The 144,179-nt window shown below is 43.8% G+C and overlaps 1 protein-coding gene and 1 pseudogene across 1 annotated transcript; one reads left to right on the forward strand and one right to left on the reverse strand.

Moving 5' to 3' along the window:
• Positions 1-46,193: 46,193 nt before the first annotated feature.
• LOC137378068 (protein-glutamine gamma-glutamyltransferase 2-like) lies at positions 46,194-105,943 on the reverse strand. The gene is made up of 13 exons (XM_068048134.1): positions 105,794-105,943; positions 97,730-97,924; positions 87,220-87,459; positions 82,949-83,067; positions 82,017-82,145; positions 69,013-69,190; positions 64,115-64,250; positions 62,650-62,753; positions 60,834-61,076; positions 57,666-57,935; positions 56,593-56,753; positions 51,672-51,808; positions 46,194-47,426 (listed from the first exon to the last, which is right to left on the reverse strand). The coding sequence occupies exons 1-13, from the start codon at positions 105,810-105,812 to the stop codon at positions 47,276-47,278; spliced, it is 2,082 nt and encodes a 693-aa protein (XP_067904235.1). The 5' UTR covers positions 105,813-105,943; the 3' UTR covers positions 46,194-47,275.
• Positions 105,944-124,672: 18,729 nt separating this feature from the next.
• On the forward strand, positions 124,673-124,781 carry LOC137378564 (U2 spliceosomal RNA; annotated as a pseudogene).
• The last annotated feature ends 19,398 nt before the right edge of the window (positions 124,782-144,179 follow it).

The following is a 144,179-nucleotide window of genomic DNA, read 5'->3' on the forward strand; positions in this document are numbered from 1 at the left end:
GGATGTTGAAGAATCAACTAGAGAACAGGCTATTTTAGATCTAGCATTATGTAATGAGGAAGAGCTAATTAATAATCTTCTTGTAAAAGAACCTTTAGGGATGAGTTAGCACCGCAGCCTCACAGCTCCAGGGACCCGGGTTCGATTCCGGGTACTGCCTGTGTGGAGTTTGCAAGTTCTCCCTGTGTCTGCGTGGGTTTTCTCCGGGTGCTCCGGTTTCCTCCCACAAGCCAAAAGACTTGCAGGTTGATAGGTAAATTGGCCATTCTAAATTGTCACTAGTGTAGGTAGGTGGTAGGGAAATATAGGGACAGGTGGGGATGTTTGGTAGGAATATGGGATTAGCGTAGGATTAGTATAAATGGGTGGTTGATGTTCGGCACAGACTCGGTGGGCCGAAGGGCCTGTTTCAGTGCTGTATCTCTAATCTAATCTAACATGATAGAATTTAACATTATGTTTAAAAGTGAAGTAGTTTAACCTGAAGCCAGGGTATTAAAGTTGAACAAAGGAAATTATGGAGATATGAGTGGCAAATTGCTTGAGGTGGATTGGGAAAATACAGTAAAAGGTATGACAGTACACAGGCAATGGATATTCTTTAAAGAAATATTACATAGTTTACAGCAATGATACATTCCTTCAAGGCACAAAAACCCCATAAGTAAAAACAATCAATCGTGGCTAACAAAGGAAGTTAAGGATTGTATAAGATTAAAAGAAAAGGCCTATAAGGTTGCCAGAAATAGTAGTAAACCTGAGGATTGGGAGGATTTTAGAATACAGCAAAGGAGGATGAAGAAACTGTTAAAGAAATGGGGAATAGAATATGAATGTAAACTAGCAAAAAATCTAAAAACAGACTGCAAAAACTTCTGCAGGTATGTAAAAAGGAAATGTTTGGCTAAGACAAATGCGGGTCCCTTACAGGCTGAGTCAGGAGAATTTATAAGGGGGAATAGAGAAATGGCAGAGAAGCTAAATGGTTGCTTTATGTCTGTCTTCACTGAGGAAAATACAAGAAATCTCCCAGAATAAGAGATCCAAGGGAATGAGGAATTGAAGCAAATTAGTGTCAGTAAGAAGGTTGTATTGGAGCAATTAATGGGGCTGAAGGTTGATAAGTCCCCAGGACCTGATATTCTTCATCCCAGAGTGTTGAAAGAGGAAGCTATGGAGATAATGGATGCATTGATGATCCTCTTCCAAAATTCTTTGGATTCTGGAGTGGTTCCTGCAGATTGGAAGGTTGCAAATGTCACCTCACTTTTGAGAAGGGAGGGAGAGAGAAACCAGAGAATTACAAACCTGTTAGTTTTACATCAGTCATTGGGAAAATGCTAGAATCTATTCTAAAGGATGTGATAAATGGACACTTGGATGATAATGATCTGATTGGACATACTCAACATGAATTTATGAATAGGAAATATATTAGGCAGTGGGATTCCCACAAAGTGGCTGGACTTTGTGGAGGAGCAGGGCTCCCTGTGCTAGGCCAAAAGGGCCTTTTAGTGCACCCCAAAGCAATCCTCTGTTGCTTTGCTGCCTAAGTGTCCCGCACCGGCATCCCAGTCCCTTTAAAGACAGTCTCCAAGAGTTGCCGGCCAATCACAGGGCCAGTAGCTCAGCAGTATCGGCCGGTGCCACCACTAGTGGTGGCCACTGCTGGTACTTCAGAGGCACTGGACCCAGGCCAGCGCTGGAACCCGGACCTCAGGTAATTGAGGAGGGGTTGCTGGGACATGGCGCAAAGCTCAAGGAGGGGTGGGGCGGGGGGGGGGTGGGGTGCAGTGAGAGGGTGGGCGTGAAATTCAGTGGGAGGTGGGTCCATGGAAATGAAGATTTTGCCGGCGGGGGTCCTCCATGGGCTGCAGATTGCCCACAAAGGATAGACCACCCCCTCCAAGCCCACAGAGAGGGCGCCTTGTTAGAGCTTAGTGGCAGGAAGAGGCCCTTAAATCACTGTTAACAGGCCACTTAAGAGCCTCAATTGGCCTCTGGGTGAGAAGGGCCTCGTTGGTCTATCCCACACCTGGCAAAATCGCTTGGCGACACAACAGTTGGTTACCATTGACCAGAAACTGAACTGGATTAGCCATATGAATACTATAACTACAAGAGCAGGACAGAGGCTGGGAATTCTACAGCGAGTAACTCACCTCCTGACTCCCCAATACCTGTCCACCATCCACAAGGCACAAATCAGGAATGTGATGGAATGCTCTCCACTTGCCTGGATGGGTGCAGATCCAAAAACACTCAAAAAGTTCGACACCATCCAGGACAATGCAACTTGCTTAATTGGTGTTCCATCCACCACCTTCAACATTCATTCCCTCCACCATCAACGCACAGTGGCAGCAGTGTGTCCCATCTACAAGATGGACTGCAGCAAAGCACCAAGGCCCCTTCCACAGCACCTTCCAAACCTGCGACTTTTACCACCTAGAAGGACAAGGGCAGCAAATGCATGGGAACACCACCACCTGCAAGTTCCCCTCCAAGTCACACACCATCCTGATTTGGAACTATATCGCCATTCCTTCACTGTCACTGGGCCAAAATCCTGGAACTTCCTAACAGCACTGTGGGTATACCTACACACATGGACTGCAGCTGTTCAAGAAGGCAGCTCACCACCACATTCTTAAGGGCAATTAGGGATGGGCAATAAATGCTGGCCTAGCCAGCGATGCCCACATCCCATGAAAGAATAACAAATTTAATTTAAAAGCAAAATACTGCGGATGCTGGAAATCTGAAACATCTCGCTCAGTCCGCAAGCAGGACCCTGAGCTTCCGGTTGCTTGCCATTTCAACACTCCCCCCTGCTCTCATGCTCACATCTCTGTCCTGGGATTGCTGCAGTGTTCCAGTGAACATCAACGCAAGCTCGAGGAACAGCATCTCATCTACCGATTAGGCACACTACAGCCTGCCGGACTGAACATTGAGTTCAATAATTTCAGAGCATGACAGCCCCCCACTTTACTTTCATTTTTAGTCATTTTTAGTTATTTTTTCTTCCTTTTTTTTTTTTGCATTCCTTTTTACATTTTTTACAATCTTTTTTTGCATTTATTTCATTTCATCTTAGTTTGTTCAGTTTGCTTACCCACTGTTTTTTTCAGGTTGTTTTTCTTCAGGTTTGCACTTGCTGATGTTCAATATTCAGTATATTCACACCTAATCTGTACTAATGCTTTGTCTTTCAACACACCATTAACATATTGTTTGCCTTTGCTCCGTGACCTTTTGGTCAGCTATGTGGCCTGGTCCAATCTGCACCTTCTCCTTTGTTATCTCTTGCCCAACCCCCACCTCACTTTTTTATAATCTGTGACTTTTCTAATATTTGTCAGTTCCGAAGAAGGGTCACTGGCCCGAAACGTTAACTCTGCTTCTCTTTCCACAGATGCTGCCAGACCTGCTGAGTGAATCCAGCATTTCTTGTTTTTGTAACAAATTTACTTTGCTCTCTTTCCTTAATTTTTTAAAAAACAAATCTTCCTTCCTTCTCTATCCACACCCCCACCACCCACCTCCCCAAAATAGAATGCTTCATCTTGACTCACATGCTGCCAGGTTTCTAACGATGAAGTGATCGCTTCTCTCCGATGTTCTTTCTGCAACTGCGGTGCCTATCAGAAGTGTGTTAGTATTTATGCAGTCAGCTTGTTCATAATAAGCTGTAGCATGTCTGCAAACTTTCTTTTCTTGTTAAACACGATGGCCAAACTTCAAAGTTGCTCAACCTGTTACACATATTTTCAAAACTATTAGCTGCCTCCAGTGAGATCATAATGAATCAAGTTAACCCTTGAGCTATGTACAGAAACATCTTTTTTTTTTGCTTCCTGTGCCATTGATTCTCCTCCTGCAGACTAAGCACTTTTTTAGCTGAGAAGGTAGAATAAACTACTCTCTGTTCACCGTCAGTAGTGTACTTGGCCAGCTCTTACTTGCAGAGTCCCTACAGCAAAGCAGCGGAAGCCAGGAGCTGAGCCACATATAGAACAAAATCTTTATCCCTTTACAGTCTGTTAGCACTTGTCAGTGCCACACTGCCACATGGGTAGCTTCATTTTTTTTGTCCTTGCAAGTACTAGAGCATGGAAATGGGAATTATGACAGGACAGTGGCGCAGTGGTTAGCACCGCAGCCTCACAGCTCCAGGGACCCAGGTTCGATTCTGGGTACTGCCTGTGTGGAGTTTGCAAGTTCTCCCTGTGCCTGCGTGGGTTTTCCCCGGGTGCTCCGGTTTCCTCCCACAGCCAAACGACTTGCAGGTGATAGTTAAATTGGCTGTTGTAAATTGCCCCTAGTGTAGGTAGGTGATAGGAATATGGGATTACTGTAGGGTTAGTATAAATGGGTGGTTGTTGGTCGGCTCAGATTCAGTGGGCCGAAGGGCCTGTTTCAGTGCTGTATCTCTAAATAAAAAATACTAAATAAAATACAGCAAATGCCACACCCCTATTCAAGAAAGGATTATGAGAAAAGGGGACTATATAAAAGGATATAGGGAAAGGAAAGTATTAAAGTAAACCATTCTTTTTCCCTTCAAAAGCCATGAGTTGAAGCCCCATCCTCAAATATCAAGCCAAACTCCATGACAATTTGGTCTTGGTCAAGGTTTCATATTCTGTAGTGGACCTTACAGTGAAAAAGTGTTGCAATGTATGGTTAAGGGGAGGATTTAGCAGGGAGTTCTAATTCATTCCACTTTCATATTTCATATTTCCTACTGAGTAATATAAGGTAGTAATGTGGACAGTGATGTATAAATCCTTGCTGCAGTGAACAATGGAAGGCAGCCAATAGTATAAATTAGAAGCTAGAATGATATATTTGCCTAGGAAACAAAAGTAAACTCTCAAATGGGGTTTTAAAGGAAAAATGAGTTAACACTCTATCCTCTCACTTCCTTTGTTCCTGGTTTATTTTACATTAATGGGATTACATCTTTGTAAGGCATGAAATGAGTCAATTAGTTTCAAGATAGCTCTTGGTGGATGGTTGGTGAGTCAACAGAGTAAATTATTTCATAATTTGCAAATAAATGTCATTGATTTGGCAATTACATTCCAAAAAGGTCAAAATTTAAGGATTGCTGGAGTCAGGGGAAAATCATGAAAGAAAAGCTTGCATTGAAATAAAACCTATCATGACCTTAGGACATTCCAAAGTGCTTTACAGCCAATGAAGTACGATTCTAGTGTAGCCACTGTTGCAATGTAGAGATGTTTTAAAGTTAGAGATAATGTGAAAGAGTGAAAAAGCTTTATTTGCATTTGCCTCTAATTTAAGTCATACCTGATCTGAGAGCATTTTATATTTATGCTAATGTAACAAAAGTAAGAGTACCAACCCAGCACTAAACTCCTTCTCTACGAGAACATGAATTCTCCTCTTCTACCCCATGAAAATAAAATAAAATTGACCTTTGGGAGGTATGCAGGGGCACAACACTTTCAAGTCATTACAAACTAAAAAGTAATGTAGCTCTTGCCTTACTAAGCACTGAAGTGGCTGCAAGGAAGGGAAGCTAAGCTTGAGCCACATCTAGAAAGCACACAAAATGAACAAGAGTGGCCTGTTGAATTTAGATGGGGTTAAGCTCTGTTGACTCAATGCGCTGACAAATGTGCTCAAAGGATTACACCAATTCAGTGGTGAAATGGTTTGATTATTGTTATTTAAGTAACAAATGCCACTGTAAGAAATGTACCTAGCTGTAACCTATAGATGCAGATGGCATCTAATATTCAGTCAATGTTCATTTGTTGATTAAAACCTACATTGTCAACTTATTATGAATGTCAGGGCCATTTTCTTTATGAAGAATGGCTTTTAAAAATTGGATCTTTTTCACTAAAACAAGTCATGGTAAAGGGCAGAATCAAGGAGAGGTTTTGAGATGGAAAATACAAAATTCGTAATTCGATAGCAAAGGGCCACAGACCGAGGATTATCAGTAGAAAAGCAAGGGGGAAAAGTTTTAAAAAAACATGGAGGGTTATTAGGATGTTTTACCACAAGCAGATGTTGAGGTAGAAATGATAAAATAATTTAAAAGGGAATTGGACAACTATTTGAAAACAAAGAGTATAAAAAAATACAGGGAAACGTCAGGGAAATGAGATTAAAGTATGTGGGGGCAGATTTTAACCAAACCCACCCAATAGGAATGGTGTAGATGAGCCATTAGGACAATGAAAATCAAATTAGCGCTCTGCCCCCATTGAAAAATCCATCAATTGTCATTTGTAACTCAGGAGCTGACTTTGGTAACAAATATTCCTGCCATAAACAGACGGAAGCTCAATAATAAATGCAAATCGGGGTTCTATAATGTAATTAGGACTTCAACAGGATTTTAATTGGACGGGGCAGAAGTTCTGCCCAGTGCCCACCCGCTGAGTAAAATCTCATGGGATTCGCTTCACAAATTGACTGACTTGACTGGAAGCATTTGCTTTGGATGATGGAACAACTGGAGGAAGAGCAGCAGCATTAATAGCAGTAGCAGCAGTATAAACAATCAGAACGAGTAGCATATGGGCCCATTAAAGATAGCAAGAGAGAGGGGTTGTCAAAGGCCTCCCTCAGCCATTGGCCAAGACTTTGTTTCCTGTATATCTCTGAGAAGTACTGCAGCAGGTGGCTGATCTTCAACAGGCAGGCTATTGCTGGTCTACGTGGCCTGTTGCTACAGGGTCTGCTGCCTGCTGGACCATAAGTCCCTCTGTCTCAAAGCCACCCAATACATTCCCTTCCCCATGGACACCAGTAGCTGGACTGAGAAAGCTCAAGAATTTTCAGCAGTGACTGGTTTCCCTCATCTCCAGGGCATATTAGATCACACTCCTGTAATTAATAAGGCACCAGAGGACAACCAAGGAGCTTTTGTGAGTGGAGAGGCTTTAACTCCATTAATGTATAAATGGTGCGTGATCATCACAAAAGAATAATGTAAGTCTGTACCAGTTTTGCTGCCAGCTGCAATGACATCATAGCTGGGATAGGACCTCATTCTTTGGAGAGCTGTTTTCTGGGCTGTGCTCGCCACCTGCTGCTACTCGCTAGTTCTGCGTGCAGACCCCCTAACTAGCTCTTTAACCTAGCTAGGTGCCAATCTCTGTGGTGGTATTGGGAGTGATGCAATACATGAGAGTGCCTCCTTTGAAGGATTGTCCTCTTTGGAGGTTTCCGAGGCTATTGTGAAGCATCTAGAGGAAAGAGGAAAAAGGGCAATAAATAGGATAGCTCTGAGAGGCTGGACAGTTGCAGCTGACGTGCATCACACTGCAGATTGATATAGTTCAGAGGGCTGGATGTATGTTGTTCTCTGGTTCATGAGGTGGTGCAATAATACTCAGAAACCCTGTTCAGGTAAGCCGTTGGCCTCAAAATCCCTGATGTGCACAACTCTTTCAAAATCACTTACTCCAAGAGTTTGCTGCTCCATCTCCGATATAACCAAGAGGTTATTTTGTCCCTCTCTAATCTAACTCTTCTCCCTGGTGTTGTGTGCTGTTTTCTCCTGCAGAGACAGTGGGACAGAGTTAGTGAGTGTCTTCTCCAAAAGAAGGTGTTCATGTTTGGGGACTCTGATTGTGCTGAATATGCTGAATAGCGATTACATTCTTGCAGCTTACAACCGCTGCCATCTCTCTTCATGCTTGGTGCACATCACAAAATGATACAGAACTGAATGATACAGCACAAGAAGATGCCACTCAACCCATCATGCCTGTGTATGTTTGTAAGCTCACCTTCCAATATTAGGATATGGGTCTTCCATCCTCGCCCACACATCTTCCAACATTATCTCCATGGTGTCTTCTGTAAATCTGCGGCATATCTGCAGCTCATTCCTCCCAATGCTCCTTTCAGACATTTTCAGGCAGAAAGCAATGCACTCTCCTTTTATGATGGTGTATTTCTGCTTTAAGGAGGCCTAAGGAGAACCCGCCAGCAATTTCACTAAACAAGTGGGCAGGTTTCCTGTTTAGCCACAAATTGGGTGTCAGATTTAAATGAGGGTTGGAAGTTAACATATCTCCAAACTGAAATTTCCTGTAGTGAATGCATTTCACAGTCGCTCCCCTACCCCAACCCACCTCACCACCCACCCACACAAAACTCACTCAAGGTCAAAATCAACCCCCTTAGCTCCTCTGGGGAAACTAACATTTTTGCAGCCATGATGGGCTGAATGGGCGCTTTCTATGCTGCTATTTTTATGACTCAGTGAAAGAAATCTCTGTGGTTATAACTTACACAACCACATAATCCATTACACAGCATAATTATATTTCACATCCAAATCAAATTTGTGTAGTGCCACATAAACCTTGCACTAAAATGTTGCGTTAGTCCCTAGTTATTTCACATGAATTCCACAAAGATGTTTCAATATAAAATAAAAAAAACAAGTGCTGGAAATACTCAGCAGGTCAGGCAGCATCTATGGAGAGAGAGATTTCTGGTCAAAGACCTTTCATTAGAACTGATGATGTTTTAATAGTTTCTGTACCGGCCACACCCACATCAATAATTTGATTTGAGTAAGAAAAACTGATCGGTTACACCCTTAAGTGGTTATTTGTCAGGATATGATAGAAGACGATAATTTCCAATTCTCGAAACAATAGAAACAGCTCACATTTCAAAAGTGCTGATTGATTCCAAAAGATATGTGTCAATGCACAGTACAGGGCAGTGGATAGCAAGCTGAGACAAGGGAGGGGAGGGAGGGTGGGGAGAGGTAATTGGGAATTTTCCATGTAATCAGCAGGTTCTATTTTGGGAAGAGTGCTTACTAATGGTACTTTTTTATTACCACAAGCAAAGCAAATGCAATTGATTTTTATGTTTGTTATTTCAGTTAGATTTGTGAAAAATGTATTTTTTTGTTAAGCAGTTATGTGGGGAAATTGTGAAATTGTTCTTAGAGCAAAGAAGGGTGAGATGTAATAGAGGTGTCTAAAATTATGAAAGGTTTTGTTAGAGTAGATAAGGAGGAGTTATTTCTACTGGTAGGAGAGTCGATAACCAGATGATACCGATTTAAGATAATTGCCAAAAGAACTGGAGGAGAGATGAGGAGAAATCATTTTACGCAATGAGTTATTATGATCTGAAATGCACTGCCTGAAAAGGTAGTGAAAGCAGATTCAATAGTAACTTTCAAAAGGGAACTGGATATATACTTGAAAAGGAAAAGTTTGCGGGGCTATGGGGAAAGAGGGGGACTAATTGGTTCGCTCTTTCAAAGATCCGGCACAGGTAGGATGGAACAAATGGTCTCCCTCTGTGCTGTTTGATTCTAAGATTCCAATGATTCTTCTAATAAATTGCATTCAAAAAGGTTGAACATGAAAGATAGCTGCAGCAGCTGATTTTGAAAAAAATCATAAAAGTATAGTTGTAATAAGAGGGTAGGAATAGTTGTCGAGGAGAGGAGTGCAAAATTTGTGGCACGACTGCTGACATCTAATATTTCTGTCACAGGCCATTATCCATTTTAGTTTAATGTATTTGTGACAGAAATTACAACAAACGATGCAGGGGAAATATGAGGAAGCACTTTTTTACGCAGCGGGTGGCAATGACCTGGAACTCTCTGCCCAGAAGAGTAGCAGAAGAGGAGATAATCAATGACTTCAAGAGGAAGTTGGTGGCCATCTGAGTAAAATAAACTTGCAGGGCTATGAGGATCGAGCCAGGGAGTGGGACTGACTCCCCGGGGAGCCAGCGTGGACTCGATGGGCCGAATGGCCTCCTTCAGTGCCGTAAATGACTCTATGACTCAGGGACTGCGATGTCTGGCTGTGCAACTCTGACACATCCATAGTCAGGATCATAATTGCATGCCTGTGCATGAGTCCAGTACACGTCTTAGGCACCCCATTTGGCTGACATGAATCTAAAATACAGGATTCCTCTCCCACTTGATATTTGGCTGCTGCCAAACTAGTTCCTCAAGCAACAATTTTTCAAATGCTTTCCTAGCCACCTTCCACTATCGGCCAGTTAATATTCATTCATTCAGAATGCAATGGCCCTTATTCTCACTTACATGCCACACCCCATTATCCACCTATGCCACAAATTAATATCCACAAAATGTGGTTGCTTAGTATTGTTTTTTTCCAGCAGTACAGGTGCTGTTTTGGTTCCAAAATGGCATACGTGGCACACACAGACTTTTGGGTGTGGGCTGCGCTGGATGCCATCTTGGGCATTAACACACTCCAGGGAGCATGCACCTTAAGTACACAGAGTAGGCAGACTGTGACCCCAATTAGTGTGTAATGCTGATTTGACACCAACACTGCCATTTTGGAGCTCAATGCTCCAGCTAAAGCTCTCCCTTAACCTCACAGATCTGAACATACATTCAGCAGCAGGGAAGAGCACCCCCCACCACCATCACCCCCACCAGTGCTATTTAAAGAAATCATCAACTATCCTCAGGTAAGTTGCTGATTGCTTTCTATTGGCTCTTGTTGCGATTGTAGAAGTGTTTGGTGATTTACAGAGTGGTTTAAAATTTCTGAAGTCTACAGAGGGAATGGTGTGATATGTGCTGAAAAGCAGTGTTTTTCACTTCAAGGATTCTGTAGAAACCACAAAATGTCAGCGACCTGAAATGTTAACTCTTTCTCTCCCAACAGATGCTGCTAGACATGCTGAGTATTTCCAGCATTTTCTGCTTTTATCCCCTGCTCTTTCTGAACTTTCTGAATCAGAAACAAAGCCAAACTATTGTGTAGAATTTGGGAGATTAAATAATTGTAGTAGAACTCATAAGAGTGGTGAATGCACGTGACTGGGGTAGGAGAGAACTGTATTAGCCAAATGGCCTATTTTTGTTTCTTGCTTTCTTAAGTTCTTGATATCAAAGACTAATGCCAGTGCATCAGATTGTTTTACATTTTAATGCAATAGTTTACATGGTTAGGACACTGAAATATTTGGCCTAAGTGTGGCGTAGATGAGAGCCCATTTGCACTTTATAAAATTGGCCCATTTCACTAATATACAGATATAGCATAAAAGAAAAGAAAGGAAAGATTTGCATGTTAAATCTATACCTATACATGTGGCAGTACAAAATAGATTTAAGGTTGCAATCGCTAGTTGTAAACAAAATAAAGCATGCTTGAACAAAGCTGACTATGAGTTCTGATGGACGGTCCCACCCACAGGGTGTGCACTATCACATTTCCAAATCCTCTAGAGATAAATAGGCTTTGTAGTTTGTGCCCTTTATTCATTAAGACTTGTTTGTACCTGTGTATGCACTAATATGTAAGATAAAGAGACAAGAGAGAGACACATACTCCAGTCACCTTAAACAGTACAGCTTGGCAGTCTGCTAATTTGGCTATAGAATTCTGTGGGTAGAGACCCACGACCCTGGAAGTGGACCTTTAAAACAATTTCCCTCCCAGTGAGGAAGGAGCCGCTAAAAATAAATTCTATACAACTCAGAATGTGTTCAGTATGGGTGGAATTTTGTTAAAAACATTTTAGTGCTAATATTAGCCATTGCGGATTGTAAATTGCATAGATTAAAAAATAAGCAATCATTGGCCTGAAGGTTGAACACAATTTGAGCAGGTTACACTGGTGAATTGATCAGAGTATTCCTCAGGAAAGTATATTAGTTTCATAAGGAGTGCAGTGTCATTAGAATGATACTAGAGTTTAAAGGATTAAATTAAGAGGTCAGGTTGCATAAATGTGTCGTGCATTCCCTCAAGCTTAAAAGGTTGCGGGATGATCCAATTGAGGTGATTAAAATGATAGAAGGATTCAATAGGTTTGATACAGTGAATCTATTTCCTCTGGTTTGGGAATTCCAAAGAAGGAGGCATAGGGCTGAATTTTATGAGTGCGCTGCAGATCGCGGCAGCTCACTCGAAGAATGGCGTGCATCCCATGCGGATGCGCCGTCCCTGAGCCCCAGCAATATAACACGCAGGGACTCATTTAAATAGACGGGGCGGAGCAGCTGCCCCGATGGCATTGAGGGGGCGGCCTCTGCGTTCCCAGCAATGGCATGTGGCACCATCGCGCAGGTGCTGACGCCATTTTTAAAGGGCTTTAAGCCCGCACAAATAAGTTCAATTGTTAGCCATTAATTGGGTTTTTAACAGGCTCAATTGCCTGCCCGTCGCCAATAAGCATGGCCTCCACCCGGCAGCCTGACCACTTCTAGGAAACTTCAACAGCGACGGGAACATGTCGGGCTTCCACCCTGATCCGTTTTCCCACCATTTTGGCAGCCTACCAAGGCCCAGTCTGTCGCCCTGGTGTGAGAAAATTCCATCCCATCACCCGGGTACTTTAGTGCTGGTGGCTTTGTTTTATAGTTTCACTATTTTTTCAGGACATTTCATTTTTTACTTTTTGTTTTATCGTAGAATGGAGAAACAAAAAGTTGGAACATTATATGAAAAATTACTGGAAAATAACCTTCAATTGAAGCATCAACTTGCTTTATATCGCTAACAGAAACATTGTAAAAGATGAATAAATATGAAAAGTAATTTGAACTATACAAGCTTTCACTATAGCTCTGGAAGTGACACATCAATTAACTAAGCTACTGAGTTCTTTACATCCATTGACAGGGTTAACCACACCATCCTGCTCCAACACTTCTCCTTCATTGAGGCACTCCATTCTCTCTAGTCTAACCCCGACATAGTTGAAGGATCACTGACCTGAAATGTTAACTCTGCTTCTCTCTCCATAGATGCTGCCAGACCTGCTGAGTATTTCCAGCATTTCTTGTTTTTGTTTCAGATTTCCAGTATCCACAGTATTTTACTTTTACCTCTCCTTCATTGTCCAACTCGGTGGATTTCTCTTGCTTATTTCCACTCTTACCTATCCAATCATAGCGAGGGCATCTCCAACAATGGCTTCTCTTCAATTCCTGCACCTTTACCTCCAGAGTTCTCCAAGGATCTATTTTTGACCCCCACTTCTTCCTCATCTATAGGCTGCTTCTTGGCAACATCATCCTTTGACATGGGCCGGAATTTTACAGCCCTCCAATGAGCGGGCTGGTGGTGACGTGGGGTAAAATTGAGTGTGAGGCAGGGGTGCGGAGGGCCATTCCCGACACCTTCCCACTCCTGCTGCAGTTTTATGTGGGGTGGCATTGGCGAGAAATGGCCCACCCGCACCAGGCCAATCTAGGCCCTTGAGTGGTCAAGTAACTGCCACTTAAGGGCCTTCTCCCGCTGCCATGGGTATTTTATACCCAAGCCTCAACAACATGACCAGATAAAACCTGGCAGCCTTCTTGTGGGCTGGGGTGGGGGGGTCACTCCTGATTGGGCACCCTGTGCCCCTGAAGCCCCAACTGCCCCCACTGCACAGCACTCCTTGCACCCACTAACCGATTCCCCTTGCCTCGCCGGGGCCTGGCCAATTGTCGTCGTTGAGGCCCCAAGAATTTACCTTCATTCCGGGGCCATCCTTCACCTTGGTGGTGATGGCTGGTATAGCCCCAGCAGTGGCCATCGCTCCTGGTGGCACTGCTGGGACTAAGAGCTGCCGACCCGCTGATTGGCCAACAGCTCCATTAGGCTGAAGGAGGTGGAAGTGCCACCCAAGGCCAATTAAGGGCCTGGGAAGTGAAAAATTCCGGCATGGCTCCCCAGGCGCGGTAGAGACGGGTTCGCCCCAACTTTTCAGCTGCTGGGCGGAGCTTCCCACCCACCGTAAAATTCCGGCCCTGGAGTCAGTTTCCAAATGAATGCTGACAACACACTTTTCTATATCTTCAACACCTCTCTCAATCCCTCCACTGCCTTTACATTGTCTGACTCCTTTTCCAATATTCAGTCTTGGATGAGCCTCAATTGCCTGCAGGTAAACATTGGTAAGGTCACAGCCATCATTTTTAGCCCCACCACAGACCCTTTCCACCAATTGCATCCCCTCCCTAACTAATATCACAGCTTGAAACAGACTGTTTGCAACCTTAGTTTCCTTAATGAACACGAGCTATGTTTCTTACCCATATCTTTTCTATCACAAATCCCACTGACTTCCACTTCAGTGGCATTTCCCATTTCTACCTTACCTCAGCCCATTAGCTGCTGAAACTCTCATCCTTACCTTTGCCAACTCTTGGCTCAATTATTCCAAAGCTCTCCTGACTGCCTCCCATCCACCACCCTCCATAATTTCAAATCCTAATCTGTGCTGCCTATACCTATCTCATACCAATACTGCTTACCCATCACCACTGTCCTTGCTGATGCGTATTTGGTTCTGGTTCCAATGCTTATAATTTATAATGTATCCTCGTGTTTCAATCCCTTTATGGTCTCACAACTCAGCTTTTTGTAACCTCTTCCAGGCCTACAATCCAGCCATCCCTGAACTCTCGATTCCTCTGACTTCAGTATCTTGGCCCCATGATCTGAAATTCTTTCTTTAAATATCTCCACCTCTGCATTTCCTTCTCTGTCTTTAAAATTCTCCTTAAAACCCACTACTTTGATCAAGCATTTGGTTGCTTCTGTTAATATCCCCTTTTTGGCTCAATGTCCATTTTTCCTCTTACACCTCAATGAAAGAACCTGAATGTATTTTCTATGTTAAAGGTGACATTGAAAGGTGCAAATTCCACTGCATGCTGATTCGAATAATTCTTAGGAATTGGAAATTTACCATTTATCATGTACCTTTTAACAATGGCATGCAACATATAAATTAATAAATTTAATTCTGATTTCAAATGTTTATTTTAATCTATATACCTTATTTGTTCAAAGATATTTAGATCTCTGAATGCAGAATGCTTACCAGTTCCATTCTTTCAAAAGTGGGCCTTGATTTAATTTGAGAGGACTTAAATGTCCAGTAAAAGTCTTTCTTAATATAAATTATGTATTGGAGCATTGAGTTCTTTTTTTGAACCATGGAGTGAAAGCCCACCCTGACAATGTCCAGTTTCTCATGCTCAGGACTGCTTCCCTTATCTCTTTCAATTTGGTATTTACAACTTCCTGAAACAGACATCTCGGGCGGGATTTCACGTCATCACTGAGGGTGGGATTGGGGGTGGGTGGTAACATAGACCTGTCCCTTGGGCAGCCGTGCCAGTTTCCTGACACGAAACCCGCAAGCTCAGATTTTGCATGGCGCCCATGGGAGCCAGAAAATGCAAACTCCCACCGCCACCAACCCCCCCCACCACCCCCACCCGCCCACTCTATGTAATTGACCCAATTAAGCATATCAACAAGCTTGTTGGAAGCTCATTTAAAAACTAGACATGGATTTTGGCTCTAAGAGGTGGGTTCAACACGCCATCAGACCACAGCAGGGAGGAGGAGGTGGTGACATAGCAGGTAGTGAAAGGAATGGTGCGACAGAGGCAAAAGGCAGAATTGAACGAGAAAGGCTGAGAGGTTTCCCTCATTCGCAGGCAAGCAGTTGTGCTCAGTGATAAGCAATATCCTGCACATCTTTGCACTCCTGACAAGGTCTCTTTTTGTGGGGATGGATTGGGGGGGGCAGGGTTGCTGGTGAGGGGGTGGTTCAGGCAGATTCCACAGTCCAATATTAACAAAGGAAGGGCAAAAGAGAAAATGGGACCGAGCTCCGCTGAGCGTGGTCCGACCAGCAATGAGGAGCAGTATCTGCCGGAGCAGAGGCAGACGTTTGGGAAGCAGGGATGCGGGGTGAGGAAGGAGGGGCATGAAGGCTCTAGAGACTGCACCTAATACAATCTTCACCGGCACACTCCACCGCTCTGCCAAACCTCACTTCCCATTCTCTTGTGTTTCGCTGACATGAAATGGAAACACACAAGTCAGTCTCAGTTATACAACTTTGCCAGTGCTTTATTGCTTAACAGTCACTATTATTTGCAACTTAAACACCCGATGACCCACATTATGACACGACCAACCCAATGGTCTCTGCTGACAGTCACTCCTACGAGGTCCTCCCACTGTGACTGAGGATGAGGTGGAGGCAGGCTGCTCACTCGTGTCTGTATGGCACAGAGATGCCCGTGACAGAATCATATTTCTTACAGTTTCCATCTTGAGGATAAAATGCAGCATAGTATTGATTCCTCACAATTAATCAATTTTTTCCTAATAAGGTAATTTCATTCATCATTCAGCCTCTAAAGGTACGTCTTTTGGTAACGCATTTAAACGAAGCAACATGGGAAGAACAAACACAATTGATATCACTTGCACAAGCAAAGCAATCAGGGACAACATCCTCACCCAAGGGTGCTGCCCTACACTGTATGTGGTCTCCCACCAGTGACTTTCTCCCAATCTTTTAATCATTCTCTCCCTCTGTTTATTGTTCTGCTTCATCTTAATTAAATGTTTCTGGGATGTCATCATTCTTGCTATTATAGATTTCAGATTTAGAGACAGAGGGGGTACGGGATGTCCAAACTGAACTATTGCTTTTAATGTTTCCCCTTAGAACCCAAGGTTCATTCTTAGTTTGATGATGTTTTGCACCAGTACAAAAACCAAAACACTACTTCCTATCCAGGTAATCCGGGTGGGTTTGAAGCAGAATGTGGGCATTGAGATCGGACACCATGTTGCCCCATTCTGCATTTTCTGAGCAGTGGTGGTGACACTGTATATTCCCATGTATAGGTCTGTGTCTGTCATGCTCTTCTCCCAACTTCTGTACACTTATATCACAGTTTGGCGATTCCTAATCTAAAATGAACCCGCAAGCTGCCTTCCCTGGGTTCCTGACATCACATCGAAATATATAAATTCCTCTTCTTTTTGAGCAACACTCGAGGCTAGGGTTATCCCAGATGTAATCTCAACAGAACAAGATGGTTGGGTGGGATGCATAGGACACATGAACATCTTTTCCAGTGTCCCTATGGATTCTACCCGGAAGACTTTCCACTCTGTACCCTCCCACAAATGAGGCAAGCACAGGATCACAGGTACTACAGCCTTGTTTCCATAGTCCCTATCTCCCTTCACTAAGCAGGCTATTACATGTTGCTGTCCTCTCTGTATGTTACTTCCGTCTCTAAACCATCTCCCTATCATACAGCTGTTTATAAAGACTAGGATATGATTTTTCTCTATGTCATCAAGTCCTGTCCTCACCTGATCCAACATGTAACTCCCATAAATAGCGCAGGTGACAAATTTAGCTATGTTTTTCTCTGCCTCCCACTTATCCTTAATTATTTAATTTACAGTCTTTTGGATCTGCTGAAAGAAGGTTACTCATCACAGACAGTTAAGAAATTTTGGTTAAACTCCCAAAACACATCCCTGTCTTCCTTGTTTATATCTAATAGAATTCCCTTCAGCTGTCTCTTCATTGCCTCGTTATGTTCCCACATGTTTTCAATATCTAATCTGTTCCAAGCTGCAGTACCTGCGGTTGCACCGATACCTATCCATTCCCATAGTCCTCTCCTTTTCCGAGAATGGGTTCCATTCCCATTGGCAAATCTGGTTCCCTGAACAGTGACTGGCCTCTGGTTCAAGTCCCAGGATCTGCATTTATTTTGAGCATGATTTTTAGCCAAGATGTCCCTCATTATTTTCTCTACTAGCCGATCGTAAAAGACCTGGGACTGAATTTTATCAGCCCCTCAACGCCATGGGTCGCGACAGGGGAGCCCGTAAAATTCAGCGGGGAGAGGCCCACCTCTACCCCCGATGTTGAGAAGGGCTCGCCACATATTATGGGCAGCGAGGGGACCTCGGTGCAGCCCCCCTTGCCACCTGGTGGTGGGACCTTCATCTAAATATTCAAATTAACATAAATTTTATTTAAATGAACCTACCTACAGGCAGCGGCCGTCCCACGCCGATTTTACGGCCGCCAATCGCACCTCTCGCATCTTCAGAACTCTGTATGGAGTTCCAAAGTGAGAACCTGGTGTGGAGGGGGGAGCAATAAAATTTTCAGGGTGGGAGGGGTGGGGGAGTGGGGAAACCAATTTTTATTGGCTGTGGGGATGGTGGGAAGGTGTTGAAGGTCAATGGGAACAAATTTCGGGGGGGAAAGTTTGGGAGATCGAAACAAGTTTATAATGGGGGGGAGGGGAGGGCAATTTATATATAAATTACCCATTGGGTAGTGGGAGACGGAATTTAGAGTGGAAATAAAATGTTATTGTTATTTCCCTGAGACTGGAACCTTTAAATATTGAAATATTACTGAAGGGCTTGAAGCCCTTTAAAAATGGCGCCAGCAGCTGCGCAGTGGTGCCGGTCGCCATTGCCGGGGGCGTGGTGGCCGCCCCCTCTATGTCATTGGGGATGGCCACTCTGCCCCCTCTATTTAAATCAGTCCCCACATACAATATCACGGGGGCTATGCAGTGGCACTTCCATGTAGGAAGGCCACTGAGTTCAAAGGGCATTGCTGTGGAGCACGCGTGCTAATAAAATCTAGCCCCTGGTATTCGTGTGGACACAGGCTTGGTGGAAGGGAATGTTTCCAAACCGCAATAGAACAGGCACATTTTTATACCTCACATCGTTATATAGCTGTTTATATGCTCGAGCAACCACTAGCCCATTTGCTGGACTTTTATTCAACTGGGGACACCACGAATTAGGGTCGGTCTCGCTTTCCTTTCCTGTCCCTGTGCTGTTTCTTTTGAGGAATTGGGTTTGCCATTCTCCACAATCTTACTCTTGATGATACTAGACATTGCCGCTGGGTCAAATCCTACTCTTGGTGATGCACAGCATCTCACTGTCCCTTGGTGTCTCTGGCTTATCTTGGCCCAATTTAATGATTGTAAGTCCATGCTAGTAGAGGGAATCCCTCTCCTTTGGTCTTGCTCCTCCAGCACATGCTTCCCTCCCTACTGCAAACATGGTACTATTTTCCCTGTCACCCTGTATGCTGCAAATTCGCATTTGATCCTCAATCCCTCACCCGATTTTATAATTACGAGTATGGTCTGCTTGTCAACGCTCATGGCCCTGTTACATTGGCCACAAAAATTTGTCATATTACAGAAAGCTTCGAACTTGGATAGGTATGTTGCTTTGTCTTTGCTTGTTTCCTTTCGGACGATTATTCTTATCATAGGTCCACCGGTTCCCTGCACCATTCTTACCAGAGTACGAAGCAAATGATGTTTTGGAGCTCCATCTAAAATGATACAAGTACAGGATTTACTCTTTCACAGTTTTTAACTGTTTGATATACCATTTCCTTTCTTTATTACCATCTTTCCCTTTTTTCCTAGGGGTCTGAATCAAATATACAGCCAGACTGAGTTTGTCAATAATGGGAAATGGCCAATTCTACTTGGGTTCGAATGCACTTTCCCTCCTCCCATAACTTAAAACCATGACAGTATTACTTACTTGGTACTCAAATGGTCATGTCTTCTTGTCAAAGTACCTTTTGATCTGTTTTTTAGATTTTCCCAGGTTTCTAGCAACACGTCGGTTAACTTTTCCTGTGTGTTCTATCATCTGTTCTAACCATTTTGAGCTACAGAGTTCTATGGTCATGGGGACCATACCAGTGAGGGTGAGATATCCTGGAATTCTCATTAACCTTCCAGTCATTGCCTGATCGGGTGAGATCCATTTGTAATGTGAGGGGTGGACTGTATGGTCATGAGACACATTGGCAGCATGTTAGCCCATTGAGTGGGGTGAGTGGAACATCATTTTTAAAGCATTGTTTTCAGCTTCCTATTTCCCCTTTCCACTATCCTTGAGGATTGTGGATGGTATGAGATATGTAATTTATGGCTGATGCCCAACCGTTCTTGCAATTGGGAAAAAATTTTCCTGTAGAGTGGGACTCTTGGTCACTAACCATCTGTAATGGTAGTCCCCATCTACAGATCACCTCACTCAATAAAATTCTGGCAGGAGTGAGTGCAGTGTTTGATCCACAGGGAAAGGCCTCAATCCCCTTGGTAAATTGATCTATGACAACCAAGGCATATGTGTAGTTGCTCTGGGTTGGGGGCAAGTGGTCATGCAGTCAATTTGAAGTTGCGTCCAAGGGCCTTCTGGGAGGGGAGAACTGTGCAAGATGGAACGTTTAGTATTGGTAGGCAGGTTTTTCTGCACACATGACAGACAACGGGACACATAGAGATTGACATAATTCTCTATTGTGGGCCACCAAACCATGGCTGGGGTCTTGTCTCAGGTGGACTCTGCTGAGTAGTGAGCCCTGGTCGGGTGGGAATGGAAGAGGAAAAGCAACTCCTCTCCAATCACCAGTGGAACACACACCACAGGAAGATTATCTGGGCTGGGCTGAGACATGAACAATGGGATGGTGTCAGCTGAATTGTGAGACATGACTCTATGGATTGCCCAGGCCGAGGGGGCAGGCAGTGGTTTGGCCTATTGGTGCCAGGCATTGTCTGTGTTGTAGGGGTCATACTGTTGCTGGAGCGAACCAAGTTCTATAGGCTTGGAGCGCCTTGTAACTTTTTTTTTATTTCCAAAATATACTTTATTCATAAAAATCTGTAAAAATTACATTGCCAAACAGTTTCCAAACAGCACCAAAAAATACAAACATTGCAAGGGAGATCAGTTTCCTTCAATACTGTCATGAGTTTCTTCCCAACCCTTCCGTTTCACAATTGTCATGTCAATTACAGTTTTACATTTACAGCAATTCAGAATATTAACGATACAGTTCGAGGGGTTTCCCATGGATCCAGCCCCTCAGTGCAGCTTGGTGGGGGAACCTTACACTGTGGTCTTTCCCCATTGAGCCTTTGCTGTGGCTGCCCCAAGCTTTAGTGCGTCCCTCAGCACGTAGTCCTGGACCTTGGAATGTGCCAGTCTGCAACATTCGGTGGTGGACAACTCTTTGCGCTGGAAGACCAGCAAGTTTCAGGCAGACCAAAGGGCGTCTTTCACCGAATTGATAGTCCTCCAGCAGCAGTTGATGTTTGTCTCGGTGTGCGTCCCTGGGAACAGCCCGTAGAGCACAGACGCCTTGTAACTTTTTTTTTTCCCAAGATATACTTTATTCATAAAAATCTGTAAAAATTACATTGCCAAACAGTTTCCAAACAGCACCAAAAAATACAAACATTGCAAGGGAGATCAGTTTCCTTCAATACTGTCATGAGTTTCCTCCCAACCCTTCCTTTTCACAATTGTCATGTCAATTACAGTTTTACATTTACAGCAATTGAGAATATTAACGATACAGTTCGAGGGGCTTTCCATGGATCCAGCCCCTCAGTCCAGCTTGGTGGGGGAACCTTACACTGTGGTCTTTCCCCATTGAGCCTTTGCTGCGGCTGCCCCAAGCTTTAGTGCGTCCCTCAGCACGTAGTCCTGGACCTTGGAATGTGCCAGTCTGCAACATTCGGTGGTGGACAACTCTTTGCGCTGGAAGACCAGCAAGTTTCGGGCAGACCAAAGGGCGTCTTTCACCGAATTGATAGTCCTCCAGCAGCAGTTGATGTTTGTCTCGGTGTGCGTCCCTGGGAACAGCCCGTAGAGCACAGACTCCTGTGTTACAGAGCTGCTTGGGATGAACCTTGACAAAAACCACTGCATCTCTTTCCACACCTGCTTTGCAAAGGCACATTCCAGGAGGAGGTGGGCGACCGTCTCTTCCCCACCACAGCCAACGCGGGGGCATTGTGCGGAGGGGGCGAGACTTCGGGTGTGCATGAAGGATCTGACGGGGAGGGCCCTTCTCACCACCAGCCAAGCTACGTCTTGGTGCTTGTTTGAAAGTTCTGGTGATGAGGCATTCCGCCAAATGACTTTGACGGTCTGCTCGGGGAACCATCCGACATGATCCACCGTTTCCTTTTCCCGTAGGGCCTTGAGGACATTCCGTGCAAACCACTGCCTGATGGACCGGTGGTCAAAAGTGTTTTCCCGCAGAAACTGCTCCACGAAGGATAGGTGGTACGGCACGGCCCAACTGCATGGAGCGTTCCGCGGCAATGTGACCAGGCCCATCCTTCGCAACACCGGGGACAGATAGAACCTCAGCACGTAGTGACACTTGGAGTTTGCGTACTGGGGATCTACACACAGCTTGATGCAGCCGCACACGAAGGTGGTCATCAGGATGAGGGCCGCGTTGGGTACATTTTTCCCGCCCTTGTCACTGAAACAGGACAACATTGGTTGGTGTCATCAGATTCCCATTCACCAGAGAGTGCAGCTTCTTTGGCTGCCTTGGCAGCTTCCACATTACCTTCACTGTGAGGGCTAGCAATGGTTTTGCTGGGCTGCCCATAACATCTGTAACCAGGGGCGATGAGCCAAATGTTTATCATCCAAGGTTCAGTAGGCATTCTTGTGGTACAGGGGAAGGGCTAGTACAGCATTGATGGCATAGGCAGTATCAGACCAAACATTCACGGGCCTATCAGATGTTTCCCTAACAGCCGTTAATAAAACAGGAATTTCAGCGAGCTGGGAGGAGTGTCGGGAACAGCGTCGTTTGATTACTTTGTCTGATAGAATCACTGCATAGCCCATGTGCGATGATCCTTGCATGTGATATGAAGAACCATCAACAAAGGCATCAAGGGCCTTCTTAAGGGGTCCCTTCAAAACAGGCTGTGAATCAAAATCAATAAGGGTCAGCAGATATTTGTGGGCGTCTCCTTCATATATCAGGAGCCGTGGGAGCAGTGTCGCTGACTTAGGGGTAATGTCAATGTCCCGCTGCAGTAATTGTAAAGTCCATTTACTGAGTCTATGTGAGGAGACCAGCGAGTCTCCAGGCTTCATTAACAAATTCAGTGGCATGTGCAGTGAATGTAAGATTATTTGTTGGAGACCTGTAATGTATGTGAAGTGTTGAACTGCTCAAAACGTAGCTCGAAGGTGGCGCTCACATACCGAGTACGTAAATTCCGCTCCTTGCAGAATCCTCGAGGTGTCAGCTATCGGTTGTAGTCTCCCTTCATGTTCCTGACACAACACAGTTGCCAGGCTCTGGTCTGTAGCTCCAGCTTCCAGGTGAAACGGTTGAGTGGGATCAGGTATTAGCAAGCAAAGTCGCTTGCATAGTTGCCTGTTTGAGACTCGTTATGGCCGTAGTGCGATCCTTTGTCCAGCTGGACAGAACTCCGTCGTCAGGACCTTTTAAAAGTTCATATAAGCGCTTCGCTAGCTTGGCAAAACCGGGAATAAAATTTCGCTGATAGCCAACAAGGCCTTGGAACAATCGGAGAGTGTTCTTAGAGCGAGGGAGTGGAAGTCTTTGGATGATTCCAACTTTGTGAGTGTCTAGACTTGTGTCGTAGTGGGAGATCAATATTCCTTAAAAAGGAGACTTCCTCTTGGAGTAATTGGGCTGTCTTAGGATTTACTTTAAATCCCGACCGTGTCAGGATTGTTAACAGTTTGTCTAACAGTAACAGGTGCTCGTCCACAGTTGCTGTTGCTAGGAGCAGATCATCCACATACTGCAAAAGGCATTCAGGCTTAGAAAAACCTTTCCAAGCTGCTGCCATTTGCTTGTGGAAGATTGTCGGAGCATTGTAAAACACTTGGGTTAAGCAAGTCCAAGTATAGCTTTGGTCTTCAAATGTGAAAGCGAAGTTATACTGATCTTCCCTTCTAACGGGGATACTCCAGAACCCATTTGAAATATCCAAGGTGGATAAATATTTTGATCCTAACGGCACTTATGACAAGGGGGTAGAGGTTTCTCATACAACTGGGGAGCATGCTGGGGTCACAGAATTGAGCTTACGGTAGCCTATGGTTAGCCTTCAGCTGCCATCTGTTTTTTTAAACTGGCCAAATTGGTGAATTGGTCATGAAAGTGCCAGGCCTGACAATGCCTTGTTTAACAAGGGACTGCATTTATTCCCTGAGGTAAGGATAATTATCTTTGGGGATGGGTACTGTTAAACGAAGGAGTGAGGCGGACTCCTTTGACTCTTCATGGACTCTTTTCCTTACATCCTACCACAGTCATGTTCGTTAGTAGCAAAAGCATCCAAGTGCTGCTGAACAAGCCAACATACCTGAGGGTCCCCATGATCGGGAGGATTGTAGGGGCATGGCCTTTTAATAGCAAAGACAGTTCGAGCATCAGAAATTTCAATAAAACTTTGCGTGCCCGACCCCAACCAAATGTATATTCAGTTGTAGTCAGTGACAGCGACACATTGATTCAAAACAACAGTTCCCAAATTACCTCATCCACCAGGCATAGATATTCACGACGGTGAAGATAATACGCAGGTGAGACCTCCCAATCGAAGTACGGAGGCCTTTCCTATGTAAACAGTAGTAGTTTTTCCATCAAATCCCGAAAATGATATGCAACCCTTGCCTGCTGCCACAAAGCGTTCAGGGTGTGGGATATGGATGATGATAACAGCGGAACCGGTATCAATTAGCATCGTCTGTTGCCGGTCCCCCGGTAGAGAAACTGAGATGACTGGTCATCCATTACCGTCACATCGGTACCTCACTTCTGACCAAGAGGGGGCCTGGCCCATTCATCCGGACCCCAATGGCTCTTCAACAGGAGGATGATGGGGAGGAGGAGCACTAGGGGAAATAAATGGGAAGGTGGGTTGGGGGCCACCGGGAATTATTTGGGTCTTCATTAATGCCTCTAATTATGCAAACTCCTGCTCAAGTCCTGAGGGCTTGGGTTCAGGCGATGGGGTATAATTTGGGGGCAGATTGCGCTTCGGTGGTTCCTGAGTCCTACGGTCTCTTGGATCGGGTTTATGGCTCCAACAGTCACGGGCAAAGTGACTGAGTCTTCCACAGTTATACGCCCTGGGACATATTGGTGGGACAGGGGCTCTGGTTGGGAATGTAGTTAGGGCCCTCAACCGCCGCAACTGCCCAAAACCCCTTTGGATTGAGTTTTTAGAGTCTCTTTCATGAGGTCTCATGCTCAGGTAGTGCAGTCTAATATGCTACGGAATAGATGTCCTGAACCCATAGTTACACCCACTCTCTGTTTAATGAGGGGCGCCAGATTATTAAAGAAAATGAGCTTAAACCATTCACCCTCCATGCCATCGGCGGGATCATCAGCAGACTCATTCTGAAAGTGGCTGCACACATCATTATAGCCACTTGGCAAAAGCTTGTGGTGACTCCTCAGTGTTTTGTCTGGTTCGATGCAATGCTTCGGCCATGTTAATAGTTCTTATATCGAGGGCATTAAAGATATGGGTCATGCTGGCATGGAGGCAGGTCAAAGCATCATAGACGGCATGCTCTAGGTTGGACTTCAATTTTGTGTCACAAGCAGCAAGTAGAATGCACTTCCAATCTCCCGTTTCTAATTCGGAGTGATCCTGTAGGAAATTTGCCCAGTGCCTGTTAACTTCAAAGGGATTGTCCCCATCTTGGATGGTCCCTAACTCATGAAGGCAGCATGGGTCAATGGAGCAGAGCCTTGCTCTTTAAGGATTACATCACCATCCCTGCCAAAAGTGGTTGTGGTTGTACAACCGTCACTAGATGGCCAGGACAAACCTGGGATCCAACGGACGTTTCGTGTAACACGGATCTGTATTTATTTTCTCCTTGGATTAAAACAGTGTGCCTTTAAAAACTACAAAGTACAGTGTGCCGGCTGCACTTGCTCCTTGGCCACAGCAGGAGGGACAGATCACATGGTGCACTGTAACAATTTAACTGTGTAAAAACCAGAAAAAAACAGTTTTGAGAGACACCAGCCAAGCGTGCTACTGAAGAAAAGAGCTGTCTATTTCTCAGCAAAAAGTCTACAAGGAGCCACCGGCCAAATTAATTGCCTAAGGAGAAAAAAAGCCTTTTTTTAAAGAGATCATTTATATTGCTGGAGGTAGTAAAATTCCTTTTTCTTTACTTCCAATCTAAGAGTCTTTGCTTCAAAATTGACTCTCCCTTGACTGTATTTTCTGGAATTTGCAGTAAAGTTTCGACTGAGAGACTGTCAGATTTAAAATCCAAGTGGATCCATTGCTATACTCCTTGTTTAAAGAACTGTTTGATGCCTACTGCAGTCGAATGCTTATCTATGAAGAGACTGTTTCATCAAATCCGCGTGGAGACGTCAAGTGGCATCTAATTTTTACACGAGGATACCTCACCCATCCGGAACATAACCCACAAAGGCGCATAACCCAGTTATTTATTTATTCTTAAGAAACAGCTAATTTTTAAAACACAATTTTTTATAAGAAACTGGTTAACTGTGATTTTTGAGTGTATGTGTGTGAATGGGGGAGGTAGGTTAAAATAAGAAGTTATAAGGCCTTTAGACATATATTTATCTTAATAATGTTTAAGATTTAATGTTTAATAAATAGTTAATTTGTTGTTGTCTAAAGATACCTGGTTTGGTCTGTTTTAATCTGGGGGTTGTTAGAGGGTTTATTTACTTATTTAGAGATACAGCACTGAAACAGGCCCTTCGGCCCACCAAGTCTGTGCTGACCATCAACCACCCATTTGTACTTATCCTACATTAATCCCATTACCCTCTCACATCCCTACCACCACCTACCTATACTAGGGGCAATTTATAATGGCCAATTTACCTAACAACCTACAAGTCTTTGGCTGTGGGAGGAAACCGGAGCACCCGGCGAAAACCTACGCGGTCACAGGGAGAACTTGCAAACTCCGCATAGGCAGTACCCAGAATCAAACCCAGGACGCTGGAGCTGTGAGGCTGCGGTGCTAACCACTGCGCCACTGTGCCGCCCTGTAACAAATTTGTCTGTTAATTTGTCTGTTTTCTGGTTGGGTGGGAAAACTTTAATAATATGCTGCGACCGGTGGAATGATGGGACTAAATTGACAGTGCATTGTTCCTGCCTCGGTTGTAACATATTAAAATTGGGCACCTCATCCAGGATCAGATTAATTGGGACCTTGCGTTTGGAATCATATTAATTGCTCATTTCTGGGATAACATATAAATTGGGGTCGTGCGTCTGGCATCATATTAATTGGGGTGCTCGATTGTTGGGATCCAAATCTAACGCCAATTATGAAAAATTGGAACCAGGTTTCTTTTGTAATAATGTACATTCTATACCATCAAAATGGCATTAGCAATTGCAGCAGTTTTTCTGGGAAAGGAGAATGTGTTCCACAGTGACTTAATAACTTTCACTAAGAATAAACTAAAAGAATTGGCTGCACAATTGGGGTTAGAATTGAAATCCGTCACTAAAAAAGCAGAGAAAATTGACATAATAGCCCAAGATTTAAAATTAGAAGAAGAAGTAGACGAGGAACAAGAAGGTAGTAAGTCAGAGAGTGATGCAGTGATATTGGCTCAGATTCAGTTAGAAACAAAAAAAAACTTGAGACTGAAAAAGAATTAAGAAAACTTGAACTTGAAAAAAGGGAAAGAGAGAGCATTTCAGAGTGAAAGAAAAGAGAGGAAATTTAGGTTAAGAGAGATTGAATTAAGGCAAAGGGTTGGTCTTGACTCCACGGAAAGTTCTGGTCAGGAAGAATCTGAATTCAGCCCAGGACCCAGCAAAAAGCAATTTAAATTTATATAAACTCTTCCAAAGTTTGAGGAAAGAGACATAGAGGCATTTTTCATATCTTTTCAAACAGATACATTTCAAACAGATGAAATGGCCAAATAAAGCTGGACACTGCTTATACAAAGCAGGTTGATAGGCAGAGCGCATGAAGATTATGCCATACTTCCTGAACAGGCTTCTGCAGACTATGTGTGGCTCAAAGACTGGTGTGGTAGAAGTGGCTTCTGGTTCATGGGGCACTGGCACCAATACTGGGGAAAGTGGTGGCTGTACCATTGGGCCAGTCTACACCTGAACCATGCTGGGTCTGCTGTTTTAGTGAGCCGCATAACTAGGGAAGTAGAGAGGGTTTTAAACTGAATAGTGGAGGCAAGGGATCAAATTTGGAAAGATATGGTAAATCAAGGAGTAGATACAAGGCAAGAGAGCAAGATATTAATATGAGAAATGGAAAACAGACGGTGACAGGAAGGGACAGAGCGTACAAATCTAAGAGTAAATCAACAGACAAGGCTAGAGGTTACAAAATTAATAAAAGGACAGAACTAAAGGCTCTGTATCTGAATACACATAGCAGTCAAAACAAAACAGATGAAATGAGAGCACAAATAGAAATCAATAAGTATGATCTGATAGCCATTACAGAGACATGGCTGCAAGACAGCATAGATTGGGACCTGAATATTGAAGGGTACAGGGCATTTAGGAAGAACAGGAAGCTTGGAAAAGGTGGAGGGGTAGCTCTGTTAATTAATGATGGTATTAGTGCAATAGAGAGGGATGACTTAAGTTCAGGAGGCCAGGACGTAGAAGAACTTTGGGTAGAGATGAGAAATCATAAAGGCAAGAAGTCACTTGTTGGAGTGCTGTACAGGTCATGTCACATTAACCACACTGGAAGACGAGGTATCAAGAAAGAAATAATGGCAGCTTGTCAGAAAGACACAGCGATAATTATGGGGGTTTTAACCTACATATAGACTGGAAAAATCAGATGGGCAGAGGAAGCCTAGATGAGGAATCCAAAGACTGTTTTCAGGATAATTTCTTGGAACAATATGTTCTGGAGCCAACCAGAGAGCAGGCTATACTAGACCTGGTATTGTGCAACGAGATAGGATTAATTAATGAGCTCATAGTTAAGGCGCCCCTAGGTAGCAGCGATCATAATATGGTTGAATCTTACATTCAGTTTGAGGGAAAGAGTGGGTCCAAGACTAGTATTTTAAACTTAAATAAGGGCAATTATGAGGACATGAAAGCAAAGCTAGTTAAAGTGAACTGGCAAATCAGGTTAAAAGGTATGTTAATAGAGAGGCAGTGGCAGACATTTAAGGGGATATTTTAGAATACACAAAATAGATACATTTCAACAAGAAAGAAAATTCCAAGGGTGGGACCCACCATCCATGGTTAACTAAAACAGTTAAAGATAGTATCAAACTTAAAGAAAAAGCCTATAATTGCGCAAAAATGGGAGGCAGGTCAGAATATTGGACAGAATATAAAAAACAGCAAGGAATGACTAAAAGATTGAAAAGGAAGGTAAAATTAGAGCATGAGAGAAAGCTAGCTAGAAATATAAAGACAGATAGTAAGAGCTTCTATAGATATTTTAAAAAGAAAAGAGTTAACAAAGTGAGTATTGGTCCTAAAAAAGTGAGTCTGGGAAATGAATAATGAATAATAAGGAGATGGCAGATGAATTGAACAGATATTTTGCATCGGGCTTCACTATTGAGAATACAAGTAACATTCCAGTATTAGCTGTAAGTCAGGAAATGGAAAGGAGGGAAGAACTCAAGAAAATTACAATCACCAGGGAAGTGGTACTGAATAAATTGTTGGAGCTGTGGGCTGACAAGTACCCGGGTCCTGATGGACTTCAATACCTAGGGTATTGAAAGAAGTGGCTAGTGAGATAGTTGCGTTAGTTTTAATTTTCCAAAATTCCCTAGATTCGGGGAAGTTTCCGTTAGATTGGAAAATAGCGACTCTAACTCCTTTATTCAAAAAGGGAGGGAGACAGAAAACAGGAAACTACACGCCAGTTAGCTTAACATCTTTTTTCGGGAAAATGTTAGAAGCTATTATTAAAGAAGTTATAGCAGGGCATTTAGTAAAATTCAAGGTAATCAAGCAGTCAACTTGGTTTTGTGAAAGGGAAATCCTATTTAACCAATTTATTGGAGTTCTTTGAGGGAGTTACATATGCTGTGGATAAAGGGGAGACAGTGGATGTGTTGTACATAGATTTCCAGAAGGCATTTGATAAGGTGCCACATCAAAGGTTATTGCAGAAAATAAAAGCTCAGATTTTTACAATTTATATAATAGACTTGGATGCAGGGACTGAAGATATGGTTGCTAAATTTGCTGATGACACAAAGATAGATAGGAAAGTAACTTGTGAAGAGGACATAAGGAGGCTACTAAGGGATATAAATAGGTTAAGGGAGTGGGCAAAGAACTGGCAAATGGAGTATAATGTATGTATAAGATTCTGAGAAGGCTTGACAGAGTACATGTTGAGAAGATGTTTTCACTAGTGGGGGAATCTTGAACTAGGGGACATAGTTACAGAATAAGGGGACACTCATTTAAAACTGAGATGCGAAGGAATTTATTCCCTCAGAGGGTAGTGAATGTCTGGAATTCTCTACCCCAGAGAGTTGTGGAGGCTAGATCACTGAAAGTATTTAATGAGGAGGTTGATAGATTTTTGAAATATTGGGGAGTTGAGGGCTATGAGGAGCTAAGAAAAGAGGAATTGAGGTCTGGGTCAGATCAGCCATGATCTTATTGAATGGCAGGACAGGCATGAGGGGCCGAATAGCCTACTCTTTCTCCTATTTCTTATGTTGGAAAGTGTGAAATTGTCCACTTTGACAGGAAGAATAAAAAAGAAGCATATTATCTAAATGGTGAGTGATTGCAGGGCTCTGAGATGCAGAGGGATCTGGGTGTCCTAGTGCGTGAATCGCAAGAGCTTAGTATGCAAGTACAGCACATAATTAGGAAAGCTAATAGAATGTTATCGTTTCTCATGAGGGGAATTGAATACAAAAGTAGGGAGGTTATACTTCAGCTATATAGGGTATTGGTGAGACCACATCTGGAGTACTGTGTACAGTAGTCTCCTTATTTAAGGAAGGATGTAAATGTGTTGGAGGCAGTACAGAGAAGGTTTACTAGACTAATACCTGGAACAGGCAGGCTGTCTTATGAGGAAAAATTGGAGAGGCTAGGCTTGTATCCGCTGGAATTTAGAAGAGTAAGAGGTGACTTGATTGAAACATATAAGATCCTGAGGGGTCTTGACAGGGTGCATGTGGAAAGGATGTTTCCCCTTGTGGAAGAATCTAGAACCAGGGGTAACTATGTAAAAATAAGGGGTCGCCCATTTAAGACAGAGGTGAGGAGCCATTTTTTCTCTTAGAGGGTTGTGAAGCTTTGGAATTCTCTTTCTCAAAAGGCAGTGGAAGTCTTTGAATATTTTTAAGCAGAGGTAGATAGATTCTTGATAAGCAAGGGGGTGGAAGGTTATCAGGGGTAGGTGGAAATGTGGAGTAATCAGTTCAGCCATGAACTTATTGAATGGTGGAGCAGGCTCAAAGGGCCGAGTGGCCTACCCCTGTTCCTAATTCGTATGTTCGTATTATGAGATGGCAGAAAAAGGCTATTTTCGCTGCGTATGAGTTAGTCCCTGAAGCTTACCCTCAGAAGTTTCAGAACTTGGAGTAATTGGCTGAGCAGACGTATGCAGAATTTAAGAGAGTGAAGCAAATTAATGTCGACTGTTGGATATGGGCATTAAAGCTGGAAACCTTTGAGAATTGATTCCCTTGGAAGAGTTTAAAAATTCTATTCCTTCAGTGGTGACAACCCATGTGGATAACCTGAAAGTTTTGAAAGCTAGGCATGCAGTGGAAATTGCTGTTGATTTTAAGCTTGTGAATAAGCCAAAACCTTTTGTCCGTCACCCCCATAAACCCAAGAAGGATAGAAAGTGGGAGAGTGAAAGGGAGGCAAGTAGCCGGGGACAAGAAGGAACAGCTGGAACTGCCCCAGGATCACCTGCTCAGGCCAGCAAGGAAGATGCTGAGGGTAGAAGTGAAGTTACAAGCCAAAGTGTTATCATTGCCACAAAATGGGTCATCTTCGTTCAGAATGCTGGAAATTGCAAGGTAAACCCATAGGACTTGTTGGGATACACAAAGCGAATGCAGAGGAAAAGACTCTGAGAGAGAGCATAGCAGACCAAGCTGTAGCTTTAACGGCAGCTATAGAACCAGATACATATACGAAAGTGAGTGTAGAGGTTAAGAATAAGATGCTCGAAAGTTATAATGAATTTTTGTCAAAGGGGACAGCAACTCCATATCCTTTAATTGAGGCAGGAAAACCTATCATTATACTCAGGGATACAAGAGCAACCCAAACAATCTTGCTGGGGAAAGATATAATGTTTCCATCGGAGAGCGCCTTAAACATTAAAGTTTTAGTTAATGGAATTGGCGGGGAGTATATACCCGTATCTTTATACAAAGTGCACTTAGAGAGGGACTTAATGTCTGGGATGGTAACTGTAGGAGTTGTCCACAATTTGCCAGTAGAGACAATTGATCTACTCCTCGGAAATGATTAGGCCGGATCAAAAGTATCAGTTTCTACTACAATTATGAAGGAACCAAGTGAAGCTAGGGAAGCAGAACAATTATAAGAACAAGTTCCAGGAATATTTCCTGCGTGTGTAGTCATTTGGGCAATTGCGAAACAGGATCCATTGTCGGGGATAAAAGTGGCACCACAAACAGATAGCCGAGTATCTGATACCTGATTTGGGGATTTAGATAATCCAAATGAGATGTTTAACCGATCTTCTATCATTGCAGCACAGCAAGCTGAACCAGAGTTATACAGAATAGCACAGGGATGGCTCTGACAGAAACTGAGGTGAAAGGAGTTCCTGAAAGCTATTATATGGTAAGCAGGGTTTTGAGGAGAAAATGGAGACCGCCTCATAGACCTATGGACGAAGACTGGACAGTTGTAACACAGATAGTGGTACCACCTAAATATCGCCAGGAATGATTAAGGTTAGCACATAACATTCCTTTAGTAGGACATAGGGGAATTTGGAAGACCAAATCATGTATAAGCCAACATTATTACCAGCCAGGCCTTACAAAGGACATAAAGCAGTTTTGGAATCATAGAAAGAGGCCTCTTTGCCCAGTGTGTTTGTGCCAGCCGAAAATTGATCCACCTATTCTAATACCACCTTCTAGAATTTTGTCTGGCTCAGGAATACTTAAAGCATCACAGGCCAATATGAAAAAATGGGCAGACAATAATGCAAAAACCCATCATTTTCAACCAGGGGATGAAATATTGGTGTTGTTACCATTACAGGGGGAACCATTAAAAGCACAGTTCAGCGGTCCATATAGAGTGATCAAAAGAGTAGGTAAGGTAGATTACTTGATTGACATTCCTGATCACTGGAAGAAAAAACGGTTGTGTCACATCAATGTTAAAGCAATATTATCGCAGGGAGGAGGATAAGCCAGTACAGATATGTCAGGTAATTGGGACTGTTGAGAAGGAAAAGGATAGTGAGGATGAGGCAGAAGGAAGCCTAGACAATTCTCAGATTCAACCTCCAACTATCAGATTAGCGAATACAGAATGGTGAGGAAAATTGGATAACATGCTTTTGCACTTACAGACAAAACAACGTGAAGACCTAATCAGGCTTTTCACAACATTTCAAAGAGTCTGTAGGGATAAGTCAGATGTACAACCTTAGCCACACATGATGTACATATAGGGGGTAACCGTTCCTTTAAAACAACATCCTTACCACTTAAGTCTGAACAAACTGGCCCAAGTAAAAGCAGAAATTCAATACATGCTGGAAAGCAATTTGATTGAACCTAGTCAAAGCAGCTGGAGTTCACCAATAGTTTTGGTAGCTAAACCTGATGGGTCAACCCAATTTTTTATAGACTACAGAAAAGTCAATGCGGTAACGAAGACAGACTCTTACCCAATTCCGTGGTTAGAAGACTATCGACAGAGTGGGCAGTGCTAGTTTTCTTATCACGATCAACTTTGTTAAAGGGATACTGGAAAGTTCCTTTGGCTCCTTGAGCCAAAGCAATATCAGCTTCTGTAACACCTGACGGTCTTTATCAGTGTCGGGTGATGCCATTCGGGCTAAAAAATTCTCCAGCCACTTTTCAAAGATTAATGAATAAGATGGTAGCCAGTGTTCCTGACTGTGTAATGTATCTCGATGATGTATTAATATACAGTAACACTTGGCAAGAACACTTAAACCAGCTAAAAATCCTGTTTAAAATCTACAAGCAATGGACTTAGTGATAAATCTGGCAAAAAGCAAATTTGGAAAAGCAAGGGTACTTTACCTTGGACATATGGTGGGGATCGGACAAGATTGCCAAAAACGACAGAGGTACAAGCCTTACTAGAGTTCTCTATCCCTAAATCTAAACAGGAAATAATGAAGTTTTAGGGATATGCAATTTTTTCAAGAAATTTGTACATAATTTTAGTACCGTGGCTGCTCTATGAATCGATTTGCTACAAAAAAAAGTGATATGGTCAGATGAACACCAGGCAGCTTTTGAAAAGCTAAAGGCAATCTTAACTAAGGAACCAGTGTTGGCTGCTCCAAATTTTGCTAAACCCTTTAAAATAGCAATTGATGCTAGCGACCTGGGGATTGATGCAGTCCTATTGCAGGATGACAAATCGGGCATAGAGAAGCCAGTAGGGTACTTTTCAAGAAAACTAAATTACCATCAAAAAAAGTATTCCACTGTGGAAAAAGAAACATTAGGGCTTTTGCTGGCTCTCAAACATTTCGAAGTATATGTCCTCCAACACTATAAATAAGTACAAAGATACACTGACCATAACCCATTAATGTTTGTGGAAAAATTTAAAAACCAGAATGCGAGAATATTTACAAAGAGTTTTTTGTCACAGGTTTATCATTTGAAAATTTTACATGTTTCAGGGAAAAGCAGTGTCATCGCTGACGCTTTGTTATGAATTTAATCATGTTAAGTTATATGGATGGTGTTACAACTGACCGCTCCAGTCAAAGCCCCAATCAAAATATACGATTCTGATTGTGGTGGGAGAAATGCAGTGTTAATTCAATCTCATCCGTCCACAGATAGGCTAACATACCATTTTAAACTTTCCAAATTAAAGAAAGACACAGCCAAATTGTACCATCTATTGACCTCCGAATGAGGCTAACCAAACCAGGTGTCTTTAAATCAACAAATTAACTATGTAATTAGAAAAAACTAAATTCTTAAACACTACGAAGGTATAAACAACATTTAAAATCAAAAAAAATAGAGTTAACAGTCCAATGTTGCTTGAAGTCCTATAGTGTCCGATAGGGCAAAAAGGTTCCTTAACAGTAGAACAGTCCATAGTCTAATTCCAGGAGTGAGTAATGCTTTCCTTCTCCAACAATGAATTTCAACAATTAATGACTTGCAAACACTTTTTAAATGAATCATCTGGCTTTAGAATTTTTGAGGACTAAAAGATTTTCACAGTGTAACTTCCCTTTCTTCAGTTTAAAATGGTCTGAGAGTGCTCCTTTCAGGTGCTCACACACAACTGTCTGTCTGTGTCCTCTGTTAAAACAGACTGTTTGCACTATAAGCCAGTTCAAAATTGAATTGTAACAAATGTATCTCTCAATGCTCAATCTGAGTGGCTGTATCCAAGGCAATGAGAATGCACCCTTTGAATCTCAGTCTCCGAATGGCTGCATCCAAGGCAATGAGAATGCACCTTCTCGGTAACTCCTGAAGCCTGCTTGTTCTTAAAGCAGTATTGATCCTTTGCTGTCTTAAAGACATATCACATATTTCCGGAGAGAAAAAAAAGATGGGATCATGACATTGGCAATGGGACAAAGAAAATGCTGTAAATTATCAGTAGAGTGAATGGATGCGTGAATGTGAGAAAATATTACAATTTTTTTTCCTAGTTTCTATTGTTTTTTTGCATTGTAATGAAATGCATTTTTAGAATGGCGTTTCATTTTGCCAAGGGAGGAGATGTCACGGATCTGTATTAATTTTCTCGGATTAAAAGAGTGTGCCTTTAAGGCTCTGTTTAAAAACAGTGTGCCTTTAAAAACTACAAGGCAAAATGTGCCAGCTGCACTTGCTCCTCGGCCACAGCAGGAGAGGCAGGTCACATGATATACTGCAACAAATTAACTGTGTGTAAAAAACAGCAAAAACCGGTTTTGAGATATACCAGCGAATCATGCGACTGAAGAAAAAAGCTGTCTATTTCTCAGCAGATATTCTACAAGGAGCTACAGGCCAAATTAATTGCCTAAGGAGAAAAAAAGCCTTTTTTTAAGAGACCATTTGTATTGTTGGAGGTAGCAAAATTCCTTTTTCTTTACTTCCAATCTAAGAGTCTTTGCTTCAAGATTGACTCTCTCTTGATTGTATTTTCTGGAATTTACAGTAAAGTTTCGACTGAGAGACTGCCAGTTTTAAAATACGAGTGGATCCATTGCTATACCATTGCTATATCAACTAAGAGATTGTTTTGTCAAATTGCATGGAGACTTTGAGTGGCATCTAATTATTTTTACACTAGGATACTTCACTCATCAGGAACATTACACACCCTGGTTTTTATTTGTCATTAAGAAACAGCTCATTTTTAAAACATCATTTTTTAAAAGAGATTAACTGAGATTTTTGAGTGTATGTATGTGAATGGGGGAGTTAGGTTAAAATAAGAGGTTATAAGGCCTCTAGACATTAATCACGTTTAAGATTTAGTTTTAATAAATAGTTAATTTGTTGTTTTCTAAAGATACCTGGTTTGGTCTGTTTTATTCAGTGGGTGATGAGAGGGTTTAATTTGGCTGTTTTCCAGTTGGGTGGGAAAACGTTAATAATGTGCTGCGACCTGTGGAGTGATGGGACTGAATTGATAGTGTGTTGTTCCTGCCTCAGTCGCAACACATGCCAGTTGTCTCGTTCGCGCGATACCCATATGACCATGGTGAAGTTTTCACAAGATGTCCTGTCGATGGGCCTTAGGCACAATCACTTGCTTTCCTTTAAAGATTATGCCTCTTGAGATACAAGTTCATCTCTATAAAGCCAAAAACATCCGAGAGTTCCTGGCACCTCTTTTAACGTATCAAGCCATCACTGTGCCTTCGATTGTTGGTCATTGGCTATTTCTGATTGCATTTGGTCACATTTGTGCTGACCAAAATGCAATAAATCAATTTTGAGCACATATTCCACCTCAATGTCCATGCTGTCTACTCGTAGATCCAGTGGAATTTCTTTATTCTTGTTCGGACTTGGTAATCTGTTCAGCGCAACTGAGGTGACCATTTTGGTACCCGGTTTGTAGTAGATGTTGAAGTCGTACCCTTGTACTTTGGCTAAAAGTTGCTGCAGTCGAGATGGTGCGCTTGTCAATGGTATGCACAAGATCATCTCCAGTGGTTTGTGATCAGTTTCCACAGTGAACTGGTTGCCACACAGGTAGGTGTGGAACCTTGTGATTCCAAACCAGTGTTTCATGCTCCATGTTTGAGTAATTGGATTGTGCTGAAGATAAACGTTTGGATCTGATTGCAATTGGCTTGCGATCCTGCAGGATGCATGCTCCTAGCCCTTTCTGCGAGGCATCGACTTCCAGGATTAGCTTCTTCCTTGGATCATAGTACTGCAGGGTACAGGTTTCTGCTGACAATGCTTGTTTGAGAGACTCAAACATATCCTGATGGTCCTCCTGCCATACAAATGGTACACTTTTCTTTAAGAGCTCTCTCAATGATGATGCTTTGTCAGAAAAAATTGGAATGTATGGTGCCAAGAAGTTGAAAAATCCAAGGCATCTCTGTAGCTCTTATTTGTCTTGTGGAATAGGCATATACCTTACATCTTCGACTTTGCCTGAGTCAGGATGGATTCCACAACCCGAATAGATGGAGCCAAAGAAATTGATCTGACTTACATTCACCTGGCACTTGTTGCTGTTACAATCAGCCCTTCATGATGAGCTACTGCCATCAGTGAATGAAGATTTCAATCATGCTCTTCCTTGGTTTTGCCCATTACCGCAATATGGCAATGCATATACATCCAGGCACATTTTCTATAATTCTGTCCATATGCTGCTGAAACAGATCTTGACTGACAGATAAGCTGAAGGGTAGTCCCTGAAAGCAATATCTTCCAAATGGTGTGATGAAGGTGATGACTTCCTGAGATTCCTTAGCTCGGTGTACCGACCAATATCCATGTTTAGTATCCAACTTGGAGATGAATTTGGCTCCTGTGAACTTGGGATTCAATTCAATAGTGTTGAAATCTTGTGGGGGCATCTCTTTAGGGAGAGGTTTAGACACCGCATACCTGGACATACCCTGATTGCTCCATCCTTCTTCAGTGCACACACAATTGAGCTGCACCAGTCTGTGTGATGATGCACATGACGGGTAATGACATTGCATTCCATGTCATCCAACTCATGTTTAAGCTTTTCTTGTACATGCATGCTGCACTTTCTTGGAGCGTCGATTGATAGAATTGCATCCTCTCTGAGGTGTACTATAGCATCACCTTTGGAATCTCCTGTGGCGTCGCAGCTGTCAGGTACATTTGTTGTAAGTCCTGGACTGACTCAATGCGGGTATCCTTGGTCTCTTCTGCTGTAGTGGGTACCTTGGTGATCTCATGGATCGTCATAATGTTGAGGTCCTTACACACTGGTAGCCCTGCCACTGCTGGTTGGCTCATGTCTACCAGGTAAAATATTTGTGGTTTCCATGCCGACTTGCCATAGCTGCATTGCATTGTTAATGCATCACTGCAAGGGATGGGTGACCGGCTGCATGCAGTTAACTTGGCAGTTGTCGTCGGTTCTATTTCCAACAACCTTGGTACATATCCTTCAGGATTTGGACTGGTAGGATATTTACGCTAGCTCCCGTGTCAACCTTAGCCTGAGTGTGTGTTTGCTAACTTTCTTTGGACACATAATATTAATAGTAGCAAAAGCTTCCACTTGTTTGACTTCATCAATGCAATGTGTCAGGTTCAGAATGTGAAATGCCTACTCATCTTCTGGCTGAGAATTGCTCCACTCTGAGACGTGCCTCAGGTCTATTTCGCTGTGGAGTTGGTGTACCGTCTTGCATTCACGCAGGTCTTTGGTGCTCTCCTTGCTGTTGTTGTCATGTTGCTGTGCCTATTTTCTGTTTGTTTGTGTCCTATTGTGACTTCTGTCTCTACCTTTGGAGCCAGATTTCCTGCATAGCTGGCCCAGTGTCCTTTTGCACCACATGCCTTGCACACATCTTGAAATGCGGGATAACTTCACAGTGAGTGGGACAAATTACACGCTTGCTTGCTTTCTATAACCTTGTTCCCATGCCAATACTGTCAACTGCACCTAGTGCTTGCAGATGCTGTTGTCCAGCTACAATGGCTTCATATTTCCTGTCATCTTCTAGCAGTGCATCAATGCTGTGACCTTTCTTTTTTCCCAAGAGGTCTTTTTGAAACGCTTCAATAAGTGTGAGAAAATCACCAGTTCCATAATTCGCTCTGACAGCTCAGTTTCTGAAAAGTCACATTCTTTGCCCTTATCACGGCATCTACTGACGAATTGACGATTTCACAATATATATTAATGATTTAGATGAGAGAACTAAATGTAACATCTCCAAATTTGCAGATGACACAAAGGCTGCCAGACTTGGATGAAAAATATTTGCATACTAACAGACAGTGCTTGGAGGGACAAAGTGACCACTGCTGCCAGTGGTGCTGCTGAGACTAAGAGCTGCCAGCCTGCTGATTGGCCGGAAGCTTACTGAGGTGGGACCTCCTCCCTCAAGTGGGAGGGTGAGTTGTGAGGAGGATAGAAAGGCTTCAGGGTAATTTGGACAAGTTGGTGAGTGGGCAAATGCAAGGCAGATGCAGTATAATGTGGATAAATATGAGGTTATTCACTTCAGTAGCAAAAACAGGAAAGCAGATTATTATCTGAATGGCTATAAACTGAGAGAGGTGAATATGCAATGAGAATTTTCGTTCAATTAACGTCTATGGATACACAATGCACCCATGCTAGCATGCATATGCGATACACACATGCAGATAGAGACAGAAAAAAGCAGAAGAAAAATAAAGTGGAAAAGTTTGAGGCAATATCTGAAGATGGCTTTTGTTACTGTCCTTGTGAGCTCGCTGTAAAAGTCCTTGATTGTACATAGGTCTTGCTTTTCGTTGGGGCCCAGTATTCTTCTTAGGCTCTGTTCGATGTAGGAGACTTTTCTCTCTTGAACTTCACAGCTGGAATTTTACAGTGGGCGGACAGGAACCGGACCCCAACGTAAATGGCGGTGACGAACCCACTTCCTCCCAGCCTGGGGATCCGTCCTGTGTTTTATGGATTCCCAGGCTTTAATTGGCCCAAGGCGGGTCTTACACCCACTTGAGGGAGGAGGTCCCACCTCAGTAAGCTTCCGGCCAATCAGCGGGCTGGCAGCTCTTAGTCTCAGCAGCACCACTGGCAGCAGTGGTCACTTTGTCCCTCCAAGCACTGTCTGTTAGTATGCAAATATTTTTCATCCAAGTCTGGCAGCCTTTGTAACATGCCTTTTCTTTCCCAGCAACAATTTGAAATTTAATGTCCATTTGGTGAAATTAATATGCTTCATTCTTGGCAGGTGGGGGCCCAGCATGACAGCATGACACCTCAGTGGAATGAAATGCGATTTGTAAAAAAGCGCAGTTCATTAAAAAGGGTCAAGAAAGAAAATATAAGATATAGGAAAAAGCATGCGTCTCTCTCTCTCTCTCTCAGTCATTTACATTCATTCATGAATCCTAAGACTTATTACAGCCTGTCTTTTCTTGGTAGCAGTGTTGCTTTAAATTGCCCTTTTTTGGCATCCCAATAAATATGTGGTTCTTTGGGGAGGTTTCTCTTCAGTTTGCCCATTTCCATGACTGTCGAGGGTGTCTTTGAGATGGTAAGGTTTAATTAGCCCAGAGTTGGAATTTTTTTTTCAGGAGAGTCAGCAGTGGGTGGGTCTATCCTGAACTTTATTTCAGTGCTTTGCTGAGTCATGCAAAGGCCTTTGACTTTAAGGGGATGGGTGTTTCTCTTTTTTCTGACTGTGGCGAAGGATTCTTTGTCCTCTGGGGCACTCCTGCCTGCAGGTATTTGTGCAAACACTACTGCACTCCCCTGTGCACTTCGACTAGGTGAGGCATCATCCTCACTGCTTATGTGCCCCCTAGCGGTCTTTCTTTGTTTCTGTAGGTTCCTGTAAATGCTGTTAGCATCTCTGGTGGGGTGCTTCCAGTGTCTGCATTTACATAGGAGGATGTGGGGTTCAACTTTTCAAATTTTTCAGTGTTGGCTTACTGGACAATCGGGGTTTTTATCTGGTATTCCTCCTGGACTTCCTTTAACCTGCCCTCTTGGCCGCTTTCTCCCCTTCCCTTTTGAACCTTTTTCCAGCCTTGACCCCATTTGTTCTCGGTGGGGGCGTCCCTTACAGTTCACCAGTCCTCTGCTGAAGGGTCCTCCTAACACCGGTACAGGACTTAGGGGTGCAGGTTTCACTGTAGGTTGGGGTTTCCCCTCAACCTGGCACATGTGGCAACTCCTGCAGTACTCCACCACATCTTTGTGGAGTTTTGGCCAGTTAAACTGCTGTCTTATGCGGTCTTTGGTCTTTCGTATATCAGCATGTACAGCCACAGTAGTCTGTCCAGTGGTAGCACAAATGTGAATGCTCTTGCTGTGTACACAACTGGTGAGGTGGGAGTGCAGTCACACCGTTCTCCATCCTCAATGTTGCTTTAAGGCAAAGATAGATAAGAGCGAAAGAAATTGAAGGTGATGCTGATAGTAGTAGGCAGGATTAAATGGGAGCAATGGGAAGGCGCAGGAGTAGCATAACCACTAGCAGGGAACAGCTGGGCTAAATGGCCTGCTTTATGTTCATAGTCCAAAAGAAATGTGCTTCTTTTTCCAGCACCCTCACATCATTCATGTTTTCCATGAGAGCAGCATTAAACCATCACGAGATAGGGGCAGTAACATCATCCTGACTCCTACAGCTGAGGTGGGTACTAAGTGATTCATTGGCGGTGTTATCAGTACATGCCTTTTCTGCAGAACATAAAGCATGCTCAACAGTAATTTCATTGGCGGAGGGAAGCTCTGACACTGATGTTCTTTCCTTATTTCTTTTCATGTAAAACATGCCGTCAAGAAAACAATCCTGGAGACTTAAGGTCAGCATTCAAGCAACAAAGGCAACTGGATCATGCTGCGGAGTTTGTCACGATGAGGAAAGGAACCTTGCATTTATGGATGAAGTGGGAGCGCACATTGGGATGCGTTTGGGGAACATTCACCAAGAATAGACTGAGTTCAGACTCTTGTGACTTTGCCTTCTTCACATGGACAATACAGTAGTGGAATAGAGAGCCACACGTTCATTCACCACAAGGCTCTCCAGGAACAATCTCTTTAGTTCTCCATAGCAGAGACTCGGCCTGCCTGTCTGACGAGAATGCTGGCGACACAACACTCATGTATCCATGCACAGCAGTGCCTCGAATGCTTCATGTACTTAATAAAATTTCTCAATAATTAAACCTGGAATTGTTGAGGTTTCTGATGTTATTTTCCTGACTTTGCAACTGCACTTCAGATATTCAACTGTGGTGTGGTCCTTGGGGAGGAAACGGGGAGGAGAGGGGGGAGAGAGGGGGAGGAGAGAGGGGGAAGTGGGGGAGGAGAGGGGGAGGAGGGGGAAGGAGAGAGGGAGGTGGGGGAAGAGGGGAGGTGGGGGAAGAGGGGAGGAGAGGGGGAGGTGGGAGAGGTAGAGAGGGGGTATGAGGGTGTAGTGGGAGGGAGTTATAGAACATAGAACAGTACAGGCCCTTCGGCCCACGATGTTGTGCCGAACTTTTAACCTACTCTAAGATCAAACTAACTACCTACCCTTCATTCTGCTATCATCCATGTACCTATCCAAGAGTGGCTTAAATGTCCCTAATGTATCTGCTTCTACTACCACCGTTGGCAGTGCATTCCACGCACCCACCACTGTCTGTGTAAAGAACCTACCTCTGACATCTCCCCAAAACCTTTCTCCAATCACCTTAAAATTATGCCCCCTGGTGATAGCCCTTTCCACCCTGGGAAAAAGTCTCTGGCTATCCATTCTATCTATGCCTTTCATTATCTTGTACCCCTCTATCAAGTCACCACTCATCCTTCTTCGCTCCAATGAGAAAAGCCCTAGCTCCCTCAATCTTTCTTCGTAAGACATGCCCTCCAGTCCAGGCAGCATCCTGGTCAATCTCCTATTAAATTCAGAAGTTCCTGAAGAGGGGGATGCAAAAGGCAGGGACCAGACAGCTGCAATGCCTGAAGTACAGTTGAGAAGTAGGGGAGAAGGCGGCTGGATTAGGGATCTGCAGCTGGAGGGAACGGCTGGATGGAGAGGGCCGGAAGCGAGAGGCCGTAGAGAGCCGCGCGGAGCGAGCGGCCGAAGACCTTGGTGTCGCCGGGTGCAGGGACCGGCCGGTACGCCTTTTGCCGTTGCAAGTTTAAGGTGCATGTGCTGTAAAACGCATTCCCACCGCCCCCCCCCCCCCCACCCCTGCACTGCTGTCTCCGGCCACTCTACTCCCATCCGTCACTGGCCCGTTCGCTCGCCTACTTGCCGGCCGCTCCGCTCCAACAAGGCCCGCTCCGTTCTCCACCCCCGGCCCACTCCGTTCTCCCCCCCCCCCCCTGTTTCCTGTTCTTCAGTGCCAATTTGCCAATTTTAAAATGGTTGGCCACAAGTTTTAGGATTTCAGGCCTCCTAGCTTAAGGCCGAATAGTAATTTCTAACTTTCCAGCTACATTCCTAACTCTCGCTCTGTTCTCGGAAGGTACTGACCTCAAATGTGGACATTTTAGTACTCTAGCCCTATAAACCACAAGAAAACCTGTACTGAAATTTTGAAATTATTGCTAGGGATCAATTTGGTTTCCTGCTTCCAATTTCCCGTTTGTCTTTGGGTTTGATCCCAGACGTGATCCCTCGAGTTTCTGTTATGTTCAAGTGAGGAGGGGTCAAAGGGCTTCGTCTTTTCCATATCCAGGTTAGAACATAACACAATCTTTCTTGAAGTGGATGTCCTGGCTAATTCAGTAGGCTTTTGATTACTTACTTGCTATGATCATAACAAGAACCAAATGGACAGGTTTTCTTGCGTTAACAAAGAAAGAGGTTAACTTTATTGTACCTAAACTGAACTGATAAAAATAATAAACAATGTGCCAACGTTCACTCACACCCACACTCTGGAGGTTTACACACACACAAATAGGTTGCAGACTAGGGAAAGGTAGATTGGTTGAGTTAGAGTCCATAGAAAAAGGGTTATACAATCTGTGATCTGGTGATTTGGCTGGCTTCTAGTTGAATTCAGTGGTCCTGAGGCTTTCAGTTTCAGTCTTTTGGAGAGCGCGATGCGGATGATTTCATCCAGTGATGTTTCTGATTATAGCTAGAGTATGCAAAGGTGGTCAGTCAACAGGCAGAATTTGAAAGCTTTCAAGCTGGAATGGAGAGAGACAGAGAAAGAGAGCGAGGGGGGTGGCGATCCCCCACTTAGGGTCTGCTCATGTCAGAGTCCAGTTGATTCTCCTCTACTGCAGAGAAAACACCATCTTAAAACCATAGATGGGGAGGGGCTTGTCACATGACAGTCACTCAGTGATTCAAAACATCGCAGTGAGCAATATTTCTCTGCTTACTGAAAAGAACAAGCAGCTCCTTTAAACTTCCTGGCTCTTGGTTCTTGTTGGGAAATGCACAGTCATTTTGTCTCCCTCCTCACAGTCCTTTGCAATGTAGGATACAGTGCAGCAAAGTAGGAGTCATATTAAACTGTCAGCAGTCATCCCATTTTAAATATTCTTTTAAAATTTCTTCCAAAAAAATCTAATTCAGATCTCCAGCCAGTGGACCAAAGAAAATTATCATTCAACAAAACATAGTGGCGTAACATGCTCAAGATAGATTTCTGTGGATTGCATTCACAGACAGAATGGAAGTCTTTGGAAAAGCAATCACAAATTTCCATTGGGTTTTGCCAATGCAAAGGCCATCCATAGTAAATACAATATACTGGGTTGGAGGACCTATACATAAATTGCTGTCTTAACTGAAAGGACAATGGTATGGCAGGAGGTGAAAGGGCAGGTGTTGCATCTCTTGTGTTTGTATGGGCAGGTGCCAGTGGGAGATAGGCAAGTGGTAGGGTTGGTGATAGACCAAACTAATTTGTCACAGAGGGAATGGTCCTTTTGGAATGCTGGAAAAGGAGGGGGGGGGGGACAGATATATTTGGTAGTGCAATCATATTGCATGTGGCAGAAATGACAGAAGATGATCTGCGAAATGCAGAGGCTAGTAGGCTGGAAGGTGAGGATATGAGAGAATGATTACATTACTTGAGGTGAAGAGTGGGGAAGGTGAGGGTAGAAACATGTGAAATAAGATGGACCAAGTCTAGGCTCCTGTCTGACATGGTGTAGGGGAATCCTCATCTGAGAATGGAGGGCATAGCAGAACCTCTAGCGTGGAAGGTGATATCATCAGAGGAGATGCAAAAAAAACAGAGAAACTGAGTGAGCAGAAAGTGGGATAGGAGGAAGTATGACACAGGTAATCCTGAGAGTCAGTGGGCCTATAATAGATAGCAGTTGAATGCATATCACCAGAGATAGGGAGAGAGAAGTTCAGAAAAGGAAAGGAAGAGTCAGAGATGGACCATGAAAAGTTGAGAGAGGTGGCTATTTGAAGCAAAATTTACAACATTTTCTGTATTAGGGAGAGAGCAGAAAGCAATACAGATAGTCATTAATGTATTGGAAAAGAAGATCAAGGAAGAATTTTGTTCAACAAATTCTATGAAAAGACAATTGTGGCTAGAACCTATAGTGAAATCCTTTATCTGGAGATAGTGAGTAGAGTTAAAGGAAAGAAATGTTCCAAACTTATTGTTTAACTTCACTCACTTCCTCCAGATAAATAGGATGTCTGCATAGGTCCTAAACCCTTGGGATGCACACAAAGCAGTGAGGAATAAATCCAAGTCATTGTAGGAAAAATTTCCCAAAAATTGGCTTCAAAAAGTCATTTCCAGCAGCAGAAATTGCTATTAAAACTCTTCACACTAACTCCTCACTACTGCTTGTATCAGCTGTTTCTGGTAACATCTGCACCTTATATTTGATATTTTAACTTACCCCGAGTGGAAGGCAAATGAAAAAACAGGAAATCCAGAACTACATCACCATTGGCCTTCATTACAATATACAAATTAGTTCTATTCGATCTCAGTAGATGGATCACGGGAGGAGTCAAAATGTTCAAGTGAAACTTGTGGATTGTTTCTGGATGGAAAATTGGCAAAAATGTCTATATCACCTTTTGCTGTCAAAAAAAGTTACTTGCCCCAATTATACACTGAAGTTGCATGAAAACAGCTTGGAAAAATCTAAGCTTGTAATAAGAAGCAAATAGTTACACTGAATCCATTGGCAAACCACTTTATTGTTGAAATGCAGTCAGCGGATATAGCCAGAAATTAGGAAATCAGTTTCCAAAACTACAACATAAGAAAAAATTATATTCTTAATACTCTTTACCAATTTTATCATCTCCTGCAAAATGAAACAAATCTTAATGTAAACAAAATGTCAAAAAAGAGATTCATACAGATCAAATATTATTTTATGAACTGAAGTTGCATGCCTGTTTTTACATTGATTACCCAGAACCTTTAGAAGTTATCAATAGATATTCAGTCCAGTCGATATATTCGGTTCAGGAAAGTAAACTAGTGGTACAGGAGATCATAATTTAAAGAACCTAATATCCAACCATGAAGTGGAGATGAAGAGGCTAAGTGACAGGAAGAGCGATCCCAGCCACCATTCCAGGAATTGGTACACAGTCTCCTCACTGTATTGTTATAGCTCAAAAAGAAAGAAGAAAACTTGCATATGTAAATCGCCTTTCACAGTCAACGAGGTACTGTTGAAGTGTAATCACTGTTGTAAGGAAACATGACAGTCTGAGATAGACTGACTATTTGTCACCAAGGAAATCAATGGATATTGGGAGTGGGCAGGAAAATGTAGTTGAGGTGAAAGATCAGCCATGATTGTATTGAATGGTGGAGCAGTCTTCAGAGGCTTTATGGTCTACTCCAGCTCCTATTTCTTATGTTCTTAAGTTATTAAGGCAGACTGGCCTCAGTATAAGGTCTTATTTGAAAACTCAAGTTGCTATAAGCCATTTGTATTGCTTTACTGACTCATTAATCTCTTACTCCTCCATGTACAGTTTGAACATAGCACCTATATTTCCAAGTGAATTCAAACTTATCAATAAATCCTCAAGTAAACAGGGAGAACCTTCACCAAAACAGTACCATGTTAAAGTTGACTATAATTTGCAATTAAAAGTATATTTTACAAAACATGCTAACTGACTGCAGTGTCTGTAATTATTGTGCTTGAAAATTTAAGCAGTTAATGAAACTCTTAATGAATATATCCCACAAATTCACAAAATAAGAAATAATGTTTTCATGTTTCTTGTTTCCCTTTTCTCTATTTTTCTTGGACTGTGATGTTCAAGGATCCTTTTACACTTTGCAGTTTGTCACAGCTAAAATCCACCAGCAGTTTCTTCAACCCGGACTTATGAGGAACAAAGTCGCACGTCACTGTTTTCAGTTCGTTAACTGCTATATTCGGAACTCTAAGGGGATGAAGTAAGGGAAAAGAATCTTCAGAATTCTAAGGCAATGATTATAAAATTGTTAATACAGAACTGAGAACCAACTATCCAACAATAGTCATCTACTATCAACTGCATTATGTGTTTAAATCCTTAAAGGGAAACGTGACTCTATTGCTGAGAAATATCATTCTGATGAGCACTTATCCACAACTCCCTGATTTCACCATTTTTTTAACTTGCTAATTTACAACATTCCTCCAAGAAACCCTATAAACATCGATGTGTTCTAAAAGTCCAAGTATATTTATCTGTTCGACAGCCATCATCCAGTAGTTTAGTTAGCTTCTATAATAATGCCTGTAGATACATGAAGAAAGTCTCTTGTTTCTGAAACCATGGGCTGCATGCCAAAATCGGGCTCATTTAAATAGCCAGGGTGGACAGTCCATCCCTTCCACACAATCGGGTCTTGTGCACAGGCACTGATGCCATTTTTAAAGGGCTGTTAGCCCTACTGGCAAATTTAAATATTTAAAGTAAATGGCATTAAAAAAATAAATACATCTCTTTTGCCTCTCTCCCACGCACCCCCCCCCCCATAACAGTTAAATTAATTATTTGCTCTTCCCCCCAATACACTTACCTTTTCCCAGCTGACTTCCCCCCCCAGAACGGCACAAACTTTAAACTATAACCCTTCCCACCATCCCCCATACCATGACATTAATTTGACCCCGTTCCCCCCATCCCACACTAAGAAAGGTACCTCCTGCCCCCTCCCCACCAGTGGTGTGCCTCGTTTCCCCTGACAGGGATCCAAAGGTGCAACAGTGTCAGCGACAGTGACAGGGTAAAGATCGCAGTGGGATGTCAGAAGGCAACGGGAGAGTGATTAATGCAGGTAATATAATTTAAATATTTAAATTGCAGTCCCATCATCGAGCGGCAGGGCGGGGCTGCCACAAGGCCTTGCTGCTGCCAGCAATACCAGGCCAGGTCCTGCTGGCGTCGAGGTCCGTGGTGGACGTCATCTGGGGCCATCTTCAGGCACCCACCCCCGCCATGGATCCAGACGTCAAGGGCTCTATATAATCCAGCCCCATGATGCCTGGCGCTTCTGGTTTCTTTGTTCTTCATACCAAGTAGAGTTACTGTATTCAGGATGCAGCAAATGCTTTATTACTGAAATGGAATTTCTCAAAATCATTTCTGGGGAATTCTGATGAGCTCCCTAAAATCAGCAACTCTAAAGTATCTGACAGTCCAAAGCTTCATCTGATACTTTGTGTTGTCACATTTTATCAAATTCAAAACTGAACAGGGACTGCAGAGATGTAAGGAGGAGTTGGTAATTTCTGATTATTTCTTTGCTAATGAAGAAAATTCATTGAAAACCTGAGCTGATGCTCCCATAACATTAACACAAAGAAGGAAATGAGAAATAAAAACAAGAAATGCTGGAAGTACTCAGCAGGTCTGGCAGCATCTGTGGAGAGAGAAGCAGAGTTAACTTTTTAGGTCAATGGCCCTTCTTCAGAACTAGCAGATATTAGAAATGTGAAAGGTTTTAAGCAAGTAAAGTAGGGGTGGGGCAAGAGATAACAAAAGAGAAGGTGTAGATAGGACAAGGTCACAGACAATAACTGGCCAGAAGGTCATGAAGCAAAGGCAAATAATATGTTATTGTTGTGTTGAAAGACAAAGCATTAGTACAAATAGGGTGTTAATGGACTGAAAATTGAACAGCCACAAGCGCAAACATGAAAAAACTGTGGGTAGGAAAACTGAACAAACTAAGATAAAACAAAATAAAATAAAACACAAAAAATATAAAAGAAAAAAGAAAAAAGAACTAAAAATAAAAGTAAAATGGGGGGGCTCGTCATGCTCTGAAATTATTGAACTCAATTTTCAGTCCGGTAGGCTGTAGTGTGCCTAATCGGTAAATGAGATGCTGTTCCTCGAGCTTGCATTGATGTTCACTGGAACACTGCAGCAATCCCAGGACAGAGATGTGAGCACGAGAGCAGGGGGGAGCATTGAAATGGCAAGCAACCAGAAGCTCGGGGTCATGTTTTCGGACTGAGTGGAGGTGCTCTGCAAAGCGGTCACCCAATCTGCATTTGGTCTCCCCAATGTACAGGAGACCACATTGTGAACAGTGAATACATTACACTACATTGAAAGAAGTACAAGTAAATCGCTGCTTCACCTGAAAGGAGTGTTTGGGGTCTGGGATAGTGAGGAGAGAGGAGGTAAATGGGCAGGTATTACACCTCCTGTGATTGCAGGGGAAGTTGCCGTGGGAAGGGGACAAGGTGGTGGGGGTAATGGAGGATTGGATCAGGGTGTCACAGAGGGAACGATCCCTTCGGAATGCTGACAGGAGAAGGGAGCGGAAAATGGACTTCTATTGAAAAGAAAACAATTTTTTGATCATTATTTTTATAAGACTGCAACCAGCTGTCTCAAATCCAAGTGGTATAGTCCAATAGTGCCCTCCTCAGGATCTATGTTTTCCTTCTGAAGTTAAGGTCAGCTAAAACTGCACGTGTGGTTTTACAAATAAAGTGCCATGCCATTGTGATGGTCAGCCCAAGGGCAGGAACTCTGCTCTTTTTCTCCACCCAGGAGAGAGGAGCATGATGAGGGAAGAGGGTATATGAACAAATAAGCTACAAAGAGTTAAAATAATACACACACCTTGACATGATTATCCTTGTAGAGGAGGGTAGAAGCTCCCTCTATTCACAGGCAATCAGGATTTCCAAAATAAGTTTGGAGCCAGACATATTCCGGTCTTGACCTTTTTCCAATCCATTCTGCAAAACTCCAGTGGAATTACGATTGGAGTCTGGCCAAATGGTCAAGGGAATTTCAGATATTTTACCCAATTTAGTTGCCAAAAGTTTCCTCAGAGATTCCCTACCCACCCCTCCTCACTACCCCACTCCACCGCCATCCACTTTGCCATCATAACTTTTATACGTGACTGGTATGTAATAATATTACAGCATTTGAATACTGTCAATTGCCTCATTGATCATTGAGTAACGCAATGTAGTACATTCAGAAAATTAAAAACGTAGCTTAATCAATTTCAGCGTTGTTGGTATTCCTGTCTTTGAGACAGAATTTCAATGGGGCAGGATTCCTGCCCACCCCATCATCTCTGCTTAAATCCAACCCATTTTCTTGAGTTCGGGCTCATTGCACATGCATGGCAGGCTCCCAGTAGGATTCCTGCCACCCAAAGGAAGCAACTGAGGAACCTCGAGCAATGTGGTGGGGGGGTGGGGGGAGGAGGCTAAGTGCAGCAGCAGAAGTGTGAATGAATGACCTTAAGTGGGACGAAGCGCCCATAGATTTGATTAAAGCTCCCATGTGACATTCGCAAGGAAACAGGCATTCAGCAGGCAGGTATTTGGGTTCCGACCAGGGGAAGGAAGGCTGCAGCAAGGCCCTCTCCTGCCATCAGGGCAGCTCAAGGTATTTACTACTGTTTCTCAGAGTATACTAGAATCTTCTTTATGGCAGCCCTGGCCAGTAAGCAGGATAGATAGGAGGAAAATCCTCCAAGAACCAGGGCCCAGAGCCCTATTGCTAGTACATACTGCAGGTGGGGAAGAAGAAGCCAACAGTGGTTCGAGCAAGGCCATAGGAGGGGAATCTCAGTCAGGGTTGTGAAAATTGATAGGAATCACTGCTCAAATTTTCCATCAATCCTCGTTGTGATCCCTGATGTATATTATCGTTAGCATAGTTCGAGTGTTGTTTATAGATGTCTCAGAGTCTTTGTAAGGCTAAACAGTAACTCCTTTATTTTAAATCATAACTATTTACAATTTCATTAAGTTCAGTGAGCAGTTCTCATGATACTTCTATCTTCTTCCAAGCCTAATACCCATGTGACGATTACATCATCATTACAGTGAGAGGGGTTACTCTCACTTTCTCAAACATTAAACCTTTCAGACTCTTATACAACAATCCCATCTAAAATTGAGCAGGATTATAGAAATGAATTTCCACCATTCATTTCTAACATCCTTTAAAGTAGTTTTCTTGAATGGAATCTTCCATTCAACTTCTCTGATGCATTTTTCTTTGCCCTAAAGTTTGCTCTTTCAAAGCCTTTTATATCTGATTTAGGAGCCTTAATTGCATTATCAGATCTAAATGACACAATTATCAGTCACTCAATCCTGGCGATTCATCTGCTTCTTGCCAGTCACTGTACATTTTCAGAGTGTCACTACTTACTTTATTTCTTTTTCACCTTTAATCAGACCTTTTCCCTCGAGTGTCAGGACACAATCCTTCAGAGTTTGAGGATAAATGTTCTGAAAGCTGATCTCTACGACCACTTTTGTATTTATCACAATGGAATAAGTCACGATCTGAAGAAGTAAATCAATTTTTAACATTGTAAATTATGCTTCACTTCGTTTGGAACATTAAAGTCATTGAAAACATAGCTTTATGGATACGGCGTTCCTATGACACAAACTTTGGATCTGAGCATAAGCCTACCGACGTCAACAAATAAAAGTGATGGATGCAGTGTTATATTTTGGGGTTTATATTCAGATATTTTCCTTAGCACCAAAGACCACCCTGGAAAAGGGCATCTGGCAATTGATCATTTAAAAGTGACAGATAAGTGTGCCAACTGTAATGCAGTGTAGTGGTGACTTCACCTTTAAGAAACCAGACCTTTAAGAGATCAGGCCACTGATGCAACTGATGACATCATCATACATGTATAAGGAGACACCAGTTTGACATGCTCAACTCATGGGTTGCAAAGAGCAGGCATACAGATCAGAGAGGGAAAAGATCTGGACCTAAGATCATGCAATGTAGATAAGACAATAAATAATGTTTGTGTTGAATCTGAATATAAAGTCTGTGATTATCATTTAATGAAGACGCAAGGATACAGCACAACACCACAACAAGACCTGCAGGTTTGACTGGTGGCATGACAATAGAGGTGAATATTCCAGTGCCACATGATCTGGTTGGCATGCTTTTCTTTTCAGCATTTCAACAACTAAATACTGTGGCTGGGTTGTTATAAAAGCAGCCCCATCGTAATTTTAAATTGACTTATCAACCAACACACAGTTGGAGGCCCATGGAGGATGCCTGTATTTCAACAGTCTTTTTCCATACACCACTTGCTCACCACATCTTTTATCAAGTTTTTCTGTTGTGCCAGACACCTGTAAATGCCTCAATTAAAGCAACACTCCAATGATTTTGCATGACATTACTTAACTGCTTTTGTTTTAACATCAACCTTCTTTATATGTTCTGATAAAAAAAAGCCAGTAAAAAGCAGGGATGGAGGGGAGGAGGGTGTGGAGAGTAAGAGCTAGACAATTGGAGATATGTGTGACTGGCTAACAAACCCATGCACAAACAACAATTCTACTTATATAAATAACTGAGTGGACTTTGAGGATAAATACATGAGAGATGGGCTGCACCTAAATCGACAAGAAACAAAGAGAGTTACAAAGTACCTACCTAAGACTATCGTATGGAGTTCCGAAGTGAGACACTGGTGGAGAGGCGGAAGGACTGAAATAATCAGGGTGGGGGGGAGCGGGGAAAGCATTTTTTTTGGCTATGCGGATGGTGGGAAGGGGTTGAAGGGCAAAAGTGACGAGGTAGAGGGGAAAGTTCAGGATGGGAATAAAATTAATGCTTGTCATATTGGCATATAAAACAACCATGGTGGGGGGGGGGGGGGGGGGGGTGGTAAAGGGCCTCCTGCTTTTGATTGTTATTTTAAAAAATTAACGAAGTACTTTCTCTTTCAACATTCAAATTTTTGTTCAAGGCTTGAAACCCTTTAAAATGGTGCCGGCGCCTGTGGCGTGGCTCCGGACGCCATTGCCGGGGAGAGCGGCTGCCCCTCTACGTCATTGGGGGCAGCCGCTCCGCTCCCTCCACTTAAATTAGCCCCTCCGTGTCAGAAGGCCGCCAGCTTCAAAGCACGCCGTCGTGAAGTGTGGCGCGCTGATGAAATTCAGCCCCTATTGTCAAAAGCCTGCTCTGAGGAAAGACTAGAAAGGGAAGATCCAAAAGGTGATCTTATAGAGTGTATACAAGTCAATTAAGGGATTGGATAAGGTAAACGCAGAATAATACTTTAAGTTAAATAGTGAGAGTAGGACAGATATATAGGAAACGAGTAAAAGTCAATTTAGGACTGATGTCAGGAAATTCTACTTTTCACAAAGAGGGATCAATGTATGGAAAAGACTGTTCAGAATTCCAGTGGAGGATAAAACCCTAGAATCTTGTCAGAAATAAAGTGAATGCTGAAATATCGGAACATTAGGAATAGGAATATGACATTCAGCCCCTTGGGTCTATTCTGCCATTCAGGTAGATCAAGGCTGATCTGTACCTCAACTCCATTTTCCTGCCTTTCCTCCACATTGCTTGATACCCTTAACCAACAGCAATCTATCTATTTATCTGAGTTTTGAAAGCTCCAATTCTCATAGCAGCCAGAACATTTTGGGGTATAGTGTTCCACATTTCTATGACTCTTTGTGTGAAAAAAAATGTGCAAAATTTCCCATATTGAGAGGAATTTGGATTCTTTCTGGGTAGATTAAGTAAGATGAATTAATTAGTCTTGCAAATCTGTAACTATCTAGAGATCTTTATGCACGGAACTTCCTTTTTATGCCTAGTTCAAGTAGTGGGCTAAGTGCATTAATTACGTTAATGATGTTCTCATACATGTTTTGTAAGAACATTGAAAAAAAACTGTATCTTACATCACCTGTCTCTGCTCTGCCTCCACTCATCTGCTGCTGAAACCCTCATCCATACCTTTGTTACCTCTGGACTTAACTATTCCAATGCTTTCCAGTCTGGCCTGCCATATCCTACCCTCTGTAAACTTATATACTACACGAGAAGGAAAGAATAAACTGAACACTAATGAGACTCCATGGATGAATAAAGACGGAAGGGAAAAATTGCAGGTTAGGAAAGAGGCATACATTAAGTATATAAACAGCTGAGGAGTGCATAACAAGAGAGAATACAAAGAGATTAGGAGAGAAGTTATAAAAAGGAAGGCAAAGATGAATTATGAAATTAAATCATCAAGAAACATAAAGCAAAATAGCAAAATATTTTACAGGCACGTCAATTAAAAAAAGAAAGGCTTGGATAGGAATAAGACTATTCAGCTATAGACAGGATAATACTGCAGGTAACGACAGAGATGCAAAATATTAAATAATTATTTTGCTTTGGGTATCTACCAAAGAGATAGAACAGGTAGACATGACATTGAATGTTGAGTAATGAGGTAAGTGCATTAAAATTTTAAAAAGAGGAAGTATTGAGTAAACTAATGAAACAAAGAGGATAAAGCCCCTGGTCCAGATGGATTACATCCACACATTTTAATAGAATCTAGGGAAGAGATAGCAGAGGCATTACTACACATTTTTAATAATTTATCAGAAAAAGGCGTAATGCCAGACAACTGTGGATAGCTAACTTAATTCCTATATTTAAGAAGGGGGAAAGAACATGCCCAGGAAGTTATAAGCAAAATAAAAGTTAAATACTGCAAATGCAGGAAATCTGAAATAAAAACCGAGTGCTAGAAGCACTCAGCAGGTCTGGCAGCAACTGTGGAGAGAGAAACAGAGTTAACATTTCAGGTCTGTGACCTTTCATCAAAACTGGTAAAGGTTAGAAATCTAATAGGCTTTGAGTAAGTGAAAGGTAGGAGCAGGGAAGAAGAACAAAAAGGAAGTTGTGTGATAGGGCTGAGGGCAGGAGAAATTAAATGACAGAGCTAATTGTGTGCAGGCGCTGGCACCGCTTTTAAAGGGCAGCCAGCCCTGCCGGTAGATTTATATTTTTAAAGAGACACCCCCCTCAACTGTTGCAAACAAAATTCTAACACCCTTTTTCCACCACCCCCCCCCTCCATAACAATAAAGTTACGTATCTGCCCTTTCCCCACAAAACACTTACCTTACAAATATGACCTTTCTTTCCCCGAACGGTACCAAGGTTACCCCTTTCCACCATCCCCTACACTCATGATGATTATTTGACCCTATGCCCCCCCACCCCCGTTGCACTAAAAATATTAACTCCCACCCCACCCCCCACTCCCCCCTGCACCAGTCTTTTGCCTGCTTTTCGCAAATGGGCAAGTGAAGGTGTGGGAGTGCCAGCCGCTGCACTGAATTTCGCGGCAAGGCCCATAAGATGGGAGTTAAGTTTATTTAAATGTATTCATGGCACTCATTTCAATATGCAAAACCGGGTCCCATCGCCCAGTGGCTGAAGGGCCGCCATGGGGCCTCGCTGCTGCCAGGAAGATTGGGCCCAGCACTCCTAGCATTGGACGCCTTGGCAGGCCTCTGCCGGAATGATCTTCTGGCTCTCCCCACCACAGAGCCCGACTTCAAGAGCCTGGTAAAATACAGCCCTTAGGAGTACTGAGTGCACTTCTGGTCACCATATTATAAAAAGGACACAGAGGTGCCGGAGAGTGTGCAGAGAAGATTTACAAGGATGATACCAGAAACGCATGCCAAAAGTGTCTTTGTGAATAATTTTGCAACACTCCTGTGAAGCGCCTTGGGACATTCTGTTACAATAAAGTCACCATATAAGTTGTCATTCTTTTATTACAAATTGACTGGCTACCGATTTTATTTATTTTATTTAGAGATACAGCACTGAAACAGGCCCTTGAGCCCACCGAGTCTGTGCCAACCAACAACCACCCATTTATACTAACCCTACAGTAATCCCATATTCCCTACCACCTACCTACACTAGGGGCAATTTACAACAGCCAATTTACCTATCACCTGCAAGTCTTTGGTTGTGGGAGGAAACCGGAGCACCTGGCGAAAACCCACACGGTCACAGGGAGAACTAGTAAACTCCGCACAGACAGTACCCAGAATCGAACCCAGGTCCCTGGAGCTGTGAGGCTGCGGTGCTAACCACTGCACCACTGTGCCGCCCGATTTCATACGCCCATTTTACAGCCCTGCAACTAAGCCCAACAGTGTAAAATCTGCCCTAATATAACGAGAAAGAGGGGAAAATAAAACTATCAGTGTTCACCTCCAACATGGAAATTCAATGAGGTGGGACAATTCCTGACCATTACCTTAATTATTAGGGGAGGGTTGATAAGAGCAATGTCTGATATTGCAGATGCACTGCTTTCTGTTGATACATCAGTTACAAGAGCTATCAGCTTCATCAGATTGTATATGTCAGGGAACAATCCATATTCTTTGTAGTTCATTTTCAAAGGGATTTTCATAACTGCAAAAGATCAAGAAAAGAAAAAAAGGTTATATGACGTGGTTAACTTTTGCATCATAGCATCTGAAGTTATATTGATAAAAATATAATTTAATAATTTATAAAAAACTTTAAAATTCTAACCTTAACACACACCATCCAAATCAGATCTCCTTCCCACCCTGGTGACATCACGGATGGATATGAGACCTCATTGCAATGAGGAACAATACTTCAGACAAGCTATTACAAAACAGCCTGCCCTCAGGAAGCCAATTAGGTAGATTGTATACATAGAATCCAGATAGGTCATGTGTTTCCCACCATGCATTTATCAAGATTAGTTCAAATTTAACCAGGTCCCAACAGATTAGATACTGGAAGCTATTGATAACAATATTAGCAAAGAAATGCCTAACGTTTGGATGGCATTGCTTTAGTATAGGTTATTATTTTAACAGTTAGGCCTCTGTGAAAATAATAGATAAAAGAATGTCATATGAAAACAACACCTCAAAGCATTTCACACAAATTATAGTAGCAGCATGCTATGCATGTGCGTACGGCAGTTAGTCTGCACATAGCAAGATCCCATGAGTGGCAATGAAATGGATAACTAGTTAATCTAAATTGGTGTGCTGTTTGAAAGAAGAATATTAACAGAGACAACAGGGGAACTCCCCGCTCTTCTTCAAATAGTGCTAGGCGATCTTTAATATCCACCTAAGCAGGCAGACACCAATTCATTCAAAGGACAGCATATCTGATATTGCAGCAATCCCTCAGTACTTCACTGAGTGCTAAAATCCTGAAGTGTCGCTTGAACTTGTACCATGACTATTTAATAGTTGGTCCAAGCTGATAAGCACTAATCCCTCCAGCAATACCACAAATACTAGCCACTAGGTTTAAGTCTAATAGCTCTTTCATTACCTTCATTGGGAGGAATTGTGATCTCCTGTTTATGCTTCTTGAAACATTGGTTCTCAGATACTCCATTGTACTTTCTTTTCTTAGCCCAAAAGTTGAGATTGCAAACCTTTTGCTCTGAAGTCTTGTTGGAAACGACCATGGTGACGGAAACTGGTTTTCCATTGTAAGTGGGTAGGTCAGGGATCAAACACATACTTAGCGTCTTGTCTGGTGTTGGATCATCTAGCATCCTGTTAGCCTTTTTAAAAACCTCTGCTTCTTGAAGGGAGCCTTGGAGTGAGAAAGAAATGAGTACTGTTGCATACAAAACTAATACATTTCCTAGCTTTAATCATTCAGTCCATTGATAAACTGTGTTTCTGACAGTTTCATAGTCAGTCCCATTCATAAATTAAACAGCTAACTTAAAACTGGATCCTTTAGTACATGGTCTGCACATAAATCACATTCTGATCACAGTTTGCACATATCTAACTGTTATACCATTTATTCTCCTGTTATAAAATAATTTAGTTAATTTGTAACCACTGTAAAAATCATCTATCCATGGTTAATATATTACCCATATATCCAAATGAGCCCTTATCTTTTGTAACAACCATTTGTGTGGCATCTGAGCAACAGCATTTTGAAAATCAAAATATATTACATCTACCAGCTACCTTTAGCTACCCTGCTGTTGCTTGCTCAATAAATTCGAATAGATTTGTCAAATATGATTTCCTTTTCATAAAACCATGTTGATTCTGCCTAATCATATGATTTTCTGAGTGCCCTGTTATCACTTTCTTAATAATGGATTCCAGCATTTCCCTAGTACTGATCTCAGGCTAACTGGGCTGTAGTTCCCAGATTTCTCTCTTCCCTCCTTTCTTAAATAGCACTGTTATATTTGCTACTTTCCAATTCCAAAGGGACCATTCTAAAATCTAGTGAATTTTGGAAGATCAAAACCAATGCATTCAGTATCTCAGCAGGCACCTCTTTTAGAACCCTAGGATGTAGGCCATCAGGTCCAGTGTTTTTGTTGGCTTTTAGTCCCATTAATTTCTCCAGTACTTTTCCTTCAGTAATATTAATTACCTTAATTTCCACACTTAGACTGGCAATGTTGAATGCGTTCAAGTCTTCAGAAGAAGGAATTTTCCTCCACGCAAGATCAGATGGCAGGTTGTTCAACCTTGCCCGTCTAAGAATGAAGACCAAAGTACCGAAGGTCCTCATCAGGGAGCTCCTCTTTGCTGACAATGTTGCATTAACATCCCACACTGAATAGTGTCTGCAGAGACTCATCGATAGGATTGCGGCTGCCTGCAACGAAGTTGGCCTAACCATCAGCCTCAAGAAAACAAACATCATGGGACAGGACGTCAGAAATGCTCCATTCATTAGTTTCGGCGACCACGCTCTGGAAGTGGTTCAAGAGTTCACCTACCTAGGCTCAACTATCATCAGTAACCTGTCTCTTGATGCAGAAATCAACAAGCGCATGGGAAAGGCATCTCTGCAGAGACTCATCGATAGGATTGCGGCTGCCTGCAACGAAGTTGGCCTAACCATCAGCCTCAAGAAAACAAACATCATGGGACAGGACGTCAGAAATGCTCCATTCATCAGTTTCGGCGACCACGCTCTGGAAGTGGTTCAAGAGTTCACCTACCTAGGCTCAACTATCATCAGTAACCTGTCTCTTGATGCAGAAATCAACAAGCGCATGGGAAAGGCATCTGCTGCCATGTCCAGACTCGGCAAGAGAGTGTGGGAAAATGGTGCACTGACACAGAACACAAAAGTCCGAGTGTATCAAGCCTGTGTCCTCTGTACCTTGCTCTATGGCAGCAAGGCCTGGACAACGTATGTCAGCCAAGAGTGACGTCTCAATTCATTCCCTCTTCACTGCCTCCGGAGAATCCTTGGCATCAGGTGGCAGGACCGTATCTCCAACGCAGAAGTCCTCGAGGCAGCCAATGTCCCCAGCATATACATCCTACTGAGCCAGCGGCGCTTAAGATAGCTTGGCCATGTGAGCCGCATGGAAGATGGCAGGATCCCCAAGGACACATTGTACAGCAAGCTCATCACTGGTATCAGACCCACCGGCCGTCCATGTCTCCACTTTAAAGATGTCTGCAAACGCGACATGAAGTCCTGTGACATTGACACAAGTCATGGCAGTCAATTGCCAGTGATCACCAGAGCTGCTGGACAGCCATCAAGGCGGGGCTAAAGAGTGGCAAGTTGAAGAGAGTCAGCTGTTAGCAGGAAAAAAGACAGAAGCACAGGGGAGAGCCAACTGTGCCCCGACAACCAATTTTATCTGCAGCACCTGTGGAAGAGTCTGTCACTCTAGAATTAGCCTTTATAGCCACTCCAGGCACTGTACCACACACCACTGACCACCTCCAGGCGCTTACCCATTGTCTCTTGAGACAAGGAGGCCAAAGAAAGAATTTCCACACTCTCATTAAACCCTTGGTTTCCCATTATTTCTGGTATATTTTCTGTGAAGAAAAACAAAAAAGTCTAACATCTCTTCTTTTTATATTCCTTGCTAGTTTACTCTCATTCTATTTTCTCCCTCTTAATCAATTTTTTGATCACATTTGCTGGTTTCTAAAATGCTCTTAATTTTCAAGCTTATTACTCTTCTTGGCAACCTTATCAGCCTCTTCATTTAAGCTCATACTATTCTTAACCGCTTTGGTTATCATAGAGTTTTCATTCCTCAATGGAATGCTTATTCGTTAAGAATTATGTTTTTTTTAATGTTCGTGCTGCTCATCTACAGTCATACTTTTTAATCTTATTTGTCAACCTTCTTTACTCAACACAGCCCTCAAACATATGTAATTGACTTTATTTAAGTTTAAGACTCTAATTGAGCACTTAAGAACGTCATTCACGAACCTAATCTAAAATTCTACCATATTATTATCACTTTTCCCCCAGAGCAGCCCATAGTCTGAGTTTACTAATAAAATCTGTCTCATTATACAAGATCTAAAACAGCCTGTTTTACAAACAACATATTACCAATTGCTCGCAGCAAAATATATTTGAACTCCTGCCTATTTTACAGCAGGAGTAGGAACAGCATTATATACATTTAAAGATTAAACAAATTTACTTGGCCATTCTTTACTTTGCACTAATTAATTTTGTTCTTACCATCGGGATATTTGTAATTGCTTGTGATGTCCTCACGTTCTTCGGAACCACACTTCTTCGTGCTTATTTTGTGGCCAACACGTAAGTTATCAACTTCCAGCATCATCTTCTTTCCTCCTTCAAAAACCAGCCAATCCACACACCGGGCATTTACCTCAGCAAAAACAAATGGGATGTCGTAGCTCAGATCCATCTCCCCTTCTTTGATGCCGGTGATTGAAGCTGGGCCACAGCAGTAGGTTCCTTAAAAAGCAAGGAAATTAATAAGAATGAGTAAATTATGGTAATATAAAATGAACAGATACTTGAACGGTTTATTCCTTTTTATGTGTACTGTATTTAAACAGGATATCTGTCATTGGCATTGGGAGCTGCAAACACACTGCCCAAGAGCCATTCCTTTAAAAGGCAATTTGGAGACCCTGGAGCTTAATTACTCTTTGGTATCTCACCATTGCTATCAATTATCCTATTTACAATCTATGCAATCATTTCACTGGGGCTAAAAGGATTAAGATATGAGGACAGGTTGCATAGACTAGGCTTGTATTCTCTTCAATAAAGAAGATTAAGGGGTGATCTAATTGAGATGCTTAAGACGATTAAAGGGTTTGATAGGGTAGATAAAGAGAAACTGGGCTGGATTTTACCAGCCCATTGACATCGTGGATCATGACAGGGAGGCCCGTAAAATGCTTGCGGGAGCGGCCCGCCACGACCCATGATGCCGAGAAGGCACTGGCGCATATTACTGGCAGTGAGGCCTCGGTGCGGATCCCCCGTCGCCAAGTGGCAGGGCCATCATTTAAATATTGAAATTAAGCAAAATTAATGTAAATTGCCTTAGCTGTTCTCGGCGGTCGTCCCACATCGATTTTATGGCCGCTGGCCGCAACTCGCACGTCCTCGGGACTCCATATGGTGATCTGAGGCGAGACACAGGTGGGGGGGGGAGGAATGAAATTAGCAGGGGGGGGTGGTGCAGAGGAGCGTGAAAAACAGTATTCATGGGCTGTGGGGATGGTGGGAAGGGGCTGAAGGACAAATGTGGTGAGGTTGGGGGGGGAAGTTCGTGCTGGGGCTAAAATACATTTCCATCAGATCTGACAATAAAAAGACCATTGTGGGGGTTGGGAACGGGCCCACATCTTTAAATGTTTTATTTTAATGACGTGTTGGTATAATGCTTTGAAAATGTAAATTTACCTGAAGGGCTCCAAGCCCTTTAAAAATGGCACCGGCGCCTGTGAGATGGCGCCAGACGCCGTTACCGGCGACGCGGCAGCCGCCCCCTCTACATCATCGGGGGCGGCCGCTCCGCCCCCCTCCATTTAAATGAGCCATACGCGTAATATCATGGGGGCTCTGCGGCAGCGCTTCCATGTCGGAAGGCTGCCAACTTCAAAGTGTGACCCCACAGAGTGCAGCGCTGATAAAATTCAACCCATTATTTCCTCTGGTGGGGAAATGCCAGACAAAGGGCATAAGCTGAAAATTAGAGCTTGGCCATTCATGTCAGAAAGCACTTCTTCACACAGAGGATAGTGGAAATTTCAACTCTTTCCCCTGAAAATCTTTTGAGGTTGGGTCAATTGAAAACGTTAAAACTGAAATTACTAGATTTTCATTAGCTAAGGGTATAGGATTATGGAACCAAGGCAGGTAGATGGGGTTAAGATCAAGATCAGCCATGATCGAATTGAATGGCAGAACAGGCCCCAGGGCCTGAATGGCTGACTCTTGTTCCTTTGTTCCTGATATGTCATAGTTTATTCATAATGCACACAATGTCCCCTAATCATCTTTTTGTCTTTACCTTCACTTTCCTCCTGTGGTGTTGCATCCACTGCTTGCCATCCACCATAGCCTACACGTAAGTCAGTTCGTGCCATCCAACTTTCATCCCACACGTGGAAATTCCTAAAGTAAATAAAAGAGAACAATCTCATATCGCTGAAACTCTCACAGAAATAAATCTATTAAATAGTTGGAAAATGATGTTATATCCAAGCTGGTGGAAGCAGTACATATACTGGCATTTTCCTAGCAGCAAACTGCAAATATTGACACATTCCCAGAAATCCCATGGTAATATTAATGTACTTATAGAGACTTCCTGCAAATATTGACACACTCCAGAATGGTCTTGTCTAAAACATAATGTCAGTTATCCAAAAGGATATAATTGCAGAAAATATTTATTATTATTACACAGCAACAGAAAGATTCTGCTATTAAGTCAACAAATGCAGAAATCTGAAGATCACATCGACTAGCTGAGATTCCCTCAAGTGAGATTCCCTTGAGTCCAGAACCCTCAGTTTGAGAACCTCTGTGATCTTCTGAGATATGTCACTAGAACATACATATTGATTCCTAAGATTGTCTCCAACTGTCATAACTTCAGCCTCAACTTGCCAACTTCAAAGTTTCTGATCATCATTCAAAATCAAGAACCAATTAACCTCCAATTCCCAAAGTTGATGGACTTTGATGATCCGTATCCATGTGCATGTTTTGTTGCAGTTAAGATTCTGAATAAAAAATTGATCGCTTATTACTCCAAACAACCACGTGTGGCCAGACAACCACTGTCTGTAATGCATTCAAAGCTTTGCATATATTGCACACTTACTGTCTCCATTAACCTTACATTCTTTCCTACACTTTTTTATTAATCCTTATAATGGCAAAACCTTAGGTTAACATTTCAGGATGGGCAATGCTCATGTCAACATTCAGCTGTAATTGCTGATCCCCGACACAAGATGGCTGTATTGAAACCCCTCCAATTGTCCTATGTCTTTGCATAATTGCGGATTAAGAATCTCTTTTGTCTCGGCTCTGCTGCCAACCCAATTGTAAGCAACTTTTCAAATTGTATATTAACCTACTCAAAATATTGTCTGCCAGCCACTTTTCTGATGTACTGAAATACTCACTTGTCCCCATTCCTGTTGCAGCTCTTAAAACTGCTGCCAAAGTATTTCCCAGTTCTGCTCCATCACTGGCTTGGCCTTGCTCCTGGCTTCATTATGCCTCATGTTCCTTCCAGTTCATTTTCCCTTTTCCCTTCTCTTAAGTTTTCCCTCTGCCTTCAGATTTAAATACTGGCTGCCAGACATTTTTTTTACTATGGAAAGTATTCATCCCACTGGCACAAAAGATTGTTGCCATAAAGTTCTCTTCATGTCAGGTTTAATAATAACACAAGCATTATGTTTTTAAGAGTGCATTTGGTAACAAGGTATTGTTCTGTTTGAATATTAATTTTAACTCACCAAATGCTATCATCTGATTCTCCTGTGTTGAACCCTTCTACATGATAGTACTCATCAATGGATAAGTTTGCATCAGTATCATGAGCAGAATCAAAGTTTGTGACCACACGGGTAGGTATTCCTAAACACCTCAAAACTAAAGCAAGAAAGAAAAAGTTATTAATTTACATCTAATACATGTTTTTCTACTCTGGAAGAATAACTATCCTAATGTTCTCAAAAAGCAAATTCTCAATCAAATTGATCATTTTACATTTAGATGCATATTATATAGGCTTGTTGACAATTTAGACCTAAAGATGTTTGTCACTGTGAACCTTAATGTTTATGACAAATGTGTGATACTGGCCAGCAATTTAACATGTGGTATGGACCTAAAATTACTTTGTCAGTTCTGACACTAACAAAATGGCAAAATAAAATGTTACTTTGATGTGAATAATGTAACTAGCAATTAATATGGAAGATTGAGTAGCAATCTTTATTGCAACCGTGCATCACTGGTTTGTTATATTAATTCTGTGAGGTTATCTTGATCTTCTGCTATGACATTGACAGAAGATCAACAAAGACCCTGTACAAATGGTGCAAACATGCTTTTTTAGACATTTTTACCATTTCTCCAGGGTTTCCATAGGAACACAGGAACAGCAATAGGCCATTTAACCCCTCAAGCCTGTTCCATCATTCAAAGAGATCATGGCTGATCTGCAACCCAACCCCATGTACCTGCCTCTGCTCCATAATCTTAATACCTATACAAATATCTATCAATCTCAGCTTTAAAATTAACTATTGATCTATCAATTGCCATTTGCAGAAGAGAATTCCAAACTTAGACCACAGTTTGTACGGAGAAGTATTTGCTAATTTCACTCCTGAAAGGTCTGGTTCTAATTTTTAGACTAGTTCTCGAATGCCTATCCAACAAAAATAGCTTTGTTCTATCTACCCTATAAGTTTCCATTAATAACTTGAAACTTTGACCAAATAACACCTTAACCTTTTAAATTCCAGGGAATATAATCCTAGTTTGTGCAATCTCTTCTCATAATTTAACCATTGGATTCCAGGTATCATTCTAGTATACCTGCACCGTGCTACCTCCAAGGTCAATATATCCACCTGAAGGTGTGGTGCCTAGAACTGCTCACAGTACTCTAGGTGTGGTCTAACCAGCTGAAACATGAACGTAGAACATAGAACATGGAACATAGAACAGTACAGCACAGTACAGGCCCTTCGGCCCACGATGTTGTGCCGAACCTTTAACCTACTCTAAGATCAAACTAACTATCTACCCTTCATTCCACTATCGTCCATGTACCTATCCAAGAGTCACTTAAATGTCCCTAATGTATCTGCTTCTACTACCACCACTGGCAGTGCATTCCACGCACCCACCACTCTCTGTGTAAAGAACCTACCTCTGACATCTCCGTGAAACCTTGTCCAATCACCTTAAAATTATGCCCCCTGGTGACAGCCCTTTCCGCCCTGGGAAAAAGTCTCTGGCTATCAACTCTATCTATGCCTCTCATCATCTTGTACCCCTCTATCAAGACACCTCTCATCCTTCTTCGCTCCAATGAGAAAAGCCCTAGCTCCCTCAATCTTTCTTCGTAAGACATGCCCTCCAGTCCAGGCAGCATCCTGGTAAATCTCCTCTGCACCCTCTCTAAAGCTTCCACATCCTTCCTATAATGAGGCGACCAGAACTGAACATAATATTCCAAGTGTGGTCGAACCGGGGCCTTATAGAGCTGCAGCATAACCTCGCGGCTCTTAAACTCAATCCCGCTGTTAATGAAAGCCAACACACCATACGCCTTCTTAACTACCCTATCAACTTGGGTGGCAACTTTGAGCGATCTATGGACATGGACCCCAAGATCCCTCTGTTCCTCCACACTACCAAGAATCCTGTCTTTAAGCCTGTATTCTGCATTCAAATTCGGCCTTCCAAAATGAATCACTTCACACTTTTCCAGGTTGAACTCCATCTGCCACTTCTCAGCCCAGCTCTGCATCCTGTCAATGTCCCGTTGCAACCTACAACAGCCTTCCACACTATCCACAACTCCAGCAACCTTCGTGTCATCGGCAAACTTGCTAACCCAGCCTTCCACTTCCTCATCCAAGTCATTTATAAAAATCACAAAGAGCAGAGGTCCCAGAACAGATCCCTGCGGAACACCACTGGTCACCGAGCTCCATGCTGAATACTTTCCATCTACTACCACCCTCTGTCTTCTATGGGCCAGCCAATTTAGTATCCAGACAGCCAACTTTCCCTGTATCCCATGCCTCCTCACTTCCTGAATGAGCCTACCATGGGGAACCTTATCAAACGCCTTACTAAAATCCATATACACCACATCCACTGCTCTTCCTTCATCAATGTGTTTTGTCACATCTTCAAAGAATTCAATAAGGCTGGTGAGGCATGACCTGCCCCTCACAAAGCCATGCTGACTGTCTCTAATCAAACCATGCTTTTCCAAATAATCATAAATCCTGTCTCTCAGAATCCTCTCCAATAATTTGCCCACTACCAACGTAAGACTGACTGGTCTATAATTCCCAGGGTTATCCCTATTCCCTTTCTTGAACAAGGGAACAACATTTGCCACTCTCCAATCATCTGGTACTACTCCAGTGGACAGTGAGGACGCAAAGATCATCGCCAAAGGCGCAGCAATCTCTTCCCTCGCTTCCCGTAATATCCTTGGGTATATCCCATCTGGCCCCGGGGACTTATCTGTCCTCATATCATTCAAAATTTCCAGCACATCCTCCCTCTTAACCTCAACCTGTTCAAGCATTTCAGCCTGTTCCACGCTGTCCTCACAAACGACCAGGTCCCTCTCACTAGTGAATATTGAAGTAAAGTATTCATTTAGGACCTCCCCTACCTCCTCCGACTCCAGGCACAAGATCCCCCCACTATCCCTGATCGGCCCTACCCTCACTCTGGCCATCCTCTTGTTCCTCACATAAGTGTAGAACGCCTTGGGATTTTCCTTAATCCTACCCGCCAAGACTTTTTCATGTCCCCTTCCAGCTCTCCTAAGTCCATTCTTCAGTTCCTTCCTGGCTACCTTGTAACCTTCTACAGCCCTGTCTGATCCTTGCTTCCTCAACCTTAAGTAAGCTTCCTTCTTCCTCTTGACTAGCTGTTCCACATCTCTTGTCATCCAAGGTTCCTTCACCCTCCCATCCCTTCCCTGCCTCATCGGGACAAACCTATCCAGCAGTCGCAGCAAGTGCTCCCTAAACAACCTCCACATTTCTGTCGTGCATTTCCCTGAGAACATCTGTTCCCAATTTATGCTCCCCAGTTCCTGCCTAATAAATAGCATTGTAATTCCCCCTCCCCCAATTAAATATTTTCCCATCCCGTCTGCTCCTGTTCCTCTCCACGACGAGAGTAAAGGTCAGGGAGTTGTGATCACTATCACCGAAATGCTCTCCCACCGAGAGATCTGCCACCTGGCCTGGTTCGTTGCCAAGCACCAAATCCAACATAGCCTCCCCTCTAGTCGGCCTATCTACATATTGAGTCAGGAAACCTTCCTGGACACACCTGACAAAAACTGCTCCATCCAAACTATTTGCACTAAGGAGGTTCCAATCAATATTAGGGAAGTTGAAGTCACCCATGCCTACAACCCTGTTACTTCTGCACCTTTCCAAAATCTGCCTCCCAATCTGTTCCTCCGTGTCTCTGTTGCTATTGGGGGGTCTATAGAAAACTCCCAACAAACTGACTGCTCCTTTCCTGTTTCTGACTTCCACCCATAATAACTCAGTAGACAAACCCTCCTCGACAACCTCCCTTTCTGCAGCTGTGATACTATCCCTGATTAGCAATGCCACTCCCCCACTTACCTCCCTCCCTATTCCTTTTGAAACATCTAAACCCCGGAACATCCAACATCCATTCCTGCCCCTGTGATATCCACGTCTCCGTAATGCCCACAACATCGTAGCTCCAAGTATTGATCCATGCTCTAAGTTCATCACCCTTATTCCTGACACTTCTTGCATTAAAATAGACACACTTCAACCCATCATACTGGCTGCAACTTTGTCGTGTCAATTGTTTAACCTTTCTCACAGACTCTCTGCACTCGGTATCTGCCTGTTCAACAGCTACCCCAATCACTGATCCGTAGCTCCGGTTCCCATCCCCCTGCCAAACTAGTTTAAACCCTTCTGCCTCTTTTCTAGTCCTCTAGATATAAAGACCAGCATTCCATTAGCCTTTTTGTTTATTTTCTGGTGCCAGTTTCCCACACCAATCCTTGAGCCTGAATTGGAACCCAGTTTTCCCACATTACTACTCCTTCAGCCAATCTTATGTCTGAGAAATCTCCCCTCCCCCACCCCCACAATTGAATTTTCAGGTACTTAAACATATACACCTGGAATTTTCATGGGGGTTCTCCTGAACTCCTGCCATAACTTTAGCAGGGATTGGCAAAAACCCTGGAGAAATGACATAAAGAGCAACTGATGTTGCTCCCACAGGATTTCTGCTGACCTACGACTAAACTATTGTTAAATCAGGTGAAACTAAGGAAATTCCACCCCGTGATATTCTTTCACTAACCATTAAAACATGTTCTATAAACATTTGTCTATGTACATATATATTTTGAAATGTTTAAATACATATCCATATTTCAACTGTAAGTCCTTTTATTTGCATGATACAATACTAATTGCCTCTCTACAGGCTGAATTTTACCATCCCTCTGACATCAGGGGTTGTGATGGGGGGGCCCGGAAAATTATATGGCGGGGGCTCAGCGACGACCGATCTGTGCGGGCGGACCACCAACTTCAAAGCGCGCCACCGCGATTTGCATCTCGCTCACAAAATTCAGGCCTACCTGTGCAGGTGACTGCTGCAAAGACCCAACACTGCCCATAGCGTACTGCTTGACAGCCACTGTTATTCCATTGGCGAAGGATTGCAATACTTCCATTCCATCTCCCTGGAGATGTGCCATCAGAATATGGTGTACTCCATTTGCCAAGAATTATTCCAGTATCATCATTACAATTCACCTGAAAGGATAACAGTAAATTTGTGGTGACATTATTGTGAAGTCATGATAGCAATGAAGAAGACAAACTCATTGATGGGACCAGCGACTGAAACGTATTAGACAATTTACAGCCGTTTACAAAGGTGGCTTACTGAACTCTCCTTTTTTTCTGGTATGAGCACTCACTAGGGTCTACTCTTTTACAATAATTTATAGGATCATATTGGTCCCACATTGCATTGTTATTTATGGGATCTTGCTAAACACAAATTGGTTGCCACACTTTCACTTCAAAAATATTTTATTGGTTGTGAAGCACTTTGGGATGTTCTGAGGGCATAAAAGATGAGTTTATAAATGCAAGTTCCTTTTTTCTGTTAGTTTTCACTTCATGCTTTTATTTACAATCTTCTAGAATCCTAATTTTGCAGCATATAACTCTTACTGTTCTCCATCTCTCTTTTTCTTTTAAATTTGTTGATGACATGAACCGACCTTCACCTTCACCTTGATTTCTCAATAATACATCAGGAACGTCCCTTGTTTCCAATGCTGGATCTTCATTTACTGCAGTGGTTTTGTTTTGTGGAGCTCAGGATATCCTGGGACAGCACGGTGGGGGAGGCAGGTAGGGGAGACCCTCCTTCTCATCTGCTGTGCCTAGGGAACTGAGTGATGTCACCCTGACCCCCTACCCCAGGTATGCCAGTGAGGGAAGATCTCCCCTTATTTGAGCGCAGTGCTGTCATCCACATGTCTGAAGCAAACACATGAAAATTGAAACTAATGTGAAAGGTCACCAGAAAAGACAACATCCAGACTGCGGAAGAATAAAAATGTTGGAGTCAAGATAGTGGGAGGGAATTATGAGGGGATGAAAGAATGCAATTTGCAGGGGTGAGGGTGACTAGCTACTGATCAGACCCAAATATTGGATTGATTCTAGTGATGCCTTCAAAAAAAATATAAGGGAGTCTATAATATGGCTCACCACACCAGAATACATCGATGACCATAAAGGATCACTTAACAGGACCTGGCTCAGAATTAGCTATCACCTTCCCTTTTAATCACACTCAGCCAAGAGACTGAGGGATTGATTAGAGGATGCTCAACAATGACAAAATGTACTCTGGAGGAGCGCAAGAGAGTAGTTTTGAGAGCAGTATAATAGTTAATCACTTGTTTCCACCAGCTAATAATAATGCTGACCTTTATATCTGGAGGACGAGAATACCAGAGGATAGAAGTCATTCTTTAGTTATGAAAAGCACTCACTTGACCACACTAGGGGTACTGTGAGCAGTTCCGGGTATCACATCTTAGGAAGGATATACTGAGCTTGCGTGGGTGCTGTAAATGTTTATCAGAATGATATTTGGATTCCAAGGGTTAAATTACAAGGAAACGTTACACAAATTGGATTGGATTCCCTGGAATTTAGAATGTTAAGGCGTGATTTAATCAAAGTTTTCCAGATATTAAGGGGAACTGATTGGGTAGGCAGAGATAAACTATTTCCATGGGCTGGAGAGTCCAAGATTAGAGGTCATAGTCTAAAAATTACATCCAGACCTCATTGAATAGTGAAACAGACTCAAGAGGCTAAATGGCTTCCTCCTGTTTCTATGTTTCAATATTCCCTAAAAATGTTATTTTATTGTTCATTAACTCTCCTCTCATTATCAGTATCAGATTTGTTCCTCCTCCTTTCCTGAGGAAGTTGCTTCAGGCTGGTTCTGTCGATGTCAGGCACCCTCTAGTCCTTTAGGAAGAGAGTAGCTAAAGTAAACATTGGTCCCTTAGAGGATGAGACTGGGGAATTAATAATAGGAAATTAGGAAATGGCAGAGACTTTGAACAAGTACTTTGTATCTGTCTTCATGGTAAAGGGCACTAAAAGCATCCCAATAACAGTAGAAAATCAGGGGGCAAAAGGGAGGGAAGAACTTAAACAATCACTTTCACGATAGAAAAGGAACAAGGAAAACAAATGGGATTAAAGGCTGACAAGTCCCCAGGCCTGATAGCCTGTATGCTAGGGTCTTAAAAAAAGTGGCTGCAGAGATAGTGGATGCACTGGCTGTAGTCTTCCAAAATTGCCTAGATTCTGGAAAGGTCCCAGCAGTTTGGAAAACTGCATATGAAATGCCCCTATTCGGGAAATGAGTGAGATAGAAAGCAGGAAACCATAAGCCTGTTAGCCTAACATCTGCCGTTGGGAAAATGGTGGAATCCATTATTAAGGGTGTAGTAGCAGGTCATTTAGAAAGTCATAATACAATTAGGCAGAGTTAGAATTGTTTTATGAAAGGCAAATCATATTTGACAAATTTATTAAAGATTTTTGAGGATATAACAAGCAGGATTGATAAAGAAGAACAAGTAGATATAATGCATTTGGATGTCCAAAAGGCATTTGATAAGGTGCTATAAAAGGTTACTGCACAAGGTTAGAGCTCATGGCGTTGGGGGTAATAGCATGGATAGAGAATTGGCTAACGAACAGAAAACAAGAGATAAATGGGCCATTTTCAGGTTGGCAAACTGTAACTAATGGGGTGCCACAGGGATTACTGCTGTTGTTACGAGCTCACAAGTCAACAGTCTTGCTTCTATTGTGTCTTTAATGAACAGACCTGTAATGCTGCCTGCAGTGAGTGCCTCATGGTAGAGGTCACATGACTACAACAAGCCAGGAGGCACATTAGTACAGTATTGCATTTCAATCGCAAACAACCCCCTTTTCATAAAAAAAACCCCCCAAAAAATTGCATGCAATATCATTTACACAATGAGTTGCCCAAGTTACCCCTATGCACCCAACTGTTCTCATGAATTAGCAGTTTGTTATTCTCGTCAGTCTCTGCACATGCATTGCACACATAGGGCTGAATTTTACCAGCCCCTCGAAGCCACGGATCGCGGCGCGGGGGCCGGTATAATGCTGCAGGGAGAGGCCCGTCTTGACCCGTGCCGTCGAGATGGACCCGCCGCATTTTACCGGCGGCGGTGGGACCTCGGTGCAGCCGGCGGTACCACAATTAGCATGTGGTAAGGAGTACCTACCTACGTTGATTATTCAGCCTGCCACCTCTCCACTGACACTGCCGGATTTTACGTTGACCAGGCAGCCGTCACGTGCCATCCTGTTCACGAACTGAAAAGCCAAAGGGCCCTCACTCTACATTACCGAAGGGAGGAGGGAGGAGGGATACACAGGGGTCTAACTCTACATTCTTAAAGGGAGGAGAAAGAGAGGGATATGCAGGGGTCTAACTCTGCATTCTTAAAGGGACGAGGAGGGATATGCAGGGGTCTAACTCTGCATTCTTAAAGGGAGGAGGGGGGGTTACACATGGGTCACACTATGCATTCTGAAAGGGAGGGGGTCTGGGATTACAGGAGGGAAAGCTGTGCTGGCACGAAGGGAGGTACCATGCACCATCCCTCCGTTAACAGTGTACGCTCTGTGTTTGTGAGGGGGCAATGGCACACTAGTCACCCTGTGTGTGGGGAGGGTGCCAGAAAGGGCAGGGGCATTAAGGTTTTATGAATGATGGGGACAATCGATTCAGCTGGCAGGATCTTGATGTGGTCATGTTGTTCCACTCTGAGTGTTGGCCAAGATGGGCAATGCCATGGCACGCCAATTAGTTGATCCAGGAAAGCAGCTGATGTACCCGTTAACAGCAATCCATGCTCTGTTAGGAATCTTCCAATACATGCAGGGTTCAACTTTATTTATCACATGGAAATAGGTATGGCTCGTCCTACATTGTGTGATCCTCTGCATGTGAGGATCTGTAGGCACCAGAGGCAATATCAACAGGTAGGTGTGATCCACATAGAGGCCCCCGGTCGTGAGCAGCAGCCCCCAAGGGGAGCTTGCCATTACGGCTGCCATGCATCTACAGGCCCCACATGACATGCCGTCGGATGTCAGAGCACCAGTGTCAGAGGAAATTGTGCATATAGAAAGGGTGGTGAAACGTCTCCATGCCCTGCTCCATGACCTGCAGCCCATGAGCTCCGGTGGGCATCCCATGCCTTTGTTCCTCATAGTGTCAGCAGTTCTCAACCCCGATGCCTCTGTAGCCTTTTAGGGGCCCACCAGAGACCTTCGAGGGGTCACATAGTCAGCATTGTACCGCTGCATCAGGGAGGTCACCAATGCTCTGCACTGGAGGGCCAGTGAGGATGTTCGCTTCAGGATAGACTCACAGCCAGGCCCAGAGGGCCATTGGTTCTGGCACAATTGCCAGAGAACCATAGGTTGTAATGTTCATAGACTGCACATATGTGGCCATCAGGCCTACAGCCAGGCTACCACCTGCAGACATCACTATTAAAGGACCCCACTCAACCTAGGTGAAGCTGGTATATGAACACTGCAGATGCTTGCAGCGAATGTGTGACCACTTCTCAGACAGCTGCCATGACACCTAGGTTTTGCGCCAGTCCCAGCTGACACCTCTATTCACTGAAGTGGCTTAGAGGGAGGGGTGACTTCTTGGAGATCAGGGAAATCCTTTGCAAACATGGCTCCTAACACCGGTGAGAGACTCCACCACTGCTGCAGAGGTGAGATACAACGCCAGCCGCTGAGCTCCATGAGCCACCATTGAGCAGGAGATTGGCATGCTGAAAGAGCACCTCCAATGCCTGTATGGGTACGGTGATGCCATGTACTACGGGCTGAAAAGACCAGCTCCTTTCTTTGCTGCTCTGCGCAACTACGCACCCAATAGGGGCAAGGCCTGACATGATGAGGAGAAACATCAACAGGATTCCTCATCAGACTATGAGGACGTTGAGAACCTACAATATCAAAGACACATGGGAGGGCAAATGGCACCCAGGCTCTGCACGCAGGACTAGCAGTGAGCTACGGACGTAGGGAAGTGGTTTATCAGACAAAGGCTGTCTGCTCCAATGGGAACCCACATGAGCTCTGCAAGCCACACAGCATCCTCACTCATCTGCTGTGCACCAGTCTACATCTGCAGCATCCCTGTGTAAACCATTAAAGGGAGCAGCTGACTGAGCCAATGTCCATGTCACTGCATCCATTACGCTCATGTGTAATGTAGGCATGGCAATGATGTCATTGGATACGTTGGCTCTTCTGAAGGGCCAACAGTGCAAAGGGATGTGACATTGGCGCTACATGCTAGCACACATCATTCATACAGAGAAAAAGACACACATGTTGGTGAGGAACATTTAGTGAAAACGTATTTACATTGCTGTGAAGCCCGTGCATTCCCATTTGTGTTGGTGTGCTCTCTGTGAACCTCTGTAATATCTTTTCTGGTGTATTTAAGTCTGACGTCCTGAAATGTGCAAATTTAAGATTATTCACCCAGGTGCAGCACGCCTACAAGAAGGAATATTACATTTGAGTGGAAGAAGAGGATCGCAGCTTCACAGGACACTGGGACACAGCAGGGTAAGTATGTGGCAGCAAAGCAGAAAGTGCTGGGGTAACTCAGCAGGTCTGGCAGCATTTGTGGAGAGAGAAGCAGAGTTAAGTTTCAGGTCTGTGAACTCTGTGAACAGAGTCTGTTAACTCTGCTTTTCTCTCCACAGATGCTGCCTGACTGGATTTCTGCAGCACTTTCTGCTTTGCTGCCAGATTGACAGCAGCCCCACTCTTCTTTGACAGCTGTCAGGAAGCAGGTGTTGGGGCACTTAAAATAGGGCCCCAGCACCTGCTGCACAACTGTCAAAGGGTTCCTCACTGCGCCGAATGTCCCGCCTCTCCCCACATAATATCGCGGGGGCTCTGTGGCGGCCACTAAATGTGGGTGCCATGATGAGTTCAAAGCGCGTCAATAAAATTCAGTTCATAGTCTTTAAATCATGTCGGTCTCTTAATGGTGCACATGCACATTGTCGTTGGCTGTGCCTCTGATTGATTTTCTTTCTTCGGGGAGTGTCGTTCCCATGTCACTAGTTGCCAATGTAACTGTTGCTGTTCCATTTCCATTGTTCGGGTGCTGTGGACCTCTGGGGCTGATGGTTGATCTGTGATCTGTGCAGATGGTGAGTTCACATCTTCCTGATCAGCCGCCTGCATTGAAGGAAACTTCTCCAGTTGTGCATATGTGCCTGCGGCTGTGACGGTATCTTTGGTCCTTCACTTCCACGCATACGATCGAGGTGACAACTGCTCTACGTAGGTCCCAAGTTGCCACTTGTGCTGGTTCTTACTGAGTGCATTGAAAGTTTGTACCGTAACTGTGTCATAAGAGTTTTGTTTTTTTAAATAAAACTAAGAGGTCTGTGTGCGTTTAAGAATGGAAAAACAGAGCTTTCTGTGAACAGTGACTGCAGAGACTTGTGGTATTTGAAGTCCAGACTGCAAGGCAATTTGTATCCAAGCAACCAGAAGGTTTTACGACTATCTTGTGACTAAGGTGTTGTTAAAAAGCTAGTTTCACTTTTGGGTTGTTCAGTTACTGCTGGAGACTGGCCAGGAATACAGCCCAGAGAAAACTCTTTCTCTTGAAAAATAATTCCTGTATCAAGTAAAATTCTAATTTCTTCATGAAGTGAACAGATCTTTGAAGGAGTTGCAAATCTCACATATGGGAGCCAAAACCCTTGTTGCTGTGTATGCCTGAAGAGATGAAAAGACCCAGAAAAAAAGGAGTTGCTACATTCTGTGGAGAAACACTGCTTTGCTGAGAGGAAACCTGAATTGTTGAAGGTAGCAAGATTCCTATTGTCTCCAGGCTCTCAAAGATCTCTGCCTCAAGAGTGATTTTTGTTTTTGTGTGTTTGGAGAGATCCTGAGGACTCAAGAGGGTTTCTACCGTTAGACTGCTACTTTGAAATTAAATAGACCTGTTGCTACAACCTATTGCTGAAGGAGCTGTGTGACACCTGCTGCAGCCGAACTACCTTGAACATCTACCTACCACAGACTAGTCATTAATTTCACCTGGAGATTTAGAGTGGCATCTGTCTATTCGATTCTGGGACACCTCACTGATCTGGAAATATACTACCAGAAATTACAACCTGGTTATTTTATTATTCCTAAGAAACTGTTGTAAAGTCAATATATCCGTTTTCCCCGGTTAACCATTGGTAATTGAATGTACGTGTGTGCATGAGGGTTAGAAAGATTAAGGAGTTACAAAATCTTTTCATACATATAGATCCATCTCATTATCGTTCAAAACTTGGTTTATTAATAAATAGTTCATTTTGCTGTTTAAAGAAACCGGGTTTGGCGTGCTTTATTCTGGGGATAAATAAAGTGATTAATTTGGCTATTTTTCCAGTAGGTGGGAAACGTTACTGTGGTAATTGAATGCTGTGACCTGTGGTGTAATGGGACTGAATTAACCGTGCATTACTCCCACCTTGGTCATAACAACTGGCTCTCCAATGCTCAATTCTGGCAATGGTTCGGCAGTTTTGCCAAAATGAAATTTGGCTTTGTGCCATTTCACCTTGATTTTGTCTTCCTGCTCTGCCGAATCAATGCACTCCTTCCCCACAGCCTTCACCTCGGGTGCCTGAGCAGATGGCTGCCAGATCTTCCTCTTCCTCGCCACCTGTATGACTTGCATCACATTGAGACTGGCAAAGGCATTCTCATTCCAGTGCCGCGCCTGCTCCTGTAGGCCATCTCCTGGGTTTTCTCTTTCTTAGAGGACGAGGCTTTTGCAAGGCTTTCTCCTGTGCAACTTCTCCCACCTTAATTATCTGCTCTGTCTTTATTTTCTTCTTTTTCATTGCTTTCTTCCTTAGACTCTTTTTGCACGTTGAGGGTTACCAGTCAAAGCTTTAGACTTGCTTCGGCAGAGATGAGTGACTTTTACTTGCCATCTAGCAAACCGTATAACCAGAGAAGTAGAGAGGGCTTTAAACTAAACAAGGGGGAAGAGGGATCAAGCTTGGGTAGCTGGAGCAAATCAAGGGGTAGAGTAAAGGCAGGAGAGCAGAATAGTAATATGGGAAATGAAGGTCAGAGCATGGCAGGAAGGGACAGAGAGAAAAAGCCTAAGAACACACCACCAGTCAAGACTAGATGCTACAAAGATAACAAAAAGAACAAAACTGAAGTTTCTGTATCTGAATGCATGTAGCATTCATAACAAAGTAGATGAATTGTTAGTGCACATTGAAATAAATAAATACGATCTGATAGCCATTATGGAGATATGGCTGCAGGATGACAATGATTGGGTCCTCAATATTGAGGAGTATATAACATTCAAAAAGAATAAGAAGCTAGGTAAAGGTGGAGGGATAGCATTGTTAATCAAGGATGGCATTGGTGCAATAGTTAGAGATTACCTTGGTTCAGGAGATCAGGATGTCGAATTGATTTGGGTGGAGATCAGGAATAGTAGGGGAAAGAAGCCACTAGTGGGAGTGGTCTACAGGCCCCCTAACAGTAACCACAATGTAAAAAGAAGTATCCAAGAAGAAATAGTGGATGCTTGTGATAAAGGGACGGCAATAATCATGGGTGATTTTAATCTACATATAAACTGGAAAAATCAGATTGGCAATAGTAGCCTGGAAGAGGAGTTCATAGAATGCTTTTGCTATAGTTTTTTAGAGCAGCATTTTCTGGAACCAACCAGAAAGCAGGTTATATTAGACTTGGTATTGTGTAACTTGGCAGGATTAATTAATGACATCAGAGTAAAGGCACCTCTAGGTAGCAACAACCACAATATAATTGAATTTTACATCAATTTTGAAAGATAGAGGAGTGGGTCTAAGACTAGTGTTTTAAACTTTAGTAAGGGCAACTATGTGGACATGAAAGCTGAGCTAGCTGAAGTGAACAGGGTTACTAGGCTAGGAGATAGATCGATAGAGAAGCAGTGACAGACATTTAAGGGGATATTTCAGAATACTCAGAATAAGTATATTCCTACTGTAAAGAAAAATTCTAAGGGGAAGACCCACCATCCGTGGTTAGCTAAAGAAATTAAGGAAAGCATCAAACTTAAGGAAAAAGCATATAATTGTGCAAAGATGAGTGGCAGGTCAGATGATTGGTCAGAATATCAAGAACAGCAGAGAATGACTAAAAGATTAATCAGGAGAAAGAAATTAGAGGACGAGAGGAAGCTTGCTAGAAATGTAAAAACGGATAGCAAGAGTTTCTACAGGTATTGAAAAAGGAAAAGAGTTAGTAAAGTGAGCATTGATCCTCTAGAAAGTGAGAATGAGGAGTTAATAATAGATAATAAGGAAATGGTGGATGAAATAAACAAATATTCTGCTTCTGTCTTCACTATAGTGGATACAAAAACATTCCAGTAACAGTTGTAAATCAGGAGGTGGAAGGAAGAGAGAAACTTGGTGAAATTACAATCACCATGGAAGCAGTACTGACCACACTAATGGAGCTGTGAACTGACAAGTCCCCGGGTCCTGATGGGCTTCATCCTAGGGTCTTAAAAGAGGTGGCTAATGAGGTCGTAGATGAGTTGGTGTTAATTTTTCAAAATTCATTAGATTCTGGAAAGGTTTCATCAGACTGGAAAGTATCAAATATAACCCCTCTATTCAAGAAGTGGGGGAGGCAGAAAACTGGTAACTGTAGGCCAGTTAGCTAGATGTCTGTCATGGGGAAGGTGTTAGAATTGATCATTAGGAGGCTATAGCTGGGCACTTAGAAAAACTCAAGGTAATCGGGAATAGTCAGCATGGTTTTGTGAAAGGGAAATCATGTTTAACCAATTTATTGGAGCTCTTTGAAGGAGTACCATGCACTGTGGATAAAGGGGAGCCCATTGATTTGCTGACCTTGGATTTCCAGAAAGCATTTGACAATGTGCCACATCAAAGATCATTGCGCAAAGTTGGAGATCATGGTGTAGTGGGTAACATATTAGCATGGATAGAAGATTGGTTGGCTGGCAGAAAACAGAATGTATGCATAAATGGGTCCTTTTCTGATTGGCAGGATGTGACGAGTGGAGTCTCACAGGGGTCTGTGCTGTTTTTACAGTTTTTATCAATGACTTAGATGAGGGGAGCGATGGCTTGGTAGCTAAATTTTCAGATGGCACAAAGATAGACAGGAAAGTATGTTGTGAAGAGGACATGAGGAGGTTGCAGACCAATATAGATAGGTTGAGTGAGTGGGCAAAAATCTGGCAGATGGAGTATAATGTGGGAAAATGTAAAGTTGTTCACTTTGGCAAGAAGAATAAAAAAGCAGAGCATTACTTAAACAGGGAGCAACTGCAGAGGGATCTAGGTGTTCTCGTGCATGAGTTACAAAGGGTTTGTATGCAGGTAAGTAAGTAATAAAGAAGGCTAATGCAATGCTATCCTTTATTACGAGAGGAATTGAAAATAAAAGTAAGGATGATATGTTGCGGTTATGCAGGGCATTGGTGAGACCACATCTTGAATACTGTGTGCAGTTTTGGTCTCTTTATTTAAGGCAGGATAAGGATGTGAATGTGTTGGAAGTGGTTCAGAGGAGGTTTATTAGATTGATACCTGGCATGAGCAGGTTGTCTTATGAGGAAAGGCTGGACAGACTGGGCTTGTTTTCACTGGAGTTTAGAAGAGTGAGGGGAGACTTGATTGAAGTATATAAGTTCCTGAACAGTCTTGACAAGGTGAATGTAGAAAGGATATTTCCTCTTGTGGGTGAGTCCAGAACTAGGGGGCACTGTTTTAAAATTAAAGGTGCCCTTTTAGGACAGAGACGAGGAGAAATCATTTCTCTCAGAGGGTTGTTCCACTTTGGAATTCTCTGCTTCAGGAGGTGGTGGGGGTGGGGTCATTGAATATTTTTAAGGCGGAGGTAGAGAGATTCTTGTTAGGCAAGAGGATCAAAGATCATCGGGGGTAGATGGGAGTGTGGAATTCGAGACAAAAACAGGTCAGCCATGATCTTATTGAATGGTGGGAAGGGGTGAACTTTAAACTTTGTACAGTCTTGGGGGGAAGGTCAGATTTCAAAGGTAAGTGTTTTTAGGGGGAAAGGGCAAACACTTAATGTAATTTTTATTGGGGTGGGAAATGGGTGTTAGTATTTTATTTGATACATTTTTGGGGGGTGTATCTTTAAAAATGTAATTTAATTTAATTTAATGGCAGGGCTGGCTGCCCTTTAAAATGGCACCAGCGCCCGCGCACAGGCAGCTGCGCCATTGCTTGCGTCAATTAGCCCGCTCTCTCCACATGATTGGGGGTGGGGTGGTGGGCCACCTGGCTATTTAAATGAGCCACCGCGTGGCAGGGTGCGGCGACTCTGTGGCGTGTGGTCCACGAGTGGGCTGCCATTTTTTCGCTAGCCACCAAAAACAGCGGCCGGCTTTTAAAATCCAGCCCACAGAGTCTGCTAAGGGATATAGATCGGTTAAGTGAGTGGGGAAAAATGGTAGTTGGAGTATAATGTGAGAAAATGTGAGTTTATCCACTTTGGTGGAAATAGTAGAAAAGCAACATATTATTTAAATGGAGACAGGCTACAGAATGGTGCAGTTCAGAGGGATTTGTGTGTCCTCAGACATGAATCATAAAAAGTTAGCCTGCAGGTACAGCAAGTAATTAGGAAGGCAACGGAATGTTGGCCTTTGTTGCAAGGGGCATGGAGTATTAAAGATGGGAAGTCTTGTTGCAACTTTAAGGACTTTAAGCTGACTTTAAAGACAGCTAGAGTACTGTTTACAGTTTTGGTCTCCTTATTTAAGGAGAGATATACTTGCATTGGAGGCAATTCAGAGTAAGTTCACAAAGCTGATTTCTGGGATGAGAGGTTTGTCTTAAGAGGAAAGGTTGAGCAGGTTGGGCCTATACTCATTGGAATTTAGAAGAATGAGAGGTGATCTTATTGAAACATTCTGAGGAGGTTTGATAGGGTAGATGCTGAGAGGATGTTTCCTCTCGTGGGGGAAGCTAGAACTAGCAGGTCACAGTTTCAGAATAAGGCATAGAATAAGCAGGAATTTCTTCTCTCAGTGGGTCATTAATCTTTGGAATTATCTACTCCAGAGAGCTGTGGAGGCTGGGTCATTGAATATATTCAAGGCTGAGTCAGTCAGATTATTGATCTACAAGGGATTCATGGGTTATAGGGGAAAGACAGGAAAGTGGAGTTGAGGCTACAATCAGTTGAACCATGATATTACTGAATGGCGGCACAAGCTCAATGGTTTGACTGGCCTACTCTGTTCCTATTTCTTATGTTATTATGTTGGCCCAAGGTGGCCATTCTTCATGGATGATCCTATATAATAAGTATTGGCAATTAATGTAGGTATTACATCAAACACAGTTTTATATTTAACAGACATCAATATGAATGTAACAGGAATCATGAGACAATCCTAACTGATTTCTCTATTCCTTTACCCAGAAGTTGAGGCATTTCTGGCAGAGATCAGTTAGGTCATCACAGACTGGAAATCAAATCGAGGCCTTCAAGTTTACATCAAGTTTACACAGTTCAGAATACAGTGGTGAAGTGGTTAGCACTGCAGCCTCACAGCTCCAGCGACTTGGGTTCAATTCTGGGTACTGCCTGTGCGGAGTTTGCAAGTTCTCCCTGTGACTGTGTGGGTTTTTGCTGGGTGCTCTGGTTTCCTCCCACAGCCAAAGACTTGTAGGTTGATAGGTAAATTGGCCATTATAAATTGCCCCTAGTATAGGTAGGTGGTAGGGGAATATAGGGACAGGTGGGGATGTGGTAGGAATATGGGATTAGTGTAGGATTAGTATAAATGGGTGGTTGACGGTCGGCACAAGCTCGGTGGGCCGAAGGGCCTGTTTCAGTGCTGTATCTCTAAATAAATAAAAAATAATTGGAGAAGCTGTACCTTTAGCTTTAACATATAAATGCTTACCATGGCAGACACAGTTCTGGCGACGTAAACAGGAGAACCTCTTTTCTTAAGTGCCTTATTTGGGTGTTTCAGATACTTGGGTGTTTGGTCCAATAATTTAAGGCAGATGTCCAAAATGTCTTCTTCAAACTGGAAACATTATCACATATATCAATTAGTAAATAGTACTAGAAAAGATTCATTAATTTAAGTTCTGGAGTTACTCTCATGCTACCATATTCCATTTGATTTTATTTTACTTTTCTGTATTAGTCAGTAACGTAATATATCAACTGTCTTCTTTTCTCTTGCTCTTCCCTGCATCCTTAAACGCAATACGCTGACTTCTAAAATGACCCATTCTTTCTCAGGGTCTCAGAATTAACAAACTGCTCACTTCCCTTAAACTGTTCTCCTCCAATCAAATTTCAGAGTTTTAAATCCAACCTTGGAATCACCACTTCCAATTTACCTCATCTTCTCTCCTCGTTTCAACACTCAAGAAAGGTATACAATACTCGGCCTACTGCAGTCTTCAATTCATTTAACTGTTCCTGTGGTGTAGAACAGGATACTGTGCCCGTGCTATAAAATGCAGCTGTTCACTAACTCCAGATGCAATACCAATTTGCAGACTTGTGGATCAATAAGGGAAAGCCAGATCTTTCAATGCAGCACTTTATGTACAGCTTTATTGCAGAGATTTAGATAGTGTGAAAAACTGTACAGTTTGGTAGCTGCCCTGATTGGTATTCAACTGCTAAACAATACTATTCAAAGGTATAAAATATTTGTGTATCTCTTGGAATTAACACTTTGTAAGTTGAATTTGATCTTATATCAATGATGTAATTTGAATTAAAACAGAATTTCTGCCAAACCGTATCATTAAAAGTGTAAAAATCTTACTGGATTAAGACAATGCACCATAAAGTTTTCTCATTTTCATATACCTGTCCAAAGTTCCAAGAAATATTACTTATGTAGTTGCTGCTACCAACATAAATAATTCCATTTTCATTCATCACATATTCATCTCGCTGAGGATCACTGTTCAGAAAGACGTCATCCTCTGAAAAGATAAATTAGATGGGAGAATAATAAAATCATTTGTGATGCATAAATAGGGCCAGACCAAATTCACAGGTTTGAAAAATGCGTCATAAACCGTGAAATGTCGCATCCTCCATGAAAGCGTCCATTTTGTGAACCTTGCGCATTTTATTCATTGACACAAGGTTCAACTCACCGATTGCTGGTCATGTTGCAAAAATCATGAGTTTTAATGATTAACACAAGACTCACCTCACTCATTGGTAGATGAGGGAAGGCTTCCAGTGCAGTTTTGAGAGTAGCAGTCTCAAGTATTAGCAGACAAGTGAGAATCTCAGAATGAGCAAATCAAAAATGTGATGCATGACGGCATCACATCGAGTGAAAGAATTTGGAAGCCAAATTTAGCATGCTGATGGTGGAATACTGTTTTGTACAAGCTGCAATGTTTCATTGGATCACACACAGCAGGCAATGGCTCAGGGTCACTTAGAGTTGAAAGCTATCACATCAGAAAGAGAGCATCCGACACCACACTGCTGGAAAACAAACACGCAAAAAACAAGCAACAATTTCACCTCTTTTTAAGAAGTCGACAAGAGAGTTGAGAAAATCGTCGGTTGATTACAATGGAATTTGTGAATGCTTTTGCAAGTGCCAAAATACCATTGGAAAAACTTGATCACCCAAAGCTGAGGGCATTCATTTAATGTAGTGTGCAAAATGGTGGTTGCCAAGTGCAAATAAACTACGACAGTACCATCTACCAAATGTTTTTGGACACATTGTGAGGAGATGAAGTCTCAGATCAACATATGGGAGACTTTTGCAATTATTTGCGATGAGTCCACCGATGAACAAGACAACTACATGCTGCATGTTTTGTTTGATTTTATTCCTGGTAAGGCTGAAGATGTATAGTCAGGAAAGCTAACAACAACTATGTCCACTTAGAAGCTATTAATTACATCACAGTTTCCCAAGCAATAATCAAAACCATCTCAAAATACAGTGCATATGTCAACAAAGTGTCTGCTTTCATTAGTGACAATGCAACTTACATGACAAAATCTTTCAAATCTGTGCTCCTAGGTGTAATGCCTAATGTATTCATATTTCATGTAATGCACATATAGTTTCTCTTGTCCGTGAGCTGTGGAAAAGTGAGTTTGGTAAAGTCGACAAACTGGTCAGCTACATTAAAAAAAATCTACAAACACTACCCTAGCCAAAATCTTTGATACAGGCAAAGCATTGCAAATGTGGCTGAAATGGCTGAAATTGGGGAACAAAACATCGGTCTTCCTCCTGAGCCAGTAATTATACTTCGGAATTCTTGGTTTCAGGCAGTATAGTATCATGCAGCTTGCCTGAAATACTACTCAGACTTCATCTCAGAAGAGCTCACACTGATGCTGAAAACACAAGTTTTAACAGAAATTGTAACCCTTCTAAACGATGCTCAGCTTAATGAAGAGGTTCAGTTTGTTATCAAGAATGTTACAGGACTGAAGGATTTAATCACTTGGTTTGAAGCTCACCACATCACAATCCACAAAGCTTATAATAAAGTAATGTATGTACTGTTCTGGGCTGAAGCACAAATGAGCAATACTCTGCTACCACTGAATTAAATGGCTGTGCTCAACAGGTGTATTCTTGCCTAGCAAAGAAGTTCAAACAATATTACTGTTATGGGCAAGAGTCAAGCAGTGAAGAAAAAGCAGCTCAGAGGTTTCAACAACTTTCTGTAGCATCCCTGAAAGCTGTGCGTATCGATCCTGCACAAATGTACCTGTTGATGGTGGATTTAAACTCGTTTGATGCGATTCCTGGCTTTGACAAGAACGGTAGGCTAGAGATTCCTGCTTATACAAACAATGTAAAAGAAGCAGATTGTACTTTGCCTGTGCTACAGTTTGGAACTCTGTGGAACGCAGAATCCCCTACTTTGCTAGGCTGGCACAGTGCTGTCTGACAATTCCAACAAACTCGGTGGATGTGGAGAAAGCTGTGTCTAAACATGGACAGGTGTTCACAGCATAGAGACTGGGAATGAAGAGACAGTTGCAGATTGCTCCATGTTCACATTCAATCACTGACTTCATTGAGTAAAGAATGTGACCTGTTTATAGTCAGCTTTTTACAATAGTTTTTGAGTATACAATAAATGCCATTTGAAACCACAAATCATTTTTTGTTTTAAATAGATCATTTTCATGGTTTGGTGTGATACCGTGAAATTTAGAATTTGAATATGTGAAGTCGTTAAATTCATGATTCTTAAAATGCTGTGAACATGAAATTTAACTGTGAATTTAGTAGCACCCTATTTATAAACAATAGAACAATTGCAAATCTGGACCTGATAATGTACGGTTCCAGCACGACCTGTCAAAGTTAGCTGAACTCACACAAAGTTGGAGGCATCCACTACAGCACTACAAGGCTGAAGTGTTTCCAACCATCTTCAGCCAGAAGTGTAAGTAGATGATCCAACTCAGCCTCCTCCTGAGGTCCCCAGCATCATATAGGCCTGTTTTCACCCAATTCAATTCACTCCACGTGATATCAAGAAATTTGAGTGCACTGGATCTAACAAAAGCAATGGGCCCTGATAACATCCTGCTTTTAGCGCTGATGAGCTGCACTCCAGAACTGGCCAAACCTCTCAGCAAGGTTTCCAGTGCAGCTACATCACTTGCATCTACCTTAAAAAAATGGAAAATTTCTCAAGTATGTGCTCTCCACAAACAGTAGGACAAATCCATTCCATTTCTGTCCCATCAGTCTATTTTCAATCATCAGCAAAATGATGAAAAGTGTCATTGACAGTGCTATCACAATCCACTTGATCAGCAATAACCTGTTCATTGATGCTCAGTTTGGGTTCCACCAGGACCACCTGGCTCCAGACCTCATTAGAGTCTTAATGCAAACATGGACAAACGAGCTGAATTCCAGAGGTGAGGTGACACCAAGGCAGTATTTGACCGAGTTTGGCATCTAAGAGTCCCAGTAAAATTGAAGTCAATGACAATCAGGGAGACAATTCTCCACTGGCTGGAGTCATACCTTGCACAAAAGAAGATGACTGTGGTTGTTGGAACCAATCATCTCAGCCCCAGGACATCACTGAGGAGTTCCTCAGGGTAGTGTCCTTGATCCAATAATCTTCAACTGCTTCATCAATGACCTTCCCTCCATCATAAGGTCAGAAGTAGGAATGTTCACTGATGATTGCACAGTCTTCATTTGCATTCACAATTCCTCAGATAATGAACCAGTCCATGTCTGCAAGCAGCAAGACCTGAACAACGTTCATGCTTGGGCTGACAGGTGGCAAGCAACATTCATACCACACAAGTGCCAGGCAATGTCTATCTCCAACAAGAGGAGCTCTAACCACCTCCTCTTGACATTCAATGACATTACCATTGCTGAAGCCCTCACCATCAAAAGCCTGGGGATCGCCATTGAACAGAAACTTAGCTGGACCAGCCACATGAATACTGTAGCTTCAAGAGTAGGTCAGAGGTTGGGTGATCTACAGCAATTGATTCTCCTCCTGACTTCCAAAAACCTACAAGGCACAAGTCAGGAGTGTGATGGAATACTGTCTACTTGCCTGGATGAGTGCACCTCCACTAATACTCAAGAAGCTCAACATAATCAAGACCAAGACAGCCAGCTTGATTGGCACCCCATCCACCCCCTTAAACATTCATTCACTCCACTACCAGTGCACTGTGTCTACAGTGAGTGCCATTTACAAGCAGCAACTCACTAAGGTTTCATTGACTGGTCGGGCCAAACTCATAATGTCCACCACTTAGAAGAAAACAGCAGCAGATGCTGGGAATACCATTACCTGTAAGTTGTACTCCAATTCACACACCATCCTGACTTGGAAATATATTGCAGTTCCTTCATTGTTGCTGAGTCAAAACCTGGAACCCCTGCATGCAACTCCCCCACGTAGCAGCATGATGAGAGTACCTTCAGCACAAAGACTACAGCAGTTCAAGAAAATAGCTCACCACCAGCTTCTCAAGGCAATTAGTGATAGGTAATAAATGTTTGCATTATCAGCAATACCAAAATCCCATGAATGAATAAAATGTGATAACTTACTAATTGTAGAAATACTGTTATTTAAAGGAAGATGTACCTGAACACCATGGGTTGAAGAGTATGACGAAACTTCCAAGTTCGTACTTCACATCCTGGTTGTAATCATGCTGCAGTCTAAATCTATGATAACCAATCTTGGCTCTTGGTGATGGCGATATGGCTAAACATAACTCACTGCTGGTGGAGGAGGAAATCATTGCACTCCATCTTTTTACATTTATTGACTTTGTGACCGTAACTTCCAATTTGGTTTCATTTGAGATCATAGGTTCTGGACCTAAAGCAAGACAAACAAATTTAAATGAGTAACAACAAAGAAGCTTTGCACCAAACTTTTGTAGTTCATCATCATGTAATTTTATTCTTATCCTTGCTTTCAAATTCCTCCATGGTCTTTCCTCCTTCCTATCTCTGTAATCTGCTCCAGCCTCACAATCCTCCAAGATATCTACACTCCTCTAATTCTGACTTCTTGATTAACCCCAATGTTATTTGCTCTACCAGTAGTGGTCATGCCTTCAGCTGCCTAGGCCCTAAGCTCTGGAGATCACTCCCTAAATCCTTCCTCCTCTCTACCTCTCATTCCTCCTTTAAGACATTTCTTAAAACCTACCTCGATGACCAAGCTTTTGGTCACTTGCCATATTATCTCCTTATGTGGTTCAGTGTCAACTTTTGCCTTGAGATGTTTTATTATGTTAAAGGATTTACATAAATGTAAGTTGTTCTTGTTGGAATATATGTTCAGCTAAGTTTCTTCAGACATCCTTTCACTGTGGTTCTTTATTCAGATCTCAGAGCAAGGGAATAGACCCCTCCTGCCTAATTAACACGTATCTATATGGCTCGAAGGCTGGTGTTGTAGAAGTGAGTTTTGGTTTGTGGGGCACTGGCACTAGTACTGGGGAAAGTGGAGGCTGTACAATTGGTACGGTCTTCACCTGAACCATGCTGGGACCAGTGTTCTAATGAGCCGTATAACTAAGGCAGGAGAGAGGGTTTAAAACTTAATAGTGGGGGAAAAGAAAAAAATTTGGGAAGATTAGGTAAATCAAAGAGTAGAGACAAGGCAAGAGAGAAACCTATTAATATGGGAAATGATAAACAGACCATGACAGGAAGGGACGGAGAATACAAATCTAAGAGTAAATCAGTAGATAAGGCCAGAGGTTAAAAAAGTTATAAAAGGAAAAAACTAAAGGCTCTGTATTGAATGAACAGTGCATTTGAAACAAAACAGATGAACTGAGAGCAGAAATAGAAATAATAAGTATGATGTGATAGCCATTTCAGAGGCATGGCTGTATAATGTTATAGATAGAAACATAGAAATATAGAAAATAGCAGCAGGAGCAGGCCATTCGGCCCTTCGAACCTGCTCCACCATTCATTATGATCATGGCTGATAATTCAACTCAGTAACCTGTTCCCGCTTTCGCCCCATACCCTTTGATCCCTTTGGACCCAAGAGCTATATCTAACTCCTTCTTGAAAAAATACAATGTTTTGGCCTCAACTGCTTTCTGTGATAATGATTTCCATAGGGTCACCACTCTCTGGGTGAAGAAATTTCTCCTCATCTCAGTCCTGAAAGGTTTACCCCGTATTCTTAGACTGGTTCTGGACTCCCCACCAGCGGGAACATCCTTCTTGTCCTGTTAGAACTTTATAGGTTTCTATGAGATCCCCTCTCACTCTTCTGAACTCCAGCGAACATAATCCTAATCGACTCAATCTCTCCTCATACGTCAGTCCCGCCATCCCAGGAATCAGTCTGGTAAACCTTCGCTGCACTCCCTCTATAGCAAGAACATCCTTCCTTAGAGAAGGAGACCAAAACTGCACACAATATTCCAGGTGTGGCCTCAGCAACGCCCTGTATAATTGCAGCAAGACATCCTTGCTCCTGTACTCGAATGCTCTCGCTATGAAGGCCAACATACCATCTGCCTTTTTTACCGCCTGTTGGATCTGCATGCTTACCTTCAGCCACTGGTGTACGAGAACACCAGATCTCGCTGCATATTCTCCTCTCTCAGTTTATAGCCGATAATAATCTGCCTTCCTGTTTTTGCTACTAAAGTGGATAACATCACATTTATCCACATTATACTGCATCTGCCATGCATTTGCCCACTCATTCAACTTGTCCAAATCACCCTGAAGCCTCTCTGCATCCTCCTCACAGCTCACCCTCCCACCCAGTTTTGCGTCATCTGCATATTTGGAGATATTACATTTAGTTCTCTCATCTAAATCATTAATATATATTGTGACCTGAATATCGAAGGGTACATGACATTTAGGAAAGACAGGAAGCTAGGAAAAGGTGGAGGGATGATCCTGTTAATTAATAATGGTATTAGCTCAATAGAGAGGGATGACCTAAGTTCAGGAAAACAGGATATACAAGCAGTTTGGGTCGAGATGAAAAATAATAAAGACAAAAAGTCACTTGTGGGAGTGGTGTTCAGGCCCCTAATAGTAACCACACCGTAGGACATGGTATAAAGAAATAAATAAGGAAGAAGTTCAGATGAAAGGTCACAGACCTGAAATGTAAACTCTGCTTCTCTCTCCACAGATGCTGCCTGACCTGTTGTGTATTTCCAGCACTTTCTGGTTTTATTTAAGAAATAATGGGAGCTTGTCAAATAGGTACAGCAATAATCATGGGGGATTTTAATCTACATATAGACTGGAAAAATCAGATGGGCAAAGGTAGCCTAGATGAGGAATTGATAGGGATAGAGTCCTGGAACAGCACGTTCTGGAGCCAACCAGACAGCAGGCTCTTCTAGACTTGGTATTGTGCAACAAGATAGGATTAATTAATGACCTCATAGTAAAGGTGGCAGCGATCATAATATGATTGAATTTGCATCCAGTTTGAGGGACAGAAGAGTGGGTCTAAGACTAGTATTTTAAACTTAAATAAGGGCAATTATAAGGGCATGAAAGCAGAGCTAACTAAAGTGAACTGGAAAAGTAGGTTAAGGGATAGGCCAATAGAGATGTAGTGCCAGACATTTCAGGGGATATTTCAGAGTACACAAAATAAATACATTCCAACAAGAATGAAAAATTCCAAGGGCGGGGTGGGAGGCGGGGGGAACCTACCATCCATGGTTAACTAAAAAAGTTAAAGATAGTATCAAAATTAAAGGAAAAAAAACCAAATATAATTGCGCAAAGATGGGTGGCAGGTCAGAAGATTGGACAGAATATAAAAAACAGCAAAGAATGACTAAAAGATTAATAAGGAGGGAAAAATTAGAGCATGAGAGAAAGCTAGCTAGAAATATAAAATCATATAGAGTTTCTATAGATATTTAAAAAAAGAAAAGAGTTTACAAAGTGAGTGTTGGTCCTATAGAAAGTGAGTCTGGGAATTAATAATGGAAAATAATGAGTTGGCAAATGAATTGAACAGGTATTGTGCATCGGTCTTTACTATAGAGGATACAAGTAACATCCCAGAAACAGCTGTAAATCAGGAAATGGAAGGGAGGGAAGAACTCAAGAAAATTACAATCACCAGGGAAGTGGTACTGAGCAAATTGTCGGAGCTGCAGGCTGACAAGTCCCCAGGTCCTGATGGACTTCATCCTAGAATCTTAGAAGAATTGGCTAGTGAGATTGTTGATGCATTGGTTTTAATCTTCCAAAATTCCTTGGATTTGGGGAAGGTTCCATTAGATTGGAAAATAGCCAATGTAACTCTTTTATTCAAACAGGGAGGGAGACAGAAAACAGGAAACTACAGGCTAGTTACCTTAATATCTGTCATAGGAAAATGTTAGAAGCTATTATTAAAGAAATTATAGCAGGGCACTTAGAAAAATTCAAGGAAATCAGGCAGAGTCAACATGGTTTTGTGAAAGGGAAATCATGTTTAACCAATTTATTGGAGTTCTTTGAAGAAGTAACGTGCTGTGGATAAAGGGGAACCGATGGATGTACTGTACTTAGATTTCCAGAGGGCATTTGATAACGTGCCACATCAAAGGTTATTGCAGAAAATAAAAGCTCAGGGTGTGGGGGGTAACATATTGGCATGGATAGAAAATTGGCTAGCTAACATGAAACAGAGAGTAGGGTCATTTTCTGGTTGGCAAGATGTAACGAGTGGTGTGCCACATGGATCAGTGCTGGGGGCTTCAACTTTTTACAAGTTATATAAATCACTTGGATGAAGGGATCAAAGGTATGGTTGCTAAATTTGCTGATGACACAAAAATAGGTAGGAAAGTAGGTTGTGAAGAGGACATAAGGAGGCTACAAAGGGATAGAGATAGGTTCAGTGTGTGGGCAAAGATCTGGCAAAAGGAGTACAATGTGGGAAAATGTGAAATTGTCCATTTTGGCAGTTAAAATAAAAAAGAAGCATATTATCTAAATGGTGAGAGATTGCAGATCTCTGAGATGCAAAGGGATCTGGCTGTCCTAATGCATGAATCACAAAAGGTTAGTATGCAGGTACAGCATGTAATTAGGAAAGCTAATAGAATTTTATCGTTTATTGCAAGTGAATTGAATACAAAAGTAGGAAGGTTATGTTTCAGTTATATAGGGTATTGGTGAGACCACATCTAGAGTATTGTGTACAGTATTGGTCTCCTTATTTAAGGGGGATGTAAATGCATTGGAAGCAGTTCAAAGAAGGTTTAATAAAATCCTGGAATGGGCGGGTTGGCTTATGAGTAAAGGTTGGACAGGCTAGGCTTATATCTGCTGGAGTTTAGAAGAGTAAGAAGTGACATGATTCAAACATATAAGATCCTGAGGGGTCTTTACAGGACGGATGTGTGAAAGGATGTTTCCCCTTGTGGGAGAATCTAGAACTAGGGTTCACTTTTTAAAAGTAGGGGGTTGCCCATTAAGATAGAGATGAGGAGAATTTTTTTTTCTCTCAGAGAGTCATGAGTCTTTGAGACTTTCTTCCTCAAAAGGTGGTGGAAGCTGATTCTTTGAATATTTTTAAGACAGAGGTAAATAGATTCATGATAAGCAAGTGGATGAAAGGTTATCGATGAGTAGTCAGGAATGTGGAGTTGAGTTTACAATTGGATCAGTTATGATCTTGTTGAAAGGTGGAGCAGGCTCAAAGGGCTGAGCGGCCTACTCCTGCTCCTAATTCCTAACTCTAAAACTGGTTTGTCCAGTAGAAATCATTGACTAGCTATAGTGACTACGGACTGTTTTAGTAGGAAATTACTAAAATATCCATGTTGTTCATCCTTTGTGGCGAAGATGACCATGACCATCATCTGGGGTGTTTGGTAGGGTTCCAGTGAGTGTGCAGGTGACTGCTAAGGCCGATCCGTGCCGGAAAGGTTCTGCTGCGAATAGGGCAGGATACAGCAGGCAATTAGATTGGAAAACTGCTTCCAATGCAGGATACAGCAGGACGAGCTGCTGGCTCAGGATCTACTCTCCTTATGTTTTCTCTCTGCCTCTGATATGCGCTTGCTTTCAAAAGAGGTTGCACACTTTTTTATTTGGTTGGACCAGCTGCAGCAATCCTGGATGAGCTTCTCCAAGACTCAGGGTCAATATTAAAACTCCTATAAAAATTTGTATGGAGCCTTGGTGAGACCACACCTGAAGTATTGTGTACTGTTTTGTTCTCCTTATCTAAAGAAGGATATACTTGCCATAGAGGGAGTGTCACGAAGTTTCACCAGACTAATTCCTGGGATGATGGGATTGTCCAAGAGGAGAGATTGAGGAGGCTGGGCCTGTATTCTCTAGAGTTTCGAAGAATGAGAGGTGATCTCATTAAAACATACAAAGCTCTTACAGGGCTCGACAGGGTAGATGCAGGAAGGATGTTTCCCCTGGCTGGGGGGGCTGGGGTGGTGGTGTGGTGGTCTAGAAACGGGGGCACTGTCTCAGAATAAAGGGTAGGACATTTAGGGCTGAGATGAGGAGGAATTTTTTCACTTAGACGGTGGTGAATCTTTGGAATTCTCTACCGCAGAGGACAGCGGAGGCTCAGTCATTATGTTCAAGACAGAGATTGATAAATTTCTACGTATTAAAGGCATCAAGGGATCTGGGAATAATGTGGGAAAATGGCATTGAGGTAGAAGATCAACCGTGATCTAATTAAATGGCAGAGCAGACTCAAGGGGCCGAATGGCTTACCTCCTCTTATTTCCTATGTTCCTAAGCAAAAACTTCAGAATGTCCTTATAGTGCTTCCTCTGACTGCCATGAGAGCGCACCCCAGACTCAAGTTTTCCATAAAAGATTCACTTTGAATACCAAGTGTCAGGCATTCTGGCTACACAACCAGCTCACAGTGGCACAGTGGTTAGCACCGCAGCCTCACAGCTCCAGCGACCCGGGTTCAATTCCAGGTACTGCCTGTGTGGAGTTTGCAAGTTCTCCCTGTGTCTGCGTGGGTTTTCTCCGGGTGCTCCAGTTTCCTCCCACAAGCCAAACGACTTGCAGGTTGGTAGGTAAATTGGCCATTATAAATTGCCCCTAGTATAGGTAGGTGGTAGGGAAATATAGAGACAGGTGGGGATGTGGTAGGGAACATGGGATTAGTGTAGGATTAGTATAAATGGGTGGTTGATGGTTGGCACAGACTCAGTGGGCCGAAGGTCCTGTTTCAGTGCTGTATCTCTAAACTAAAACTCAGTTATGACTGTCTCAATATGGTGTGGATGCTTGGCATTGCAGCTCGTGTGAACACCTCAGTGTCTGGTATTTTGTCCTGCAATCTGATCTTTAGAAGCTTCCGAAGGTAGCTCAGGTGAAAGTAGTTGAGTTTCTTGGCAGGACACTGGTACACAGTGTAATTCTCGCAGGCATAGAGCAGAGTGGGCAGGACTATTGCTCTATAGACTTTCAATTTGGTAGGCAGACTTACTCCGTACCAGACTGATGGTTGAAGTCTGCCGAAGGCAATTCTTGTATGTGGCATAATCGATATAAACAACTCAAGAAAGAGAGTGCTGCCGGGATAAGTGAACTTATGCACTGCTGACAGGTTCTGGTCATGGACTGAAATCTGGCTTGACATAGACCTTTCCTGGAGCAGGCTGGTACATTACTTCAGTTTTTTTATGCCGTAAGGCTGAAGTTGTCTCATGCATTGGAGAACAAGTCCATGCTATAATGCATGTCCAGCTCTGAACCAGCAACTAGTGCAGTCATTGGCAACCAGTAAATCGCAAAGTATAAATAAAAACAGAAAGTGCTGAAAGTACTCAGTAAGCCTGGCAGCATCTGTGGAGAGAGAAGCAGAGTTAACGTTTCAGGTCAGTGACCTTTCATTGGAACTAGCAAAAGCTAGAAATGTGATAGGTTTTAAGCAAGTAAAGCAGGGGTGGAGGGAAAAGAGAACAAAAGGGAAGGTGTGTGATAGGACAGAGGGCCGGAGAGATTACCTGACAAGGACGTCATGGGTAAAGGCAAAGATAGTGTGCTAATGGTGTTGTGAAAGACAAAGCATTAATGCAGAGAGAGTGTTAATAACAGAATAATGAGCAGCCCTAGCCAAAAATACAAACATGAAAAAACCAGTGGGCAGACACATGGTAAAAAATGATGAAACAAAATAAAATAATAATAAAATTTAAAAAGGGCCAGTCATGCTCTGAAATTATTGAACTCATTATTCAGTCCGGAAGGCTGTAGTGTGCCTAATTGGAAAACGAGGTGCTGTTTCTCGAGCTTGCGTTGATGCTCACTGGAACCCTGCAGCAAGCCTAGGACAGAGATGTGAGCATGAGAGTAGGGGGGTGCGTTGAAACGGCAAATGACCGGAAGCTCGGGGTCATGTTTTTGGATTGAGCGGAGGTGTTCCGCAAAGTGGTCACCCAATCTGCGTTTGGCCTCCCTAATGTAGAGGAGACTGCATTGGGAGCAGTGAATACAATATACTAAATTGAAAGAAGTACAAGTAAATCACTGCTTCACCTGAAAGGAGAGTTTGGGGCTATCTTTTGAGAATTTGGGCTTTTTCTGTGAGCAATGGTGACCTGTTGGCAATGAGGATAGTTAATGAACCAGTAGACTGGGGCCTGTAGACAGATTTCAGAGCATCAAAGAATCTCTTCCAAGCTTTGTGGTCAACAAACGCATGGAGTTCATCTTGCTTTCTGATTCAGCCAAGTGCCTTGTATCTCTCTGAGCTTGCACTGGACACTCCTGTGGATGTTCCAGTACGCAATGTGCTTGAATAGTGATGACTTGTGATTGAGGTAAGCCCAGCAGAGGCGATGTTTCTCCTCGAGTAGTTTCTGGATCAACTCATTGTTTTCATCGAAGAAAACTCGATGCTTATGAGAGATAGAGATGAGGACCTCTAGAGCAGTGGACTACACCATAGCCCTGAAGAATGCCCAGTCATTCTCAGTGCAGGGAGTGTTCATTTTCGCTGTACACAGCCGACTCTTGAGTTTCTCTGAGAGAGATTCCTTCATAACTGTTTGAGCAACTTTGAGGGAGGCGGTGGCATAGTGGTATTGTCACTAGACTAGTAACCCAGAGACCCAGGGTATTGCTCTGGGGACATGGGTTCAAATCCCACCACAGCAGAAGGTGGAATTTGAATTCAATTAATAAATCTGGAATTAAAAAGCTAGTCTAATGATGGCCATGAAACCACTGTCGATTGTTGTAAAAACCCATCTGGTTCACTAATGTCCTTTAGGGAAGGAAATCTGCTGTCCTTACCTGGTCTGGCCTACATGTGACTCCAGACCCACAGCAATGTGGTTAACTCTTATATGCCCTCTGAAATGGCCTAGCAAGCCACTCAGTTAGAGCAATTAGGGATGGGTAATAAATGCTGGCCTGGCCAGCGACGCCCACATCCCATGAATGAGTAAAAAAAAAATTGAGACATTGAGAAGCGTCTGGACTTTCATGCCCTGGGGGCATCTAGTGGGATGGATCTAGATGTTTAGCTTTGAGATGATAAGATGGCTGTACACATATCATACAAGTAAATATACTTCACATGTATGTATTTAATTAACTAACTATTCAGTTGTTAAGGAAATAAAGCAATCACACCCTCAGTGTTTTGTCTTACAATTTTACCAGTAGAAGGTTAAAGTTCACATGCATGCACCGTGTGAGGATGAGCACTAAAATCACACGCCCAACACTGGTGTCTATTATCCAATATTGATTTACTAATTAGAAATGAAATTCAGCAATTTGCCAACTGTGACTATTGATGAATGTATTGTGTAACACTCTTCTAAAGTGAAATAGTTTGAACCTTGAATCTCCCTTGAGGAGGCAGTCTCACACCACATTCATTTGAACGTGCTCGGTCTATAAATCCAAAGCAATATCAAACACTTGATCCTCCCAGATATTACTTATACCCACCATCAGTTAGTTGTAAATGTTTAGACAGTGCAGGTATAGAAGACATTATGCAAGCATTTAAATTTTAACTGCAGGAAGAGGTGCTTGGTACATGCATGTAAGCAAACATAAGCAGAATTCTTTGCTGGGCAAAGAACTCAAGTTTGATTCAGGCAGGTTCTCTCCCTCTTTGAATCCCAGAGTGCAGCTACTGACCTCAGAATGCTAACTGCAGTAGAAATACACCCTTAGTGAGGAAAATGAAAACACTTTGCCCCTCAGCAGTTATACTTACCATCGATAAACCACACAAAGGGTAGCAGGGACACAAACATCCTTGAAAGAGATTCATAAAACAGAATAAGGTGGACAGGAGGAGGAAAGGAAGGGTTTAGGGAAGGAATTCCATAGCATGAGCCCAGGCAATTGAAATATAGCCACCAATATTGGGGTAAAGGTAATGGAAAATGCACACAAGGCCAGAATCAGAGCAATGAAGGTACCAGTGAAGCTGAACTGGTTCCAGTTTAAATCAGCTAGAAAAGGCTGCCTACAACTGGACAACTGGAATCCCAACAGCCTTCCAGTTCTATCTGCCAGTTAACCCAGTTGCTTACAGTTTAAAATCAATTGAGACCAGTTTATGACCATTTGAATTTGCAACTGGATCGAACTGATTTTTTCTTCTGGGTGGAGAAGGGGTGATGTAGGACAGAGATAGGAAGGGGTAAGGTGTGGAGGGGGTTAAACAGAGGGAAGAGAATTTTAAATTGGAGGGATTGAGGGAATCACTGCCAATGTAAATCAGCAAGACAAGGGTGATAGCCAAGCAGAACCTAGTGCACAGCAGCAGGATTGTAGATGAGATGAAGTTAACAGAGGGTGGTGGTTTGGCATTGGCTACAAGAGCATTGAAGTAATCGAGACTGGAGGAGATAACATCATGAATAAGAGTTCAGCAGCAGTTTGACTAAAGTAGGAGAGGAGGTGGAAGTCAGCAGTCTTAGTGATGAAGAGCACAAGGAGGTCACAAACTCAGCCCAGGGTCAAACAGGATGCCAAGGTAATGAACAGTCTGAATCATCCAGGTTTGACAGGGCAAGAGTAAGAAGTGCAAAAGATTATTTTTGCATATATATACTTTTATTTTTTACATTCCGATTTAAACATCCATTAAACAGTCATTTTTAAATTCCCTGGCTCATTACCTGTCTCAAAGAACAATTTGAACTTGTTCTCTTTTGGATTGAACCCATCTATGAAGGTCACCTTAATGTTGAAGACCTGGCCCCTTCTGACTATCAGCCTCTTGGTGCTGATCTCATCAGTTCTGTGCTCCTTGTTATTCTTCTCACATTGAAAGTCAACTTGGCAAACTGTGGTCGGTGGAACAGAATCCCCATCTAAAAATAACAAAGGACATTTAACTCCATTGGGCATAATATCACACAAATTTACACTCAAGGAAGGAGCAGTTATAAAGTTGTGACAAAACTTAAATCCCAAACAAGGACTTTGTCATGGAACAAGATTGGCAGTTAGGAAGCTGCTTTCTTCAATGATAGATACTGAAATTATAACAGGCAGATTCAAGGAAATAGAGTGTTTATTCCTTGAATAATATTGAGCCCATCAGATGTAAACCAACTCAGGAGAAAACAGTTCCCAATTAGACTTTCATTTTCTATGACTTATGGTATTGCTTTAATTGCTTTAATACTGATTAACATATGACTGAATATGTAAATAGTTTAGTATGCATCATCACAGGAAGAAATGCAAATTAACATGGAGACCGGAGCGGCGGCTGGCAGACGTGGGAGGAGGCTGATCCGGAGCGGGACCTGAAAAAGTGAGCGCGGGGCTCGAGACCCTCACTTACCTAGTGACTGGAACGGGGGCAGGCGGACCTGGGAGGAGGCTGATCCAGAGCAGGACCTGAAAAAGAGAATGCGGGGCTCAAGGCCCTCACTTGCCTGGAGACCGGACCGGTGTCTGGCTGTCTTGCTCTCTCTCTCTCTCTCTCTGTGCCGGCACGTGCTGAGATTCGAAAGGGGGGGGGGATAAAAACTTACAGTGACATCATGGGAAATCTGCTAGGTGATTGGTTGGGTAAGTAACAGCTGTAAGTGCATTTAAATAGCTTACAAAAAAGAGGAGGTTTTTTTTTTAAAAAAAACCTCAAGTGATAAGGTGAGTACTACTAAAGTGTGTGTTTTTTTTTAAATTAATGTAATTTATTAAGGACTTTAGATTGTAATGGTATTGTTTGGAGTAGAACAAGGCCCCTAATGTAATTAGTATTTTTTTAAAGGGAGTAATGAATTAATCTAAAGGTAAGTCATGGCGGGAGAGCCATGATACCCGTGATATGCTCCTTCTGCACGATGTGTAAAATCAAGGACGCTTCCAGTGTCCCTGACGATCATGTGTGCGGGAAGTGTATCCATCTGCAGCCAATAGCTACCCGCATTACGGAGCTGGAGCTGCGGGTGGATTCACTGTGGAGCATCCACGATGCTGAGGACGTCATGGATAGCATGTTTAGCGAGGTGGTCACACTGCTGGTAATGGCTGCACAGGCAGAAAAGGGATGGGTGACCACCAGGCGGAGTAGTAGGCGCAGGCAAGTAGTACAGGAGTCCCCTGTGGCCATTCCTCCTCTCAAACAGATATACTGCTTTGGATACTGTTGGGGGAGATGGCCTCCCAGGGGAAAGCAGCAACAGCCAAGTTTGTGGCACTAAGGATGGCTCTGCTGCACAGGAGGGAAGGAAAAGGAGTGGAAGAGCTATAGTGATAGGGGATTCTGTCATAAGGGGTACAGATAGGGGTTTCTGTGGCTACAAACGTGACTCCAGGATGGTATGTTGCCTCCCTGGTGCTAGGGTCAAGGATGTCACGGAGCAGCTGCAGGACATTCTGAAGGGGGAGGGAGAGCAGTCAGAGGTTGTGGTACACATTGATACAACGACATAGGTAGAAAGAGGGATGAGGTCCTGCAACAAGAATTTAGGAAGCTAGGTAACAGATTAAAAAGCAGGACCTCAAAGGTTGTAATCTCTGGATTACTCCCAGTGCCACGTGCTAGTGAGTATAGGAATAGGAGGATAGAGCAGATGAATGCATGGCTGAGGAGATGGCGCAGGAGGGAGGGCTTTAGTATCCTGGATCAATGGGTCTGTTTCTAGCAAAGATGGGACATGTACAAGTTGGACGGATTGTACCTGAAGCAGAACGGGACCAAGATCCTTGCTGGAAGGTTTGCTAGTGCTGTTAGGGGGGGCGTTTAAATTAATTTTGCAGTAGGATGTGATACAGAGTGTAGATACAGTAGGGGTGATACACAGCCAAATATAGAAGAGAAACTGAGTCAGTCTGGAAGGCAGAGCAAAAAAGACCAGTTAAGGCACAAGTGAAAAATGCAAATCTGGATGGCATCTATTTTAATGCAAGGAGTCTTATTAGTAAGGCAGATGAATTGAGGGCGTTGATTAGCACATGGGATTATGATATTATTGCTATCACAGAGACATGGTTGAGGGAGGGGCAGGACCGGCAGCTCAATATTCCAGGGTATAGAATCTTCAGGCATGAAAGGGGAGGGGATAAAAGAGGAGGTGGCATTGCACTGTTGTTCAAGGAGTCAATTACTGCAGTAAGGAGGGATGATATCTTAGGAGGTTCCTCAAATGAGGCCATATGGGTCGAACCTAAAAACAAAAAGGGGGCAATCAATTGGCTGGGTGTGTACTACAGGTCTCCAAACAGTCAGGGAGAGATAGAGGAGCAGATATGTAGGCAAATATCAGAGACGTGTAAAAATAATAGGGTAATAATAGTAGGGGATTTCAACTTCCCTAATATCAACTGGGACAGTCTTAGTATAAAAGGCTAAAAGGGGGCAGAATTCTTAAAATGCATACAGGAGAGCTTTTTGAGCCAGTATGTAGAAAGTCCTACAACAGAAGGGGCAGTATTGGACCTAATCCTAGGGAATGAAGTTGGACAAGTGATAGAAGTGTCAGAGGGTGAGCATTTTGGGGATTGTGACCATAACTCTGTAAGATTTAAAGTAGTTATGGAAAAGGACAAAGACAGGCCGGAAATAAAGGTAATGAATTGGGGGAGGCTGATCTCAATATGATACAACAGGATCTGGCCAAAGTGGACTGGGAGCAGCTACTTGTAGGAAAGCTTACATCAGACCAGTGGAAGTCATTCAAAGAAGAAATAGTGAGAGTTCAGAGCCAACATGTACCCGTTAACGTGAAGGGTAGGACCAACAAGTACTGGGAACCCTGGATGTCAAGGTATATAGAGGATTGGATCAGGAAAAAAAGGAGGCTTACGGCAGATTACGCACCCCTAGCCAAGCTGTTCCAGTACAGCTACAACACTGGCATCTACCCTGCAATGTGGAAAATTGCCCAGGTATGTCCTGTATACAAAAAGCAGGACAAGTCTAACCCAGCCAATTACCGCCCCATCAGCCTACTCTCAATCATCAGTAAAGTGATGGAAGGTGTCATCAACGGTGCCATCAAGCGGCACTTACTTAGCAATAACCTGCTCAGTGACGCTCAGTTTGGGTTCCGCCAGGGCCACTCAGCTCCTGACCTCATTACAGCCTTGGTTCAAACATGGACAAAAGAGCTGAACTCAAGAGGTGAGGTGAGAGTGACTGCCCTTGACATCAAGGCAGCATTTGACCGAGTATGGCATCAAGGAGCCCTAGCAAAACTGAGGTCAATGGGAATCAGGGGGAAAACCCTCCGCTGGCTGGAGTCATACCGAGCACAAAGGAAGATGGTTGTGGTTGTTGGAGGTCGATCATCTGAGCTCCAGGACATCACTACAGGAGTTCCTCAGTGTAGTGTCCTAGGCCCAACTATCTTCAGCTGCTTCATCAATGACCTTCCTTCAATCATAAGGTCAGAAGTGGGGATGTTCGCTGATGATTGCACAATGTTCAGCACCATTCGTCACTTCTCAGATACTGAAGCAGTCCGTTCAGAAATGCAGCAAGACCTGGACAATATCCAGGCTTAGGCTGATAAATGATAAGTAACATTTACGCCACACAAGTGCCAGGCAATGACCATCTCAAACAAGAGAGAATCTAACTATCTCCCCTTGATGTTCAATGGCATTATCATCGCTGAATCCCCCACTATCAACATCCTGGGGGTCACCATTGACCAGAAACTGAATTGAACCAGGCACATAAATGATATGGTTACAAGAGCAGGTCAGAGACTAGGAATTCTGTGGTGAATAACTCATCTCCTGTCTCCCCAATGCCTGTCCACCATCGACAAGGCACAAGTCAGGAGTGTGATGGGATACTCTTCACTTCCCCAGATACGTGCAGCTCCAACAACATTCAAAAACTCGACACCATCCAGGAGAAAGCAACCCGCTTGACTGGCACCCCATCCACCACCTTCAACATTCTCTCCCCTCACCACTGATGCACAGTGGCAGCAGTGTGTACCATCTACAACAGGGTTGTCCAACCTTTTCAGGCGGTGGGCCGCATTATGATTTTTCCTCGGCCCAGGCGGCCAGTGAGCAAATTTCGAAAGATAAAGGCATTAAAAATTTACCTTACTAATAAAAACAACAAACGTGCATTTTTGTGAAGAAGCTTTAAATAAGAGGACTAAATTATTGACTTATTTTCTCGTCACTATATTAAAAACTGATTTAGTGACATACCTGGCATTGTTTTTGCTTGCATAAGTAGTCAGTCTCTTGATGTAGCAATGCAGAGTATTCTGGATAGATATGCATCTTTCAGGAGTGAGATCTCTCTCTTTCTCTTTCTGTCTCTTCATCTGTGCCCCTCTTTCTGTTCCCCTCTCTCTCTGTTACCCCCCTCTTTTCCCCCCTCTCTGTTTCCCCTTTCTCTCTGTTTCCCCCTCTCTCTCTTTCCCCTCTTTCTCTGTTCTTCCCTCTCTCTCTGTTTCCCCCTCTCTCTGTTCTGCCCCCTCTCTCGCTCTCTCCCTCTGTTTCCCCCTCTCTCTTTGTCCCCTAGCTCTGTTCCCCCCCCTCTCTGTTTCCCCCTCTCTCTGTTCCCCCTCTCTGTTGCCACCCTCTCTCTCTCTCTGTTTCCCCCTCCCTCTCTCTCTCTGTTCTCCCTCTCTCTGTTCCCCCCCTTTCTCTCTCTCTGTTTCCCCTCTCTCTGTCCCCTCTCTCTGTTTCCCCCTCTCTCTGTTCCCCCTCTCTGTTTCCCCCTCTCTCTCTCTCTGTTTCCCCCTCTCTCTCTGTCCCCTCTCTCTGTTTTCCCCCTCTCTCTGTTCCCCCTCTCTGTTGCCCCCTCTCTCTCTCACTGTTCCCCCTCGCTCTGTTTCCCCCTCCCTCTCTCTCTCCCCTCACTCCGTTTTCCCCCTCTCTCTCTGTTTCTCGCTCCCTCTCTCTCTCCCCTCTCAGTTCCCCCCCCCTCTCTGTTTCCCCCTCTGTCTGTCTGTCTCCTCTCTCTGTCTCCCCTCTCTCTCTCTGTCCCCTCTCTCAGTTTTCCGCTTCTCTCTAACCTCCCCCCCGCCCACCCCGACAGTTGCGCTGAGCAGGAGCGCTCAACACAGCAGCTTTGTTAAAAACATTGTGCTGCCAGTTTCACAGATGGCAGCTGCTGAGACAGGAATGCACTTCTCAGCATTGGACAGATTCAGGGTTTTCCGGTAGGCTTTCAAAAAATGTTGGAAATCCCCGAATCTGTCAAAGTTGGGAAGCATGTACCTTCTTCAGCAGCTGTCATCTGTGAAACTGATCACGCAATGTTTTTAAAAAGGCCGCTCTGCGGGAAGACAAAGGGAAAATTCCCATCTCCATTCATGGAGCACTGGTGAGGATAAGGAATGGCCGCAGGCCAGATGAAAACCTTTGGCAGGCCGGATCCTGGCCCACGGGCCATATGTTTCACAACCCTGATCTACAAGATGCACTGCAGCAACTCATGAAGGCTCCTTAGACAGTATCTTCCAAACCCACGACCTCTACCACCTAGACGGACAAGGGCAGCAGATGCATGGGAATACCACCACCTGCAAGTTACCTTCCAAGTCACACATTATCCAGACTTGGAACTATATTGCCGTTCCTTCACTGTCACTGGATCAAAATCCTGGAACTCCCTTCCTAACAGCACTGTGGGTGTAACTATATCCCAAGGACTGCAGCGGTTCAAGAAGGCAGCTTACCACCCACTTCTCAAGGGCACTTAGGGATGGGCAATAAATGTTGGCCAACCCAGCAACGCCCAAATCCCAGGAATGAATTTTTAAAAAGCTAAAAATTTTGGATATAAGGCAGTACTGTTGCAATAAGGATATTAATTTGACTGCAAATGTTTTGTGGGTCTCTTTAGTATTTCATCAAATGTCTCTTACATAGCCAGCTATTGTCTTAAAGCAAAGGTTTTCAACCTGGGACCTGTGGACCCTCGGGAATACCCCTGGTGATTCCAAGTCTCTCACCATGTTTATCAGATTTATTGAAGTTTTCTGTGTCTAGCTGACTCAGTAGCAGCATTGTTTGAAAACCAATGCCTTAAAGGGAGATGACAACTAAAATTTAAACAAACACTTTTAAAAATTACACTTTGGAGAATGTTCACACAGGTTCCAGATAAAGCATCAGATGAATGATTTCTTTCACTCACAATTCAGTTGCTTCTAAACATTTTCTTGCCGTCCTCTTTGATTTTTTTTCCCCCTAGCATTCTCAAATTTACAAAAATGATCTGTTTAGATTTAATCGCTTTCTACAGTGTCTTAAACTTTCTGGTTATTCTAGTTCTTTAACCAGTCCTCACCCAATTATCATGCCACCCTTCCTGAAGGCGCAAAATTAATCTGTAGTTCAGTTTAATATAGGAGCGTAGCTGTTTTTTAAGTTCAGCCATGAGTGGGTAAGTATTTAAATAATTTATTTTAATAAATTTAAATATTTAGATTCGCCTCTCATCGCTGAATGGTGGGTGGGGCCACCATGAGACCTCTCTGCCGCCAGTGATATCAGGTCTCGACTTCCCGGCGTCGAGGCCTACCATGGGCCTCTCCTGGAAACATTTTCTGGGCCCCGCACCCCCCCCCCCCCCGCTATAACCCCCAACATCGGGGGATCTGTAAAATACGTCCCGCAATCTCTCCAAGTTTAGGTGCACATTTGGAATGTGATATCAGCAATGGAGCCATGAGTCAAGTTGGGGGTTGAAAGGGATGTTAATATTTAAATATCACAATGCTGGGGCAGCTGATGTTGCCCCACTCCTCCAGTATTGTGATATTTAAAGCTTCAGCTGCATTGCCACTTTTAAGTTGATGTAAGGTGGATATTCTTTCCAAAAAATATACTTTATACATAAAATTTGTAAAAGTACATTGCATAACAGTTCAAATTTGGCATTACATAAAGTACAATACAGTTCAATTTCTTTCAATACAGTCCAAGTGAATGGAGCATTCCACGGCAACGTGGCCAGACCCATCCTTCGCAGCACTGGTGACAGGTAACCTCAGTAGTGACACTTGGTGTTTGCATACCAAGGGTCTACACACAGCTTGATGCAGCTGTACACAGAAGTGACAATCAGGATGAGGGCAACTTTGGGGAATGTTTCTCCCCTCTTTATCTAGAGATTTGTACAGCAGATTTCAGATGTGCATCAATGCAGAATTGATAGCAGGACTCCAAAATCTGACTGTAGAACACACTGAAGCCAAACAATACAAAACATCCTTCCAGCCAAGCTATCTCTGATCACCTGACTTTCAGACCCTGTAGGATACAATTCTATTGTATGGTGAATTTTGGTTTAAAAACTGCTTGTAATGTCCATTGCTGAGTTTGTTGCATACTGTGAGGAAGTAATACTTTTCCCCATTTCTGCTGACATTAAATAGAAACGGATTGGTAGCATTCTGATGTGGTTACCCAGAAACCACACATTTAACAAAAACTACATAAACAGGGCATAAATTAGAGTGGAAAATATTCAATCTCTAAACTTCTGTCCACAATCTTAATACCAAAGAGAGAGAAACAAAAAGTGCCCCAGGGTCCTAAAGCCAGCAATATACAATCAGAAGCTCACAACAGTGGCAGACCCTTAATCCTCTCAAAGCACCATCCTTCAGCTATGCCACAAAACACTCAAGTCTAAGCATATATGGGGGAGAAAATAAAAAAAAGTCATGGAAGAATAAACAGATGGACAAAAAGGGGAATCAAAAGGAGGTGATCCTTCAAGATTAGATCTTTGGACTTACCTGCTGGCTTGTTGTTCATGTTGTTTCAACGAGAAGATTTTTATCTCTCGCGCTCAGATCCACTTCTACAGTATCCTGCAAGAGCAGAAAGCAGCTTCTCCTTACAGAGCCTGAGCATTTGTTTACAGTAACTGTCTGTGTCTATTTGTAGCCTCAGTAACTACAATTACCACACCTCCACGGCAATTGTCAGGCTTAAAGGGGTGTGGCATTGTTAAAAAATGCAAATTCTTTATTTCTTTGGCTTCATACAATGATGTAAACAGTTTCAAGGAAGACCCATTGCACAATATTTCTTTCAGATAAACAAATGCCCTGCTGCTCTCCCAGTTGAAAAAGAGGAAGTGCTCTTTTTAAAGCTGGATGCTGTCTTGTGCAATCTGCCCTGCTTACCTTTGAATTTCTTGACGCTAAGTAACCCATAATGACCACAGTGTGGCTCAAAGATTAATGGGACTGCTGCACTGCCTTCTGACGGACATATATCTGCCTCAACATGTGGCGACCAAGCTCTAATGAGAAAAAAAAAGAAAAGAAAGATGTGCATGTATGTCGCACCTTTCGCAACCTCGGGATGGCCCAAAGCACTTGGCAGCCAACAAATTACTTTGCAAGTGTAGTCAGTATTGTCATGCATGAAAGTTGGCAGCTATTTTCCACAAACTACAATATGATAACGACCAGATAATTTATTTTTAGTTAAGTTGGCTGAGGGATAAATATTGGCCAGGAAAGTGGGGAGAACTCCCTTTTTCAAAATAGTGCCATGGGATCCTGTATGTTCACCTGAGAGAGCGGTGTTATGGCCATGTAGTGTGATGTGGGCGGTTCCCACTGTTCAACTCCCCACTTGCCCACAGCAAGTGTATTTGTATTAGACTTTAGCCCTTGGTGTTTTATTTCTCAAATAAACAGACAGCAATAGCTTTTCTTGTAGGTTTAAAAAAATTGAAAATCAATTATTCATTGATCAATATGCCTTATCCCAAAATTGTTGCAACCACATCCACTCAAACATTCGCTTGCGCATAGACACACAAGAGACAAATAAGAGAAAAAGGAAGGTGGTTTACAATGGTGGCAAAAGTTATGATAAACCTGTTGAATTCTCTTGAGAATCAAGTTCTAGATGGATGCAGGCCTGAGATGATTATAGATTTCTCTCTTGTTTGAAGGTTCTGTTCAAGATGGTGGTTCACTTCTAGCTCTCACTGATGTATAATGTAGATGTTGGATTTTTTCAGCAGGGTGCTGTGCTTCTTGGCTTGACTGAACTCAAGCTGTTACAAGTGGCTTCACCTTCTGGGTCAGTCTCTCTCTCTTTCTCTCTGGCTGTCTTTTTAAGGTAAAACTGTGTCACCTCTCACCTCTAGGTAGAAGACATTCTCCCATCTTCCCCATGGTGATTGCACAATGGCCCAGGACACAGCTACTTCACATCTCCTTTGTTTCATAAGGAGACATTCAATTCTGGAATGTTTTAGGATAGGTGTAGGATAGGTTCCCTCAACATCTTTTGAAGATTTGTCATTTGTCTTTGTCAGTCTGTTTGAATACACAAAAGGCCAATCCCCTTTTCTTTGGTGGCCATTTTGGACCACTGTTCCCTTTTTTAAAAAAGGTTAATTTTTTGAAAGACAAAGTCCGTTTTATATAACTCTTCAGAGTTAGTCCATGATTATTGTATCATCGCACTTCTAGTTTGTGAGACATCTCCCTCAAAAGGGAAAAAAATGAAATTCCTTGGATTACATTTTTATGTTGTCTTTTGGGTTAGAAAGAGGGAAAAAGAAACAATAAGAACATTTAGGGTCACACCACTGTGTAAGTTCATCTCATTTACTCTTCAAGCATCCAGCCTACATTTTTTTAATCATCCTTCCTTTGGATGAGGTACCATCAAAAAATTGCATTTCTTTTGTTTATGTGTTGTCAAATGTGGTTGTCATTTCTCTCACACCAACTTGTATTACTTTAGGAATGTTAATGTCCAGGGCCATGTGATTGTTGGTGAAGCTTGCAAATTTCTGTTACTGCGCGTGGCAAGCTTCCTAGTTTGTGAAAGCTTTAAAAAATTTAACCCCTTAATTACTGCTTTCACAATACAGGGCATTAACCATGCATGTTCTGGCACATTGATAGTTCTTATTTCTAGGATGATAGTGGGTGATAGTTGCTTTATAGCCCCTGCGAAGCATCTGGCATTTCTTCCTGCCCCTTGTTCTTGCTGAGTTCTGACTCTAAATTGTTGGGTTTGACTAGTTTTGGATTTGGAACCTGATCGTATGATTCTTAAGGCGGTATGTCTATGTTGGCCTCACTTTTAGTTTTTTTTGTGGTTTTCACAAGTGTAGTACACTTTAGGATATGTTACTTTCTCTTTTCCTTTTACATCAGAGATAGGTGCTTCCCTAATCTGCTCCATGTCCTCTGGGACACTACTGCTCGCATGTGGTTGTTCAGCTTCCACACCACTCCCCTGTGGCACTTCAACTAGGTGAGGCATCTCCCTCACTCTTTCCTTTCCTGTTTGGGAACTTACCTTATCCCTATTTAAATCTTTAAAAAAGGTTTCAGCTAACCATATCTAGGTTGCTTTTCTTTCAGCTTTTTCAGCTTTTATCTTAGCTTCTTTAAATCTTTTTGCTTCCATCTGGACCCTTTTGCTTTCTTCTGACTCTATCACCCCCCTGTGGGATTTTTCTTCAGTTGTTCAGAGTTTTGTTTTCTCCCCTCAGTTTCTCCAGTCTCTGTGGACTGTTCTGGACCCTCTGGGTACAATACTGTGCTTCCTGCCAAGTCATTGCCCAGCAATAGGTCTATCCCCTGCATGGGGATGCATTGGAGGTAGTGCACTGAAGGTTCACTAGATTGGTCCCTGGGATGAGGGGGTTGTCCTATGATGACATACTAAGTAAATTAGGCCTATATTCTCTGGAGTTTAGAAGAATGAGAGGTGATCTTATTGAAACATATAAGATTCTAAAGGGGCTGGATAGGGTAGACACTGAGAGATTATTTCCACTGGTCGGGGAATCTAAAACATGGGGGCACAGTCTCAGGATAAGGGGCCAATCATTTAGCACTGAGATGAGGAGAAATTGCTTCACTCAAAGGGTTATGAATCTTTGGAATGCTCTACCCCAGAAGGTTGTGGATACTCCATCGTTGAATATATGTGAGATTGGGGATAACCAGATTTCGGTCTCTCGGGGGATCAAGGGGTATGGCGAGTGATGGGGGAAAGTGGAGTTGTATTCTATAATCGTATTGAATGGTGGAGCAGGCTCGATGGGCCAGATGGTCTACTCCTGCTTCTATTTCTTGTGATCGTGTGTTCATGTGTTTCTCTCAAGCCTGTTTCTGTTTCCACTGCATCCCTGCTATCTCTCCCTAGCTTGCGTGAGTTACTAGATGCAGATTTATTCATAGTCTTTGGCCATTTTAGCTGCTTCCCTTACTCTTGTGAATCTTTGTTCTTCGATGTGGTTCTTATATTACTTGGGTTGCTATTTTCAAACTCTTCCAGCAACATCACTTCTCTCACATTTTCATATGCAGGGGTTCTAGCTTGAGAGATCTTATCCAGCGATCAAAAGCCATCTGTTTGATTCCTTTGAATTCAATGTAAGTTTGTGTGAAACTTTTCCAAATCTTCCAATACCAGATCATATGCATTTAGAATTGCAGTTATAGTTTGTTCATAATCAGCGGAACTTTCTTCTGATAACAGGGAAAAAGCTTCACAAGCCCTACCCCACAAACTTGCTTTATAAGAGGAGAGTCCAGAATTATCTTGACCATTTTAGCCTGGTAGCTATTTTCTGAAATGAGATTTTCTTGTTAGTTTTAATAAAACAGAAGATCAATTGTTTTTTGATCAATACGCCTTGTCTCGAAATCGTCTCAACCACATCCACTCACACATTCACTCACACACACACACACGAGAAGAGATAGATAGAGAAGGGATAAAAGGAAGGTTTTCACCGGGGGGAAATGTTATGATAAACCTGTTGAATTCTCTTGTGAATCAAGTTCTAGATGGATACAGGCCGAAGATATTAGAACCATAGAAAAGATACGGAACAGAAAGAGTCCATTCAACCCATTGTGTTTGCGCCGGTTGAAAAAACTAGCTGCCCAATCTAATCCCACCTTCCTGCACCTGGTCTGTAACCTTGCAGGTTACAACACTTCAGGTGCGGGTCCAGGTACCTTTTAAATGAGTTGAGGGTTTCAGCCTCCATCACCAAGTCAGGCAGTGAATTTCAGACACGCATCACCCTCTGGGTGAAAAAGTGTTTCCTCATATCCTGTCCAATCGTTCTACCAATCACCCTAAATCTGTGGCCCCTGGTAATTGACCTTTCTATTAGGGGAAACAGGTCCTTCCTGTTTACTCTATCTAGGCCCCTCATAATTTTGTACACCTCAATTAAGTCACTCCTCAGCCTCCTCTGTTCTAAGGAAAATAACCCTAGCCTATCTAATCTTTCCTCAAAGCTGCAATCTTCAAGCCCTAGCAACGTTCTTGTAAATCTCCTCTGTACTGTCTCCAGAGCAATTATGTCCGTCCTGTAATGTGGTGACCATAATTGTATGCAATACTCCAGCTGTGACCTAACCAACATTTTATACAGTTCCAGCATTATATCCCTGCTTTTGGATTCTGTACCTTGGCCAATAAAGGAAAGCATTGCAAATGCCTTCTTCACCACTTTATCTACCTATCCTGCCACCTTCAGGGACCTGTGTACATGAACTCCAAGGTCTCACACTTCCTCTACCCCTCTCAAAATCCTCCTGTTTATTGTGCATTCCTTGCTTTGTTTGCCATCCCCACTCTCTTGATTGAAGGTTCTGTTGAAGACGGTCGTACACTTCTAGCTGTCACTGTTGTATAATGTAGAAGTCGAATATTTTCAGCAGGGTACTGTGCTTCTTGGCTTGGCTGGAACTCAAGCTGTTATAAGCAGCTTCATCTTCTGCGTTAGTCTCTCTCTCTCAGGCTGTCTTTTTGAAGGTAAAATTGTGTCACCTCTTTTGGTATAAGGATGTAAAGGAATAATACCACTCCCACTGTACGAGTGATGATGTAACAGTCACTTGAGAAGAAGAAGGTATACAGCAAGAAGGATGCTAACTTAGGTGGCTTGCAGAGAGTGCGCATAGTAACTCTAAATAATAGAGTTGTTAGTTAACCTTTACTGGAGTCTAAGACTTTCTCTAGAATGCCCTGCAATGCTACTAATACAAACCCAACAATGCAACATCTCTCACCTTCTGTGAAAAGACATTTTCATCTCTTCCCCATGGTGATTGCACAATGGTCCAGGACGTGGCTACTTCACACCTCCTTTATTTCAGAAGAAGACATTCAATTCTGGAATGTGTTAGGATATGTGTAGGATGGGTTCCCTTAACGTCTTTTGACTTAGAAGATTTTGACCACTAAAGTGCAAGGCAAAGACCATTTCCAGACACTTCTAAGAGTAAGTCTAATCACCTTGCCTTGACATTCAGTGGTATTAACATCACCGAATCCCCCACCATCAAAATTCTGGGGAAAAGTCACCGTTGACCAGAAATTTATTTGGACCAGCCACAGAAATAATGTGGCTACAAGAGCAGGCCAGAGGCTGAGTATGCTGCAATGACTCACCTGCTGACTTCCCAAAGCTTTTCCAAGTTAGAAGCATGATGGAACACTGTCCACTTACTTGGATGAGTACCACTTCAACAACACTCGAGAAACTCAACAAAAACCAGGACAAATGATTGGCATGCCATCTACAACCTTAAAAACTCACTCCCTCTACCACTGGTGCACTGTGACTGCAGAATTTACAAGATGCACTGCAGCAACTCACAAAGGCTTCTTCGATAGCTCCTCTCAAACCCATGGCCTCTACAGCAAGGGCAGCAGATTTTTGGGAACACCACCAGCAGCATGTTCCCCTCCAAGTCACACACCATCCTTATCTGGAAATATATTGCTGTTCCTTCACTGTCACGGGATCAAAATCCTGGAGTATCTCCACCATACTGACTGTAGCAGTTCAAGAAGGCAGCTCAACTTCTCACGAGCATTAAGAAATCGACAACAAATTGCATAGTTTGCGTATATAATAACTGAAATGCATGTATTCCATATATATCAAATAAAAAAATTAAAATAGACCTAATGCTGAATTATGACATTTTTGGCTTTTGTTTTGTGAGAATTTTGTGGGTAAAGTTATCTTTAAAGCAAACTATAACGTAAGATGTGGAGAATTAAGACAATTTTTTCAACTATTGATTCTTGTGATAAAAAAGTTCATTAGAATAATTTATTGTCTCAGCTATATTAGAAACAATAATGGTCTTTTAACTAAAGGCATTATCTTAACCATGGTGTAGCAAGCAGGGTTATATTGAGAACAATGATATTTTTCATTAAAATAATCATTTGAAACCTTAAAGTGCAGCATAATGATTAGATTTTTATCCCCACAATAAAGACATGGCTCTTACTTTACTTGACCTTCCAACTGGAAAAGATTAGGAGACACAAATGAGATGTTAAAGAGCTGCAGCCTTCTCTGGAGCCACAGGGGTTACAGACACCTGATCCAGGACAAAGCAGCCCGCTTGATCGGCACCTATCCAGCACCTTAAAATTTCACTCCCTCCACCACTGGTGCAACATGACTGCAGTGTGAACCATAGACAAGATGCATTGCAACAACACACCAAGGTTTCTTCAAAAGCACCTCCCCATTCTGCCAAGAAGAACAAGGGGAGCAGGCACATGAGACCATCACCAGCTGCAAGTTCCCCTCCAAGACACACCATCCTGATTTGGAAATATATCACCGTTACTTCATCGTCGCCAAGTAAAATTCCTGTAACTCCCTCCCTACCAGCAAGTGGGCGGACGTTCACCACATGGACTACAGCAGTTCAAGAAAGTGGCTCACCACCACCTCCTTTTCAAGGGCAATTAGGGATGGGCAACAAATGTTGGCCTAGCCAGCGATGCCCACATCCTGTGAAAGAATAAAAAAAATGGATAGTTAAATGTAAACCTCACCAGAATTGTGCCCCTTCCCCCAGTTTTATGCTCCTCCTACATCTGAGTGCAAATGCATTCCACCCATGAATCATGCATATGCCCAGGTTAAGGTGATTTACATCAAATTATTATGCACCAGTACCTGTGATGTGCAAATAGCACACAGCTCCAAGTATTATGAGCATGTTAGGGCCTTGATTTTCTGTGTGTCACTAAATCTTTGTTTTCGGGAAGAAGACACACGGGGAGCATTCCAAACCACACAAGTGGGGCGAATCAGTTACACCGGATTTATCATGCAAAAAAATCCCCTATGCCATTCCAGCATCACTAATGCCCCCAAACAAGCAAAGAAATTCATACCTTTAGTCTTCATACTATGCTTTTTAAATGAAATTCCACCTGAAGCTGATCCCCTAGCAACACAGTACATATTATATATGATTACCATCCGGCATTGTGCAGGTGCAATGGTCGGAAAATTATTTGGGAGCTGTTATGACAACACTCCTGTGTACTGGAATATTTTATAAACCATCCCCCTTGTTTCAGGCAGGAGCTTTCTGCACCTGCTCCCTGACCCATCAGGAATGAAAATCAGGAACTCACTTGCAGTTGTTATGACCGAGGCGGGAGTAATGCACTGTCAAATCCGTCCCATTACTCCACAGGTCACAGCATAATTATTAAAGTTTCCCACCTACGGGAGATTAGTCAAATTAAACATTTTATTAACCCTCAGAATAAAGCACACCAAACCAAGTATCTTTCAACAACAACAAATTAACTATTTATTAATAAACTAAATCTTAAACAATACTGAGATAAATCTATGTCTTCTTATCACTTCTTATTGCTCCTAGCCCTCATGTACACACACATACATTCAAAAACCAACAGTTAACCAGTTCTAAAATGGCATTTTAAATTAGGACTGTTTCTTAGGAATAATAAAACAACTGGGTTGTAAGTCTTGGTGGGTTACCTTCCCGGTTCGGTGAGGTGTTCTAGAGTCGAATAGTCAGATGCCACTCTAAGTCTCCAGGCAAGTTTGTTGAACAGTCTGTAATGGATAGGCATTCATGATACTTCAGCTGCAGTGGGCGTCACATAGATCTTTCAACAAGGAGTTGAACAACAGGTCTATTTAGATTTTTGAATTAACAGTCTATTAGTAGAAGCTTTACTGAGTTTCCAGAACTCCCAGAAACACGAAAAGCAACAGAAAGCCACTCCTGAGGCAGAGACTTCTCAGAGACTGGAAGTAAAAAGCAATTTACTACCTCCAATAATGCAAATTTTCATTTCCAGGGGTCTTTTCCTCTTTAGGCGAAACATAAACTGGAGTCCAATGTAGAGTTTTTGCTGAGAGAGACAAATTCTTCCTTCAAGAGTGCACGCTTCACTGGTCTGCCAGTTCAAACCGGTTCTAGCCAGTCTTTATACACAGTCAAACTGATACAATGCAGCATGTGACCTCTCTCTCTTGCTGTTTCTTAGGAAACATGCTTACAGATCACACACACTTCCCAGAGAATATAAAAATTGCTCTTAGTCTTAAAGGCACACAGACCACCCTCATTTTTTAAACTGAAAAAAAAAACACTTCCATGACACAGTGTAACAGAGATGGAAATTTGCCCTACTCTTTCTTGTCTGTTTTCCCTCAAACCAGTCTCTGTTTCAGTGGAATACTTTTGCTTCTGGATTTCTTTGTTTAGACATTATGGACTGATCCCAACATCCAGTAATTCGTGTGACGGTGGTGCAGGCGGTGGGGGGGGGGGGGGGTGGGGGTGGTGATAGAATTTTATGATCTCCCCCACGCCAGGTTTGCAGGTGGGAGAGCATATAATTGGGCAGGATGGTGGCCGGGGGGACCCTGCTACCTTACCGTCTCTGCCAAAATTAAGTCCAGGGTGGGAAGGCCTGTGAATGGCCTTCCCAACGCACTGCCAATTGACGCCCTTTAGTGGGAAATTAATACCCAAATGAGGGCCTCATCCCACCGCTGCTGCAATTATCCGAGCGGCGGGTGAGCCTGTCACCACTTGGGAAACATGGCACGAAGGACTGTGCGGGCTTTTTGCTGGCTCCGGGGGAGAGTTGGTGGGGAGGGTGTCCCTCATCAAAAGACTGTTAGTGCCTGAATGAGGGAGTCAGCAGCAGGAAGGGGGGGAGTTGCCACTGAGAGCCACCTCCTTGCCCTTGCTGCAGAACTCCCTCCCCCCTCCCCCATGACCCACACCCCGCGAGACTGTTTCTGTCCTGACCTACCTATGGCCTGGGTCCAGTCCCGCACCCAGGCCTCAGGTAGGTGGTCCACCAGAACCAGCCTTTGCAGTGGTTGCTCCTCGGTTAATGAGCTGCTAGCCTCTGATTGGTCGGCAGCTTTGAGAGGGTGGGCTTCCATTGTTGGGGTCCTTGATCCCGTGTAAGGCCTGCTGCTGTCCAAATTATTGCCTAATTGGCACTTGGTTCAGCGGACCTCCCAAAGAAGGGCTGAAGTGGGGTTATTGGCAGCGCTTTTGCGGCGTTCAGTCCCCATCACCGGGATAAAATCCTAGCAAGTATGTGGGGGCAGAATTCAGATAAATTGATGCAAAGTCATCGGGATGGAATTTCCCTCTGGAGATTTGTTTCCAAGTCCTGAACCTGCCCCTGGGAGGAACAGTCATTCATTGTGATTTTCACAGGGCACACCCTTAATTGGTCTGGAGACAAGCTAACCATCCAATTAAGGAAGCTAGCTGAAAGGCAAATCAGAAATCATCCAGCTTGAAACGAGCAGCAGGCTACAATAGAGGGTAAGGGAGAGAATGCTTTCAGATGGAGGTGCCCTCTCTCCAACATTTTAAAATCTGAACTAAAAAATGGATCTTACAGCCAGGCCACCACTGTGCGAGAGGCGGAGCCCCTCCACAGGGTACCCTGTAACTGTTCCTGCACCCAGGCAGACAGGGAGAGCCTCTAAGCCTGCCAGGTGTGATGGCTCCTCTGGCCTGCCACTGTGAAGCTATCTCCAGGTACTTAAACTGGCCTCCAAGGCCTATGAGATCCTGGAATCTGACTTGAAAACCCAAGGTGCCCTCTGAAGTGGGACTAGTAGGGCAACATTAGTAGATTATTTAGCATTAGGATAGGTTAACAGTCTTAGAGGGAATATGGAAGCACTGTAATTCAAGGGAACCAGGGCATGATGGGATACGTGGCCATGGTTCTGGGAAAGTTGTACAATCCAGATCCTAATTGCATCCACATCTGTATAAACATGCTTTCCTTGCTTTACTCATCAGAAAAATAAGGGTATGACTACCCAATGCCTATGAGGCATTGTCAGGAATTCTGGCCATCAGCATTCCATGGGGCCCTGGATCTGAGCTCCCACTGATCAGTGGGATTGCTGGTCTATTGGCAGATTTCAGATCCTGGAAATGCTGAGGAACATCAGAATGCATCAGGGTTTGGAAGCTGCTATGAAGAGTCCTCGCTCTTCTCTCTCCTAGTGCCACCAGAGCAGCAGTATGTTGCTCCATGGAGGTAGAGGCACTGACTGATCCCTGCTTATTTCCTGGTCAGGGATCTACAGCAGATTCTAATGAAGCTGCCACATGCTGTACTGGTGCCACATAGGACAGTGGTAGACTTGAGAACCACAAGTATCAGATGTCACACATCATCATGTGACATCACAGCCTGACGCACGTAAGACTTTCCTTGACTATCCTTCTATCCTACCTAAAGATTCACAGTCCCACAACTCGAAAGCCATAGGTAGCTCCTCCTGGAAAGGTGGCATATTCTGCCTTACTTCTCAGTTGTCTGGCTGCCTCATGGTCAGTGAATTACCTAGTGCCAATTCCATACTAACACTATCTAATTGCTCCTGTTGAAACTATCTGAGAGAAACAGAGTTAACGTTTTAGGTTGGTGACCTTTCATCAAAAGTTTTGATGCAAGATCATTGACTTGAAACATTAACTCTGTTTCTCTCCCCAAAGATGCAGCCTGACCTGCTGAGTATTTCCAGTATTTTCTACTTTTAATACAGAGTTACAGCATCCACAGTAGTTTGCTTTTTAAATTATCTGGGTTGATGCAGGGAAGTGAGAAAGCAACAGACATGGGGATGACATTTAAAGGGTTGGAACAGAGAAAGATGCAGGAGGATCAAGCTCCAGGGACTTTTGTGTAACCTGATCCTCATCATGCCCTGACCTGTAATTTAGGTGTGACAGAAAGGAGGGATAATATTGACAATATTGACTCTGTGCCAGTTGGAATTTTGCAATTAGTTGTGTTCACCATGGAGAAAGATGATTTAGGTGTAGAGATCAGGGAGATCATGACATACATGAACAAATTAGCATTGAAAGGGAGGAGATATTAGCGATTTTAGCGGGCTTAAAAGTGGATAAATCCCCATGCCCAGATGAGATGTATCCAAGGCTGCAATGTGAGGCAAGGGAGGAGATTGCAGAGGCTCTGACACAAATTTCCAAATCCTCTCTGGCAACAGGAGAGGGACTAGAGGACTGGAGGACAGCGAATATAATATATTATTCAAGAAGGATAGCAGGGATAAACCAGGTAATTACAGGCTGGTGAGTCTAACATCAGTGGTAGGGAAACTATTGGAAACATTCTGAGGGATAGGATTAATCTCCACTTGGAGAGGCAGGGATTAATCAGGAATAGTCAGCATGGCTTTGTCAGGGGAGATTGTGACAAATTTGATTGAATTTTCCGAGGAGGTGACTAGGTGTGTAGATGAGGGTAAAACAGTTGATATAGTCTACATGGACTTCAGTAAGGCTTTTCATAAGATCCCACATGGGAGATTGGTCAAGAAGGAAAGAGCCCATGGGATACAGGGCAATTTGGCAAATTGGATCCAAAATTGGCTTAGTGCAGAAGGCAGAGGCTGATGGTTGAGGGTTGCTTTTGCGATTGGAGGCCTGTGACCAGTGGTGTACCGTAGGGATCGGTGCTGGGACCCTTGCTGTTTGTAGTGTACATTAATGATTTAGATGTGAATATAGGAGGTATGATCAGTAAGTTCGCAGATGACACAAAAATTGGTGGTGTCGTAAATAGTGAGGAGGAAAGCCTTAGATTACAGGAAGATATAGATGGGCTGGTAAGATGGGTGGAGCAGTGGCAACTTAAATTTAATTCTGAGAAGTGTGAGGTGATACATTTTGGGAGGACTAACAAGGCAAGGGAAGAAACAATGGATGGTAGGACCCGAGGAAGTACAAAGCGTCAGAGGGATCTTGGTGTACTTGTCCATAGATCACTGAAGGCAGCAGCACAGGTAGATAAGGTGGTTAGGAAGGCATATGGGATACTTGCCTTTATTAGCCGAGGCATAGAATATAAAAGCAGGGAGGTTATGATGGAGCTGCATAAAATGCTAGTTAGGCCATATCTGGGCACTGTGTACATTTCTGGTCGCCACACTATAGGAAGGATGTAATTGCAAGGAGCAGAGGAGATTCACCAGAATGTTGCCATAGCATTTCAGTTATGAAGAGAGACTGGATAGGCTAGGGTTGTTTTTCTTAGAGCAGAGAAGACTGAGTGAGGACTTGATTGAGGTATACAAAATTATGAGGGGCATTGATAGGATAGATAGGAAAAAACATTTTCCCTTAGCGGAGGTGTCAATAACCAGGGGGCATAGAGTTAAGGTAAGGGGCAGGAGGTTTAGAGGGGATTTGAAGACAAATATTTTACCCAGAGAGTGGTTGGAATCTGGAACACACTACCTGAAGGGGTGGTAGAGGCAGGAACCCTCACAACAGTTAAGAAGTATTTAGATGTGCACTTGAAACGCCATAGCATACCAGGCTACGGTCCAAGTGCTGGAAAATGGGATTAGAATAGATAGGTGCTTGATGGCCGGCACAGACACAGTGGGCCAAATGGCCTGTTTCTGTGCTGTATAACTCTATGACTCTATGATGCAGTAAATAGCAAAGAAAAGCTCAATCAGTTCCGCAGGAAAGACAACTATTGCAAAATTAATGAATTCACCACTGTTTAAAAATAAAGTATGAATGAATTTAGTCAGCTCTACAAAATGAACTTATATAACAGCTAATTACATACACCAGCAGTGAACCAAAGCAGCCCCCATGCAATTAATTATTTTGCAGTGTGGTACGCAAACACAATAGCCATTTTGCTCACAAGTGCATACAGCAAACAGCAGTGAGATGAATGGCCAGCTAATCATGACACGTCTGCTCTCACCCTTCCCGCTCCCTCCCAGAATCATGCTAAGGTTCCCCCGGGCCTCACCTGCTGCCCTACAGCCTCTATATTTAAGGAATCATCCTTTGCCATTTCTGCCACCTGCAGCATGATGCCACCAGCAAACACATCTTCCCTTCCCCTTTCAACATTCCAAAGGGACTGTTCCCTCTGCACCACCCTGGTCCACTTCTCTATCACCTCCAATACCCCATCTCTTTCTCATAGCACCTTCCCATGCAATCACAGGAGGTATATTACCTGCCCTTTTACCTCCTCTCTCTCCACTGTCCAAGGTCCCAAACACTACTTCCAGGTGAAACAGCGATTTACATGTCCTTCTTTCAATCCAGTAAACTATATTTGCTGCTTACAATGCCATCTGCTTTACATTGGGGAGACTAAACGCCAATTATGTGACCACTATGCGGGACACCTCTGTTAAGTACGCAAGCATGATCGCCAGCTTCCACTGGCATGCCATTTTAATTCTCCACCTTGCACACTGGCATCTCTGTCCTTGGCCTCCTGCAGTGTTCCAATGAAGCTCAATGCAAACTCAAGGAACAGCACCTCATCTTTCGATTAGACACTTTACAGCCTTTTGGACTCAATGTTCAGTTCTCTGCCCCCACTTTGTTTCCTTTTAGAGTCATAGAGTCATAGAGTTATACCACACTGAAACAGGCCCTTTGGCCCATCGTGTCTGTGCCGGCCATCAAGCACCTATCTATTCTAATCCCATTTTTCAGCACTTGGCCCGTAGCCTTGTATGCTATGGAGTTTCAAGTGCTCATCTAAATACTTCTTAAATGTTATGAGGGTTTCTGCCTCTACCACCCCTTCAGGTAGTGTGTCCCAGATTCCAACCACCCTCTGGGTGAAAACATTTCCTCAAATCCCCTCGAAACCTCCTGCCCCTTTCCTTAAATCTATTCCCCCAGGTTATTGATCCCTCCACTAAGGGAAAAAGTTTCTTCCTATCTACCCTATCTATGCCCCTCATAATTTTGTATACCTCAATCAGGTCCCCCTTCAGTCTTCTCTGCTCGAAGGAAAACAACCCTAGCCTATCCAGTCTCTCTTCATAACTGAAATGCTCCAGCCCAGGCAACATCCTGGTGAATCTCCTCTGCACCCTCTCCAGTGCAATCACATCCTTCCTATAGTGTGGTAACCAGAACTGTACAAAGTACTCCAGCTGTGGCCTAAATAGCATTTTATACAGCTCCATCATAACCTCCCTGCTCTTACATTCTATGCCTCGGCTAATAAAGGCAAGTATCCCATATGCCTTCCGAACCACCTTATCTACCTGTGCTACTGCCTTCAGCAATCTATGGACAAGTACACCAAGATCCCTCTGACGATTTGTATTTCCTCGGGTCCTACCATCCATTGTAGATTCCCTTGCCTTGTTAGTCCTCCCAAAATGCATCACCTCACACTTCTCAGGATTAAATTTAATTTGCCACTGCTCTGCCCATCTTACCAGCCCTTTTATTTTGTCCTTTAATCTAAGGCTTTCCTCCTTACTATTTATGACACCACCAATTTTCATGTCATCTGCGAACTTACTGATCATACCTCCTGTATTCACCTCTAAATCTCTAATGTACACTACAAACAGCAAGGGTCCCAGCACCGATCCATGCGGTACAACACTGGTCACAGGCTTCCACTCGCAAAAACAACCCTCGACCATCACCCTCTGCCTCCTTCCACTAAGCCAATTTTGGATCCAATTTGCCAAATTGTCCTGGATCCCTTGGGCTCTTACCTTATTGACTAATCTCCCATGCGGGATCTTATCAAAAGCCTTACTGAAGTCCATGTAGACCACATCAACAACTTTATCCTCATCTACACATCAAGTCACGTCCTCGAAAAATGCAATCAAATTTGTTAGACATGATCTCCCCCTGACAACGCCATGCTGACTATCCCTGATTAATCCCTGCCTCTCCAATTGGAGATTAATCCTGTCCCTCAGAATTTTTCCAATAATTGCCCAACCACAGATGTTAGACTCACCAGCCTGTAATTACCTAGATTATCCCTGCTACCCTTCCTGAATATTGGTACCACATTCGCTGTCCTCCAGTTCTCTGGTGCCTCTCCTGTGGCCAGAGGGGAATTGAAAATTTGTGTCAGGGCCTCTGCTATCTCCTCCCTTGCCTTGCATAACAGCTTGGGATACATCTCATCGGGACCTAGGGATTTATTCACTTTTAAGCCCGCTAAAACAGCTTAATATTTCCTCCCTTTCAAAGCTAATGTGTTCAAGTATGTCACAAACCCCTCCCTGATCTCTCCACCTACATCGTCCTTCTCCATGGTGAACACAGATGAAAAGTAATCATTTAAAACCTCACCTATGTCCTCCAGCTCCACACACAGATTGCCACTTATGTCCCTAATGATTCCTACTCTTTCCCTGGTTATCCTCTTGCCCTTAATATACTTAGAAAATGCCTTTGGATTTTCCTTTATCTTGCCCGCCAGTGTTTTTTCATTTCCCCTCTTCGCTCTCCTCATTACTTTTTTAAGTACCCCCCTGCACTTTCTATACTCCTCTAGTACCTCCGCTGTTTTCAGCAGTTTGAATCTGCCATAAGCCTTTTTTTTTCCTTATCCAATCCTCTATATCCCTTGACATCCAGGGTTCCCCTTGTTGGTCCTACCCTTCACCTTTATGGGAACATGTTGGCCCTGAACTCCCACTATTTCCTTTTTGAATGACTCCCACTGGTCTGATGTAGACTTTCCTACAAGTAGCTGCTCCCAGTTGACTTTGGCCAGAGCCTGTTTTATCATATTGAAATCGGCCTTCCCCCAATTCAGTACTTTTATTTCCGGTCCCCCTTTGTCCTTTTCCATAACTACCTTAAATCAGACAGAGTTATGGTTACTATCCCTGAAATGCTTCCCCACTGACACTTTCACCACTTGTCCAGCTTCATTCCCCAGTATTTGGTCCAGTACCACTCCTCTTGTAGGACTTTCTACGTATTGGCTCAAAAAGCTCCTGTAGGCTTTTTAAGAATTTCACCCCCTTTAAGCCTTTTGCACTAAGCCAGTTGATATTAGGGAAGTTGAAATCCCCTACTATTATTACCATATTATTTTTACACCTCTCTGAGATTTGCCTACATTTCTGCTCCTCTATAACTCTGTGACGATTTGGAGGCCTGTAGTACACTCCCAGCCAAGTGTTTGCCCCTTTTTGTTTTTAAGTTCTACCATAGGGCCTCATTTGAGGAACCTTCTAAGATATCATCCCTCCTTACTGCAGTAATTGACTCCTTGATTAACATTGCAATATCACCTCCTCTTTTATACCCTCCCCTGTCATGCCTGAAGATTCTATAGCCTGGAATATTGTGCTGCCAGTCCTGCCCTTCCCTCAACCATGTCTCTGTGATAGCAACAACAAAGTAATTCATGACAACGCTACGTCATCGCCGACGTCATCAGGATGCGCCGCGGTGCGCACATGCGTAGACGGTCTCATGCCCTCTGCGCATGCGCTGCGGTCCGGCTTGCCAGGACCGTTTTGCGCATGCGCAGATGACGTCATCGCGTTACGTTGTCTTCCTCGGGCAACGCGCCAGGTTGGCCTCTGCGCATGCGTCAAAGCTTCGGCGCGACTTTTTGAAAGTGGAAGGAGGAAAGGTTTCGTCGGGCATTTTCTCGCATTTTATCTGAATTATTTATTCGTTTTGGAGACTTGCTTCATTTTTATTTGACACAGGAGATTGTTCCAAGGTAAGTTGCTCTGCCTTTGTAAGTTGCTTTGAAAACATTTCCATTGTCTGGACCACCGCATGTTCTCCAGTCCCTGTTGCAAGTTGCTTTGAAAAAATTTCCATTGTCTGGGCCACCGCATGTTCTCCAGTCCCTGTTGTGAGTTGCTTTGAAAACATTTCCATTGTCTGGGCCACCGCATGTTCTCCAGTCCTTGTTGTGAGTTGCTGTGTGCAGGCAGTACATGTGCTGCAACCTACCATCTTAACGGTCACTTTCGTTTTTGTAACGTTTTAATGGAGTGCATTCTGTATTTCTTATCTCATCTCATGTTTCCCGTGAGGAGACTGGACTGGCTGTGGCAACAGACTCTCCGCTGGCAGCAAGGACTGGCTGATGAGATGGAGCCATTTACTATGCCCAACAATTGCCCGGAAGCACCTTCGGATGGAGGTGGCCACGCGCTGGACATCAGTCACGTGTCACAAACCCTGGATCCTGAGCGTCTCACCCCCTGGCCTAATGATCGGATGGACCATACATATGCCTGCCTGTTCAAAGCTCCACTTCCCCTACCTGCGGTACCCTCTCCTTGCTGCTCAGTTACACAATCACCTGTTCCTGCACCCATCAGGGCAGTGCACATGGGCACACAGTTACCTGCTCCTACACCCATCAGAGCAGTGCACATGGGCACAAAGCCACCTGTTTCCCCATCCGCCTTTGAAACAACCATGCAGAGCCTTGTGAGACTCCGCAATTGCCAGCTGCTTCCTGTCAAGCAGAGAGAGCGTCCAAAGGGGTCAAGCACTTAGGGAACATTCAGCAAGAAGAGACTGAGCACTAAAAGAAACAAGCATGCTGTGTCCAGTGGTAGCAGAAATGTGAATTCTCTTGTTGTGAACACAACTGGTGATAGTAGTAGGCAGGATTAAATGGGAATGGATGGGAAGACGCACGAGTAACATAACCACTAGCAGGGAACTGCTGGGCTAAATGGCCAGCTTTATGTTCATAGCCCAAAAGAAATGTGCTTCTTTTCCAGCACCCTCACATCATTCATGTTTTCCCTGAGAGCAGCATTGAACCATCACGAGATAGGGGCAGTAACATCATCCTGCCTCCTACAGCTGAGGTGGGTACTAAGTGATTCATTGGCGGTGTTATCAGTACATGCCTTTACCGCAGAACACAAAGCATGCTCAACAGTAATTTCATTGGAGGGAGGGAAGCTCTGACACTGATGTTCTTTCCTTATTTCCTTTCATGTAAAACGTGCCCTTGAGAAAACAATCCGTGACACTTAAGGACGGCATTCAAGCAAAGGAGGCAGTGCAGGAGAGGACGCAAGGATGTGCTGATTCCTACATCTGAGGTAGGTAATAAGTGCTTCATTGGCGACGTTATCAATTGATGCCTTCACTGCAAAACATAAAAAGGTGTGCACAACAGTAATTTCAGTGGATGAAGGGAGGCAAGCTCTGACTCTGATTTGCTTTATTTCTTTTCATGTAAAACATGCCGTCGAGAAAACAATCCTTGAGACTTAAGGTCAGCATTCAAGCAACGAAGGCAACTGGATCATGCTGCGGAGCTCATCACGATGTGGAAAGGAACATTGCATTTATGGATGAATTGGGAGTGCACATTGGGATGCGTTTGGGGAACATTCACCAAGAATAGACTGAGCTCAGACTCTTGTGACTTTGCCTTCTTCACATGGACAATACAATAGTGGAATAGAGAGCCAAGCGTTCATTCACCACAAGGCAATTAGGTCCAGCACTGCACCCTCCCTTGTTGGATCGCTTCTGATCGCTTCTCGGCCTTTTGGCTAAGATCAAGTGTAGTATCTGTTCTTATCAGTGCTTATTTGATTGAGAAGAGACCATGATCATTGCCTTTTGATCCTGGGGAAGCTTTGAGTAAAATGGCTATAACCAATTTTCGAGCTTCGGGCCAGGGAGTGCGCAACACCGTTCGGGTGGTCGTGAAGGACAAGGAAGGAGATGCACCGGTCGATCGCACCTTCTTCATCAAGAAAATTCTCTTCGATTGCTGCGGATTTCAAGCGACGGACGTCTTCTGCCTGCAGGATTTCCCCAGCAGTGGATACTTCGACGTGACGTTCCGGAGCGTGGCGGGATGCATCAAGTTCCTGAAGGCGTTCAAGGAGAAAGGGGACCGGGCTCCACTGTCGATCCTCACAGCGGAGCCGCTCTTCACGCTTCCGTCACAACGGGACCGGGTGGTGACGATTCACCTCTACAACCCCCATGTTCCGGTGGTGGATGTACTCACCTTTCTCGCCAGGTACGTCGAGGTGGCCGGCAGCAGCACTGATGTCAAGGACCCCTTTGGGATCTGGACCAGCAAGCGGCAGGTCAAGGTGACCTTGAAGGTAGATCCCAGTGGAGCCATCATCCACCCTCCCTCCAGCTTCGCTATCGGGGGAAGTCGAGGCTTCTTGGTCTACGCTGGGCAGCCCAGAGTTTGCCGCACCTGTGGCAAATCTGGTCACATGGCAGCCAACTGCAGCACGGTTGTTTGCAAGAACTGCAAGGAGGAAGGCCATCAGACCAAGGACTGTAAGCAGACTAAGTGTTGCAACTTGTGCGGTGCGGCAGGCCATCTCTACAAGACCTGCCCCAAACGTTGTCTCAGCTATGCTCAGGCGGCAAGGTCCAAGGAATGGCCGGGCGAAGGTTCGACGAAGGCGTCCGCTGTTCGAAAGCAGACCAGCAACCTTCTCCGCAGTGAGGAACTTCAACCTGAGAAGGAAGGGGAGGCGGCTGAAACCAACGACCCAGCACCTACCCAGCGCCCGGAAACCCCTCCTCCGCAGACAGAATCAATGGAGGAGGAGGCAGCAGATGGACAAACAGGTCAGTGGCAAGTGGTCCAGAGGAAAACCACAAAGAAAAAACATCCCAAAGCCACCACCCAAACCAGTGGCAAGAGGAGGCTCTCTTCTGAATCAGACTGCAACAACTCCTCTTCACTGGACGGGGAAATGCTGGAACGACAGCCCCTTCAAAAGAGGCGGCAGAACTCCGAGATGGATGATAAAGCATCCCAGCCCCCGGGCACTGGAAGCTGTGATGGGCCCGGCGTGCCCCAACCCCAATTCCCCACACGTAACGACGTGGCCAAAGCATCTCAGCTCCGGGACACCGGGATCAAAGACACGTCTGGCGCACCTGAGCTCCGGGAGACCGGGAGCTGTGATGTTTTCGAGGAGGAACAGATGGAAGCAGCTGAGGACAACCCAATCCCCTCTGCCTACAAGACCCCCCCGATGTCACCCGAGCGGCACAAACCCTGCATGAAAAATCAGGAGGGGTTTCTGAGCCCAACCAACGTGAAACTGCTTGCGCATACGATGGGTATGCAGGAACATCCCGAAGGGGAAGGACTGGGACTAGCGAGGACAAATGGTATGGGAAGCAACAACTAATTTTTAGTAAAAAATGGGTGTAAGAATTGCTTCCATTAATGTGCGTAGCATTAAATCGACTACGCGATGTGTTTCAACCTTGGATTACCTTGCCAAGGTCAAAGCTGACCTACTGTTTCTGCAGGAGTGTGGAATACCACACCTCAGCACCTACAGGCAGTGGTCGCGATGGTGGTCCCACGGGCCATCGATCTGGTCGGGGGGTAATGACTGCCGTTCCTCCGGCCTGGGTATTCTGCTGCGGGGAGGTAACTTCACCATCTCCGAAGTTAAGGAAGTGGTGGGCGGCCGCCTCCTCGTAGCAGACGTGATGTACAACAACGCTCCGCTCCGGTTGATCAACGTGTACGCCCCGGTACAACGCAGCGAGCGGCTGACCGTCTTCCAGCAGCTCCCACTGCTGCTGGCGACGTCCAGGCCGGTCATCCTAGGCGGTGACTTCAACTGCATCATCGATGCGGCTGGACGATCCGGCAGTGACGACAGCAAACTGGACGCTACGTCCAGATTCCTAATAGAAACAGTTAAGGATGCCAAACTGCACGACGTCTTCAGCAAACCTGCAGACGGAGCGCAGCGCAGATACACATGGTCAAGATCGGACGGGTCTGCCCGTTCCAGGATTGACTTCCTGTTTGTGTCCCGTGCTGTCACGGTCGGATCCACCGACGTCAAGCCAGTGTTCTTCTCCGACCACTGCCTCTTACTGGCCGACTGTCACTTACAGGACGACCAGCGGGTTGGCAGAGGGACGTGGAAGCTCAATGCGACACTGCTGACCCCAGAGAACGTTGAGGAACTCAAAAGGGATTACAATGGTTGGAGGACCGTGAAACCCCTCTTTGAGTCTCCAGTTCACTGGTGGGAAGCGATTAAGGAGAACATCAAGAGGTTCTTCATCCACAAAGGTGTTCAGAAGGCGAGAGAGAGACAGAGGGAACTGTCCCGACTGCAGAAAATTATGCAAAATCTACTCCGGTTGCAGTCAATGGGGGTCGAGGTCAAGGAGGACCTCCAAGAGGTGAAGAGCCAGCAGGCCTCGCTCTTTGCCAAGGAGGCCTCCAAGATCATCTTCCGGTCCAGAGTCCGCTCCATCGAGCAGGATGAGACGTGCTCGCGTTACTTCTTCCAAAAGGTACACAGAGAGAGCTCTGTTATCAGCAGCCTGAAGGAAGAAGATGGCTCGGTAACGTCTTCGCAGTCCGACATACTAAGGATCAGCAAATCCTTTTATGCTGGGTTGTATGACGCGAAGCCCACAGACAGCAGAGCCTCCCAGTCCTTCCTGTCATCTATCACAGAGGTCTTAGATGACAGCAGGAGGGAGGGACTGGACAAGCCGCTAACTCTGGACGAGCTGACAAAGGCCGTCGAGTCTTTCGAGGCGAGTAAAACTCCCGGGAGCGACGGCTTACCGGTCGAGTTGTACTCGGCCCTGTGGGACTGGGTCGGCCCGGACCTGCTGGAAGTATACGAGAGTATGCTCCTGGCCGGTAGCATGTCAGAATCCATGAGAAAAGGCATCATCACCCTCATTTACAAGCAGAAGGGGGAGAGGGTAGAAATCTGAAATTGGCGGCCCATCTCACTGCTTAATGTTGATTACAAGATTCTGTCCAAAGTCATAGCCAGTCGAGTCAAGTCTGCTCTGGAGCTGGTGATTCACCCCGATCAGACCTGTACTGTACCCGGCAGGAAGATCTCTGATAGCCTCGCGCTACTCAGGGATACGATCGCCTACGTACGGGACAGGAGGGTGGACACCTGCCTCATCAGCCTGGACCAGGAGAAGGCCTTTGACAGGATATCGCACACCTACATGATGGACGTGCTTTCCAAAATGGGGTTTGGGGAGGGAATCTGCAATTGGATCCAACTGCTCTACACAAACATCAGTAGCGCAGTGTCAATCAACGGGTGGGAATCTGAAAGTTTCCCGATCAAATCTGGAGTCAGACAGGGCTGTCCTCTGTCCCCGGTCTTGTTTGTTTGCTGTATTGAACCCTTTGCTGAGTCTATTAGGAAGGATGCGAGCATAAGAGGGGTGACAATCCCAGGCAGCGGAGGCACTCAGGTCAAAACCTCCCTGTACATGGATGACGTCGCCGTCTTCTGCTCGGATCCGCTGTCCGTGCGCAGACTGATGAGCATCTGCGACCAGTTCGAACTGGCCTCGGGAGCCAAAGTTAACCACGGCAAGAGCGAGGCCATGTTCTTTGGGAACTGGGCTGACCGATCCTTTGTCCCCTTCACCGTCAGGTCAGATTACCTGAAGGTGCTGGGGATATGGTTCGGAAGTGCCGGGGCGTGCACCAAAACATGGGAGGAGCGAGTAGCCAAGGTACGACAAAAGTTGGGCATGTGGGGGCAGCGATCTCTCTCCATTGTGGGTAAGAACCTGGTCATCAGGTGCGAGGCGCTCACGTTGTTGCTCTACGTGGCGCAGGTCTGGCCCATACCCCACTCCTGCGCCGTGGCAGTCACCCGAGCCATTTTCCGCTTCGTCTGGGGATCTAAAATGGACCGGGTCCGGAGGGACACGATGTTCAAATCTCTGGACATGGGCGGGAAAAATGTACCCAACGTGGCCCTCATCCTGATGACCACCTTCGTGTGCGGCTGCATCAAGCTATGTGTCGATCCCCAGTACGCAAACTCCAAGTGTCACTACGTGCTGAGGTTCTATCTGTCCCCGGTGTTGCGAAGGATGGGCCTGGTCACATTGCCGCGGAACGCACCATGCAGTTGGGCGGCGCCGTACCACCTATCCTTCGTGGAGCAGTTTCTGCGGAAAAACACCTTTGACCACCGGTCCATCAGGCAGTGGTTTGCACGGAATGTCCTCAAGGCCCTACGGGAAAAGGAAACGGTGGATCCTGTCGGATGGTTCCCCGAGCAGACCGTCAAAGTCATTTGGCGGAATGCCTCATCACCAGAACTTTCAAACAAGCACCAAGACGTAGCTTGGCTGGTGGTGAGAAGGGCCCTCCCCGTCAGATCCTTCATGCACACCCGAAGTCTCGCCCCCTCCGCACAGTGCCCCCGCGTTGGCTGTGGTGGGGAAGAGACGGTCGCCCACCTCCTCCTGGAATGTGCCTTTGCAAAGCAGGTGTGGAAAGAGATGCAGTGGTTTTTGTCAAGGTTCATCCCAAGCAGCTCTGTAACACAGGAGTCTGTGCTCTACGGGCTGTTCCCAGGGACGCACACCGAGACAAACATCAACTGCTGCTGGAGGACTATCAATTCGGTGAAAGACGCCCTTTGGTCTGCCCGAAACTTGCTGGTCTTCCAGCGCAAAGAGTTGTCCACCACCGAATGTTGCAGACTGGCACATTCCAAGGTCCAGGACTACGTGCTGAGGGACGCACTAAAGCTTGGGGCAGCCGCAGCAAAGGCTCAATGGGGAAAGACCACAGTGTAAGGTTCCCCCACCAAGCTAGACTGAGGGGCTGGATCCATGGAAAGCCCCTCGAACTGTATCGTTAATATTCTCAATTGCTGTAAATGTAAAACTGTAATTGACATGACAATTGTGAAACGGAAGGGTTGAGAAGAAACTCATGACAGTATTGAAAGAAACTGATCTCTTTTGCAATGTTTGTATTTTTTGGTGCTGTTTGGAAACTGTTTGGCAATGTAATTTTTACAGATTTTTATGAATAAAGTATATTTTGGAAATAAAAAAAAAACAAGGCTCTCCAGGAACAATCTCTTTAGCTGTGCATAGCAGAGACTCGGCCTGTCTGTCTAACGGGAATGCTGGAAACACAACACTCATGTATCCATGCACAGCAGTTCCTCGGATGCTTAATGAACTTAATAAAACTTTTCAATAATTAACCCCAGAATTGTTGAGGCTTTGTTTTGCATGCTATTTCCCCAACTTTGCAACTGCACTTCAGATATTCAACTGTGGTGGAGGGGTGGAGGTATGGGGGTGGAGGTAGAGGGGTGGAGGTAGGGGGGTAGAGGGAGGGGTGGAGATAGGGGGGTAGATGGAGAGGGGGGAGGGGTGGGGAGAGCAGGGAGGGGTGGGGAGAGGGAGCATGCAAAATGCAGGGACCAGACAGTTGCAATGCCTGAAGTACTGTGAAGAAGTAGGGGAGAAGCAACTGGATTGGGCATCCGCAGCTGGAGGGAACGGCTGAATGGAGAGGGCCGGATGCGAGAGGCCGTCGAGAGCTGCAGGGAGCGGGTGTGCGAAGACCTTGGTGTCGCCGGGTCCAGGGACTGGCCGGTAAGTCTTTTGCTGTTGTGCCTCTGGAGCATGCACAGAAAAAGGCACTCTTCTTCCACTCCGCTGCTCCCCCCCTACTCCCCCCCACCCCCCCACTCCCGCCCTTCACCCCCACCCCTCCCTCCTCTCTTTCCCCCCCTCCTCTCTTCCCCCCCCTCTCTTCCCCCCTCCTCTCTTGCCCCCCCTCCCTCCTCTCATTCCCCCCCTCCTCTCTTTCCCCCCCTCCCTCCTCTCTTTCCCCCCCCTCCTCTCTTCCCCCCTCCCTCCTCTCTTTCCCCCCTCCTCTCTTCCCCCCCTCTCTTTCGCCCCCTCCTCTCTTTCCCCCCTTCCCTCCTCTCTTCCCCCCCCTCCCTCCTCTCTTTCCCCCCCCCCCTCCTCTCTTTCCCCCCCACCCGACACCCTCAACGCTGCTCTCCCCGGCCCCCGTGCTGCTCTCCCCGGCCCCCGCGCTGCTCTCTCACTCCGGCCATTGTATACTGCCACGTGTTCGTTAGGTTGCCTCTGTATGATTCTTTGAGCAGCGCCATCTTTAGTCCTGGCAGCTGCTGCAGTCGCAATCTGTGACGTTTTCGTGGCACATGCGCAAATACAGCGCCACCTACCGTTCGCGTTATCAACAAATGCGGTCTAGCAACAATATTATATTCCCATGTGTTAATCAATGCCCTCAATTCACCAATTTGACATGGTCATCAAACCTACAGACAAGGGTGGTGCTGTTGTTGTATGGCGTACCGACCTCTACCTTGCAGAAGCTCAACGCCAACTCACAGACACCTCTTCCTCCCTCCCTCTGGACCATGACCCCACAACCGAACATCAAGCCACCGTCCAAAGGACTGTCACTGACCTCATCTCCTCTGGAGATCTTCCCTCTACGGCTTCCAACCTCATAGTCCCACAACCCCGGACAGCCCGCTTCTACCTCCTTCCCAAAATCCACAAACGGGACTGTCCCGGCAGACCCATTGTGTCAGCCTGCTCCTGCCCCACTGAACATATTTCTTCCTATCTAGACTCTATCTTTTCTCCGCTGGTCCAGTCTCTTCCCACCTACATCCGTGACTCTTCTGACGCCCTAAGTCATTTTGACAATTTCCAGTTTCCTGGTCCCAACCGCCTCCTCTTCACTATGGACGTCCAATCGCTCTACACCTCCATCCCCCACCAGGATGGTTTGAGGGCTCTCCGCTTCTTCCTGGAACAGAGGCCCAACCAGTCCCCATCCACCACCACCCTCCTCCGCCTGGCTGAACTTGTTCTCACATTGAACAACTTCTCCTTCAACTCCACGCACTTCCTTCAAGTAAAAGGTGTCGCTATGGGTACCCGCATGGGTCCTAGTTATGCCTGTCTTTTTGTGGGATATGTCGAGCATTCTTTGTTCCAGTCCTACTCAGGCCCCCTCCCCCAACTCTTTTTCCGGTACATTGATGACTGTATCGGTGCCGTTTCCTGCTCCCGCCCCGAACTAGAAAACTTTATCAACTTTGCTTCCAATTTCCACCCTTCTCTCACCTTTACATGGTCCATCTCTGACACTTCCCTTCCCTTCCTCGACTTTTCTGTCTCCATCTCAGGGGATAGGTTGTCTACCAATATCCATTATAAGCCCACCGACTCCCACAGCTACCTCGACTACACTTCTTCACACCCTACCTCCTGTAAGGACTCCATTCCATTCTCCCAGTTTCTCCGTCTCCGACGCATCTGCTCTGATGATGCTACCTTCCATGACGGTGCTTCTGATATGACCTCCTTTTCCCTCAACCGAGGATTTTCCCCCCACTGTGGTTGACAGGGCCCTCAACCGTGTCCGACCCATTCCCCGCACCTCTACCCTCACCCCTTCCCCTCTCTCCCGGAACCGTGACAGGGTTCCCCTTGTCCTCACTTTTCATCCCACCAGCCTCCATATCCAAAGGATCATCCTCCGCCATTTTCGCCACCTCCAGCGTGATGCCACTACCAGTCTCATCTTCCCCTCCCTTCCCCTGTCAGCATTCTGAAGGGATCATTCCCTCCGCGACACCCTGGTCCACTCCTCCATTACCCCCACCACCTCGTCCCCGTCCCATGGCACCTTCCCCTGCAATCGCAGGAGGTGTAATACCTGCCCATTTACCTCCCCTCTCCTCACTATCCCAGGCCCCAAACACTCCTTTCAGGTGAAGCAGCGATTTACTTGTACTTCTTTCAATGTAGTATACTGTATTCGCTGCTCACAGTGTGGTCTCCTCTACATTGGGGAGACCAAGCGCAGACTGGGTGACCGCTTTGCGGAACATCTCCGCTCAGTCCGCAAGCAGGACCCTGAGCTTCCGGTTGCTTGCCATTTCAACACTCCCCCCTGCTCTCATGCTCACATCTCTGTCCTGGGATTGCTGCAGTGTTCCAGTGAACATCAACGCAAGCTCGAGGAACAGCATCTCATCTACCGATTAGGCACACCACAGCCTGCCGGACTGAACATTGCGTTCAATAATTTCAGGGCATGACAGCCCCCCATTTTACTTTCATTTTTAGTTATTTTTTCTTCCTTTTTTTTTACATTCTTTTTAACATTTTTTACTATCTTTTTTTGCATTTATTTCATTTCATCTTAGTTTGTTCAGTTTGCTTACCCACTGTTTTTTTCAGGTTTTTTTTTCAGGTTTGCACTTGCTGCTGTTCAATTATCAGTGTATTCACACCTAATCTGTACTAATGTTTTGTCTTTCAACACACCATTAACATATTGTTTGCCTTTGCTCTGTGACCTTTTGGTCAGCTATGTGGCCTGGTCCAATCTGCACCTTCTCCTTTGTTATCTCTTGCCTCACCCCCACCTCACTTGCTTATAATCTGTGACTTTTCTAATATTTGTCAGTTCCGAAGGGTCACTGACCCGAAACGTTAACTCTGCTTCTCTTTCCACAGATACTGCCAGACCTGCTGAGTGATTCCAGCATTTCTTGTTTTTGTTACCTCAATTCACCTGCTTTGTAAGACTCCTTGAATTAAAATAGATGCAATCCAGCCTTGCATTGTTTTTATGTGCCTTAGCAGGTCTATGCATGTTTCTTTGCATGTTCAGTCATAATCTTGTTTTTGTCTGGTTTTTACTTTTGGACAGCAGCTGTTCATCATTCTGTTATTCACACCTCTTCTGGACACATCTTTTGTTTCATTTCTTATCCCATTATTATTCCCCTTGGCTCTGCCCCACCAATTCTTTTGTCATTTAATCTCTCCCATTTTCTGCCCGATCACAGACATTACCTTTTGATCCTTTTCCACCCTCCCCCATTTGACCTACTTAAAACCTGTTACATTTCTAACTTTTCCCAGTTTCCCAGAGCACAGATTGCTGGACTGCTGTAAGAATGTGCAAACTCCTTTGAACACTGCTATCCATTGACATCTTGGCATCAGTCTGAACTTGCATGGCAGCAAGTTGCGTTTACACGGCCATAAACTGAGATTGCATAAATTCAGTCTGAGCTTCCACAGCAGCACTTTTCACATTGGGTGGCTTCAGCTTTTTAGAATTAGAATTAGAACATTACAGCGCAGTGCAGGCCCTTCGGCCCTTGATGTTGCGCCGACCTGCAAAACCATCTGACCTACACTATTCCATTTTCGTCCATATGTCTATCCAATGACCACTTAAATGCCCTTAAAGTTGGCGAGTCTACTACTGCTGCAGGCAGGGCGTTCTACGCCCCTACTACTCTCTGAGTAAAGAAACTACCTCTAACATCTGTCCAATATCTATCACCCCTCAACTTAAAGCTATGTCCCCTCGTGTTTGCCATCACCATCCGAGGAAAAAGACTCTCACTATCCACCCTATCTAACCCTCTGATTATCTTATATGTCTCTATTAAGTCACCTCTCCTCCTCCTTCTCTCCAACGAAAACAACCTCAAGTCCCTCAGCCTTTCCTCGTAAGACCTTCCCTCCATACCAGGCAACATCCTAGTAAATCTCCTCTGCACCCTTTCCAATGCTTCCACATCCTTCCTATAATGCGGTGACCAGAACTGCACGCAATACTCCAGGTGCGGTCTCACCAGAGTTTTGTACAGCTGCAGCATGACCTCGTGGCTCCGAAACTCGATCCCCCTACTAATACACCATATGCCTTCTTAACAGCACTATTAACCTGGGTAGCAACCTTCAGGGATTTATGTACCTGGACACCAAGATCTCTCTGTTCATCTACACTACCAAGAATCTTCCCATTAGCCCAGTACTCTGCATTCCTGTTACTCCTTCCAAAGTGAATCACCTCGCACTTTTCCGCATTAAACTCCATTTGCCATCTCTCAGCCCAGCTCTGCAGCCTATCTATGTCCCTCTGTAACCTACAACATCCTTCGGCACTATCCACAACTCCACCGACCTTAGTGTCATCCGCAAATTTACTAACCCACCCTTCTACACCCTCTTCCAGGTCATTTATAAAAATGACAAACAGCAGTGGCCCCAAAACAGATCCTTGCGGTACACCACTAGTAACTAAACTCCAGGATGAACATTTGCCATCAACCACCACCCTCTGTCTTCTTTCAGCTAGCCAATTTCTGATCCAAAGCTCTAAATCACCTTCAACCCCATACTTCCGTATTTTCTGCAATAGCCTACCGTGGGGAACCTTATCAAACGCCTTACTGAAATCCATATACAGCACATCCACTGCTTTACCCTCATCCACCAGTTTGGTCACCTTCTCGAAAAACTCAATAAGGTTTGTGAGGCACGACCTACCCTTCACAAAACCGTGCTGACTATCGCTAATGAACTTATTCTTTTCAAGATGATTATAAATCCTGTCTCTTATAACCTTTTCCAACATTTTACCCACAACCGAAGTAAGGCTCACAGGTCTATAATTACCAGGGCTGTCTCTACTCCCCTTCTTGAACAAGGGGACAACATTTGCTATCCTCCAGTCTTCCGGCACTATTCCTGTCGACAATGACGACATAAAGATCAAGGACAAAGGCTCTGCAATCTCCTCCCTAGCTTCCCAGAGAATCCTAGGATAAATCCCATCTGGCCCAGGGGATTAGATTAGAGATACAGCACTGAAACAGGCCCTTCGGCCCACCGAGTCTGTGCCGAACATCAACCACCCATTTATACTAATCCTACACTAATCCCATATTCCTACCAAACATCCCCACCTGTCCCTATATTTCCCTACCACCTACCTATACTAGTGACAATTTATAATGGCCAATTTACCTATCAACCTGCAAGTCTTTTGGCTTGTGGGAGGAAACCGGAGCACCCGGAGAAAACCCACGCAGACACAGGGAGAACTTGCAAACTTCACACAGGCAGTACCCGGAATCGAACCCGGGTCCCTGGAGCTGTGAGGCTGCGGTGCTAACCACTGCGCCACTGTGCCGCCCATCTATTTTCACACTTTCCAAAATTGATAACACCTCCTCCTTGTGAACCTCAATCCCATCTAGCCTAGTAGCCTGAATCTCAGTATTCTCCTCGACAACATTTTCTTTCTCTACTGTAAATACTGACGCAAAATATTCATTTCACGCTTCCCCTATCTCCTCTGATTCCACACACAACTTCCCACTACTATCCTTGATTGGCCCTAATCTAACTCTAGTCATTCTTTTATTCCTGATATACCTATAGAAAGCCTTAGGGTTTTCCCTGATCCTATCCGCCAATGACTTCTCGTGTCCTCTCCTCGCTCTTCTTAGCTCTCCCTTTAGATCCTTCCTGGCTAGCTTGTAACTCTCAAGCGCCCTAACTGAGCCTTCACGTCTCATCCTAACATAAGCCTTCTTCTTCCTCTTGACACGCGCTTCAACTTCTTTAGTAAACCACGGCTCCCTCGCTCGACAACTTCCTCCCTGCCTGACAGGTACATACTTATCAAGGACACGCAGTAGCTGCTCCTTGAATAAGCTCCACATTTCGATTGTTCCCATCCCCTGAAGTTTCCTTCCCCATCCTACGCATCCTAAATCTTGCCTAATCGCATCATAATTTCTTTTCCCCCAGCTATAATTTTTGCCCTGCAGTATATACCTGTCCCTGCCCATCGCTAAGGTAAACCTACCCGAATTGTGATCACTATCATCAAAGTGCTCACCTTCATCTAAATCTAACACCTGGCGGGGTTCATTACCCAGTACCAAATCCAATGTGGCATCGCCCCTGGTTGGCCTGTCTACATACTGTGTCAGAAAACCCTCCTGCACACACTGGACAAAAACTGACCCATCTAAAGTACTCGAACTATAGTATTTCCAGTAGATATTTGGAAAGTTAAAGTCCCCCATAACAACTACCCTGTTACTCTCGCCCCTGTCGAGAATCATCTTCGCTATCCTTTCCTCTACATCTCTGGAACTATTCGGAGGTCTATAAAAGACTCCCAACAGGGTGACCTCACCTCTCCTGTTTCTAACCTCGGCCCATACTACCTCAGTAGACGAGTCCTCAAACATTGCAGCTTGTGCTCCAATGCAAGCTGAGACAGCGCCCATCAGACGTCATCATGATTGGGTCTGCAAGTGTGTTAATGGAGTTGGAAAGGATGGTCGCCAAACTCTGTGCACAGCCCTGTGCCAAGTTGGTGCCAGACACCTCCATATGCCTGATAGTGACAGCAGGCTTTCTGGTAGGCCTGCCAATGCATCAAGCACCCCAACAAAGTCCTCATCTGACATTGCAGCGAAACTCATGTGCAAACTTGGCCTCCAGTGTGCTGGCACCTGTGCTACCCTTTTCCCCTGCCCTGGCTGCTGGCCACTAATACCCAGTCACTCATCACGTGCAGATCCTGCCTCTATGCTATCTTCTAAAGTGTGCACAGTGCCAGTATCTGACCTGGTGGCTGTGAGGGTGAGATCAAGTGTTAGTGATTCATTATGATCTGTCTCTTGTTTTCCTTGCAGTTCGCACGACTGCACCACTGCCTGGCCAGGTTGCAGTTTTTGGATATTTCTTTTCGTCTTTCATGGGATATGAGCGTCACTGGCGAGGCCAGAACTTGTTGTCCCATCCCTTATTGCTCTTGAGAAGGTGGTGCTGAGCCTCGTCCTTGAACCGCTGCAGTGCTGTTATGGAGGGAGTTCCAGATTTTTGATCTGAAAGGAGAAAGGCACAAGGGTAGGGTTGTGGTGAGGAAAGGGGAGGAAAACAAGAGATGCATAATTACGCTAACTGTAGCTTGTAATTCAGAAGTGATTGTGGGATGTGGCGTAAATGTGATGCGAGAAAGAGTATTAGGTAGGAACATAGTATCATCTCCAATGGTTTCATTCCCACCGCTTGCTACGGCCTCGGCTGTGGCCACTCCAATGATGGTGATTACCATCTTCTCCATTGGAGTGAGGACATGCAGCCATGCCTGTCTCCTGCTGGTTCACTCCTACTGCTTGATGTGCGCCAACTTGTCCTTTAAGAGAGAGAAAATGTGTCAGTGAGTGCAGTGAAACTGTTAGGGTGAGAAGCATAGCAACGTATGCAAGCCATGAGATGTGGGTGTGAGGCATGCAGCAGTGCTAAGTGCGTGAGAGTGAGGAGAAGGTATGAATGTGAGGTATGAGTCATGGTTGATAGAGATTGTTGGTAGGTGAATGAAGGGACGCTGATGAAGGAAGCAGTGTATGAAGCTACTGGTTCATTTGTAAGCAGATGGCATTTAAAGTTGCATTCAGTGACCTTGGCCACTCATGTGAGGACATTGAACTTCTTGTGACACTGCATTCAGTTCCTTGGGGCTATCCTGCTGGCATTAACCATGACAGCTATCTGTTCTCTTTGGGCATGATTTTGTGCTGGAGTCGGGGCTTCCAGCACCAGGTCAAAAAGGCAGGAGGGTACCCTGCTTCTGCCTTTTCGTGACCCTCCTGGAGTGATCATCCGGTCTTTTTAATTCAAAGTTTCAAAAGCCTTTAAAGGGCTGGGGATCCCACCTCGAGGAGTTGCCGGCCAATCAGAGGGCTGGCAGCTCAACTGTATCAGCAGCGCCATTGGAGAGGTACTGCCAATACTGCAGAGGCCTTGGACCCAGGCCCAGTGCTGGAATCCTGGAACAGAGATAGGTGAGGTGGGGTCGCTGGGGCCAGTCCAGAAGGTAAAAGCGAGGGGGGTCCAGGGGGTGGTGGGACCTGGGAGGTAAAGTTGGTCGCAATGGGGGTCCTCTGTGGGCCATACATTGTTGAATAACACGTCCTCCCTGCACAGTGGAGGGTCCCCCTCACTCACTGCTGCTGCTAAGATCCCAGCATGGTGGAAAAGGGCCCTTAATTGGCAGTGTTCTTTCTGCTCAGAATGTCTTCCCCAGCCACTTATAGCAAGTGCTGGAGACAGAATGTACCTCCCCTTTAAGAACTTCAGGCTGGCTTTAAGTAGAGCTAGATCTCACAAATTTGGGCCCTTGGCTGAGACGTATCCATTCAAGAGCGCATTTATTTCCAAAATAAACTTTATTCATAAAAATCTGTTAGTTTCAAGGCATGCTTCAAGACTCTTAGTATTACAGGCCACTTTTCCCTCAAAATTTCAGGGTCATCTCATTCAACAGAATAAACTTCTTAGGGAAACAAAATAAACTACTCATTCTCCTGTCTTAAACCATAGCTTCACTGGTCAGTTGAGTTTGTAACAGGTTATTGCACTTGAAACTAGCATTTTAGGGTAACAAATTAGGCTCTTCTTCCCTGGAGGCACATTCAGAAAAATCCAGACCTTTATTATGGAAGTGCAATTGCTCCTTAATGCTTTTATTTCTTGTCCTGTTGCAGATCTTGCCCTCCCCACAAATTGTAAAACCCGAATGGTTATTGAGAATCAATCAGTTCCCCAGTTCTAAAGGTGCAGATTTCAGTTGAGGTTAGAGTTGGGAGTCGGGTAATCTACTATTTATGATGGTTTATATTAGGTAACAAATTAATCCTCCAAAAAAAAACGCAAAAATATTGAGCGTGTTTGTTGCATATGAAAAGAGGTTGATATTTGTTTAATGCTAATGTTTGGATAAACACCCTTCATCTGTGCATTTTCAGCATTTTCCATTTTTCTTTCAGATTTCTAATTATTAGCATTTTTCAGCCTCTTGCAGATCGTTCAAAGAAGAAACATTTCAGATGAAACTGAGACTCTGGGCGTGAAATTATGAGCATAAATGCACAAAGTGGAATTTGTTTTCATTTAAGCTAATAAGATTGAGAGAATAATGCAATCTTCAGCAACTTCAAACATATGGTAAGGGCACTCATCGACTATGTTTTCACTTGATGCCTACAAAAGAAAAGAACAGAACTTTGGAAACAAATTTTAACTAATATTGACTAAAGTTGACTGGCTGTGCTCCATTAAGCTTCTTACACAAGATCAAATGCACTGTTATGTTCAAAACTGATGTTTTGTGATTTATAATAAAGCATAATAAGGACTACAATCATTTCGATGTTGAACATTTACTTTCATTGTCGTAGGAGTGCAAGGGAGTAATGTTCAACTTCTGTCCAAACTGGTTCAAAGCTGACGGGACAATTGTGCCACTGGTCTGAAGCTGATCTGGACTTTATTTGAATATATATGGCGATCACTTGCTTAGTTGCATCTACTGGTTGTGGAAGGCCAGGAAATTGATGCTGATTCAGCCATCAGATCGAGCCTGCAAGTGACAGAGTCAAATCTGGCCCATAAAGTGAGCCACAGTGTTTTTGAACTCCCAGTCCACCTGGTCTCAGGAATATACATAAAAAAATAGGTTTGGGGCCTTTTTGTGGAGTGGTTACCAGCAGTCCCTCCAAGGACTATCAGTTAGGCTACCCACCACCAAGTGCAAATGGGCATAGTTGCTTAACACATGCTCAGCCCATTTGGAGCTCAAAATTGCTAACAGTGTCCTACAAAGGCTATTTACATATTTCCCTGTTTAAACATCCTCCCGTCTGAAACAAGCTGGTGCACTGTTTTCCCATTTGCAGCTGCTCCTGAAAATTACACCAGTTGGGCACTAGGTAACCAAGGGGTGGCTGAGCTTCCCCATCCCTGCCCTGAGAAACGGACAGCCAGTAGGTGAAACACATCCCCAATGTGTTTAATGTGGTGCACCACTGTGCGGTCTTGGTAGTTTGTTTCCCAATGCAACATCTTCTAATTTATACTCCTAAATGATGCTCTGTTGGAAGGAGTTGGTATGGTGGTATGCTGAAGCTTGTGATTCCATTGGCTGCCTAATTAAGTGTTGTAGACTCAGCATACAGTATCAATGGGGAGGTCGCAGGCAAGGTATGATGTTGAGGTATAGGCATTCAAAGTGTAAGGCGTGATGAACACTTTTGAATTCTATGGCTAGTTCTTGGGGACTGCTCTAGAAACAAAACAGAAGCACATATTATAATGCTAACTGCAAGATGACCCTTTACACAGAGCTAATACTGTATGTCCCATAGTGTTCTGAAGTATGCGTGTTTGCATACTTGTCACCGGGCTCCTCGCACAGCACAGTAGTTGCCTTATTGTGTATTGGTAGAATAAAAGTGTCTTAAACTTGAACGTATTGCACATTGTTGATAGCATTTAAGAAGCTAGTTCAAGCTTTGTCTACAGAATTCTCAGAGTCTGTGTAGGTCTAAATAATAACCAGTTTATTGTATTTACACAACTATATGCAATCTTCTTAAGCATGTCTTGCTCTTGCTTCTTCCAAGCCTATTACCTATGTGACTATTATATCATCATCACCACTACAATGAGAGGGGTTACTCTCACTGTCTCAAACATTAACCCTTTCGGACCCTTATTCTGCATCTCCCCCAGGTCTTTGTCCATATATATTTTTGATATATATACATTCATTCATTTTGACTTTACATACTACCCCATCACCCCAAGTCTCTGACATTGCAGATTCAATCTGTCAGGAGACTTCATGACTCTCCCTGATAATGTTCTTGTCAGACTCAGAAGATCAGTAGTCTTTCTCAGAAGTCTTGGTTGACGACTTAGATCACATTGACTAAGGTTTGTAGTATCTTGTTGTCTCTGAGTTTCCTGATCCATCTGGTTCATCCAAATGTATAACTGATTGATTCTGAGGAATAGGGATAAGGTTTCTCCTATTTCATCTAATAGTACCTTCTGAAGTATGTACAAAATAAGATCTCTGATGATTTTCATCTCTCTGGATGGCTTCACCTTCTCTTCATAGGTCTCATATTCATACGTTTTCTCCTTCTTGGGTAGGTTTCTGGTATGAAATCTCATATTGTAATTGTTAGCTTGTTGCTTACTTTTTTTTATTCGTTCATGGGATGTGGGCACTGCTGGCTAGACCAGCATTTATTGCCCATCCCTAATTGCCCTTGAGATGGTGTTGTGAGCTGCCTTCTTGAACTGCTGCAGTCCTTGGGGTGTAGGTACACCCACAGTGCTGTTCGGAAGGGAGTTCCAGGATTTTGACCCAGCAACAGTGAAGGAACAGCGATATCGTTCCAAGTCAGGATGGTGTGTGGCTTGGAGGGGAACTTGCAGGTGGTGATGTTCCCCTGTAAGTCTTCTCTCTGTCTTGAAAACTCTGATTATCCTGGACGTCTAGCCCTGTAAGTAGTTTCTTGGGTAGAATAGGAAATTGAGTTTTTAGCTTCCTCCTCATCAACAACTCTGAAGTTGATAGTCCATCATAACAATGGAATAGATCGATAATTCAAGAGTGCAGTTGGAAGATCTTCATTCTTTTTCAACAACGACTTAATAGGTCTGACTCCTCTTTTGGCTTCTCTATTAGATGGAGGATATCTTGGGGAACTTGTGAGATGTTCAAATCTCCACGTCCTCACAAATTGTGTGAAGTATTCATTTGCAAACTGTGGTCCATTGCCTGACACAACCTCGTCAGGAATGCCAAGCGTTGCAAAGATTTCCTGTAAAACCTGAAGACAGATTCTCTAGTTGTTGAGTACAAATTTTTCACTTCAAGCCATCTCAAAAAATGATCGATCACCAACACATAGGATTTTCCATTATGTATAAATAACTCCAATATCTAGACATTCCCACAGTCTGGTTGGAAATTGTGTCGATATAAGAGGTTCTTTCTGGTTTGGTCTATGTACTGTGCATAATTGGCAATTTGAGATCATGTTTTCTTTATCTGTGGATATTCCTGGCCAGCAAATGGATGACTGAGCCTGTGCTCTGCATTTCATGTTACTCATGTGGCCCTGATGTATTCTTTCCAAGATATCCGAACGAAGTGCAATCGGAATGACCAGTCTGTCGTTATACACAAGTAAATCATCCACGATAGCGAAGTGTTTCCTGAATTCGAAGAAGATTTGCATTATCTTACCACTGGGACATTGTTGTGGCCAACCCTGTGTGCAAAATTGATGTATACATATGCATCTCTCATCCTGTTTTGAGAACGACTAATTTCTTGGAGCTTTTGCGAACTTGCCAGCCATTGCGATGTTGTGTACTGTGAATACAACTCTATCCCATTCACAAAGGTAGCATCCTGTGATGGAGGATGTTCAACTGTTGCTCTTGATAATGCAGCAGCAAAAGTTTATATCTTTCCTTGTACATATACTGTCTTGTATGTATATCTAACCTCAATCAGAATCTCTGAATTCTCGGAGGCATCCTCACAATTTCTTTCTCATCCAATAAGGAAACTAAAGGTTTTTTGGTCTGTCTCAATGACAACTTCCAAGCCAATAATGTAATCTGAGAACTCCTCGCAAGCCCACAGGACTCCGTGTGCTTCTTTCTCAATGACAGCATACCTTGTCTCAGTCTCGGACAAAGTACTAGATGCATAATAGATTGGTCTTCGACATCCATCTGGCTGTTCTTGAAAAAGAACTGCCCCTAACCCTGAAGCATCTGCTGCAATTGTGATTGATAGTGAAGGGTTATAGTGCAATGAGACATCTGGCGATATGAGCATCTGTTTGATCCTTTAGAATGCCTGCTCTTGATGTGCATTCCAACATCATACTTGATCTTTCTTCAAGAGTTGTCTTAATGGATTGGTAACGTGCTAAATTGAGTAAAACTTTTGCCTCACCATTTCAAGGAATCGTTGAAGATGTTGAACAGAAGTAGGAATTGTGAATTCCTCAATGGCTCTCACCTTTTGCTGACCTGCCAGTATGCCCTGGCTACTTAAAATATGTCCTAAAAAATGAATAGATATTTTTGAGAATTCACACTTTTCATTAAGCGTCAGCCCTTCTTCTTGAAGACTATTTAAAACGGCTCTTACCCTCTGGTCATGTTCTTCAACGGATTTCCCCATGAACTAGGATGTCATCCTTTTGGCATGTTACTCCTTTAAGTCCTTGTAGAATGTTCAACATAGTTCTTTGGAAAATTTCAGGATGTTATACCGAATAGTAAAGGATTAAAATAAAATCATCCGAATGGAGTGATAAATGTTGTCAATAATCTTGACTTCTCGTCTAAAGGAATCTGCCAAAAGTCACTATTCGTGTCAAGTTTAGTGAACATAATGCTTTTGGATAACTTGCCAAGCTTTCGTCTACCGAAGACATTGAATGTATTTTCCTTATGACAGCTTTGTTAAGCTTTGTTTAATCCACATAGATATGAAGAGTGCCATTTGGTTTTGGAACTGGAA

This window comes from Heterodontus francisci, chromosome 16 (assembly GCF_036365525.1).
Source record: "Heterodontus francisci isolate sHetFra1 chromosome 16, sHetFra1.hap1, whole genome shotgun sequence".
NCBI classification, from domain to species: Eukaryota; Metazoa; Chordata; class Chondrichthyes; order Heterodontiformes; family Heterodontidae; genus Heterodontus; species Heterodontus francisci.

What these genes read in the sequence shown, in the direction of transcription:
- LOC137378068 (XM_068048134.1), bottom strand. An exon ending in CAATTACAAATATCCCGATG is followed by an intron (nt 57,936 to 60,833) that starts GTAAGAACAAAA and finishes TCTCACTCCAAG; the next exon opens with GCTCCCTTCAAGAAGCAGAG. An exon ending in AAAGGTGAAAAAGAAATAAA is followed by an intron (nt 47,427 to 51,671) that starts GTAAGTAGTGAC and finishes TCATCCCCTTAG; the next exon opens with AGTTCCGAATATAGCAGTTA.